Source organism: Cervus elaphus, chromosome 2, assembly GCF_910594005.1.
Source record: "Cervus elaphus chromosome 2, mCerEla1.1, whole genome shotgun sequence".
NCBI classification, from domain to species: domain Eukaryota; kingdom Metazoa; phylum Chordata; class Mammalia; order Artiodactyla; family Cervidae; genus Cervus; species Cervus elaphus.
In genome coordinates this window covers 22,227,713-22,368,376 of record NC_057816.1, presented here as the reverse complement: position 1 = coordinate 22,368,376, position 140,664 = coordinate 22,227,713, and the positions used below count along the sequence as shown (strand labels likewise).

The window sequence follows — 140,664 nt, the reverse complement described above, 5'->3', positions numbered from 1 at the left end:
CCTACAGGATTGAGACTCTCAGACTTACTCCTGCATAAGCCTCACCTGGAGATAGTATGATACACAGATCACTGGGCCCCATCCCAGAGTTTATGATTTGGTAAATCTGGGGTGAAACCTGACAATTTGTATCTCTAATATATTCAGGTGATGCCAATGATGCTGATCCACGGACTAGACATTAAGACCTATTGCTCTAAGATATTTGAAAAACAAGAAAGAGGTAAATGTTCTATATCTTGCCCACCTTTTCCTCACATCTCCATGATCCTCAGTATACACAGGGTCTGATATTTCTCCCAAAATAAACAACAGGATGAGGAATCGTTCATCATGAAGGATCCCAGAGTCATTCAGCTGGCTTCAGAAGTTCAAACTAGCTTCACCAAGCAGTGCAAGATGTAGCCTTTCATGCAGTTCTTCTCTCTCATCCCCACAGTTTCCCCAACCCGATGAGAATGGCTACAGAAAATCACTCTACAGTGACAGCGTTCATTCTTGAAGGTTTAACAAGTCAACCAGAGCTCCAGCTCCCCCTCTTCTTCCTATTCCTTGGGATCTACTTGGTCACTGTGATAGGGATCCTGGGCATGATAACACTGATTTGTCTGAATGCTCAGCTTCACACCCCCATGTACCATTTTCTCAGTACTCTGTCCTTCATGGATCTCTGCTACTCCTCTGTCATTACCCCTAAGAAGCTGGTGAACTTTGTGTCCGAGAAGAACACCATCTCCTATGCAGGGTGCATGCCCCAGCTCTACTTCTTCCTGGTGTTTGTCATTGCTGAGTGTTACATGCTCACAGTGATGGCCTATGACTGCTATGTTGCCATCTGAAGACCTTTGCTTTACAATGTCATCATGTCTCGTTGAGCCTGCTTCCTGCTATTGGCTGGGGTCTTTGTCATGTCACTCACTGGCTCAACCACAGAGACTAGCATCATGTTGAAACTGTCCTATTGTGAGATACTCATCAGTCATTATTACCGTGACATACTTGCCCTTATGAAGCTCTCCTGCTTTAGCACCTATCCTATTGACATGATAGTATTCTTTTTGGCTGGATTTGACATCACAGTCACCACCTTAACAATCCTTGTTTCCTATACCTTCATCCTGTCCAGTATCCTCCACATCAGCATCACAGAGGAAAGGTCTAAAGCCTTCAGACCTGCAGTTCTCACTTTGCAGCCTTGGGGATGTTCTCTGGAACGACCACCTTCATGTACTTAAAACCCTCAACAGCCAGTTCCCTGGCCCAAGAGAATGTGAACTCCATGTTTTACACTGCAGTGATCCCCATGCTGAACCCGTTGATCTACAGTTTGAGAAATAAGGACATAAAGGCTGCCAGGCAGAAACCTCTGAGAGTAAAAATGTTTTAAGGCAAATGTTACTATTCTTTCTTAGTTTTAAAAGTAAGCTGTTATGAATCCCAGAAAGGAGCCCTATGAATGCTCACCCACCTGGGGTGGGAAATATTCCCTTCTCTGCATGGCTGGGAGACTGCTCCTTGCTCCTTCCCACCTTATTTCTGCCCACCCTCTCCTCTGATTTCTTCATATTTTCTCTCATTTGGGAAGCATTTTCTATACCTGACTCCCATAGGTAAACTCCACTATCTTAATTGGAATTTAACATTAATTTTAAACATTCACAGACTCACACATAGAGAAACTAGTGTTTACCAGTAAGGAGAGGAAAGCAGAGACAGGAAGAGACTATCATGAGCAACTATATGACAATAAAATGGATAACCTGGAAGAAATGGACAGATTCTTAGAAAAGCTCAATCTTCCAAGACTAAACCAGGAAGAAATAGAAATTATGAACAACCCAATTACAAGCACTGAAATTGAAGCTGTGTGAAAAATCTCCCAAAAAACAAAAGGCCAGGACCAGATGGCTTCACAGGAGAATCCTATCAAACATTTAGAAAAGAGCTAATGCCTATCCTTCTAAAACTCTTTCAAAAAATTGCAGAGGAATGAACACTTCCAAACTCATTCTATGAGGCCACCATCACTTCACCCTGATACCAAAACAAGACAGACAACACACACAAAAAATGAAAACTACAGGCCAATATCACTGATGAACATAGATGCAAAAATCCTCAACAAAATTTTAGCAAACAGAATTCAGCAACACATCAAAAAGCTCATACACCATGATCAAGTTCAGTTTACCCCAGGGATGCAAGGATTCTTTATAATATGCAAATCAATCAGTATTAACATATTAATATTAACAAACCATATTAACAAATTGAAAGATAAAAACCATATGATGATCTCAATAGATGCAGAAAAAGCCTTTGACAAAACTCAGCACCAATTTATGACTAAAACTCTTCAAAAATGGGCATAGAAGGAATCTACCTCAACATAGGAAAGGCCATATATGCTAAGCCTACAGAAAACATTAGTCTCAATGGTGAAAAACTTAAAGTTTTCCCTCTAAGATCAGGAACAAGACAGGGTGTCCATTTTTGCCACTATTATTCAACATAGTTCTGGAAGTCTTAGCTACAGCAATCAGAAAAGAAAAAAAAAAAGGAATCCAGATGAGAAAAGAAAAAGTAAAGCTCTCACTGTTTGCAGATGACATGATAATGTATATAGAAAACCCTAAAGATAGTATCAGAAAATTACTAGAGCTCATCAGTGAATTTAGCCAAGTTGCAGGATACAAAATCAATACACAGAAATCACTTGCATTTCTATATACTAACAATGAAAAATCAGAAAAAGAAATTAAGGAATCAATCCCATTCACCATTGCAACAAAAAGAATTAAGTATCTAGGAACAAACTTACCCAAGGAGACACAAGAACTGTACAGAGAAAATTATAAGACACTAATGAAAGAAATCAAAGATGACATAAACAGATGGAGAGCTATTCCATGTTCCTGGGTAGGAAGAATCAATATTGTGAAAATGACTATATGACCAAACACAATCTAGAGATTCAATGTATCCCTATCAAATTACAAATGGCATTTTTCACAGAACTAGAACAAGAAATTTCTCAATCCATATGGAAACACAAAAGGCCCCAAATAGGCAAAGCAGTCTTGAGAAAGAAAATTGGAGCTAGAGGAATAAACCTTCCTGACTTCAGATTATACTACAAAGCTACAGTCATCAAGACAGCATGGTACTAGCACAAAAACAGAAATATAAACCAATGGAACAAGACAGAAAGCCCAGAAATAAACCCATGCATGCACCTATGGCTACCTTATTTTTGACAAAGGAGGCAAGAATATATAATGGGGCAGATACAGCCTCTTCAATAAGTGGTGCTGGGAAAACTGGATAGCTACATGTAAAAGAATGAAATTAGAACATTTCCTAATGCAATACACAAAGATAAACTCAAAATGGATTAAAGACCTAAATGTAAGACCAGAAAGTATAAAACTCTTAGAGGAAAACATAGGCAGAAACTCGATGACATAAATCAAAGCAAGATCCTCTATGACCCATCTCCTAGAGTAAAAAAATAAAAACAAAAGTAAACAAGTGGGACCTGATTAAACTTAAAAGCTTTTGCACAGCAAAGGAAACTATAAGCAAGCTGAAAAGACAGACCTCAGAATGGGAGAAAATAATAGCAAATGAAACAACTAACAGAGGATTAATTTCCAAAATATGCAAGCAGCTCACACAACTCAATAACAGAAAGACAAAAAACCCAATCAAAATGTGCAGGACCTAAACAGACATTTCTCCAAAGAAGACATACAGATGGCTACCAAGCACATGAAAAGATTCTCAACATCGCTCATTATTCAGTTCAGTTCAGTCACTCAGTCATGTCCGACTCTTTGCGATCCCATGAACCACAGCATGCCAGGCCTCCCTGTCCATCACCAACTCCCAAAGTCCAGCCAAACCCGTGTCCATTGAGTCAGTGATGCCATCCAACCATTTGATCCTCTGTCATCCCCTTCTCTTCCCACCTTCAATCTTTCCCAGCATCAGGGTCTTTACAGATCAATCAGCTCTTTGCATCAGGTGGCCAAAGTATTGGAGTTTCAGCTTCAACATTAGTCCTTCCAATGAACACCCAGGGCTGATCTTTAGGATGGACTGGTTGGATCTCCTTGCAGTCCAAGGGACTCTCAAGAGTCTTCTCCAACACCACAGTTCAAAAGCATCAATTCTTCAGGACTCACCTTTCTTTATAATCCAACTCTCATATCCATACATGACCACTTGAAAAACCATAGCCTTGACTAGATGGACCTTTGTTGACAAAGTAATGTCTCTGCTTTTTAATATGCTGTCTAGGTTGGTCATAATTTTCCTTCCAAGGAGTAAGCGTCTTTTAATTTCATGGCTACAATCACCATTTGCAGTGATTTTGGAGCCCAGAAAAATAAAGTTAGCCACTGTTTCCACTGTTTCCCCATCTGTTTGCCATGAAGTGATGGGACCAGATGCCATGATCTTAATTTTCTGAATGTTGAGCTTTAAGCTAACGTTTTCACTCTCCTCTTTCACTTTCATCAAGAGGCTCTTTAGTTCTTCTTCACTTTCTGCCATTAGGGTGGTGTCATCTGCATGTATGAGGTGATTGATGTTTCTCCTGGCAATCTTGATTCCAGCTTGTGCTTCATCCAGCCCAGCATTTCTCATGATGTACTCTGCATATAAGTTAAATAAGTAGGGTGACAATATACAGCCTTGACGTACTCCTTTTCCTATTTGGAACCAGTCTGTTGTTCCATGTCCAGTTCTAACTGTTGCTTCCTGACCTGCATACAGGTTTCTCAAGAGTCAGGTAAGGTGGTCTGGTATTCCCATCTCTTTCAGAATTTTCCACAGTTTATTGTGATCCACACAGTCAAAGGCTTTGGCATAGTCAATAAAGCAGAAATAGATGTTTCCCTGGAACTCTCTTGCTTTTTTGTTGATCCAGCAGATATTGGCAATTTAGAGAAATGCATATTAAAACTGCAATGAGATATCACCTCACACCAGTCAGAATGGCCATCATCAAAAAGTACGAACAATAAATGCCGGAGAGGGTGGGGAGAAAAGGCAACACTCTTGAACTGTTGGAGGGAATGTAAATCGATACAGCCACTGTGGAAGACGGTATAGAGATTCCTTAAAAAACTAAAAACAAAACCACTATATGACCCAGCAATCCCACTCCTAGGCATATACTCTGAGGAAACCAAACTTGAAGCAGATACATGTACCCCATTGTTCATTGCAGCACAATTTAAAATAGCTAGAACATGGAAGCAACCTAGATGTCCATTGACAGATGAATGGATAAAGAAGTTGTTGTAACCCAAAACCTATGGGACACTGTAAAAGCAGTGCTAAGGGGAAGGTTCATAGCATTACAGGCTTACATCAAGAAACAAGAAAAAAGCCAAATAAATAACCTAACTCTACACCTAAAGCAATTAGAGAAGGAAGAAATGAAGAATCCCAGGGTTAGCAGAAGGAAAGAAATCTTAAAAATTAAGGCAGAAATAAATGCAATAGAAACTAAAGAGACCATAGCAAAAATCAACAAAGCTAAAAGCTGGTTTTTTGAAAAAATAAACAAAATTGACAAACCATTAGCAAGACTCATTAAGAAACAAAGAGAGAAGAACCAAATTAACAAAATTAGAAATGAAAATGGAGAGATCACAACAGACAACACTGAAATACAAAGGATCATAAGAGACTACTACCAGCAGCTCTATGCCAATAAAATGGACAACTTGGATGAAATGGACAAATTCTTAGAAAAGTATAACTTTCCAAAACTGAACCAGGAAGAAATAGAAGATCTTAACAGACCCATCACAGGCAAGGAAATCGAAACTGTAATAAAAAATCTTCCAGCAAACAAAAGCCCAGGACCAGATGGCTTCACAGCTGAATTCTACCAAAAATTTAGAGAAGAGCTAACACCTACCTTACTCAAACTCTTCCAGAAAATTGCAGAAGAAGGTAAACTTCCAAACTCATTCTATGAGGCCACCATCACCCTAATTCCAAAACCTGACAAAGATGCCACAAAAAAAGAAAACTACAGGCCAATATCACTGATGAACATAGATGCAAAAATCCTTAACAAAATTCTAGCAAACAGAATCCAACAACATATTAAAAAAATCATACACCACGACCAAGTGGGCTTTATCCCAGGAATGCAAGGATTCTTCAATATCCGCAAATCAATCAATGTAATACACCACATTAACAAATTGAAAGATAAAAACCATATGATTATCTCAATAGATGCAGAGAAAGCCTTTGACAAAATTCAACACTCATTTATGATTAAAACTCTCCAAAAACCAGGAATAGAAGGAACATACCTCAACATAATAAAAGCTATATATGACAAACCCACAGCAAGCATCACCCTCAATGGTGAAAAATTGAAAGCATTTCCCCTGAAATCAGGAACAAGACAAGGGTGCCCACTCTCACCACTACTGTTCAACATAGTGTTGGAAGTTTTGGCCACAGCAATCAGAGCAGAAAAAGAAGTAAAAGGAATCCAGATAGGAAAAGAAGAAGTGAAACTCTCACTGTTTGCAGATGACATGATCCTCTATATAGAAAACCCTAAAGACTCTACCAGAAAATTACTAGAACTGATCAACGAATATAGTAAAGTTGCAGGATATAAAATTAACACACAGAAATCCCTTGCATTCCTATATACTAACAATGAAAAAACAGAAAGAGAAATTAAGGAAACAATACCATTCACCATTGCAACAAAAAGAATAAAATACTTAGGAGTATATCTACCTAAAGAAACAAAAGACCTATACATAGAAAACTATAAAACACTGATGAAAGAAATCAAAGAGGACACAAACAGATGGAGAAACATACCGTGTTCATGGATTGGAAGAATCAATATTGTCAAAATGGCTATTCTACCCAAAGCAATCTATAGATTCAATGCAATCCCTATCAAGCTACCAACGGTATTTTTCACAGAACTAGACCAAAGAATTTCACAATTTGTATGGAAATACAAAAAACCTCGAATAGCCAAAGTAATCTTGAAAAAGAAGAATGGAACTGGAGGAATCAACCTGCCTGACTTCAGACTCTACTACAAAGCCACAGTCATCAAGACAGTGTGGTACTGGCACAAAGACAGAAATATAGACCAATGGAACAGAATAGAAAGCCCAGAGATAAATCCACGAACCTATGGACACCTTATCTTTGACAAAGGAGGCAAGGATATACAATGGAAAAAAGACAACCTCTTTAACAAGTGGTGCTGGGAAAACTGGTCAACCGCTTGCAAAAGAATGAAACTAGAACACTTTCTAACACCATACACAAAAATAAACTCAAAATGGATTAAAGATCTAAATGTAAGACCAGAAACTATAAAACTCCTAGAGGAGAACATAGGCAAAACACTCTCCGACATAAATCACAGCAAGATCCTCTATGACCCACCTCCCAGAATATTGGAAATAAAAGCAAAACTAAACAAATGGGATCTAATGAAACTTAAAAGCTTTTGCACTACAAAAGAAACTATAAGTAAGGTGAAAAGACAGCCGTCAGATTGGGAGAAAATAATAGCAAATGAAGAAACAGACAAAGGATTAATCTCAAAAATATACAAGCAACTCCTGCAGCTCAATTCCAGAAAAATAAATGACCCAATCAAAAAATGGGCCAGAGAACTAAACAGACATTTCTCCAAAGAAGACATACAGATGGCTAACAAACACATGAAAAGGTGCTCAACATCACTCATTATTAGAGAAATGCAAATCAAAACCACAATGAGGTACCATTACACACCAGTCAGGATGGCTGCTATCCAAAAGTCTACAAGCAATAAATGCTGGAGAGGCTGTGGAGAAAAGGGAACCCTCTTACACTGTTGGTGGGAATGCAAACTAGTACAGCCACTATGGAAAACAGTGTGGAGATTCCTTAAAAAACTGGAAATAGAACTGCCATATGACCCAGCAATACCACTTCTGGGCATACACACTGAGGAAACCAGATCTGAAAGAGACACATGCACCCCAATGTTCATCGCAGCACTGTTTATAATAGCCAGGACATGGAAGCAACCTAGATGCCCATCAGCAGATGAATGGATAAGGAAGCTGTGGTACATATACACCATGGAATTTTACTCAGCCGTCAAAAAGAATTCATTTGAACCAGTCCTAATGAGATGGATGAAACTGGAGCCCCTTATACAGAGTGAAGTAAGCCAGAAAGATAAAGAACATTACAGCATACTAACACATATATATGGAATTTAGAAAGATGGTAACGATAACCCTATATGCAAAACAGAAAAAGAGACACAGAAATACAGAACAGACTTTTGAACTCTGTGGGAGAAGGTGAGGGTGGGATGTTTCAAAAGAACACCATGTATACTATCTATGGTGAAACAGATCACCAGCCCAGGTGGGATGCATGAGACAAGTGCTTAGGCCTGGTGCACTGGGAAGACCCAGAGGAATCGGGTGGAGAGGGAGATGGGAGGGGGGATCGGGATGGGGAATAAGTGTAAATCTATGGCTGATTCATATCAATGTATGACAAAACCCACTGAAATGTTGTGAAGTAATTAGCCTCCAACTAATAAAAAAATTTAAAAAAAAAAAAAAGAAGTTGTTGTACATATACACAGTGGAATAATATTCAGCCATAAAAAGGAATGCATTTGAGTCAGTTTTGATGCGGTGGATGAACCTAGAAGCTATTATACAGAGTGAAGTGAGTCAGGAAGAGAAAGATAAATATCGTGTTCTAATACGGAATCTGGAAGAATGGCACCAAGAACTAGGGCAGCAGGGAGAAACAGACGTAGAGAATAGACATATGGACATGGGGAGAGGGGAGGAGAGCATGAGATGCATGAAAAGAGTAACATGGAAAGTTACATTACCATATGTAAAATAGATAGCCAACGGGAATTTGCTGTATGTCTCAGGAAACTCAAACAGGGGCTCTGTATAAACCTAAAGGGGTGGATGGGGAGGGAGATGGGAGGGAGGTTCAAAAGGGAGGGGTTATATGTATACCTGTGGATGATTCATGTTGAGGTTTGACAGAAAACAACAAAATTCTGTAAAGCAATTATGCATCAATAAATAAATAAAAAAGAATACTAGAGTGGTTGCGATTTCCTCCTCCAGAGGATCTTCCTGATGCAGGGATCAAATACACATCTCTTATGTCTCCTTAACTGTAAGTTCAGTTCAGTCACTCAGTCATGTTCGACTCTCTGAGACCCCATGGATGGCAGCATGCCAGGCTTACCTGTCCATCACCAACTCCTGGAACTTGCTCAAATACAAGTCCGTTGAGTTGGTGATGCCATCCAACCATCTTATCCTCTGTCGTTCCCTTCTCCTCCTGTCTTCAATCTTTCCCAGCATCAGGGTCTTTTTTAATGAGTCACTTAATTTACTGTGAGTGGAGTTACAGTGCACTAACTGTAAGTGGAGTATACTACAAAAAATATTGAATAAGTATATTCTTTATCCAAAACTAATAATAATTGTATATCAATTCTCTTCAGTTCATTTCAATTCAATCGCTCAGTTGTGTCTGACTCTGCTATATCAGTTACACCTCAGTAAAACATTAAACTTTCAACAGTGAGTTTGAAATTCACCTTTTTATTAATTTCTATGTAGAAAATATTACTTAATTTACAATCTACTTTTTGCACTTGGGGGTACACAAGGCAGAGAGAGGTGGAATGAAAGTTTCCAGCAAGTGATGTCCAGAAACTTCCTCATCTAGATATTTTTCTCTTCTCTCTTTACTCCTCGCTAATGATCTCTATATAAGGACTCCTACTTGATCCCTTCATGTAACTGAGTAACAATAATAATGATGTCAGCCGCTAACATATTTTTCAATGTTTACCTGAGCCCTAATGTTTACCTATCTAAAAATTGGCCATAGACAAGTTTAAAAGAAACCACCATACAATCTTGCAAAGAGGTTGTTTAATTTTATTTTCCATTAGCACTGTATAAGATGTGCACTTGCTCTCCATTCTCAACAAAATGATATTGTCACATTTTCAAGTGTTAACATCTCTAGTGGGTACATAGTGAAAGGGTTAGTCCCCTAGTTGGGTCTGGCTCTTTGCAACCCATGTAGTGTAGCCAGGCTTCTCTACCCATGGGATTCTCCAGGCAAGAAAATGTTAAGCTATATAAGGACAATGAGTGCAATGGACTGAAACACATAAAATATGTGTTAAATTGGGAATAATATAAAGATACTAAAGAAAAATAGCTAGCTTTCTTTGGTAGATAATAAGAAACTAAATTATTATTTTAAAAACTAGAAAATAAAGGTGAGGTAAACATTTCTATATGAACTGTGGTGATGGATATACAATCTGTGTATGTGATAGAACTGCTTTGAGGTTAATTTACATACACACAAATGAGTATAAATAAAAATGGGAAAATCTGAAGATCAATTGGCATGTGGGGCTTCCCCGGTGGCTCAGAGGGAAAATAATTTTCTTGCAAAGTGGAAGATGAGGGCTAGATGCCTGGGTCAGGAAGATCCCCAGGAGAAGGGAATGGCTACCCACATCAGGATTTTTGCTTGGAAAATTCCAAGGACATCCTGGGTGTGATATTGTATTATAACTTTTCCAATTGTTCCCATTGGGGGAAACTGCTCAAGGGTACACAGGATCTCTCTCTATTATTTTTTGTACCCCTATGTGAATCTACAATTAACTAAAAAAAAAATTTAATTTAAAAATCTTCATTAGCAGCATTTTCACAGATAATATATTACTGAATATAGTATTGAAAAGGGCACATTGAAAAGGGCACATTCTTATCAGCATATTTTCCTTATGAATGAGAATATACAAGTGAAGAATTCTTATAAATCTACCTTCTTATGCCCTCAACCTCCTGCCATTCTACACAGTCAATCTAGAGGTCCAACATCAAGGTGACAAATTTAGCACTCCTTATGAATTAACCTTCCTTTAGTGAAATTGCAGTTTTATTAAAATAGTCAATGTTATTTTTTAAATGCTTTCAAATAAGCTGTTTAATCATAGTTGATTATGCTTGATCGTGAATAACTAATGATGAGTAACAACCATAATGACAGTGACTGACAATGGTGTTGATAATAATAACCTCAGGGATTGTGGGGCTGGTGGTGCTGCTTGAAATGATGATAATGAGGATGGTGATGGATTCACTGATGGCAAATTACTTGAAAAAAGGCATTAGACTGTAGTTTCTCAAACAGCAAGTTGACTTCCCCAATAAAAAGAAAATTAACACACTTGGGACCCAAGAAAATAATGCACAGCCCAAGTGTAAATCCAAATACTAATTGTCCTTTGCTAAGGGCTCCAGTCTCTGAAGTGACTGCCTCCCAGGAGAAGTTCTGCTCATATACATATAAAAACACCCCCACATCTCCAAACCTCATGGACCCTTTTTTCATGATGGTGCTGGTCCCTTTGAGTAAATTTAGGACTAGATGTAAATCTATATGGTCCTCTCGTCTCCTGATATTAATTTCCTAGCTGTCAAAATCGAGGCATTTCCAAGAACTTCCAGGAGACTGTGTACAGCTGTACATGGGCAGAGATATTTAATTAAAATTTAAACAATTCTATGAGAAAAATATTTCTTTCATCACCTCTTGTGTCTAATGCAGGCTATTCTCAATTTGTTTGCCTTCCTCTCCAGGTGGTTTTTCTTTGTGTACTGTGTTCTTGGGGCAGCAATCCTGAGCCTCTGATGGTCTGGTAGAACTGGAGGTAGGAATTGTAGTGACTGATAGCAAATATGTGGTCGTGTTTTCCTATTTTATATTATTAGATGATTGTGGGAATCAATAATTAAGTCAATGCTGTCTAGGATTTTCCCATCTGCACCTCACTAAGTAAATACTGTTCACCCTGTACTGCCCTGTAATTTCTGGCAATGTTATATTCTAGGTGTATTTTCTATGTTTCTTAAGTTTTACGAGGTGGAATTTGAGTAGAAGGGAATTTGTAAGATATTTTTAATCTATTGTTGCTCCCTGCCAGAATTTTTTTCTTTTTTACAATGAATGGAAATAATACTAAAAAAATCTTAGTTACCTCTGATAGCAATTATTATAAAGTTAGCAATTTAACCATCAGTAATTTAACATGTAGAGTTTATAGTGCAATTCAGATTTTCTTGTCTTCATACTATTAATAAATCAAGGATTTTTACATCTAGAAAAAGAAATATAGTTAGTGCCAAAGTTACTATTGTTATAGGAATGAGACAAGACATTATAAAGTGATACATTAAAAAAGCAAGTTATAAAAATTATTTAAAGTACATGTATGCTTATACACATATATATACATATGTGAAAGAGAAAGGACATGCTCAGTCATGTTGGACTCTTTGGGACCCTGTGGATTGTAGCCCACCAGGCTCTTCTGTCCATGGGATTCTCCAGGCCAGAATGTTGGAGTCAGTTGCCATGCCCATCTCCAGGGGATCTTCCCGACCCAGGGATGGAACCGTGGGTCTCCTGCATTGCAAGCACATACTTTACCAGAGACACCTAGATAACATATTTTTGTTGATATTCAATCACCAAGTCTTGTCCAACTCTTTGCAAACCCATGGACTTCACCACGCCAGGCCTCCCTGTCCCTCATCATCTCCCAGAGTTTGTCCAAGTTCATGTCCATTGAATCAGTGATACATATATGCATGAAACATTGAAAAACACCTAAAACAATAGTGATGACTATTGCTTGTCTCCAAGGAGCCAGAAGGTTATTTTATTTTTGCTTATTTGTACTCCTGATTTTCTGCAATGCATAATACTTTGTATTATGGCTTTGTAATATTACTTTTTTATTTCTTAAATAAATTAATTAGTTGTTTTTTTTTTTTTTTCTGCCCTGGGTCTTTGGAGTTGCACAAGGCTTCCTCTAGTTGCGGCAAGTGAGGGCTACTCTCTAGTTGCTGTGCGGGGGCTTCTCATTACAGTGGCTTATCTTGTTGCAAAGCACAGTATCTAGGGCACAAGCTTCAGTAGTTGCAGAACTCAGGCTTAAGTAGTTGTGGTGCATAGGCTTAGTTGCTCTGTGGCATGTGGGATCTTCCCAGACCAGGGATCAAACTCATGTCACCTGAGCTGGCAGACAGATTCTTAACCACAGGACCATCAGGGAAGTCCTGCTGTTTTCTTTAATGCATCTGAAATTGGTCATAACATCTATCACCTTTGTCCAAAAATTCAATAAATTAACTTCTCTAAATAATAATAAACTGCTACAAAGACAATAATCTAGAACAAGGTAACATACCTAAGGTTTAGTTTGACCCAGCTCCACGTCTTCCTCGTTTTACGCCTTTTGGTAACTTATTTAAATTTTAGAGCTTCTGTTTCCTAGAGAATAGGAAAATAATACAGCATTCCCCTTTTTATATGCTATGCACAATGTAAGACATCAAAGATAAACACATTCAATCACAACATCGCTTAGACCTCTAGGTGCATCGATTTGTAAGGCTACACATTTCGGCCAAGGGAAGAGCTCATGATCAGAAGAAAGCAGTTTCGGTTCCAAATTCTTCATAATTAGAAAGTCTCTGGAAAGTCACTTAGTGTCTGGCACTTCAGTTTTCTCCATATAAACATGGGAATGAAAACTCTAAACACATTTCTGCTCATATGCAGTATTTTTCAGAGGAGTTAATGAGAATGACTTTTGAAAAGCAGTGTACAAAAGTTAGTAAATGTGTAAGTAACCAATTTAAAAAGTGCAAATTTAAGACTTTAACTTAAAGAATACCTATCAGAGAAGGGATATCTATAGGTATCATAGCCAGCAATGATGATCCATGCTTCTTAGGACATGTCTGTAACTTAAGTACTTTGTCATTAGGGAGATGATGGTTTGATATCATGATCAAAACATGAAAATAAGAAAAATAATTAAAGTAGCTGAAGAGCATTTACTCTGGAATATCCTATATATCAGGGCCCAGGCCTCACCAGAGATGAATTAATTAGAATCTCTCTGGGTGGAACATAAATATCAACACTTTCTAAATGTTGCAGTGATTATAATATATAGCCAGTGTTAAGAACCATTGCCTTAGGGCCTGAGGTCAGTGAAAAACTAGGAAAACCTTCCAGACATCTACTGACAACTCACATCTGTATAGGAAATGACATCTTGAGAAAAAATTCTAACTGCATTATCCCATATTATTTCTACAGCCACCTTAGAAACTGTTATCACTCATCTCTTCATCTTTCAGACACAAAAATTGACTTGAAACTCAATAATACTGTTGTAACTACCATAACCCCCTGCTGCTGCTCCTGCTGCTGCTGCTGCTGAGTCAATTCAGTCGTGTCCGACTCTGTGCGACCTCATAGAAGGCAGCCCACCAGGATTCTCTGTCCCTGGGATTCTCCAGGCAAGAATACTGGAGTGGGTTGCCATTTCCTTCTCCGATGCATGAAAGTGAAAGTGAAAGTGAAGCCGCTCAGTCGTGTCAGACTCTAGCAACCCCATGAACTGTAGCCTACCAGGCTCCTCGGTCCACGGGATTTTCCAGGCAAGAGTGCTGGAGTGGGTTGCCATTTCCTTCTCCGCATATCCCCCTGACACTTCATTAATCTGAGATAGGTTACTGTACGTCCACATTCAGTCAATACTTAGGACTTGCACAAATAATAGAAGAATTTCATTTCTGAAAAAATATAAATCTCTGCTATTAACTCTACTGCTTATTACCTACAGGATTGAGATTCTCAAACTTGATCCTTCTTCAGCCTCATCTGGAGACGGTGTGATACACAGATCACTGGGCCCCATCCAAGAGTTCCTGATTTGGTAGGTCTGGGGTGAGGCCTGAGAATCTGCATCTCTAATGTCTTCATGTAATGCCAATGATGTTGGTCCAGGAACTGCACTTTAAGACCCACTGTGCTAGGCTATTTCAGAACCATGAAAGTGACAACAGCTCCAGATCTTGCCCCCTTTTTGGCTCATCTTTGAAATACTCAGGGTCTTGTCTTCCTCCCAAAACAGCAGGATGAGGGAATATTCATCAGGAAAGACAGGATCACACAGCTGGCCCAGATTCTCAAAACTAGCTTCACCAAGGAGTGCAAGAAGCAGCCATTCATGAAGTTCTTCTCTCACATCACACAGGTCTCCCAAGGAGAATGGTTGCAGAAAATCACTCCACAGTGACAGAGTTCATTCTTGGAGGTTTAACAAATCGACCAGAGCTCCAGCTCCCCCTCTTCTTCCTCTTCCTTGGGATCTACTCTGTCACCATGGTAGGGAACCTGGGCATGATAACCCTGATTTGTCTGAACGCTCAGCTTCACACCCCCATGTACTATTTCCTCAGCAACCTGTCCTTCGTGGATCTCTGCTACTCCTCTGTCACTACCCCTAAGATGCTGGTGAACTTTCTATCAGAAAAGAACACTATCTCCTATTCAGGGTGCATGTCCCAGCTCTACTTCTTCCTGGTGTTTGTCATTGCTGAGTGCTACATGCTGACCGTGATGGCCTATGACCGCTATGTTGCCATCTGCAGACCTTTGCTTTACAACATCATCATGTCTCATGGAGTCTGCTCCCTGCTGGTGGCTGGGGTCTATACCATGGGGCTCATTGGCTCAACAATAGAGACTGGCCTCATGTTGAATCTGCCCTATTGTGAACACCTCATCAGTCATTATTTCTGTGACATCGTCCCCTTCATGAAACTTTCCTGCTCTAGCACCTATGACACTGAGATGACAGTCTTCTTTTTGGCTGGATTCAACATCATAGTTACTAGCTTAACAGTCCTAATTTCCTATGCCTTCATCCTGTCCAGTATTCTCCACATTAGCACCACAGAGGGAAGGTCCAAAGCCTTCAGCACATGCAGCTCCCACTTTGCAGCTGTGGGAATGTTCTATGGAACAACCGCCTTCATGTACTTGAAACCCTCCACAGTCAGTTCCCTGGCCCAGGAGAATGTGGCCTCCTTGTTCTACACCACAGTGATCCCCATGCTGAACCCCCTGATCTACAGCTTGAGGAATAAGGAGGTAAAGGCTGCCATGCAGAAAACTCTGTGGGGAAAATCGTTTTGATACAAATGTTATTATTCTTCATCAATTTTAAAAATAGCTTGACTTATCTGGCATGTGTCTCCGAGGGCAGAGGGGTTTTCGCAGGAGCATTTTTTGGCCACGAGGCATGTGGAAGCTTAGCTCCCAACCAGGGGCTGAATGCACACTCGCTGCCTTGGAAGGTGACTTCTTAACCACAGGACTGCCAGTCACATCTTTATTTCGAGACTTCAGGCTCTTTGGTCTGTGGCTTGAGACTGTTTGACCAGTATCATGTGTGACAAGCAAGACGTTACACAAGTGTCCAAGGGCTTAGAACAGAGCCCAACAGGAGAGGCAGAGTCTGATCTTGAGGAAATGGCTTCCTATGGAGCCAGGCTCAGCCTGCAGCCCTGCTCTAGGAGTGACGGTGAGCATTCCCTCGTGTTCCTCATCCTTGTGAGTCCATGTATGTCAGTGGTGTCAACATAACAAATCTCAAATTTCCCCTCAGCAGCCTGTCCCAACCCCAGCGTCTGCTCTTCCGTTCCCTGCTCACTCCCACATCCACCTTGTCTGCCCTTCCTTCTTATGGACCCTCAATCTCCTCCTTGATTGGTTCTCTAATTCATTCTGGTGGAGCTGGTGAGGGGTGGCCTGACGTCAGCCGTGGGACCCCTGCTCTTGCCTGTTTCCAGGCCCAGCCTGTCCATCCGACCTGCTGTGCTGGTTGTCATCATGGAGATGACCTATCACAGGATAGCACAGGAACCCCACCTCCAGGGACTGATCCTTAGGTCAGAGGGCCGACCGGATGCACTGCACTCTGTACAATTTGGGGCAGGAGAGATAGGGTAATTGGATGGATTCTCTTCTTTGTTCATGAACTTGACAGTTTGGCCAAGGGCCAAACTCAGTCTACCCTGAGTGCACAGCACCTCTAGGGGTCACTGTGATGTAATGCCACACTGCTGGGACCCTGCCCCGACACGGACCCTCAGTCAGCCAGCTGGATGGGACAGGAGGGGTCCTCTGGTCCAGTGTGCCTCGTGTTTGGTTCACATCAGGGTAGCCTAGGAGGCTGAACTTTTCCTCCCAATCTTATTTTGAATAATTTCAAGTCTTCAGAAAAGTTGAAAGAGCATCGAAATCCCTCTCCCTCGATAATGCATCTCGTTTGTGTTCTTCTTTTCTTGAACTGTGTAAAATTAACTCATGGTCTAAAAAAAACTAAGTTGTAGACACAGCACTTCACTTTTGCTGTTGTTTTTTATTTTTTAATTGAATTATAGTTGGTTTTCAATGTTGTGTTAATTTCTGCTGTATGGCAAAGTGATTCAGTTATACATATATGTACATACTTTTTTAATATTCTTTTCCATTATGGTTTATCATGGGATATTGCATATAGCTCTCTGTGTTATATAGTAAGACCTTGTTGGTTATCCACTCTCTATATAAAAGCTTACATCTGCTCAGTCTAACCTCCCATTCCATCCTCCCCCAAAATCCTCTACCTGGGCAACCACAAGTCTGAACTCAGTGCATGAGTCTGTTTCTGCTTCATAGGTTCATTTGTGTCAGGCAATCTACAGACTCAATGTGATTCCTATCAAATTACCAATGGCATTTTTCACAGAACTAGAACAAAGAAATTCACAATTCATATGAAAACACAAAAGGCCCCAAATAGGCAAAGCAGTCTTGAGAAAGAAGAATGGAGCCGGAGGAATCACCCTTCCTAACTTCAGATTATACTACAAAGCTACAGTCATCAAGACAGTATGGTACTGGCACAAAAACAGAAATACAAATCAATGGAACAAGACAGAAAGCCCAGAAATAAACCCATGCACCTATGGGTACCTTATTTTTGACAAAGGAGGCAAAAATATACAATGGGGCAGATACAGCCCCTTCAATAAATGGTGCAGGGAAAACTGGACAGCTACATGTAAAAGAATGAAATTAGAACACTTCCTAACACCATACACAGAGATAAACTCAAAATGGATTAAAGACCTAAATGTAAGACCAGAAAGTATAAAACTCTTAGAGGAAAACATAGGCAGAACAATTGATGACATAAATCAAAGCAAGATCCTCTATAACCCACCTCTTAGAGTAACAGAAATAAAAACAAAAGTAAACAAGTGGGACCTGATTAAGCGTAAAAGCTTTTGCACAGCAAAAAAAACTATAAGCAAGTTGAAAAGACAACCCTCAGAATGGGAGAAAGTAATAGCAAATGAAACAACTGACAAAGGATTAATTTCCAAAATATGCAAGTAGTTCATACAACTCAATACCATAAAAACAAACAACCCAATCAAAATGTGGGGGGAAAACCTAAACAGACATTTCTCCACAGAAGACATACAGATAGCTAACAAATACATGAAAAGATGTTCAACATTGCCCATTATTAGAGAAATGCAAATCAAAACTACAATGAGATATCACCTCACACCAGTCAGAATGGCCATCATCAAAAAGTCTACACCAATAAATGCTGGAGAGGATGTGGAGGAAAGGGAATTCTTCTGCACTGTTGGTGGGAAGGTAAATTGATAAGCCACTATGAAAGACATTATGGAACTTCCTTAAAAAACTAGGAACAATATCATCATATGACCCAGCAATCCCACACCAAGGCATATACCCTGAGGAAACCAAAATTGAAAAAGACATATGAATCCCCTTGTTCATTGCAGGACTATTTACAATAGTTAGAATATGGAAGCAATCTAGATGTCCATCGACAGATGAATGGATAAAGAAGTTGTTGTACATATACACAATGGAATATTACTCAGCCATAAAAAGGAATGCATTTGAGTCTGTTTTGATGAGATGGATGAACCTAGAACCTATTATACAGAGTGAAGTAAGTCAGAAAGAGAAAGATAAATATCGTATTCTAAAGCATATATATGGAATCTAGAAAAATGGTACTGAAGAATTTATTTACAGGGCAACAATGGAGAAACAGACATAGAGGATAGACATATGGACATGGGGAGAGGGGAGGAGAAGGTGAAATGTATGGAAAGAGTAACATGGAAAGTTACATTACCATACATAAAATAGATAGCCAACAGGAATTTGCTATATGTCTCAGGATACTCAAACAGGGTCTCTGTAAAAACCTAGAGGGGTGGGGTGGGGAGGGAGATGGGAGGGAGGTTCAAAAGGGAGGGGTTATATGTATACCTATGGATGATTCATGTTGAGGTTTGACAGAAAACAACAAAATTCCATGAAGCAATTATCATTCAATAAAAAATAAATATATCCAAAAAATAGCTTGTTATGAATCCCAGAGGGAAGCGCTCAGAATTCTTGCCACCTGGCATGGGATACAGTCCCTTCTCTGCATGGCTGGGTGACTTCTCCTGCCTCCTTCCTTCCTCCTTCCTGCCCTCTCTCTTCTCTCATCTCTATTTAAAACCAGCTGATTTTATCTTCCTTTTACTTGTTTCAGAAGACTTTTCTCTATCCTGAGCCCTTTAGTAAACTCTACTAACTAAATTGTAATTTAATATAATATGTTTTAAGTTTCACAGACTCACAGATAGAGACAAAAGAGTGATTATTTGGGGTGGTAGGGGAGAAGAGAGCCAGGGGATTAAGCACACAACTACTATGTATAAAATAAATAAGCATGGCCATTACTAGATAGTTACTTTAAATGGAGTCACCTATAAAAATGCTGTCCATCGGTAACAAATATAATTTTGTAAATCAACTACACTTCAGTAAATAAGTTAAACCTATCAGTGAGTTTGAGAGTCATTCACTGTTTAATTTTCTTCTATGTAGAAAATATTTCTCAACCCACTTCCTAGTTTTTTGCACTTGGGAGTACACAAGACAGAGAGAGGTGGATCTGACAGTCATCAAGAAGTGATTCCCAGAGTCTTCCTCCTCTCCTCTTTTCCACTCCTCCCTACTTATTCCTGCCCAAGAACTTCTACCTGATTCTTTTATGTGGATTTCTTAGTCACAGTAATAATAATGCCAGCCACTACCATGTTTGGGGACACTCACTTTGAGCCACACAACACTTATAAATTCTTCATATGCATTCTTTATTTACACTTCGCAACAGTTAGGTACCATGTCTTATGTCTCCTTCACTGTCAGGCAGGTCCTATACCACTAATGCCACCTGGGAAGCCCTCACTGGTGTATACTTATCTTCAGACTAATAATATTGTACACATTTTGTATGTTGGTTATACTACAATAAAATGGTTCTATTAAAAAAAAAAAAAAGAGTACATCTTAACACTGAAAATCAATCAATAATCACAGAATGTAAGATCATCTATATACTTTTTGCAAATAAAAGAAATGGGACTAAGTCACAAGTCCAAAGTGGCAATCTCCCCTTGATCCCTAAACTCATGCAACCACTGACTCACTTTCTGTAACAATTGATTAGTTTTCTCTGATCACAGTACACAACAGTGTCTGATATGTTTTGCCCAGCACAATGCTTTCGAGGTCTTTCATATTGTTGTGTGTATTAATAATATATTTCTTTATTAGCAGTAATCCATTGCTTATATAGATCCACAAATTTTTTTTCCACCTGTTGACAGACAGTTGGTAGTTTCCAGTTCAAGTTACTGTGAATAAACGATATATAAGCATTCATGTACAGAACTCTTTGTGAACCTATGTTTTCATTTACCTTAGATAAATATCTAAGAATTGTTTGGCCATAGGCAAGTTTAAAAGAAACTACCAAACAATCCTACAAAGAGGTTGTTTAATTTTATTTTCCATTAGCACTGTATAAGAAGTTCGCTTGCTCTCCATTCTCAACAAAATGATGTTGTCACGTTTTCAAGTGTTAACATCTCTAGTGGGTACATAGTGAAACTGTTAGTCACCCAGTTGGATCTGACTCTTTGCAACCCATGTTGTGTAGCCAGGCTTCTCTACCCATGGGATTCTCCAGGCAAGATAATGTTAAGCAATATAAGGACAATGATTGCAATGGACTGAAACACATAAAATATGGTTAAATTAGGAAGAATATAAAGATACTAAAGAAAACAACTAGTTTTCTTTGATAGATAATAAGAAACTAAACTATTATTTTGAAAATTAGAAAATGAAGGGGAGGTAAATGTTTCTATATGAACTGTGGTGATGGATTCACAATCTGTGCATGTGATAAAATTGTTTTGAGGTTAATTTACATACACACAAATGAGTATAAGTTAAAATGGGGAAATCTGAAGAAGATCTTCAACATGTGGGGCTTCCCCGGTGGCTCAGAGAGACAAGAATCTTCTTGCAATGTGAGAGATGAGGGCTCAATCCCTGGGTCAGGAAGATCCCCAGGAGAAGGGAATGGCTACCCACATCAGGATTTTTGCTTGGAAAATTCCAAGGACATCTTGGGTGTGATATTGTATTATAACTTTTCCAATTGTTCCCATTGGGGGAAACTACTCAAGGGTACACAGGATCTCTCTCTATTATTTCTTGTACCCCTATGTGAATCTACAATTAACTCAAAAAAAAAAAAAGGTTTAATTTAAAAATCTTCACTAGTAGCATTTTGACAGATAATATATTACTGAATGTAGTCTTGAAAAGGGCACATTCTTATCAACGTATTTTCCTTATGAATGAGAACATACGAGTGAAGAATTCTTATAAATCTACCTTCTTATGCCCTCAACCTCCTGCCATTCTACACAATCAATCTAGAGGTCCAACATCAAGGTGACAAATTTAGCACTCCTTATGAATTAACCTTCCTTTAGTGAAATTACACACTTTTATTAAAACAGTCAACTCTATTTTTTAAATGTTTTCAAATAAGCCTTTTAATCATAGTTGATTATGCTTGATCATGAATAACTAATGATGAGTAACAACTATACTGACAGTGACTGACAATGGTGTTGATAATAACCTCGGGGGTTGTGTGGGGCTTGCGGTGCTGCTTGTAATGATGATAATGTGGATGGTAATGGACTCATTGATGGCAAATTACTTGAAAAGAGGCATTAGACTGTAGTTTCTCAAACAGCAAGCTGACTTCCCCAATAAAAAGAAAATCAACACACTTGGGACCCAAGAAAATAATTCACAGCCCAAGTGTAAATCCAAACTCTAATTGTCCTTTGCTAAGGGCCCCAGTCTCTGAAGTGACTGCCTCCCAGGAGAAGTTCAGCTCATATATATATATAAACACACCCACACATCTCCCTAACTCACGCACCCTTTTTCATGACAGCGCTGGCCCCTTTGAGTAAATTTAGGACTAGATGTAAATCTATTTGGTCCTCTCATCTCCTGATATTGATTTCCCAACTGTCAAAATCGAGACATTTCCAAATGCTTCCAGGAGACTGTGTACAGCTATACATGGGCAGAGATATTTAATTACAATTTAAACAATTCTGTGAGAAAAATATTTCTTTCATCACCTCTTGCGTCTAATGCAGGCTATTTTCAATCCTATGTTTACCTTCCTCTCCAGGTGGTTTTTCTTTGTGTACTGTGTTCTTGGGGCAGCAATCCTGAGCCTCTGGTAGAACTGGAGGTAGGAATCGTAGTGACTGATAGCAAATATGTGGTCGTGTTTTCCTATTTTATATTATTGGATGATTGTGGGAATCAATAATTAAGTCAATGCTGTCTAGGATTTTCCCATCTGCACCTCACTAAGTAAATACTGTTCACCCTGTACTGCCCTGTAATTTCTGGCAATGGTATATTCTGGGGTGGATTTTCTATGTTTCTTAAGTTTTACGAGGTGGAATTTGAGTAGAAGGGAATTTGTAAGATAATTTTAATTTATTGTTGCTCCCTGCAAGAATGTTTTTTCTTTTTTACAATGAATGGAAATAATACTAAAAAAAAATCTTAAGTTCCCTCTGATAGCAATTATTATAAAGTTAGCAATTTAACCATCAGTAATTTAACATGCAGAGTTTATAGTGCAATTCAGATTTTCTTGTCTTCATACTATTAATATAATCAAGGATTTTTACACCTAGAAAAAGAAATATAGTTAGTGCTAAAGTTACTATTATTATAGGAATGAGGCAAGGCATTATAAAATTATAAAGTGATACATTAAAAAAGAAGGTTACAAAAATTATTTAAAATGCAGGTATGATTATACACATATAGAAACATACACGAAAATGAAAGGACATGCTCAGTCATGTTGGACTCTTAGGGACCCTGTAGACTGTAGCCCACAAGTCTCCTCTGTCCATGGGTTTCTCCAGGCAAGAATGTTGGAGTCAGTTGCCATACCCATCTCCAGGGGATCTTCCCGACCCAGGGACGGAACCCTGGGTCTCCTGCATTGCAAGCACATACTTTACCAGCTGAGCCACCAGGGAGCCTAGATACATATTTTTTTGATGTTCAGTCTCCAAGTTGTGTCTAACTCTTTGTGACCCCATGGACTTCAGCATGCTAGGCCTCCCTGGCCCTCATCATCTCCCAGAGTTTGCCCAAGTCCATGTCCATTGAATCAGTGATGTATATATGCACTGAAGCATTGAAAAAAAACTAAAAAATCGTGATGACTATTGCTTGTCTCCAAGGAGCCGGAAGGTTATTTTATTTTTGCTTATTTGCACTCCTGATTTTCTGCAATGCACATATACTGGCTTGGTAATTTTTCTTCTTTATTTCTTAAATTAATTAATTAGTTTTGTTTTGTTTCCTGCACTGGGTCTTTGGAGTTGATCAAAGGCTTCCTCTAGTTGCGGCAAGTAAGGGCTACTCTCTAGTTGCTGTGTGGGGGCTTCTCTTGACAGTGGCTTATATTGTTGCAAAGCACAGTATCTAGGGCACAAGCTTCAGTAGTTGCAGAATTCAAGCTTAAGTAGTTGTGGCACATGGGCTTAGTTGCTCTGTAGCATGTGGGATCTTCCCAGACCAGGGATCAAACTCATGTCACCTGAGCTGGCAGACAGATTCTTAACCACAGGACCATCAGGGAAGTCCTGCTGTTTTCTTTAATGCATCTGAAATTGGTCATAACATCTATCACCTTTGTCCAAAAATTCAATAAATTAACTTACTAAATAATAATAAACTGCTACAAAAAAGATAACCTAGAATAAGGTGACATAGTCTAGTGGACAAATAACAAACTGGCAGACAGAAGTCCTAAGGTTTAGTTAGACCCAGTTCTGTGTCTTCCTCGTTTTACGCCTTTTGGTAACTTATTTAAATTTTAGAGCTTCTGTTTCCTAGAGAATAGGAAAATAATACAGCATTCCCCTTTTTATATGCTATGCACAATGTAAGACATCAAGGATAAAACACATTCAATCACAACATTGCTTAGACCTCTAGGTGCATTGATTTGTAAGGCTACACATTTCGGCCAAGGGAAGAGCTCATGATCAGAAGGAAGCAGTTTCAGTTCCAAATTCTTCATAATTAGAAAGTCTCTGGAATGTCACCTAGTGTCTGGCACTTCAGTTTTCTCCATATAAACATGGAAATGAAAATTCTATTCTAAACACATTTCTCCTCATATGCAAAGTTTTCAAAGGAGTTAATGAGAATGACTTTTGAAGAGGAGTATACAAAAGTCAGTAACTGTATAAGTAACCAATTTAAAAAGTGCAAATTTAAGACTTTAACTTAAAGAATACCTGTCAGAGAAGGGATATCTATAGGTATCATAGCCAGCAATGATGATCCATGCTTCTTAGGACATACCTGTAACTTAAGTACTCTGTCATTAGGGAGATGATTGTTTGATATCATGATCAAAAATGAAAATAAGAACAATAATAAAAGTAGCTGGTGAGCATTTACTCTGGAATATCCTATATATCAGGGCCTAGGCTTCACCAGAGATGAATAAATTAGAACCTCTCTGGGTGAAACATAGATATCAACACTTTTTAAATGTTTCAGGTGATTATAATGTACAGCCAATGTTGAGAACCATTGCCTTAGGGCCTGAGGCCAGTGAAAAACTAGGAAAACATTCCAGACATCTACTGACAGCTCACATTTGTATAGGAAATGACATCTTGAAAAAAAAATTCTAATTGCATTATCCCATATTATTTTTACAACCACCTTGGAAATTGGTATCATTCATCTCTGCATCTTTCAGACACAGAAATTTACTTGAAACTCAATAATACTGTTGTAACTACCATATCCCCCTGACACTTCATCAATCTGAGATAGGTTACTGTATGTTCACATTCAGTCAATATTTAGGACTTGCATAAATGATAGAAGAATTTCATTTCTGAAACAATATATCTCTGATATTAACTCTGTTGCTTTTTACCTACAGGATTGAGATTCTCAAACTTGAACCTGCTTCAGCCTCATCTGGAGACAGTGTGATACACAGATCACTGGGCCCCATCCCAGAGTTCCTGATTTGGTAGGCCTGGGGTGAGGCCTGAGAATCTGCATCTCTAATGTCTTCAAGTGATGCCAGTGATGTTGGTCCAGGAATGCACTGTTTGATTTGTTTTGAATTCCAGACGTGGAGTTCATAGAACGGAGAGAATAGTGTGATCTGGAGTGCTTAGAAAGAATCCAAGGAGGACCTACAGACTTTTGAAAACGAAATGGATTTGATTGGTCTTATAGGAATCATAGAGTAATTTTTCTTAAACTGGGAGGATTATTAAGATGATCTGGTTCAATCATTCTGTTTATAGATAGGGAAACCGAGGCCAGAGAGGCAAAGGATGTGTCCAAATGTACACAGCTAGTGTATGCCAAAAATGTCTGGAATTCAGATATTTTTATTGTTAGGTCAATTCTTTTTCCTCTATACAGTGATTTTGGCTTGTGTGGAATAGAAATTAGGATGGAAATTAGGTCTAATTGAATCAACAGATTTGTATGAGAGATCCATGAGAGATATGAGCTGAATAAGGTGAAGACCAGATCCTGGAGGATCTTGAATGTTTTCTTGAAGACTTTAAATTCAGAACAACAGGGAGGCATACGAAATACTTCAAGTCATTCTGTCTTTTCTCTCCAATGAAAGTGATGTAGGTATGTAGGTATGGAGAATAGATTGGAGTTGAGGAAGGAAGTGGAACCTTGAGGAGTCTGAAGGACCTTGTAACAGTCCAGGTGTTAGTGCAGTTAGGGGCCTAGCTGCATTTCTGTTTGTGTTTAGAAATTTGTAGGGGGTTTTGAAGATGACATGCAATTCTTTGGTAAGATGTGTCTACCCAGAATTCTTAGAGAGGGCTTGAGAGTAAAAAACCTGGAGAGCTAGCCTTCTACCTTAACTCTGTATATGGTTGTAAATGACATTTTAGTATCTAAGTGATGATTCTTCTTAAGGAAGGCAAGCCTGGAAAGGAGGAGTAGAAGATAACACAATACTAGTGTGAAAATAGTGATGGAGGGAGGGGAAAGGGCAGAAGGAGCAGATGGACAGTGAATGGGATCAGCTTCCAAGGGAGGGCCTGGACATCTCGGTCGGAGGAGCTATGTTGTAGCTAGAGAGTCAGGCCTCCAGGGACTGCAGCCTCACACGGTCGTTTTAGAACTCAAGAGGCCAACAGAAGTAAGATTTGCCTGCACATGCTTTGTAAGATCTACCCACAAATGCTTTGGGTGGATGGGTTGTGCTAAAGCCCATGCCCATACATGTATCCACATAGATTTTCAACCAGGGCTGATGAGAATAGATTGATACAGTCCTTACCAGGCTGGTGAATTGGCACAGGGTACGATACTTAAAGTTTTTTCCATCCTCAGGAATCGTTTTCCATCTCTAAGGAAAAACTTTAAAAGTCAGCAAGAAAGCAAGAACACAGACCTTCAAATAATATCTCATACTGGATCTGAAAGTTTGGGTTGCAGAAAAAAATGTGGTCCTAGAGTATTCAATAAATACTGAGCAGGACCTGTTAAACACCAGATGCTATGCTAAGTGTTGGACTTTAATCTTTTGATCATATTGCACCAAATGTTGTTGACACAGAATATTAACATTTGGTTCTAGTTTACATTAAGCCCCATGGGGATTCTCCAGGCAAGAATACTGGAGTGGGTTGCCAGACACACTGTCCTAGGCTATTTGAGAACCATGAAAGTGACAACAGCTCCAGATCTTGCCCCGTTTTTGGCTCATCTTTGAAATACTCAGGGTCTTGTAATCCTCCTGAAACAAACAGCAGGATGAGGGAATATTCATCAGGAAAGACACCAGGATCTCTCAGCTGGCCCAGATTCTCAACACTAGCTTCACCAAGGAGTGCAAGAAGCAGCCTTTCATGAAGTTCTTCTCTCACATCACACAGGTCTCCCAAGGAGAATGGCTGCACAAAATCACTCCACAGTGACAGAGTTCATTCTTGGAGGTTTAACAAGTCGACCAGAGCTCCAGCTCCCCCTCTTCTTCCTCTTCCTTGGGATCTATTCCGTCACCATGGTAGGGAACCTGGGCATGATAACCCTGATTTGTCTGAACGCTCAGCTTCACACCCCCATGTACTATTTCCTCAGCAACCTGTCCTTCGTGGATCTCTGCTACTCCTCTGTCATCACCCCTAAGATGCTGGTGAACTTTGTGTCTGAGAAGAACACCATCTCCTATGCAGGGTGCATGTCCCAGCTCTACTTCTTCATTGTGTTTGTTGTTGCTGAGTGTTACATGCTGACAGTGATGGCCTATGACCGCTATGTTGCCATCTGCAGACCTTTGCTTTACAACATCATCATGTCTCAAGGAGTCTGCTCCCTGCTGGTGGCTGGGGTCTATACCATGGGGCTCATTGGTTCAACCATAGAGACTGGCCTCATGTTGAATCTGCCCTATTGTGAACACCTCATCAGTCACTACTTCTGTGATATCGTCCCCCTGATGAAACTTTCCTGCTCTAGCACCTATGACATTGAGATGACAGTCTTCTTTTTGGCTGGATTCAACATCATAGTTACTAGCTTAACAGTCCTAATTTCCTATGCTTTCATCCTGTCCAGTATCCTCCGCATCGGTACCACAGAGGGAAGGTCCAAAGCCTTCAGCACATGCAGCTCCCACTTTGCAGCTGTGGGGATTTTCTATGCAACGACCACATTCATGTACTTGAAACCCTCCACGGCCAGTTCCCTGGCCCAGGAGAATGTGGCCTCCTTGTTCTACACCACAGTGATCCCCATGCTGAACCCCCTGATCTACAGCTTGAGGAATAAGGAGGTAAAGGCTGCCATGCAGAAAACTCTGAGGGGAAAATTGCTTTGATGCAAATGTCATCATTCTTGCTCAAATTTAAAAATAAGTTGTTATAGACTTTTGGACTCTGTGGGAGAAGGCGAGGGTGGGATGATTTGAGAGAATAGCATTGAAACATGTATATTACCATATGTGAAATAGATTGTCAGTCCAGGTTCAATGCATGAGACAGGGTGTTCAGGGCCGGTGCACTGGGATGACCCTGAGAGATGGGATGGGGAGGGAGGTGGGAGGGGGCTTCAGGATGGGAAACACATGTACACCCATGGCTGATTCATGTCAATGTATGGCAAAAACCACTACAATATTGTAAAGTAATTAGCCTCCAATTAAAACAAATAAATTAATTTAAAATTTAAAAAAAGAAAAAAACAAGTTGTTATGAATCCCAGAGGGAACCCGTCTGAATGCTCACCACCTGGGATGGGATACAGTCCCTTCTCTGAATGTCTGGGTGACTTCTCCTGCCTCCTTCCCTCTTCCTTCCTTCCCTCTCTCTACTCTCAAATCTACTTAAAACCAGATGATTTTAATGTCATTTCTCTCATTTAGGAAACATTTTGTCTATCCTGAGTCTTATGGTGGAACTCTGCTCCCTTAATTGCAATTTAGCATCAATTTTAAACTTTGGCAGATTCACAGATAAAGAGACTAAACAGTGGCTACTGGGAGGAGGGACACTGAGGCAATGGGATTGCCCTACTATGTACAAAGTAAATAAGCAGCAAGGATGTATTTTATGGCACAGAGAAAGAAAAACATCAGCTTATAGTAACTTTAAATGCCGGTTTAGTTGCTAAGTCATGTATGACTCTTTGTGACCCCACGGACTGCAGCCTGCCAGGCTCCTCTGTCCAAGTGATTTCCCAGACAAGAATACTGGAGTGGGTCACCATTGGAGTCACCTATAAGGAAGAAACTTGACTACTTGTACCTACTAACAAGGAAAATCAAATCTCAGTACAGTTAACCCTTGAACAATATGGGTTTGAACTGTGTGGATCCACTTGGGTTATTTTCAATAAATACCTACTACAGTACTATAAAAAAAAATGTTGTACATCTTGAAAAAATATAATATTGTAAATTAAATATAATTAACAAAATATAAATGTATGATGTACATGTATAATGTATACACACAAATGTATAATCTAAATATAAATGTATAAATGTAAAAAAAATATAATATTGTAAAAATGAAGCTTTCAGCAGTGAGTTTGAGAGTCATTCACTGTTTAATTTTCTTCTCTGTAGAAGGTATTTCTCAACTGAGTTGCTACTTTTTTGCACTTGGGGGTACACAAGGCAGAGAGGTGGATCTGAGAGTGACCAAGAAGTGATGCTCAGGCTTTCTCATCCAGCCTTCCTCCTCTCCTCTCTTTGACTCCTCCCTACTTATTCCTCCCCAAGAACTTCTACCTGATCCCTTTGTGTGATTTTTTTAGTCACAATAATAATAATGCCAGCCACTAACATGTTTTTGGACACTTATTCTTATCCACATAAGTCTCCTAAATGCTTTATATGCCATATTTCAATTACACTTCACAGTAGTTCTGTACCACTGTTTCCCCATTTACTGTGGAATTTAGTGTGGTAACTAGCCCAAGGTCACATCTCTGGTAAACAAAGACACTGGGATTCAAACCTGAGTCTAAGTGACTCTGGAGCCCACACTCCTGGCTCTCAATCATCCCCTGTGCTTTAGGCTGGTGCTCCCTCTGAACAGTGTACTAATCCTGCCCTAATTGTGCTCTTCTAATTTCAAATGCCTCCTGAAACCCATTCCTCAGATCCTGACCTTTCCTCCGCTTCCCTAACCTCCACATTTATAGAAACTTATTCAGAATAACTAAGGAAAGGTGACACTAGAGTGACCAGCTCACCAGCTTTGCCTGGCACTTCACCTCTTTTAGCACTGGAAGCCCCCACCCTGGGGGTCTCAATTTTGGTGGAAAGTGTCTTGCAATAATTTTACATCCCCAAAATTATTTCCAAATCTACATGAAGCTAATGACATCATTATTGTTTAAATATTTAACATGTGACATAGTTAGCATTTATTTTTTAAATACTCACTGTTATAACAGAGGCAAGCACAGACACACACACACACATACACACACACACTCTTTGCTCTCTGTTAAGGTGCCCTATGTCATCAACACAAAGAGCAGCCCACCACCCATTTTATAAAATTTATTTTATGATTTTGTTTTCAAATTATTAAATGCTTAAGGTGTATCATTACTTTCATGACAGATAATTGGCCATACCATTCATATGGCAGAAAGTGAAGAGGAACTAAAGAGCCTCTTGATGAAAGTGAAAGAGGAGAGTGAAAAAGTTGGCTTAAAGCTCAACATTCAGAAAACTAAAATCATGGCATTTGGTCCCACCACTTCATGGGAAATAGATGGGGAGACAGTGGAAACAGTGGCTGACTTTATTTTGGGGGGCTCCAAAATCACTGCAGATGGTGATTGCAGCCATAAAATTAAGACGCTTACTCCTTGGAAGAAAAGTTATGACCAACCTAGATAGCATATTAAAAAGCAGAGACATTACTTTGCCAACAAAAGTAATGTCAAGTCAATGTCCGTCTAGTCAAGGTTATGGTTTTTCCAGTGGTCATGTATGGATGTGAAAGTTGGACTGTGAAGAAAGCTGAGTGCCAAAGAATTGATGCTTTTGAACTGTGGTGTTGGAGAGGACTCTTGAGAGTCCCTTGGACTGCAAGGAGATCCAACCAGTCCATCCTAAAGGAGATCAGTCCTGGGTGTTCATTGGAAGGACTGATGCTGAAACTGAAACTCCAATACTTTGGCCACCTCATGCAAAGAGTTGACTCATTGGAAAAGTCCCTGATGCTGGGAGGGATTGGGGGCAGGAGGAGAAGGGGACAACAGAGGATGAGATGGCTGGATGGCATCACCAACTCGATGGACATGAGTTTGAGTAAACTCCGGGAGTTGGTGATGGACAGGGAGGCCTGGCATGCTGCGATTCATGGGTTCACAAAGAGTCGGACACTACTGAGCAACTGAACTGAACTGAACTTACTTTAATCTCAGTCTTCACTGAGACATGTCCTGTCAGGTTTATGAAGTGCTGATAACTCATTGCTCTGAGTCCTGAATGATATGTAGGTGATCACAGAGGATGGGGGAGGGACCCAAGCAGAGAAAACAGCATGAAAAAAGACATCGAGGTGCAGAAAAGCCCAAGTATATTTAGGGAAAGGTAGATGAGATTATAGAGCTTCCTGGTGTCTCAGCAGTAAAGAATCTACCTGCCAATACAGGAGACCTGGGTTTGATCCCTGGGTTGGGAAGATCCCCTGAAGAAGGAAAAGGCAACCCACCCCAGTGTTCTTGCCTGGAAAATCCCATGGACAGAGGAGCCTGGTGGGCTGAAGTCCATGGAGTCACAGAGTCCAACACAACAGGTGAGATTACGGCTAAATCACTGAGTCTACTGAAGAGTGTAATAGGAGAGCTTTAGGGAGAGGGGTGTGATTATTCATCTTATGTGTCAACTTGGTGATATTGTGTTAGATGGAAATTGGAGTTGTTATTATCTTTATTTTTATGTGGACATCAGTATGATTAAGGGAGATGTGTATGGGTACCTAGCTGACAAACAGCAGACCATGATGGTTAGTTTTATGTGTCAGCTTGGCTAGGCTATGGGTCCAGCTGTCTGATCAAACACTAGTCTAGATCCTGCTGTGAAAGTATTTTGTAGGTGTGATTAACATCATGACCAGTTGACTTCAAGTAAAGTAGATTATCCTCCCTAAGGTGAGTAGGTGTCATTCAAACAGTTGAAGGCCTTAAAAGCAAAGAAGTTTCTCGGAGAAGAAAGAATTTTGCCCCAAGCCTGTAACATAGAATCCTGCCTGAGTTTTCGACTTGCCTGCCTGATGGGATTGAAATTCAAAACCAATATCAACTGTCAGGGCTTCCCTGGAGGCTCAGTGGTAAAGAATCTGCCAGCCAAAGCAACGGACACGGGTTCGATCCCTGATCCAGGAAGATCCCACTCGCCATGGAGCAGCTAAGCCCGTGTGCCACAACTATTGGCCCTGTGCTCTAGAGCCCGGGGCCACTCCTGAGCCCACAGGCCACAACTACTGAAGCTGGCACAGCCTAGAGTCCATGCTCCACAACAAGAGAAGCCGCCGCAACGAGAAACCTGCACACCGCAGCTAGAGAGTAGCCCCCTACGAGAGAAAAAAGCCCACTCCGCCGAGAAGACCCAGCACAGCCAAAAATAAATAAAATAAAATTTTTTAAAATATCAACTCTTACCTGAATTTTCAAGATGCCAGGATGCCTGACCAATTTGGGACCAATTGCTTGAAACAAATCTCTCTCCAGGTACATATATGGGGGAGGTGGGGGGAGCAGTGTCCCTGCCAGTCTTAATCCTAGCTCTCCTGGGTCCTGTCCTTCCCTGCCCTGTGCTGCTGGGGCTGGAAGGTACACCTGCCCTAGACAGATGAGGGTTTAGTTTGCAGGCTCTGTGGAGAAGAGCAAGCCTGTGTGTTTGGTGAGGCAGGGAGGGTAAGGCGTCCTAGTCAGAGCTGAAAGAGACACAGGAACTAACGAAGTAAAGGCAGGAGGGAACACGTTCTCCTGCTTCCTGGGTGAAAGGTCAGGGCATGCCCCGGGGGAAAGTGCCGCAAGGCAAATTCCGGAGGCTGGCTAAACTTCCGGGGACCGACCCCCTGCAGCCTGGTCCAATCAGGTACCGACCCGGAGCCCTCGGACACTGACCGCCGCTGTAGCCCGCGCTTTCTTCCTTATATGAAAAGACCTGGCTTGGACCCCGGCCCTGGCTATAAAACCCCTCCCCACCCGCTCATACCTCGCAGACTCCCTTTGTCTCCTCACTCACCCGCCCCCGGGAGTTCTGCCAGAGAGCGACCGCTCAATAAAGGCCTTTACCACCGGTCCTTAGAGGCGGCTTTTTTCCTCCCGCGGCGTTTTTCTAACACTGGGGTTCCTTCCCTACACCACAGGGCCACAGTCAGATTCAGTTCCCAGGGAGGAGGCTAGTAAGAGGCAAGGTTGGAGTCCGGGTCAAGAAAATGGAGGGCTTGCCCAGAAAACTAAGAAAATCTCCTTCAAAGCCCCATAAAAACAGCAGCACTCAAACTGCATGGTTTAACCTATAGTTCCAAGACAGCTCTGAATGCTGAGGAAGGGGAGGGGGTAAAGAGAGAAGAAGAGAAAGAGAACGTGATCAGGACTGAGTTAAGTCTGCAGGTACTGGAACTTTGGACAAGTCCTCATCAAAGATGATGCCTTGGTGGGACTTCTCTGGTGGTCTGGTGGATGAGACGCCACACTCCCAGTGCAGGGTTCGTTTCCTGGTCAGGGAGCTAGATCCCACATGCTCCAGTTAAGAGTTCATAGCCAAATAAATAAAATTAAAAAAAAAAAAATGATGCCTCGAGATTTCCCTGGCCATCCAGTGGTTAAGACTCTGTCTGTCCAACACAAGGGGCTCAGTTTCAATTTCTGGTCAGGGAACTAAGATCCCACATGCAGCACTGTGTGGCCTAGTAAATAAATAAAAAATAAATATCGGTGCTTAATAAACAATTAAGAAGAAAAAAAGATGATGCCTAAGGTGATAAAGTGAGTGGAAACGTGAGATAACGGTGCCGAGATTGGGAACTGTGAAGCTCACGCCAGTAACATGAAACCCCACTGCTGTGTTCAGGTGCTAATCTAGGAGAGACAGCACACTGGTGTGGGCCGTTGCTCTTGTGATCACAAAACTGATTCAACGCACATCTCCCATTCAAGCCATGGCTCTAGAAAACACAGCAACCTAGGAAGCAAGCATGAGCAGGAAGGAATCCTTGGAGAACAGAATCTCAATAGTGACCACAGGCCACTAGTATCCAACTCCAAGGATCACCACCAACCGCAAAATGAATAAAAGACCTAAGCCCTGTTATCATTTTGGGTGAATTGAAATATGAAGAGAGCTATGAAGGAGAAAGTAAAATAAGAGAAAAGAAGAAGAATGTGGAAAGGTGAGAGTCTCAGCAGTTAGAGTGGTGAAGCCCCTGGCTCCCCTAAGATCAGGAGGAAGCGAACGGCTGCAGTTCTGCTGTGTGAAGTCAGCCTGGACTAGCGATCACGGCGGAGCCACGTCTCATGGGTAGTGAGCTCTAGGTTTAGAAAAGAAGAACTGCATTAGAGGTAGACAGGCTTCCCTGGTGACTCAGACAGTAAAGAATTTACTTGCAATGCAGGAGACCCAGGTTTGATCCCTGGGTCGGGAAGATCCCCTGGAGAAGGGAATGGCAACCCACTCCAGTTCTTGCCTGGAGAATCCCCAGGGACAGAGGAGCCTGGCAGGCTACAGTCCACGGGCCCGCAGAGTCAGACACGACTGAGCAACTAACACACAACACCACACACAACATTAGAGGTAGAACCAGTTCCTTACCTCCAGAATGAGAATTTCTTTCCCTGTATCAAGAGAATGGCTAATCTTCATGCAGATGTCAACTAAAAAGTTAGTCACAGCCTGAAAGTAGAATTATTTTATTTGGTGGGAATATTTAGGACTCCGAGCACGGGAGACAGCATCTCAGTAACCCTGAGAAAACTGTTCCAAAGAGGCAGGAGAGGGAGTCAGGCTATACACAAGTTTGCAACAGAGGGGAACAGGTAAGTCTGAACATCAAAGATTATTGTTATGTAAGGAAACCTAGATATCAAGTAAGGAATTTAGTGCTCTTCTTTGTATGGGAAGATGCAAGCCTCTGGGCTAGCTGAATTCATTCCTTTCATATGCACTTCAGCTATCTAGGGCCAAATCCTGTTTTTTTGATTTCTCAAATCCCACTGCCCCCCACCCCCTACCCCCTTCAGCAATCACCACTGGGGCTAGGCAGTGTCTGCTGGATCGCAGGCCTTGTGTTCCTTTTGGGGAATCCTCTTTCAGATTTGGAAGCTTGAAATCACTGATGACTGTAACATCCTTGTTTATTGATATGGCCGGAGATATTCCATTCCACACAGAGGAAGAGGAGTAAGGTTGCAGTGGCTATCTCTTCTTGCCCCTTCCACGCTTAAGTGTACCCTTCCCCTGTAAATTCACCTGGATAGGTGTGTAGCATTTATAGGTCCTCATGCCCCAGTCCCCACCTCCACCTCCGCCCCTACCCACGGCTTGTCACTGAAGGAGGAAACAGACAGAACACGCTCCATCTGGAAAGCAGGACTCCATCTTGGGCCGGACTGTGGACTTTGAGCTATACGCCCAGTATCTATGGAAACAACATACCAACTGGGAAACCAGGGCCCCTGGATGGAAGAGCCCCAGGGCTCCTACCTAGACTCTCTGTCACCTAAAAGAATACCCTAATTATCTGTGTAACCAAATAGAATCATAAATTCTATTATGCTTATTGGGGTATGACCACAGGCCTATTGATAATTGTCCACTGTTAACTACCTAGGCTTAAGGCATACAAATCATGGGTTAACTTTGATTGTATCTTTCTTTTCCTTTGTTCAGACTAGTTTCAGAAAATCTGGGGAGGTGGGTTTGAACACGTACACTTAGGGTATATAAGGTTTTCACAAGAACTGGTCGGGGTCCTTGGCTAAGAGGAGACTCTCTCTGCCTTGGGCCCACCGGTGTAATAAACTGCACTCCACTATCTGCATTGTCCTTCTGAGTGAGTTTGTTACCCGGAACACGTGGCTACAACATCACCAGTCCAGGATGGGCTGCTCCAGACTGTATACCAGAATCCAATCCACACAGCATCTCAGAGAAAGTCACTTGTCGCCCAGGCTACTCAGAAGTACACCTTTAATCAGATCCGAAGACTGAGCCCTGAAAAAGACCTAGAGACATTATGGTCTCTCCTGCTCTCACGCAGATCAAACAAGCAGAGGGGACAAAGCCAGACCAAAATCCTAATCCAAAATATTCCAGTGCACAGCTCTCGGTTAGAAAGGATTTGAAGGGACATGAGATACAGCCGTTCCCCCGCTGGTGTCATCAGAGAGGGTCCTATAGTCCCTTCTCTCCTGCTCCTGTAAGGGAAAACACCCAGATTAGGGAGAGAGGAACAGTCCTGAACCTAGATCCTTCCATTCTCTGTTACGATAGGAAAAGAAAAGCCTGGGCCCTTTCTTTCTATGGGCTTTCCTGGTGGCTCAGACAGTAAAGAATCTGCCTGCAACGCGAGAGACCCGGCTTCAATTCCTGGGTTGGGAGGATCCCCTGGAGAAGGAAATGGCAACCCACTCCGGTACTCTTACCTGGAAAATCCCAAGGACGGAGGAACCTGTCAGGCTACAGTCCATGGCATCTCAAAAAGTGGGACACAACTGAGCAACTTCACTTTCACTTTGCTTCTACATTATCCTGGCAGGAATTCTGAGCTAAAGACTATGATTAAGGCTATGCCTGAGGCTCCTCGCCAAATGACAGAGAGAAACATCATGTGTTCATGTCATTGTGGCCATAAGATGCTATTTTTTAAAGAGTATTACTTTACATGTAATTATATCAGAGGTCTAAGTAATAATCAAGAGGTGGTTCCCTCAAACACTCTCTCAGACTTACTATAGAAAACCAGAAATCATGGCCTTCAAGTTCTCACGTGAACTTTCATATTTCAGCCACTGCCACTCACAACTTCACTTCCACCCTGGCACTGCTTACCCCAGAACAGTGGAGGGAGGAGCCTACTCTGTCCCCCTCCCCCATTTGGCCCTGGGGCCCAGGGATGATGCAGGCGGGAATCTCTGCACTCTATCCCTACAGAGATGACCAAAATTCATGCACACATTTTGTGAACCTGGAAATCGGACAGAGCTTTAACAGTATCTACATGACAAACTCTAGTTCTTGCTTTTATTTTACTTTTGAAAATAAATATAAATATATATAAATATTTGGATACTATATATATATGTATGTAGTCGCTCAATCCTGTCCCACTCTTTGCGATGCCATGGACTGCAGCCCGCCTGGCTCCTCTGTCCATGGGATTTTCAAGGCAAGAATACTGGTGTGGGTACCCATTCCCTTCTCCAAGGGATCTTCCTGGCCCAGGGATTGAAACTGCATCACAGGCAGATTCTTTACCGTCTGAGCCACCAGGAAAGCCCTGAATGTATATATTTATATACTCCCCCAATTAAATAAATCATATGTGTACATATAATATATATATATACTTACATAAATACATTAAATATAATGTATTTCCATTTTTAAAAGTAGAAAGCAGCGTCTAAAAATCAGCAAAGGGGACTTCCCTGGCAATCCAGTGACAAAGACTTCACGCTTCCACTGCAGGGGCACAAGTTTGATCCTTGCTCAGGGAACTAATGTCCCACATGCTGCTCAGCATAGGAAAAAACAAAAAAGATTATCACCTACTTTGAAAAAAAAAAAGGAAAAAAATTGCTTTTTAAATCAGCAAAGGCCTAAACATCTTCAGTGTCAGTTCAGAAGATGACGCCTACTGCCACCTAGTGGCGACATGCCTAAAATTCAAGGACAGGAATCAAAGGTGCTCAGGACTCACTTTCTAGCCCAGGGAACACCTGGTCTTTACACAGCAAGTTCCAAAACACAGAGAAAACCCAGATTTTGATTTACAAGTACATCTGCACAGGAGTTGCAGTGGGTATGAGGAGAGATGGTATAACATTTAGAAATGAACACCAGCCTTTAAAGGTACACAGGAAGTCTTAAGTATGTCTCACTATTCTTAAATTTTTTACAATTAAAGGAAAAGAGAGAGAAAGGGCATGGGGGGCACATTTTTAGGGTAATGAAGGCACCCTTATGTTTGTACACTGAAGAAAAAAATTAGTAGAGAAAACTATATTGAAGGTACAAGGAAGAAAATGGAACTTAGAGGATGTGAAATACCTGAGGGGATGAGAAGGAGTGGGATCAAGAGCTTTTGACCATATTCAGTATCACTCATTATTGTAAATACTAAAGGAAGTAGGAATTGATAGACAATTCTTTTATTTTTCATTTTTATTGGAGTATAGTTGCTTTACAATGTTGTGTTCGTTTCCACTGTACAGCAAAGTGAATCAGTTATGTGTAAACAAATAGCACCTCTTTTCTGGACTTCCTTCTCATTTAGGTCACTGCAGGGCACTGGGCGGAGTTCCCTGCATTGTACAAGAGGTTCTCACTAGCTAACTATTTTATACATAGTATCAATGGTGTGTCCATGTCAACCCCCAACTCCCAATTCATCCCACCCCACCCACTTCCCCCCTTGGTGTCCATATATTTGTTCTCTACATTGATAGACACTTCTATAGATGAATCGGGGCCATTCTTAATTTTAAAATGTCCATTGTTGTAATGAGCTGAATTGTGTCCCCTCAAAATTTATATGTTGAAGCCCTAACCCTCAGTATCTCACAATGTGAGAGTATTTGGAGATAAGACCCTTGAAGAGGTAATTAAATAGTATCTCAGAATGCGATAGTGTTTGGAGATAAGGCCGTTAAAGAGGTATTTACGTTACAATGAGGCCACTAGTGAAATAAAGTGAACTGTTAGTAGCTCAGTCCTGTGGGACTCTTGGCCACCCCATAGACTGTAGCCTGCTAGGTTCTCTCTCCATAAAATTTTCCAAGCAAGAGTACTGGAGTGAGTTGCCATTCCCTTCTCCAGGGAATCTTCCAGACTCAGGAATTGAACCTGTGTCTCCTGCTTTGCAGGCAGATTCTTCACTGTCTGAACCACCTGGGAGGCCACTAGGGTGGGCCCTAATCCAACCGGACTATGTCCTTAGAAAAGGAAGACATTCAGACACAATGAGAGACACCAGGGGTGCATGCACAAGGAGAGAAAGCCGTGTGATGACACAGGGAGAAGGCGGCCATCTGCAAACCAGGCAGGATGTGTGTCCTCAGGAGAAACCAAGCATACTGGTACCTGGATCTTGAACTTGTGGCCTCCAACACTGTGGTAAAATAAATCTCTGTTGTTTAAGCCACCCATTCTATAGTATTTAGTTGTGGCAGCCCTAGCAAAGTAATACAGATGCATTTCTATTTTGAGTTTTTTTTAAATACATATTATTTGTTTATTTATGTGGATGTGCTAGGTGTCTTAGTTCTGGCCTACAGGATCCTTAATTGCAGCATGTGGGGTCTAGTTCCCTGATCAGGGATCAAACCCAGGCTCATTGCATTGGGAGCACAAAGTCTTAGCCACTGGACCACTAGGGAAGTCCTAATGTATTCCTGTTAAAACCTGACCCAAGAACTAGATGCCCACCACCTCTTCTATTACTTAATGTTGTGTAGAAGGGAAAAGAGAATGCCATTAACCAAGAGAAAGGATTTAGAGGCAGAAGAATCAGAATGGAAGTGGTAAAACTACCGCTATATGCAGATGATATTATTATACATCCAGAAATGTCAAAGGAATCAATGAAAATATACTAAAAATAATACCAGTAAAACTGCAGGAATAAAATTAGAAATCAGTATACTTCATATACAAACAATAACCTGTTAGAACATATAAAATAAATCTCATTTCAATAGAAAAGTAAAATAAATTCCCAAGCAAAAATCTAACAAGAATTTTAACAAAACCTATATGACTAAAGATATAAACACACATAACAAACACAAAGAAATATAGAAAGACATTTCAAGCGCTTGGATTGGAATACTCAACCAAATATATCAGTTGTGACTTTGTTTATAATAGGATTTCAATAAAAATAGCATCAGGCTTTTTTCAAGAGAAATCCACACTGATTATAAAGTTTATGTGAAAGAATAAACAAGCAAGAATAACATGAAAACTGAACATGCACGTTGTTTAGAAGCTAACCTTAATAGGTATGGAAACATTACAAAGTTTCTATAATTAAAACAGGTTGGTGTTAACACATGAATAGAATGGTAGAATGTTGAAATAGAATATAAAACTCACATATAGACTGGAGAACAATAGAAATGGAATATATGATGAAAGTAGCATCTCAAATCAGCAGAGAAAAAAATGGGTTCCCATTTTCTTAAATAGTAATGTTACAACTGGATACAACCACATGAAAAGTAATAAAATTAGATTCCTTTTTCACACCATAGGCAGTATAAATTTCAAATGTATCCAAATATATATTTATATCACAGATAAAAAGCTAATGTCTTAAAAATAAAGAGCTGCTACAAATTGAGAATCCAGAGACCTACAACCCAAGAGAAATTGGGCAAAAGATATGAAGAGATTTCCAAGAAAATAGAAATATTAATGGCTTTTAAATGTATGAAAAGATGCTCAACTTTTCTCATATAAGAATTGCAGATTAAAATTACAGAAAAGATACTTCAAGAAAAACTGGGTTTGAGACTTTTCTTTTCCAACGTCGATGGAGCAACAGTGTTCAGATTTTCCTTATGCTTTAAACAACTGGAAAAATAGAATATATGAAACAGTTGTTTTCAGACATTGACAAAAGGCAGCAGAAGAATCTAATTCCGGCAAAAAAAGAAAAAAAAAAAGAAAGAAAACCAAATGTGATCATTCTGACTTTCTCCCTAGAGACGATTTCTATAAAAGGGTGCCAGAAAAGAGAAGCAAACCAAGCTTGGTGGTTTCTCTAACTGAGGAGACAGATGCTAGGCTTCAGGGAGCCCAAAGCAGCTAGAGTCTGTGGAGCCGAATATGTGTGCAAACAAGAATTCCACAAACCTGCATAGAGGTCTAATCGAGACTTGGACTTGATATCATACCTGAGTACAGTAAGTCCCCTGCATACGAATGAGTTCCATTCTGAGAGCATGTTCCTAAGACCAATTTGTCCATAAGTCCCCCCAAAGTTAGCCTAAATACCCAGCTGACGCAATCAGCCACATAGTACTGTACTATAATAAGTTTATAATACTTTTCACACAAATAATACATTTAAAAAAAAAGAAAACATTTTTAATCTTACAGTACAATTCCTTGACAAGTTTAATAGTATATACCAGCTACATCACCCCTGCTTTTATGCTTGCCTTGGACATCTTGGGCTTGAAATAAAGATACTGCACTATTTAACTCTACATAACACTGTACAGAGTAAGCCCACAAAAGCGTAACCACTCGTGGAGGATGCTAGCACGTGACAACGTAAGTCAGACACGTGAACTAACTTAGGTGATTGGACATGTGTGCGCACATTCACATCTTTGCAAGTTCACAGCTTGAAAGTTCATGGGTAGGGGATTTAATGTACAGTTAAATTCCATGAGGCCAGTTTAAAAAAGAAGAACAAAAAGAGCATCTTGGACAAAATCAATTACCAAAGAGCAATAAGTAGAACAACTCCCAGAGCTCACACAGCCTGGCATCATCCAAATTCTTACTAACAAGAGAGAAGAGATTTTAATAAATCCAGGGGACATACCCTGAGCTGCTCTAGATGTACCCTAGGAAAGCTCAAAAACAAATTTCAAAGGGTCAAATTGATTCTAAAGATAAGTAAAATCTGCCAGAAGAAAGCCCAGCACACTTTAAAGGAATAGAGTAAAATCTAACATTCAACAACTTAAGATCTATAATGACCACATCCAATCAAAAAGTACCTGATATGGAAGAAGTAGAGAAATGTGGCCTGTAAACAGCAGGAAAGTAAGTCAACAGAAACAGCTAAGAAATAACAGAGATGATGGAATTGGCAGATAGAAACTTTAAATTAGCTATTTATAAATATACTCAATATGCTCAATAATTTAAATATACATTTTTAGTGTGCTTTTTTAAGCACACTAAAAGAAAGACATTTTAAGTGAAACATCTAATACTGAAAAATATATAGTATCTGAAAAGAAAAAAATCACTTCCTTGTATTAACATCAGATTCAACACTGCAGAAGAAAATGTCAATGCCTTTAAAGACATAGCTATAGAATCTAAACTGAAACACAGGGAAAAGACTGATATGAAAATGAGTAGAGTCTCAGTAACCTATGCAACAATATCAAGCAGTTTAACATAGATGAAATTTGAGTCCTAGCAAGAGAAAGGGGGAAAAAGAAAAATACCTAAATTTATAATGGCCAATAAAAGTAAAGAGGGAAAGTAAAAAAGAAAAACACTAAATTAAAAATATTTTAAGCCTATATATATATACAGGCTTATATATATATATATAATGGCCAGAATTTTTCCAAGTTAGATGAAAAGTATATACCCACACTTCCAAGGAGCCCAATGAATCTACAAGCAGAATAAACGAAAATAAAACTACACAAAGCTGCATCATAGTCAAATTGATGAATATCAGACATAAAGAGAATGTTTTAAAAGTAACCAGAGGAAAAACAGCACATTACATACAGAGGAACAAAATAAGAATGACTAGACTACTCATCAGAAATGCAGAAGACATAAGCAAAAAAGATAATGGAATGGCATCTTTAAAGTACAGAAAGAAATGTCAATCTTGAATTCTATATTCAGTGGTAACATCTTCCAGAATTGGAGGTGAAATAAATAACATTATATAAACAAAAACAGAGAATCTTCTGCCAGCTGATTGTACTACAAGAAACATGAAGGGAAGTTCTCCAGGCAGAAGGAAAAAAGATGGAAGACTGGGGAACCCCTAAAATTGTAAAAATTAGCCTTGGAGATATAATGTAAATATAAACTTGGAGAGCACCTAAAATTGTAAAAGTGTGTAGATAAATATGAAAGATATTTTTCTCAATTTTTAATATGATCATAAATAAAAGAAGGAAAGATGATAGAAAATGAGGAGCATGGGCTGCAAATGTAGGTGGAGTGGTGAGGTTAGGCCTCACTGTGAAGGTAATACTTGTGCAAAGACATGGTTGAAGTTCCCCTCGGTCATATCAGCTACTCTAGCGTCCATTTGGGTGAACATGCCTCAGTAAAACATCCCCCCTCGGCAATGTATTTCTATCACACACTTCAGTAACCATACCTAAGCCCAAAGCAAAGGAAAATTTAGATACAATGAGAGTTTAGAGGAACAGATTTCTTATGACTTAAGAAATCGTAAGTCATTTCATGAAGGTACCTGTGTATACCTAATTCTGTATGCCAAACACCCAGCCCTGGCACCTCTAAATTCCATACACTATACAACTGACTTCAGGAAGGGATACGATAAAGCCATTTCTTCAAGGACTAATATAACTGATATGTGATCACCTGTACTCCACATTCCTCATTTCAGGTCACTGTTATCTGAATGAGGACAGGCTTCTCAGCCAGAGCAATAAATCTCAATATGGTAAAAATTCAAACCTCAGAGAGTGGGTAGGTTAGATATATTCTTGGTCAGAGTTAAGTGCTAGAGTTCCCTTGGAGAAGTTATTAAATCATAATACAGAGGTCAAAACCCATCTTCCTCAAGGCCTGTTTATGTTTATGAGAGTAAGAATGCACTTATCAATGATTGCTTACATTTCTCTGTGGCCAATATTCAACCAAGACTCAGAAGTAATGGTGACTTATTTATCGATTTTTCACTTAGAATTTTGCTGCATGCTTCAGGATTATTAATAAATCCCAATCCTTGTCCTCAATCCCACTGCACAAAGTTTACATCAGAGAAAAGTGGCCCTTGCTTCAGCAGCACATATGCTACAAACAGAGGAAAAACAATTCATTATCACAAACTTCAAATAAGCCCCAGAAGGCAGACTCTCCCTGGGACTCAAGAGCAAATAAGACCTCAGGGGTTCATTAAAAGTTGACTTTTCTCCAAAATCCTCTGAGGGCCCTTGTCTGAATGATGCAACATCAGGAAAAGTTCCTCTGAGTTGAAGTTACTTCAGAAATTGTTGCCATGGAAGCATCGTTTCAAATGCATTTCAAAGCTATTAGAGCAGCCCCTTTTCGTGTGTTTGTACTTTTGCTTTTTCTGCTTTATTTTTACTTTTTTTGAGATAGAATTTGAAGTAAAATCTCAGCCTTTTGCAACCCCATGGACCGTAGCCCACCAGGCTCCACTGTCCATGGAATTCTCCAGCAAGAATACTGGAGTGGGTTGCCATTTCCTTCTCCAGGGGACCTTCCCAACCCAGGAATTGAACCCATGTCTCCTGAAATATGGGTGGATTCTTTACCATCTGAACCACCAGGGAAGCCTCTTATTTTTACTGTTTTTGAGGTAAAATTCACAAAACGTAAAATGTACCATTTTAAGGTGTATATACGGTGGTTTTTAGTACATTCACATTAATGTGCAACCATCAGCACTAATTCCAGAATATTCCATTGGCTCAAAAAGAAACCCCATCACTTCCCATTCCCTCTGCCTCCTGGTCCCTGGCAACCAGTAATCTGCTTTCCAGCTCTACTGATTTATGTCTTCCGGTCACTTCATATGAATAGAATCATACAACATGCACCCTTTCGTGTTGGCTTCTCTCACTCAGCTTAATGTTGTCAAGGTCTGTCCATGTTGTATAACATATATAACCACAGCATTTTGGGGGGCTGAATAATATTCCATTGTATAAATATATCACATTTTAATTATTTATCCATACAACAGTTGGTGGACATTTGGGTAGCTTCCATTCGGGGGGCTATTGTAAATAATGCTGTCTGAAGGTCGGCCAGAGGTGAGAGCTACGGTTCTTCTCAGGTCTTTTCTGAGCATGTGCCCAGCCTCAATGATGTGTGTGATCTTCTAAATTGCCAGGAACACATGGGCTCTTTTCAAAGCCCTTATTTTCAAAAACACATCACTGTCTAGCCATTCTGCCCAATATCCTTGGTTAATCTTGTGTTTGCCCCTACTGTTATTCCTTGCCCCAGGTGATAGTTACTAATACGTGTGTGCATATGTGCTCAGTCGCTCAGTCGTGTCTGACTCTTTGCAACCCGGTGGACTGTAGCCCACCAGGCTCCTCTGTCCATGGAATTTTTCAGGCAAGAATGCTGAGTGGGTTGCCGTTTCCTCCTCCAGGGGATCTTCCCCACCCAGGGATCGAACACAAGTCTCTTGCGTCTCTTGCGTTGGCAGATGGATTCTTTACCACTGTGCCACCTGGATACATTTGCCTTTAAACATTTTCCACACACAGCCTCTTCTCCCTGTAATCCAATCAGCCAGTGGGGAGAAGGAGGTGACCAGGTCAGGCAAAATAGAGGCAAGCCCTTTTATTATCTTTCAGAGAGGCACCAGGCAGGTCAAAACGAATAACCTCAGTTCTTGGAGAATAAGGTCTGTCATGCTCCTTCTAGTACTGGTACTTAACATACCAAGAACACAGCCTGCTGTCTCCAAGGCCCACACTGGGTTGAGAGCAGGAGATGCAGTCAGGATAAGTTACAATGCCACAAAGCTCTCTTACGGAGAGTCAGGTTTTTTTTTTTTTTTTTTTTTTTGAGCATGTGTTCCCCTGGTTGCTACAAGCTTTTGGTTAGTACCCAGAGTTCCAAGAAAGTCTATTTTGAACATTTTTGTCACTTTTGTTTGTTGCTTTTTGTCAATGAAAGGACTTTGAAAGTTCCCTATTCTGCCATTTTGGCTGTTACGATGCTCTAGACTCCACCCCTCTCAAAGCTGATGCATCCTACTTGAATTACAAATCATATGGCCCTGCTAAGTATTCAGAAAATAAACTTTGGAATTAGTGTGATCTCAGTACATACCCTGGCTCTGCCACTTCCTAGCTGGATGACAGCGGGAAATTTGCTTAACCTCTCACTGAACTTCAAAGCCCCTATCTTGAAATGTGGATAATAAATAGACACAACTCAGAACTGTAGTTATGCATAAGTAAAGCCATTCTGGTACTACAGTTGAAGGTATAAAGCTTACCAGGCAATGTGGATTTCCCTGTCTTTACCACTGTAATCTGAAGCCTGAAGGAGCATGGTTGGGGCAGGTATTATTAGTGGAGTGTGTGTGTGTGTGTGTGTGTGTGTGTGTGTGTGTTCAGTGGGAAGGGAATCATATAAAACCACGTATCTTAAAAGGCAACCCAATAAAGCAAGCTGTAAACAGTATATGTAATATGATCTCATTTCAGAAAAAAGAAAGGCATATGTGTCCATACAAAAATATCAGGAAGGACAGACATTAAGTAATTAAGAATGCAGAGGAAATATGGTGTTTTTAATTCTCATTTTTTCTCATCCACTTATATTTTCTCATTTGCTTCATGCACATATCTTGCTTTTGAAACCTTAAAAAATGCTTATGAAATATAGCAATAATATCCCACTTGTCCCCAGAAATTCAATGAACCTATTTAACTTGAAAAAATAAAGTCGTATATAAAAGTAAGTTATAGCAAAGCAGCATGTTACAGAGAGGACAGGATGGGCTGGTGTCAGAAGTCCTGGGTTCTAGGTCATGCCCAGGTCTGCCCTTTACTAGCTGTGTGACCTCAAGTAATTTGAGTAACCTTTTTTTGAACTTTATTTGTGCATTTATTTATGTTTTTGACTGCACTGGGTCTTTGTTGCTGCTCACAGATATTTGCTAGTTGCAGCAAATGGGGGTTACTCTCTAGTTGCAGTGCATGGGCTTCTCATTGCAATGGCTTCTCTTGTTGCAGAGCACAGGCTCCAGAGTGCAGTCTCAGTAGTTGTGGAGCATGGGCTTAGGTACCCCAGGGCATATAGGATCTTCCCAGACCAGGGATCGAATCCCTGTCCCCTGCATTGGCAGGTGAATTCTTAACCACTGGACCACCAGGGAAGTCCTTGAGTAACTTCTTGAGATTCTGTTTCCTAGAAGATGAAAACAATAATACACCTTTCCTCTTTTTTCACTATGTGATGCTGATAATAAGACATCCAGAGTAAAGCAAGTGCCTGAGAGATACAAGTGTGAGGAGCTAAAAGGCTACAAACTAGAGTGCGCTTGCATGCTAAGTTGCTTCAGTCGTCTCGGACTCTTTGTGATGCTATGGATTGTAGCCCACAAGGCCCCTTTGTTCATGAGATTCCAGGCAAGAATACCGGCGTGGGTTGCTGTGCCCTCCTTCAGGGAATCTTCCCGACCCAGTACATCTCCAGCATTGGCAGGCACGTTCTTTCCCACTAGCTCCACCTGGGAAGCCCACAAACTAGAGCAGTGGTTCTCAAATGTTAACGTGCATCAGAATCCTCTAGAAAAACTATTAAGACTCAGACAGCCAGGCCCCCTCTCCAGAGCTTCCAATAGGTCTGGAGTGGGGCCCAAGGATTTATACATTCCCAGTCAATGCTGCCGATGCTGGTCTGGGGACCACCCGTTGAGAACCACTGAACTGCAGGCAAGAGAAAAGAACAGAATTTTCAGGGTCAAGTTTAAGCCACCTCTTAGTTCTGTGACTTTGAACAACTCTCTTCATCTATCTGCACATGAGTTTCCTCACCAATTAAAAAAAAGCATATTATAATTCCTGCTAATAAATACCATCTGCCCCCAAGATTTTTATGAGGATTAAAAATTTAAACTTGTGAAAAGAATGCATAAACTCTACTGAATTATGCAAATAGCATTAATTATATAAGTTAGGCAACTAAAGTAGCGAGAATTTAAATTATTTTTATTTTAGGAAATACATCTCAGACACAGAGATGTCTGTCAGTTTAGATTCCCAACAGTAAAGATCCATGCTTCTGGAAAGCTTGTGTGAAAATCTGAGTCTTTTGCCACTGCTGATGGAGATGAGTGCCTTGCTTAAGAGCCATGATAGAAACATGTAAACAATAATAATAATAACACAAAAGTTTAAATTCATTGAAACAGTATTTTTCAAGTGTGTCTGGGTGTGTGTGTGTGTGTGTGTGTGTGTGTGTGTGTGTGTCCGCACATGCTCAGTCACGTCTGACTCTTTGCAGTCCCTTGGACAAAAGAACCTGACAGGCTCCAGTCCATGGGATTCTCCAGGCAAGAAGACTAGAGTGGGTTGTCATTCCCTACTTCAGGGGATGTTCCTGACCCAGACATATAACTGGCATCTCTTGCCTCTCCTGCATTGACAGGCAGATTCTTTACCACTAGCACTACTTAAGAAGCCTGAATAATTCCCAATTTGTAACTAAAAATGTTTGGACTTCAAATGGCCAAATAATTTGCCCAGGGTCCCACAGCAAAGATTAAAATCAGGGTTTTCTAACTAATATGCTTACAATGCTATTTATTGATTCAGCTAATTGAGACATAATTCAGGGCCTAGAATAGTAGCTACAGTTTTTTCATCATTATTTGCTTGGGGAATTACTGCCAATTCAATTTGATTGGGATTTAGTTCTCTTATAATCCCCACCCTCAGTACACTTCTCCTCTCCTCTCAATATGGGTACATCACAATTTTCATTTCTCAGCACATAACTATGTACTGTGATTATGTTTTCCTACTTGCTCCATTTTATTTTTTCCCAGAGTAGATATTGTCCCCATGGTTTTTTATGTGCCTCTCCTTAATATTTCCACATACTCCAATTCCAGGGGGAGAATGTGGCATGAGAAGAAGAATTCAAGGACAGACTTCCCGGGACCCCAATGCCAAGGGCACAGAGCCGAGAGGGTTTTGGTTCCCCACGTGAATCATTTCTCTTTTGATCTGTGAGTGTCATATTCCATTTCTGGTTCCACCTACTTCTAACCTCATCTAACCTGAATTTTCCTGAGCTCCTCTGAGCACATCTTTTTTTCTTAGTTCCCTTATTTTATTCAGAATAAACTACATTCCAAGCCTAATTTGCTCAATTTTTTAAGCTACAAAACTTTTCTGAATCCCCGATTTTTCAAGCTAAAAATCTCTCAGTTGATATAATGTAATCTTTCTTTAGTAGAACAGTGTCTTTGGTCTAGAGTCAGAGATGCTGGCTTTTGAACAATCATAGGACTTAAGCCCAATCACCAATTTGTTGGATTCGACTTCATATGCAAAGTAAATCCAGTTATTGGCATAAATACGCAAAGTACTATAGCCTACTTCATCTTTTATTTTCAGTACTTATACCCACAAGCATATATACAATATTTTCACAAATACTCAGCTGTGATAAGATGCATGTTTTTGTGGGTGTCTATAATCCCTTGTTCTTTATCCTTTTCCTTCTTCTTTGGCTACCTCTGGCCACACTACAGACATGCCACATGCAGGCACCTAACACACAGTTTCCTTATGGTCTTCTCTGACATCTGTGCACATTAAAATTCAATTAGTCAAGCTCATTAACACTGATAACACATGGCCTGGCAGCTTGCAGACTGTCCCCCTTTTGGGGATGGTTTCTCAGGAAACACCACGTGATGCTCTCACCCCAGCTGCTGTCCTCCAATTTAGCTGGGAACTAACCCAGAGAGCTCAGATGGTGAAGAATCTGCCCGTAATGCTGGGGACCCAGGTTTGAGCCCTGGGTCGGAAAGATCCCCTGGAGAAGGGAATGGCCACCCCCTGCAGTATTCTTACCTGGGAAATCCCATGGACAGAGGAGGCCGGCAAGCTGTATCCGATGGGGTTGCAAAGAGTCGGACATGACTGAGGGGGCTAACATTTTCACTTTCACTTTCAACCTCCCCAAAGTAGGAAGATACCTGCTGAGTTAAATCATAGAGCTTCAAGTCCTGGGAAAAACTAAGGTCAATTTCCAGATGCCTAATGACAATTCACATTTCTATAGCAACTGAGCATTTGAAAAAAAATATTTCCATATGCATTATCCCATTTTGTGCTTATAACACACCATAGCAGTTGATATTTTTATTTCTCATTTTATAGATAAGGACATGACTTGTCATTCAGTAAGTAATATAAAAACACCACACTGTATTCCATGGATTTGGGATAATGTCAGCTTTACATTATCATGTTCTAGTGAATATTTTGGAATTGGCTATAGGAAAGAGGAGATTACATTTCTGAAGTGAAATGCATGTCCAAGAAATAAAACAGAAACTTTTATCTCTAAATATATGAGGAAGTTGTAGGCAGGAAAAACTCCAGGCCTTGCCCATTTCCTCTAACCATGCTGGTCTCTGAAACACTGCCCACCTGGTCTGACTCCTAACAAACATTAGCAGTAGTAAGATGAATAAAACACGTGAAACAGTTATGGGGGAGATGCTCATTCCTGGCCTTGGCACAGGCCTCCCACCTAGAAGGGAATGGCTGCAGAAAATGGCTCTACAGAAACAGATTTCATTCTCAGGGAATCAACAAGACAACCAGGGGCCCAGCTCTCTCTCTTCCAAGGAACACCACAGTGGGCGCCCAGTCTTGACTGCTCCAACTTTTCTTAATCCTCAACTTCACACTCGCATTTACTACTTTCCTCGGAAATTCGTCTTTTGTGGCTCTCTGCAGCTACTCTGTTATTCAGTTCAGTTCAGTCGCTCAGTCGTGTCCGACTCTTTGAGACCCCATGGACTGCAGCATGCTAGGCTTCCCTGTCCTACACCATCTCCAGAGTTTGCTCAAACTCATGTCTATTGAGTCAGTGATGCCATCCAGCAATCTCATCCTCTATTGTCCCCTTCTCCTCCTGCCTTCAATCTTTCCCAGCATCAGGGTTTTTTCCATTGAGTCAGTTCTTTGCATCAGGTGGCCAAAGTATTGGAGTTTCAGCTTCAGCATCAATCCTTCCAATGAATATTCAGGACTGATTTCCTTTAGGATGGACTGGTTGGATCTCCTTGCAGTCCAAGGGACTCTCAAGAGTCTTCTCCAAAACCACAGGTCAAAAGCATCAATTCTTCAGCACTCATTTTTCTTTATAGTCCCACTCTCACATCCATACATGACTACTGGAAAAACCATAGCTTTGATTAGATGGACCTTGGCAGCAAAGTAATGTCTCTGCTTTTTAATATGCTGTCTAGGCTGGTCAAAGCTTTTCTTCCAAGGAGCAAGCATCTTTCAATTTCATGGCTGCAGTCACCATCTGCAGTGATTTGGGGGCCCAAGAAAGTAAAGTCTATCACTGTTTCCACTGTTTCCCCATCTATTTGCCATGAAGTGATGGGACCAGATGTCATGATCTTAGTTTTTTGAATGTTGAGTTTTAAGCTGGTTTTTCACTCTCCTCTTTCACTTTCATCAAGAGGCTCTTTATTTCCTCTTCTCTTTCTGCCATAAGGGTGGTGTCATCTGTGCTAATAAGTAAAGACTGATGAGTAACTCACAAAGGACAATGTTAATACAAGGCACAATGTCTATGGTTGAAACCAACCAACTGCATTACAAATATTGCAACTATCAGCAGGACCTGATAAGAATATGATGATGCACTGGTCATGGGTCAGCATGTAACCCTTAGCCATGACCAATACAAGCAAGAAGTAGAGCTATGACAAGCCATCCTCAAAGGAGAGGATCTTCTTCTCTGACACAAAGTTCATCAGTACTTTAAGGGTCTTACCCTTAAAATAGCCCCAATACTTTGGCCACCTGATGCTGACCCATGACCAGTGTATCATCGTATTCTCATCAGTTCCTGCTTTACACCAGTTTTATACTAACAGCTCTCAAACATTTAATCTCAAGATCCCCCTGCCGTCTTAAATAGCATCAAGGAACAAAGAGCTTTTATATATGAGAGAGACATCAACTTATATTTACCAAATTAGAAATTAAAGCTGAAAATCTTTATTTATTTTGAAGCAAGAATAACAAATCTGTTACATGTTAACATAAATATTTTTGTGAAAAGTAACTATATATTCCAAAATAAAACAAAAATTTAGTAATAAGAGTGACACTCCTGTGCAGTTTTGCCTGTCTCTCTAATTTCTAGCTTAATATTAATTTAAAAATAGATGGAATGTCATATTTGCCTCTGCATTCAACCTATTGAAATATCACATATCTTGTAGCCTCCAGAAAAGTTTACATTCATGCAAGAATGAGAGTTAAAGATCAGATAATGCCAATATTGGTATGAAAAGAGTTTTGACCTTGCAGACTCCCTAAAAGGGCTTCAAGGACTCTCAGCGGTTCCTAGATCACACTTTAAGAACCCTTGCTTAACATCCAACAGACTGACAAAAATATCAAATTAGATGGTGCTAACAAAGCTATGGTTTTCCCAGTAGTCATGTACAGATGTGAAAAAGCTGAGCGCCGAAGAATTGATGTTTTTGAACTGTGATGTTGGACAAGACTCCTGAGAGTCCCTTGGACTGCAAGGAGACCAAACCAGTCAATCCTGAAGGAAATCAGTCCTGAATATTCATTGGAAGAACTGATGCTGAAGCTGAAGCTCCAATACTTTGGACACCTGATGCAAAGAACTGACTCATTGGAAAAGACCCTGATGCTGGGAAAGATTGAAGGTAGGAGGAGATGGGGACGACAGAGGATGAGTTGGTTGGATTGACATGAGTTTGAGCAAGCTCTGGGAGATGGTAAAGGACAGGGAAGCCTGGCGTGTGCAGTCCATGGGGTCCCAAAGAGTCAGACATGAGAGCAACTGAACAACAGCAACAACTCTTGGTGAAAATGCGGGAATATGAGAAACTTTGCACACCACAGCCATTCTAGGAGCAATATGATACCACCTAAATGGAGCTAGGGCTTCCCTGATGCTCAGTTGGTAAAGAATCTGCCTGCAATGCAGGAGACCCCGGTTCAATTCCTGGGTTGGGAAGATTCCCTGGAGAAGAATACTCCAGTATTCTTGGGCTTCCCTTGTGGCTCAGCTGGTAAAGAATCTGCCCGCAATGTGGGAGACCTGGGTTTGATCCCTGGGTTGGAAGATCCCCTGGAGAAGGGAAAGGCTACCCACTCCAGTATTCTGGCCTAGAGAATTCCATGGACTATATAGTCCATGGGCCAGCAAAGAGTCAGACACAACTGAGCTATTTTCACTTTCTGCTAGAATAGGAACAAATCAAGCTAAGTATATGCTGCCCTACAAGCTAGAAATTCTAGTCCTTGATGTATATCCCAATTGAATTCTTTCATGGAACTATAAGGGAAAATGTGCATGATGTGTGGTACAAGGAATACAGGCAAGATAAATGCTCATCAACAGGCAAGCAAGTAGATAAAATGAAATATTTTGCAGCAGTAGAAACAATTCATTATATCTGTGTATGTAGCAATGTGGATGGACTTAAGAGGTACATAGCTGAGTTTTAAAAAGTAAAAAACAGTAAAATATAAAACACAAAATCACTTTAGTGTATTAAAATTATCATGGACAGACTTTGCAGTGCAATATGTCACAGCAGGCAAAGGCTTCTGCAGCAACAAATACAAAAGGCTGTGTTGATTACAAAAAGTATGTTTTGTGGAAATCAGGAAGCTGTGGAAGGAATGAAGACAAGATGAAGTTAAATTCCACAGGGGGTAGAACCATTTGGGGTAAGAAAACAATGTCCTGCAAGTTTTCCCTTGGAGGAATTTTCTGCTTCTGGGTGCCAACTCACCCGTTGGTCTTGGTCCAAGCAGAGGCCCTCTGTCAGGGAAAAAATGAACCATCAAAGCTTTTAGTGGTTGTCACAAGGGTGGAGTGAACAACTGGAAATTTGAGAAACTTCAAATGCATGCCCAGTCTTCCCTGCAGGACATTTCCTGAGTGCTGGGGAGGTGTGGACTTGACTAAAAGCCTCTAAAATACAAAATGAAATCTCCTCCACTCTGTGCTAATTAGGAAACAAATACACTGCAAAGAGAAGAGTCCCACGTTAAAGTCACTGTTCAGACTCACCAAGGCAGTCTCTTGTTCAAAGCGCTAGCCATATTGGAGGCTAAATGCAGCAGGAGGCTAAAGAGCTAAACTGAAATCCTCTGAAGAGGAAAATAGACCCTTTCACAGTCTTTCAAAGCTTAAGGAGAAAAAGATTCAACTGTGCTGTGTGTGCTGGGCTTAGTCGCTGAGTCGTGTCTGACTCTGTGCGATCCCATGGACTGCAACCCACCAGGCTCCTCTGTCCATGGGGATTCTCCAGGCAAGAATACTGGAGTGGGTTGCCATGCCCTCCTCCAGGGGATCTTCCCAACCCAGGGATCAAACCCAGGTCTTCTGCACTGCAGGCAGATTCCTTACCGTCTGAGCCATAGGCTCAGTCAAAATCCTAGAACGATCAGACTCCCGGAACAGGGAAAACTAAACGTATACTGAGTCTCACTCAACTCCAGCACAGACCTAATTCCGCTCAGACGCTGACGGGGCTCGGGGTCAGCTCCTCGCCCTGTATACCTGATGGGAGAAAGGGGGACCGTCTTTGCTGAAAGCATCACCCAGAGCATCTCTGGTCCTTATGGTCCTTTAGCCCCAGTGTTCATCACACAGTGCAAATTCCAAACAGTAATCTTTGCAAAAAGTAGATAATAGGAGCAGATCTGTGGATTACTCCAATCCTGGAGTTAGCAATAAGGATTTTAAAATAACTCTGATCAATATGATTAAGAAAATAGAAGATGGAAATTCCCTGGCAGTCCAGTCGTTAGGACTCTGTGCTTCACTGCCCAGGACCCAGGTTCAATCCCTGGTCAGGGAACTAGGATCCCACAAGCCAAGTGGCATGGCAATTAATTAATTAATTAATTAGAAAGAAAATAGAAGATTAATGAGTTAGATGAAAGTGTGGAGATTTTCATCAGAAAACCAGGGCCTCTAAAAAAAGAAAAAGAGGGAATTTTCTGGAGTGATGATGTCCTAGTCCCGAGGAGGTGTGAATTACACAGGTGTTTGCATCTGTCAGAATCTATGTATGCATACTGAAGTTTTGTGCGTTTTATTGCACATAAGTTTTACCTTAAGAGAAATAAACTATAAGCCAATATTGAAGTACAGTTAGTGATGTGCATGCTGAAGTATTTAGGGAGAAGTATATCAATATTTGCAATTTACTTTGAAGTGAATCCAAAAAATGTTAAATGGTTTATGGATGGATAGAGGGGTGGAAGGGCTTCCCTGGTGGCTAAATGATACAGAATCTGCCTGCAGTGTAGGAGAGCCGGGTTCGATCCCTGGGTCGGGAAGATTCCCCCAGAGGGGGAAATGGCAACCCACTCCAGTATTCTTGCCTGGAGAATCCCATGGCGAGGAGCCTAGCAGACTATAGTTCATGGGGTCACAAAGAGTCAGGCATGACTGAGTGACTAACACTTCAGAGGAGTGGATAGTTAAACAGATAACTAACAAAGCAAGCCAAGTAAAATGCTATTGATAGAATTAACTATTACAGATGTTCACAGTAAAATTCTTTCAACTTTGCTGTATTTTTAAGATTTTTTTCCAAAATAAGATAGTAGTACAATATGATAAGAGAATATTGTGAATAATCGTATGCAAGTAAATTTGACAATTTGGATGAAAAAATTTGACAATTTGGATGAAAAAAAATTTTCCTCAGGAATCATGGCCTAAAATATTCCACAAATCTTTTGACACTCCCTTCAAAATATGGAGCCCAATTCCCATCACCTTTAACATGCTGGATTTCATGACTACCTTTTATTGAATAGAAAAAATAATAGAAGTATAAATCCAGCTTCAGAGGTTAGGTCATTAAAGGCATGGTGGCTCCCTCTTTTCTCTCTCTGAGAGAGGTTGGGAGGCAGGGAGAGGTCTACCTATTGAGGAACTAAGGCCTCCTGCCAACACCCAACAAGGAACTGAGACTCCCAGAAGGTAAAAATATAACAAATATCTGATGATGGTCTCACATATGGAATGTAAAGAGAAATTCAGCCCAAGAAAAAATCAGGCAAAAGGCTTAAACATATACTTCAGAAAAGAAAATTTCCAAATGGTCAAAGTGACCAACTTCATTCAACATCAGAGAGATTCAAGATAAACCCCAATTCAATGTTATTACACACCTTCCAAAATGGCCAAACATTTTTAATTGCAAAAACATAAGGATATGTAGCAAATAGGGCTTTCACAAATAGGACTTCCATCAAACTATTGATGAAAATGTAAATAAAAGCAATCACTTGAAAGCAAATATATGCAAAGCATTATGACCCAGCAATTCCAATATACCAGTTCTCATCGGTATATAACCAACAGAAATGCATACATATATTCCCCACAAGACACCAAGAATTAGAATGTTTACAGTAGCATTATTTTATAAGAACCAGAAATGAGAAACTCAAATGTCCATTGACTGGTGAATGAACAAACAAGTTGTTGTATTTCTGTGCAATAAAGAGGAATGGGAATCTGACACAAACAATAATGTGGATGAACCTCAGAAATATGTTGAGCAGAGAATCCAGACACACACAAAAAATACACACATATGATTCCACTTACACAGAACATAAAATCAGGCAATAAAATAGATTCTCCTAGATATCATGTAAAGCAATAGAGGCCAAACATAGAAGCATACACACCCATGATTCCATTTCTATAAAGCATAAGGAAGGCAAAATTAATCTATGCTATTAGAAATTGGGATAATGGTTTCCTCTTGGGAAATGATGATTAGTGGAAAAGAGCACAAAGGTGACTTTTGGGGTGTTAACTGAGGTTCTATGTCTTGATCAAATGAAAATATACAGGATATGTGTATATTAATATATATTATATATGCCATTGAAATGTAAACTATTTTTTAATTTATTTATTGTTAATTGAAGGATAATTGCATTACAGCATTGCATTGATTTCTACCAAACATCAACATGAATCAGCCATAGGTTTACCCATGTCCCCTCCCACTTGAACACCCCTCCCACCTCCTTCCCCATCCCACCCCTCTAGATTGTTACTGAGCTCTGGTTTGCGTTTCCTGAGTCATAGAGCAAATTCCCATTGGCTATCTATTTTTGAAATGTAAAGTATTTTTAAAAGGCAAAAGAAAATGCATTCATACAAATCAATAATGTTTGGCAAAAATACATTTGGCAAAAACACATAGTGCGGAGAGGCTGATGAGGAACAGAAATAAAGGACCCTTTCTCCAGCTCCTAGGTCGGGATCCATAGTTAGTACACACAGGGCAGCTCTGAATCAGAGTTGGTCTCTAGCCTGGGGATGGAGAGAGGTAATGCCAGCCCACATGCCATGTATCTAAAAGATCAGAAGTTATTTTTTTTTTTTAGAGGGTTGGCAGAGCCAACTGAAGCTTTATTCTAAAAAAAGATACTCGAATTGGATTTATTCTGAAAAAGACGCTTACGTTGGCTTTTAGTTGGGGTCATGGGCAAAAGGGGCAACCCCAGGCAGTCGACTCCCCCCAGGTGTGGGCAGAGGACAGGGGCGAAACCTCAGATCTCCCATGCACATGCTCCCCCGCACAACTCTATCTGCAGGAGCCAGTGAGCGGGGGAAGGCTGGGAGGGACCACAGGAGCCTTTCACTTGGACAGGACATCAGAGGACTCAGACACCAGCTGCCCATCGCGGGTCTCAATCTTCTTCACAACCACAGCCTTGGAACTGGTGCGGCTGAAGGAGCTGGGGCCAGATCAGAAGTTATAAATCAAGTTAGCAAACTTAAATAAAATATGCTCTATCTGCCTACCTTGACACACACACACACTCACACACACACAGCCCTTCATAATGATCAGGAATGTCAGATTCAAATTGAGAATCCTCAAACTGCCCAGGTACCTGGGAATTCCCTGGCGGTCCAGTGCTTAGGACTCTGTGCTTCCACTGCCGGGGGCCTGGGTTTGATCCCTGGCTGGGGAACTAGAATCCCGCAAGCCTCACAGCACAGCCAAAGGAAAAAAAAATAATTACATAAGCAATCTGCTCAGGTCCCATCTCCCCCACCCAACTAAGTCCCACCTTGCAAGAAGCCTCACAGTTGCACGTGTGGACACACCCAGGACTTCTAAATTCCATCCACGCCCCTTCAGTGAGGGGGTGCACGCCAGCAGCGTAATCTGCTGATGGGATGGTGTACCTGAGGAAAAGGCCTGCAGGGGCCCCAGAGGCAGACGGGGGCCATCAGAGCAGGTAATGACAGCAAATCAGGTGTGAGAAGAATGGTCTAGAGCAGAGGCATGGGCTCTGAACAGGCACATCCCCATGGCCCCATACACTCCTTGCCTGTGGGAAGGCCACAACCAAAGGGGACCAGCCTGAAAGCCAAGGTCAAGGCCTCTCTTGCCAAGTCTAAGGGCGGTACTAGAGCGATTACTGTTGAGTCCTGCCCCAAAGGCCACAGGTGCGAAGCTTTACACCAAGGCCACGGAAGCGGAGCCCAGAACGAAGGTCACCTCTGACGCTGACTGAGTCCCTCTGTAGCCTTGTCAAAAGCCCGCTGACCATCACTAACAAGCTTCCTGGCTCCCAATTAGGCAAAGATGCCCACTCCAGTAAACACCCTATAGCGCCCCAACCAATCACCTCACACCAACCTTCCAGCAGGAATTTTCTTTGTCTTGAAGCTATAAAAATCGGCTATTAACCCATGAAAACTGTCGGCTTTCCCTGGTCTGTCAGAATGTCAGCCCACTGTGCTCACAGTGCCCACTTTATCTCTGCTCTTTGTTCTTAATAAACTCACTCCCTTCTGAAATGCTCTGTGTCTGGAAATTCTCTTCCAACCTGCATTCAGACTGCCTCAACAATTACCATAGGTGCCAGTGTTTGCTTTTCCAACTACCCATCCAACCCCACCAAATTAAAGTAAGAGTTGGACTTCCCTGGTGGTCTAGTAGTTAAGAATCTGCCTGCCCATGCAGGGGACCTGGGTTCAATCCCTGGTCCAGGAAGATCCCAGGTGCCAAGGGGCAACTACTAAAGCCCATGCCCCTAGAGCCTGTGCTCCACAACAAGAGAAGCCGCCACAAGGAGAAGCCCAAGCACCACAACTAGAGTGGCCCCTCTTTGCCACAACTAGAGAAAAACCCACGTGCAACAACGAAGACCCAGTGCAGCTAAATAACAAATTTTACATAAATAAATAAAACGTAGACACTTGCACTACATTTTACAGTTTACAATGCATCTTCCCATACAATACTCTTCATCAATCTTCATAATTTTTCACAACCAATATAGTACCATTTGATAGATGAGAATACTGAGCCAAAAGTGATTCCCTGCAGGCACTCAATAAAAATAAAATAAAAAGAACAGTGCTGCTGGGTGTCCAGTGAAGACTTTCCCTCCAGATTTCACAAGTCATGTTCCCTCTGCACGTCAACACTGCCACCCATCCCTCAGCTTTCTAGAGAACTAACGGGATCTTTAAAAAAATGTAAACATGAGGAAATTGTAAATACGTGGTTGAAACATTTTAGAAAAAGACCACAGGCAGGGCAGGGGACGTGATGCCAAAAACAGATCAGTTTCTGGGAAAAAGCCTGGGCCCGAAGCAAAAATCATCACTGGGACAGAGAATACTATGTAGGAGCAGCAACCCTAGCAGAATCCTGGGGGCTCCATTCCCACCCCAAACCACAAAATGAGGGCCTTCCACACATTTAAGCAATCTACACCCAGATTCCACACCAATTACACGGAGGGCCTGCTCGACAGCCCTCCTCCTCTCCCCCACCCCACCAAAAATACTTGATTAATGAGAGGGCAGCTTAAAGCCACGGGACTGTGTCTGTCTTTGACGGTCCAGAGGGCGGCCTGGCACCAGCCCCAGCCGACACCCGACCCTCCTCCAGTAACGACCACTGGGCGATGCCTCCCTCTAATTACCAGGCTCAGGGCTTGGCCAGTTATTTAGAGAACCAGTGCCCGCTCCTCACACAGATACTCGTGAGGCCCAGGCTGCAGGCGCCGTCTGCTGAAAGCCGGCTCCCTGAAGCTGCCACCAACCAGGACTTCACTCTTCGGGACCCCACTCTCCAGGAACCCCTTCTGCTGACCCTGGGCCCAAGCTCGACAGCAGCATGTCACTTGCACACACAGCTGCAGAGTACATGCTCTCGGATGCCCTGCTGCCCGACCGCAAGGGCCCCCGCCTCAAAGGACTGCGCCTGGAGCTTCCCCTGGACCGAATGGTCAAGTTCGTAGCCGTGGGCTTCCCCCTGCTGCTGGTGTCACTGGCCTTTGCCCAGGAGTTCTCCTCCGGTAAGTGGCTTCCAAGCCCCAGTGGGCCCTGAAGCAAGACAGCCCCCACACTGTCTAGATCACATGACTCAGGCCGGGCATCACCCAAAAGGCAGATTACGCATCTGTTTAGGATGCCAGCAAAGCTGAGCTGCCAAAAAACTGTGAAAGTCAGTTCCAAAATTTTGTAATAAAAAATAGCCTTAATTCCAGTATGCTTTAAGTCATCGCAATAATTAGTTTTATTTTTATTTTCATGTGGACGAAAGACATTAGAATCATATTGTCTTTTCAGGGCCTCTAAAGGTTTTAATTAGGCTTTAGATAAATCTCTTATCTTCTTGGGGCCTTTTCTTATTCCCCACCTCCTGGATTATTGACTTGAGAACACGTTAAGTGCCTGACAGAGCCTGACAGCATGACAGGTGCTCAATAAATCCACTCTTTCATCTTCAAGAACCCCAGCCCTGTGCACAAACATTAACAAATACATATACCCAGTGGTCTAGGTGCTAGATTAACTCAGCCAATCTGCCACCTCTATTAAAGACAAGGTGAGCTTTCTCAGAATCGGGATTTGTTTTTCTTAATATTTCTTTAGTTATTTGGCTGTGCCAGGTCTCAGTTGCAGCATGTGAGGTCTAATTCCCTGACCAGGGATTGAACCTGGGCCCCTGTATTGGGAGCACAGAGTCTTAGCCACTGGGCCAGCAGGGGAGTCCCTCAGATCTGGGATTTCTGGCTCTCTTTTCTGGTTGCGTAGTGAGCTCCCGACCTTCCCCAGGGAGGTGTGTCAGCCTCGCCTTATTTCTTCATTCACCCAGAAAGCTAGGGCCTGGGAAGAAGACAGTGCCTGACAGATACAGAGATGGTCAGAGTTCTGGAAGTGACCCCTGGAAAGCTCTCATCTGATTGTCCCCCAGCTCCCTGTTCCTCCACCCCTACCCAGGGCTGCCTCAAGTTTTGTTCCTGTTTCAGGGTCTCCCATCAGCTGCTTTTGTCCCAGTAACTTCAGCATCCGGCAGGCTGCCTACGTGGACAGTTCCTGCTGGGACTCCCTGGTTCACCACGAACAGGATGAGTCTGGCCACTCCAAGACAAAATCCCTCTGGCCTCACAAGGTAAAGTGGCTGGGGCTCTACCAGCTGGATGGAGGGGGAGGAACTGAGTCATTAAGTTCTCTCCTTGCCTGCCCCTGCCATTTTATTTTGGTCATTCACTTTCATGTTTCAGACATTCTTCAAGTATCTGGTCATATTTGCTCACCCGCTTCTATCTGACTGCCTCGGGTTGGAGCAGTCAGTTTAAAGGGATCCCTTTGGGCCATTTCATTAGGAAAACCTCAAATATCAGCTGATAATAGCTGCAGTCTGATATTCTGGACTGGTCCGTTTTCCCAAGAAGAATCAGTCAGTCCCTAACTTGTGCAGAGGGGGCAGCAGACAGTTGGCATCAAGCTTGTCTGCCAACCCTCTTAGAACTCAATTGTGGGTGTCAGTATCCAGTACTTACACAGTTCACTGCCCCCTGCCCCCATTCTCAGTATGGCCCCCTGCCCTTAATGGACCCAAGTGCAGAATCTGTCTGATTTAACATTTCCAAAGAATAAGCCATAAGGGTGGTTGGCTGAGGGCATCATGTTTCAGAAAGGACCTGCGGATCTGTTTTCTCAGTATTCCTGTTTCCAGCTGCACTTGCATCCCCACTTTCAGACATATCTGGTTATCTCCCATTCCTGAGCCTTTCTGCTTCTGTGTGTGGTGAAAAGCAGTTTGTGGCCCCCACCTCAACACCGCATCCTCTCTGCAGGCTGGTACCCTCTATTACACAACTGCTTCCCAGATTTCAACACTCTGCCACTCTTATCTCCTCTCCTATTTTCCTTGTCCTTATAGGATTATGGGGGCATCCCTTTATTGTCATTCTAGTGAGGTTTCATGAGGGAGCAGAAGTAATATGTATGTAAAACTCACAGTTTTAAACAGAGGTCACTCATAGCATTTTCTAGTTATGACAATTTACAGCTTATGACAGTTATAACACTTTACACCTCAAAATGCCACAGTTCTAGGACCCAGACAAAACCAGAGATTTTACCAGGGGGGAACGATAGGGGAAGGGATAGTTTAAGAGCGACGTGTACACACTGCCATATTTAAAACGGATAACCGACCAGGACCTACTGTATAGCACAGGGAACTCTGCTCATTATGCGGCAGTCTGGATAGGAGAGGAGTTTAGGAGAGAATGGATACATGTATGTGTATGGCTGAGTCCCTTTGCTGTCCACCTAAAACTATAATGACATTGTTAATTGGCTATACTCCAATATAAAATAAAAAGTTTAATAAAAAAAAAAAAAACCAGAGACTTCATAGAAAGAGTTCACGAGGTGTCTGCCTCTGGAAGTATTCAAGCAGGATCTAGACAGTAGCAAGTTCAAAGTACTGCAGTGGGGATCTACATTTCAGAAAAGAATCAAATTGTCAATCACGAAATGTCCTGAGAGCTCTTTAAGCCCATATTCTCTGGCTCCACTTTAAACCTATTGAAACAGAAGCTCTAGGGTGAAGAGTTCATTTTCAAGAAATATGATTTCTTAGACAGGAGTGAAATGTTCCCATTTTTTCTCGTGGCCTAATATGACTTTTCTAACCTGTCTCTCATTTAGTTCAAAGACACACACACAACAAAATATGCACCCTCCCTCTTTTTCTTCAAACTATAGTTTGGAGAAGCTATAGTCAAGTATTTATTAAAGGTGTGTGTTATTTTCTCAGTCATGTCCAACTGTTTATAACCTCATGGACTGTAGCCCGCCAAGCTCTTCCATCCATGGGATTTCCCAGGCAAGAATACTGGAGTGGGTAGCAGTTCCCTTCTCCAGGGGATCTTCCTGACCAGAGATTGAACCCACATCTACTCTGCAGGCAGATTCTTTACCATCTGAGCCACCTGGGAAGCCCATTTATTAAGGGATTAAACTCCAAAATCAAACTGCCTGGATCCAAATCCTGTTCACTCACCTACTAGACACATAACCCTGTGGGGGTTTCTCAACATTTTCAGGCTTCAATTTCTTGGTCTATAAAATAGAAATACTGATAGTACCTGACCGTGAATGAAAAATGCATATTCAGTACCCAGCACACAAGTCCTTAACTAAGTCTCTATAAGTAGAGTTTTTACTGTGTGCAAAATAGTGGGCCTAACCTGTTAGGTGTGGTGAGGGTGAAAAGGAACCATAAGGAAAAAGCCTTCATCTCAGGGAGCAAACATTATAAAGAAGAACACCAAATTTATACACACCTCGACACCAGCTTCCACACTCAGAGGCCAGACACAGCACCCAGGGAATCCAAGACAGTGCCTGATATGTAGTTTGGTCTTACCAAGAATCCAGAGAAGAAAAAAAGCCACTGCATATGGGGGTGGGGCGAGCAGGGGTGGGGGAAGGATGGTGGGCAGACTACATGGAGGAAATGGGCTCTGACTTCCTCTCTGGAGAGTCTAAATAAAAGTCATGTCAGGGCACCCGGCAGCATTTTGAAAGCTAGTGAACTCTGGGTGTCTGATGTTACGAATCTGGAGTGGTCAGAGCAAGAAAGGTGGAAGACTGAGAATGAGGTGCTCTCCCCTAGACTGCCATAATGACCATGGCCATGACCTCTAGGTGGCTACCCAGGATAACGTGCATGGGGAGTGGGAACAGGCAGCTAGCGCTCTTTCTCTTCCCTTCCTCCCTTCCTTCCAGTCTCTGTCTGTCTGTCTCTCTGTCTCTCTCTACCTTCCCCTTCCGAGGCAGGAATCAGCGAATGAGATCCCTCCCTCAGCACGCTCTCTGCAAGGCTGCAAGGTCTGGGCAACCCTGGGCTGCCCTCCTCAGCTTTCTCTCACCCTGCAGGCCCTCCCCTACTCACTGCTGGCCCTGGCCGTGGCCATGTACCTGCCGGTTCTGCTGTGGCAGTATGCAGCCGTGCCGGCCCTCAGCTCAGACCTGCTGTTCATCATTAGCGAGCTGGACAAGTCCTACAACCGCGCCATCCGCCTGGTGCAGCACATGCTGAAGATCCGACAGGAGAGCTCGGACCCTGATGTGTTCTGGGAAGAGCTGGAGAAGTGAGTTGTCTCCTCCACTCCTTTCCGAAAGACTCCGTCAAGCACTAAAATGGTACCTTGCAGGGTAATCTTAAAACTCTCCTCTGTGCCACCCTTCTCTAGAATTCAAAGTACTTAACACATCACCTCATTAACATACTATCCTCTCTATACTAGCAGAGGGAAAAGGGGTGTGCCTCCAGTTTACAGGTGAACCCAAAGTGGCACAAAGGGGTTAACCTCTAAAAGACCACTTTTTAAAAAATCTCTCCTGAGGATTTTTTAATTATTCATTTATTTTCATTTTTGGCTGCACAGCGAGCGGGCTTCTCATTGCAGTGGTCCTCGTTGCGGAGCACAGGCTCTACAGTGGGCAAGCGAGCTCAGTAATTGAGGCACAAGGGCTTATTTGCCCCATGGCACGTGGAATCTTCCTGGACCAGGGATCAAACCCATGTCCCCTGCATTGGCAGATAAGATTCTTAACCACTGGACTACTAGAGAAGTCCTAAAAGACCACTTTTTCAGAACCTTGAATGGCTCCTCCCAGGCCTGCAGGAAAAAAGATCCGAGTTCTCCCAAATATTTTTCCTAGGCCCTCCACACACTGTCATCAACTACTTTGTCAAGCTTCTCTCAAACTTCCAAGTAACAGAAACCTTCCACGCCCCCTGGGCAGTCTTCCTTTCTCCCGAACAAGCCATTCATTCATTTAAGCACTCATCTGACATTTATGGAGCACCAGACACAGCTCTGGGTGCTGTGGAGAGGTGTGTGTACATGTGCATTGAATGAGGAACGGGTAATATTGTATTGAGGGTAACCAGACAACGAATGAGCATAACACACAATTAAATTATATGGTAAAAGATAAGTGCTATAAAGAGAACTGAGCCAGGGTAAGGGATTCAGGAAAACTGGGAGGCGGAGGGAGGCACAGTTTCAATTTGGGTGGCCAGGGCAGGCACAGTTGCGCTAAGATTTGAAACCCTAGTTTGTGCACATTTCTCTCCTCTGAAAAAAGCTCCTCCCCTGTCTAGTTTTCTGAACCCTATCTACCTTTGGAAGATCAATCTAAAACAATACTCTCCATAGATGTTTCTGAATACTCCAGCTCACACCATGGTCTGTCTCCTTTTACAACTGCTGTGGTTTGTATCCATCCTTTTAGCAACAAATCAAGCATTATTTTCATTTCATATTTGCATGTCTCATCCACCCTTTCCCTGAAAGCCAGACTGTAAGCTTCTTCAGAGCAGAGACTGGATTACATATACCTAAATACAACTCTCAACAAACACTTGTAAGCACACTTATTTTTATAAAATGAATGAACTGGCCTAAAAATCACACACAAACAGACTAAAAACTAGAACATGGTAATTTAGAATCCCAGACCTATGCTAATTTAATAAATCAGTGCTTCCTAAGACTCCTGTTTCAGCTTAGAGATTTAGTCTGCCCTGCTGGGAAGAAATTCAGAGTGATTGGTCATTTATTACTCACTGATCATTCACTGGGTTTACTGCGTTGCATTCATAACTTGGAGAATTAAGATACACTCATGGTTATGCTCAAAAAAGACAGATGTTCCTGTGAGCCAAGAATACCATGCTGGATACACAGACTCTGTTACTTCCCCCATGCAGATCTCAGGATATAGTTTCTTTGTTTTTAATTTTGTTTTAAATTTTATTTATTTGACTGTGCTGTGTCTTGGTTGCGGCACGTGGGATCTAGTTCCCCAGCCGGGGATTGAACCCAGGACCCCTGCATCAGAAGCATGGAGTATTAACCACTGGGCAACCAGAGAAGTACATCAGGATATAGGTGATTTTTTTTTTTTTTTTTGTGCCAGGTCTTCGTTGCTTCATGGGCTTTTCTCTAGTTGTGACAAGCAGCAGCAACTCTCTAGTTGTGATGCACAGGCTTCTCACTTCATTGGATTCTCTTGTTGTGGAGAACAGGCTCTAGGGAACATGGGCTTCAGTAGCTGCAACACGTGGGTTCAGTAGTCGCAGCTCCAAGGCTCTAGAACACAGGCTCAGTAGTTGTGGCATAGGGGCTTAGTTGTTCCTCGGCATGTGGGAGCTTCCTAAACCAGGGATTGAACCCATGTCTCTTGCATTGGCAGGTGGATTCTTTACCACTGAGCCACCAGGGAAGCCCCCTAAGGATATAGTTTTAAATGCTTCTTCCTAACCTTGGCCACTTTCTTCCCCTGCCCAGGGCTCGGAAAGAACGGTACTTTGAATTCCCCTTGCTGGAGCGGTACCTGGCCTGTAAGCAGCGCTCACACTCACTAGTGGCCACCTACCTCCTAAGGAATGCCCTCTTGCTCCTCTTCACCTCCGCCACCTACCTGTACCTGGGCCACTTTCACCTGGACGTCTTCTTCCAAGAGGAATTCAGCTGTTCCATCAAGACAGGGCTGCTACATGATGAGACCCACATCCCTGACCTCATCACATGCAGGCTGACCTCTTTGTCTGTCTTCCAGATTGTCAGTCTCGCCAGCGTAGCCATCTACACCCTGTTGGTTCCAGTGATACTATACAACCTCACACGGCTCTGCCGGTGGGACAAGCGGCTCCTCTCCATCTACGAGATGCTCCCAGCTTTTGATCTCCTCAGCAGAAAAATGCTGGGCTGTCCCATCAATGACCTCAATGTGATCCTTCTTTTCCTCCGAGCCAACATCTCTGAGCTCATCTCTTTTAGCTGGTTGAGTGTCCTTTGTGAGCTGAAGGACACAGCCACCCAGAAGCACAACATTGACACCGTGGTTGATTTCATGACTTTATTGGCTGGCTTAGAACCCTCAAAACCTAAACATCTCACCCATGGGATGTGTGATGAAAATCCTTAGTTAAGAAACTGTGAAGCAAGAAGTCCTATGGAGAGTAAAAATCTCTCCCCTTTTTCACAAGCCTCATGCAGTAATATACAAAAACACCCATATTAGGATTGCTAAGCTTGGATTTAGCTGAGTCGAACATCCTATATTATGTTATCCCAAAGATGAGAAGATAAAATCATCATATGGAAACATCTGAAAGTTGGAGCTGAAGAATAAAATATATATATATAAGGTCTAGAGCATAATATGAAGACAAGAAGAACACTGAAACTAGAAGTTTAGACATTGTAAAAAAAGGAGAAAGTTCTATAGGCTATTCATGGAGGCAGGTTTTCCCCACTGTATTTACTCCATGGCCTTTTAGGATAAACAGTTTACCATGCTCTCCTTCAAAGTCTGCCCAGGGTCTCCTCCTTCAAGAAGCCATCCCCATCTCCACGCTCCTCCCCCAACTGAGTGTTGCCATATCATCTGATACCTACCTCTGAGATAAAACTTTTTACACTGTATTAATATAGCCCATGTATTTGTGTTTTCCACTTAAATAAGTTACCTAAAGTTTGTGTCATCATAGGCACTAATAAATAAATATTCTTCTGAATACATAGGGAACAAGAAGCTTTGGGAGGTGTTTTTGCTGTAGTCGGCCTGAAGTTGGGAAAAAATTGAACGAGAGGACTCTGGTGCTTTGGAAAGCATAAAAGCTGCTAGAGAGTTCTATTCTTCTCCATCAGGAGAAATAATTGAAATGAATGAAGCTCTAGCAGAAAATCCAGGGTGTATCAACAAATCTTGTTATGAAGATGGTTGACTGATCAAGATGACACTTGGTAACCCTTCAGAACTAGATGAACTAAAAGGCAAAGAAGCATGTGAGAAATACATAGAATCTATTGGACTACACAGTCCACAGGGTCACAAGGAGTCGGGCACGACTGAGCGATTTTAACTTTCACTTTCACTTCAAAATGAGGAGTGAAACTGAAACCCTTAAACTAATTTGAAACGAAAAAAAGTCAAATATGGAAATAAATAATTATGTAAAATTATTACACCACAACTGGAATATTAAGCAGCCATCTAAAGTTACATTTATACAGAAGTTGCAATAACACTACAAAATGACTATAACAGTGGTAAGTGAACAAAAGAGGAAATATTATATTCAGTATCTTCTAACCTATGTAAATATGCATTAAAATATGAAACATACAAATTACTACATATGAAACAGATAAGAACAAGGATGTATTGTATAACACAGGAAATCACAGCCATTATCTTGTAATAACTTTAAATGAAGTATAATCTGCAAAAATACTGAATCACTATGCTGTAAACCTGAAACTAATATATTGTAAATCAACTATACTTCAATTTAAAAAATTAAACGTGTTAAAAGTGATTCATCTTGTGTGGCAGATGTATGAATTTTAAAAAATCTTTATATTTTCTGATTTTTGCATGAACTGTTTGATAAATCATAAGGAAGTGTTTCTAATGAAAAATAAAATGTTAGTGTAAATGCCACAGAAATCCATTGGCCAGAGCAGCTTGCAAACTAAGATAAATGACAGTACTTTCCTTCCCACTAGGTAGGATATATGTAATAAACGTGGAGGAATAATGAAAACAAAGTCAGATCACGAAGCCTGCAAGAACAAAATACAGCTGAACATCAAATAAATCAGGCAGTTAGCAAATAAGGATTAAAAGAAGAAGAAAAAGAAGAAAACTCTTCCTGTCAATTAGAACTACCTATTTCAGGTTCCAAGGTAAAGTGCCAATCTATAGTATGGATAGTTGGTCGGCTGAAAGTATTACTGGCAATTTCCGGACATGAACCTATAAGGCTGCCTTGAGTATGTTTGTAAAAGCACACTAGAAACATGAGGTCCAATGGGGCAGCTTACACTATGGATGGACATAAAGGACTCATAACCTTTCTCTCTGTGGGAAAGCCATTTTATCAGGACTCTTGCCACTATTCTTAACAATTTCCAGAAATGAAGTACCTGGATTTTTTATTCTAAACCTCTTTTTTTGAACTGATCATAAGTTTCTTATTTAAGCTTCAGGTTTTTCTCCAGTAACTTACTGTTTTGACAGTGTACATATTTTTCTTAATTTCCATATACAATTCTAGAAGTCTAAATTATGAGTATCGGTTCAGGTCAGTTCAGTCGCTCAGTCGTGTCCGACTCTTTGCGACCCCATGAATCGCAGCACGCCAGGCCTCCTTGTCCATCACCAACTCCCAGAGTTTACTCAAACTCAAGTTCATCTCATCCTCTGTCGTCCCCTTCTCCTCCTGCCCCCAATCCCTCCCAGCATCAGGGTCTTCTCCAATAAGTCAACTCTTCACATGAGGTGGCCAAGGTATTGGAGTTTCAGTTTCAGCATCAGTCCTTCCAATGAACACCAAGGACTGTTCTCCTTTAGGATGGACTGGTTGGATCTCCTTGCAGTCCAAAGGACTCTCAAGAGTCTTCTCCAACACCACAGTTCAAAAGCATCAATTCTTTGGTGCTCAGCTTTCTTCATAGTCCAACTCTCACATCCATGCACGACCACTGGAAAAACCATAGCCTTGACTAGACAGACCTTTGTTGGCAAAGTAATGTCTCTGCTTTTTTAATATGCTATCTAGGTTGGTCATAACTCTCCTTCCAAGGAGTAAGCGTCTTTTAATTTCATGGCTGCAATCACCATCTGCAGTGATTTTGGAGCCCAAAAAAATAGTCTGACACTGTTTCCACTGTTTCCCCATCTATTTCCCATGAAGTGATGGGACCAGATGCCATGATCTTAGCTGTCTGAATGTTGAACTTTAAGCCAACTTTTCCACTCTCCTCTTTCACTTTCATCAAGAGGCTTTTTAGTTCCTCTTCACTTTCTGCCGTAAGGGCGGTGTCATCTGCATATCTTAGGTTATTGATATGTCTCCAGGCAATCTTGATTCCAGCTTGTGTTTCTTCCAGCCCAGTGTTTCTCATGATGTACTCTGCATATAAGTTAAATAAGCAGGGTGACAATTTACAGCCTTGACGGACTCCTTTTCCTATTGGGAACCAGTCTGTTGTTCCATGTCCAGTTCTAACTGTTGCTTCCTGACCTGCATATATGTGTCTCAAAAGGCAGGTCAGGTGGCCTGGTATTCCCATCTCTTTCAGAATTTTCCACAGTTTATTGTGATCCACACAGGCAAAGGCTTTGGCATAGTCAATAAACCAGAAATAGGTGTTTTTCTGGAACTCTCTTGCTTTTTCAGTGATCCAACAGATGTTGGCAATTTGATCTCTGGTTCCTCTGCCTTTTCTAAAACCAACTTGAACATCTGGAAGTTCACGGTTCACATATTGCTGCAGCCTGGCTTGGAGAATTTTGAGCATTACTCTACTAGCATGTGAGATGAGTGTAATTGTGCGGTAGTTTGAGCATTCTTTGGGATTGCCTTTCTTTGGGATTGGAATGAAAACTGACCTCTTCCAAATTTTGAGTATACACAACAGTAATTAGGTATCAGTACAGAATCTTTCAGTTTATAACTCTCTTTCACCTCATCATTCTAAACAGCCTACTCAGTTTTGAGAAGCCTGGGACCCAGAGGCTCACTCTAGTTAGTGGCATGGCGGTGGGGGGGGGGGGGGGGGGGCGGTGGTGAAGAATACTGCAAGCCTTCTACCTTCCAACCCAGTACAGTTACCAATACCGCATTCTAAAGAACTGTCTATTCTACTTATTTGATGATATCAGGCAGACCTTGGTTACAGAGTTAGAGCTATGTAAGTTTAAGCACAGAAACACATTTTTGGTTTCCTTACGCAAATATTTACAGAGTGCCTACTTAGTGCAAGCCTCTTATTAAAAGTGCCCGTTAAACTTTCCATCTTCCCTACTAATCTGAAAGCAGGGGACTTCTTTTTTCTATTTACCACTGTAATCCCAGTAAAACGATAGCGTACTAGGCCCTCAGGAAACATCTATGCGAGCTGTATGAAGAAAAGAAGCAAAGACAACAGTAGTCCCCTTATGGCGCTCCAGCGCGTCGTAAAAACGGGGAAGGCCAGTCTAAGGAACGTGGGAAAGAGGTGCTGAAACACTTTGGGCTTACGAACCGTGTGATTTTTGTGTGTTGGTCTTTAGCTCAAGAGTAACAAGCCTGCTAAACACACGCATGTACACAATGTCTCAAACGGTCGTTTCCCGCCGCTCTCCCTCTTCACCAGGCCCCGCCCTCCTCTCCGGCTCCGGAGCCGCGGATCCACCCTGCCGAGACCGCCCGGCTCCCGGCACCGGAAATTACGTGAGGTTGACGCCGTGACGTAACCTCCGGTCGCGACAGGCTTCCGAGGTAGACGCGGAAGTGCAGGAGGCGGCTGGAGTCGTTTCGGTTATAGGATTTCTGGCCTAGCCAGGCGCCTGGTGAACCTTCCAGAGAGGTCGGTTTTTAGAGTCCTGCTCCCTCCCGCCCAGACTAGACCAAGCCGCCGTTGAGGGCCGCTCCTCAGTGAAAGGGCTGATGAAGGCCGCGCCCTGGAGCCCCCATAGCGGGGCCGGACCATGAGCCTGCTGGGCAGCCTGGCCTCCTCGCCGCGAGACCCGCTGCAGTCCAGCAAGGCCAGGATGAAAAAGCTCCCGAAGAAGAGCCAGAACGAGAAGTACCGGCTCAAGTACCTGCGGCTACGCAGAGCGGCCAAAGCCACGGTGTTTGTAAGTATGCCGCCGCTCGGGCCTTCTCCACTTGTAGCCTCTCATAACTCGTGAAATCTTTCCCCGAACTGTTCCCCTTCCCAGAGTGGCAGTGTTAATAGAATGTTAGCTCTTCCAGGGTACATTACTTGCTGTTAGCCTTGTGCGAATTAGGTAATTCCTGTAATTCTGTTTCCTCGTCTGCAAATGACCGCTAACTACCTTGCTGAGTTAATGAAGATTAAATGAGAAAAGTTAAGGGGCCAGTACCTAGAAGACGTGTCAGTAAGCTTTAGTCATTATCGTTATTGCCACAGAATTCTTGGAAATGCCTTTGGTTCTCCAGAGAAACTTGAGAACTGTGGTAGAGCCCTGACTCCAACAAGTCAAACACCTGATTCTAGTTTATTACTTCCATTACCGCAGCCTGTTTCCCCCCATGCACTTCGCACACCCACAGCCGACCCCTTCCCTGAACAGGCACATGAAGCTTTCAATAGTCCCCGCTTTTATTGTAGATGCACCGGCTTTATTGAATGAATGAACTCTTTCTGGTTTGCCAGCCACAACCCTTAGACGATATTGTGGCTTGCTCAAGCGCAGCTCAGTGCTTGGAGATAGCAAGTATCTCAAATGTCCTCCCACATGTAAATCAACACCTTACCTCTTCGCATACCAAAATTTGAACATCCCTTAGCTTTTTTGGACGCACAGGGAAAGGTTTGGAAATAGAACACTTATTCTGAGGACATTTATTTGGCACCTGCTGTGTGCACTGGAGAAAAGTAAGAAAAGCAGAATTAAAAGGATTTGGTATCTAATTGATGTTGCCTTTCTTTTATCCCTATATATCAGCGGTACCTAAAGCTTGGCACCTGTATTATTAGGCTGTTGGTTCCATCAGACCCATGAAGAAGGTTTTGTGAAGGAGAAAGGTATTGTTTTGATCGTTCAGCATTTGAGGTCCCAACTGTGGACCATCCAGATTGAAACAGTCTCCTCAGGACTCATGTTTGGGAGATCAATGGAGCCATCAGTAAAGAAAGATGATGCTTGAATACATGTAAATAGGTTATGAAGTTTAAAATTTTATAGACTAGACTTGATTTTGTTCCATCCAGATTTTTTCTCTTTAAGGTTCATTACTGCATGGTTTGCTTTGGGTTAGGTTGGATTTATAAGCTCCCTAAGAGTCAAGGCACTTGGGAATGAGGACGCTCCCCATGGTTATAAGGGTTGAGCTAAAGTATCTATAGATTTGAGCAGTATGGCTTTCTTACTGCTGAAGTCGACCTTAATTAAGGTGACCGTATGTGTTGATTTTCCCCTGACAACCCTACTTTGCTGTATTGTTCTGGCAAAATTATTACTAACTCCCCCTTTTCACTCAGAGGTGGTGCAGTTTCCAAATTACTACTGTGCCCGTAAGAGAAATTGGCCATACCTTTACTTACAGGTTTGTTTACAGTTTGTCTGCAATGTAGACTGGCTCTTCTTCTCCCTACCAACACATACCTCTTTGGTTTAGAATATAGTTCCTCTTCTCAGTGTACTTTGATCTTTTATTCCTTTTGTGTGATTATATTCCAAATTTGTCTTCAAGGAAAATGCTGCTATTTGTGATGAAATTGCTCGTCTTGAAGAAAAATTTCTTAAAGCAAAAGAAGAGAGACGGTGAGCTGGCGTCACTTTGTGTTCAGAATCATATTTTTGGTGATTGATATGGTGTTGGTGCTCTTGGGGGTTTTTTCCTCCATCAGGATTTTTGTACTTTGCACTGGCCACCAGTGTGATCCATCTTTCTGACAAACCCTCTGACCACATCTAATAAGTAATCTTATTATAACTCTGCTATTATAAAAGCCAGGGAAGAAAAAAAAGCTGCATTTTTTCTATAAATATTTATTCAGTATGTAGTACTCTGTGAGTGAGCAGCTCTTGATATGTGCCCTTTGGAAGCCTAACATATTCCAGCATCCAGTTAGAAGAGCTCTCCATATGCAGAAGGGCTGCACTGTAGTCCTTTATCCTTAGCTTTTTGAGGCGTTATCCTCTAGAGCTTCGTTTTTCCCAGGGGTCAATAAGAACTTTACTTTTGTGACTGTGATCATCTCTGCATGTACTTCTGACTTCCTAGTGCTTGAATAAAATATGGACAGAATAAAATATGAGGCAAAACAGAAGCTTATACCCCTGCTTCCTTTCCTCCCCAACCTCAGGTACTTGCTGAAGAAGCTCCTCCAGCTGCAGGCCCTAACTGAAGGGGACGTACAGGCTGCAGCTCCTTCCCACACCTCCAGTTTGCCCCTGACTTACAGTGTGGCCAGCTCTGTGGGAACCCTCCAGGGAGCTGGGCCGGTTTCTGGGCCAACCACTGGGGCTGAGGAACCATTTGGGAAGAAATCCAAGAAGGAGAAAAAAGAAAAAGGCAAAGAGAACAACAAACTGGAAGGTACCTTGGGGAGAGGATATCAGTTGTCCTGGTGGCTCAGCAACTAATGACAAGAACCTGGTCCTGACTGGTAGACACTCGGCCACAGAGATGATGTAAAGTCTCACTGGTCCTTAAGCACCCCTGGTAAAAGCCCGTGAAAACCAAGTGTCTTCAAGCCACTCCAGGTAGAGGACTCACAGTGAGACCTGATTAAACATAATGGGAGCAGTTCAGGGTCTCCCCCACTTCTCCTACACTCCCAACTGTCTGGGAGCCTCCAGTTCAGTCTTTCCTAGAGGCAGGGAAATGGGCTCGGTGGCCTTTGAGCACACAGATGGCTTGGGAAATTGCTGACCTTATAAGTGAAGCCAGAGGCCTTACAAAATATAAGGCTTCTAGATCCTAAGCACTGAGGCTGAAATTGGTTACAGCCAGGTGGGTGGGTTAGAAAGATGAACAGGGCTTTGAGGAAGAGCCCCATGTGCGCTTTCAGTGTGTGCGTAAAACCAGGATTGGCTCATTGCTCTTAGCATCCTGTAAATTTTTTCCCTTCCCCTCAGCATTGGGAGGGGCCTAAAGTGGGTGACCCCAGATTTGCGTTTCAGTTCTGAAGAAAACATCCAAGAAAAAGAAAATGGAGGCAGGTGCTCGCAAGCCGGTTCAGCCCATTGCCCTGGACCCCTCAGGACGGCCTGTGTTCCCCATCGGACTGGGGGGCCTAACAGTGTATAGCCTGGGGGAGGTGAGTGAGCCCAGCGACCAAGAGAAAGGAGAAGCAGAGATTCGGGAGTGGGGTTGAGTCTTCCCTCCCTTTTCCCATTAGCAGCAGTCCCTTGCTGATCCAGAGCAACCCCTGAAAACCTCCAGTCCCTAGGAAAGCAGATTGTTTTCATCGGCTACACATCCTGAGCTCTGTCTGTCTGATCTGAGTCACTCTTTGCAGCCCCAAGATGGTTTTAGAGGCTTCCACAGTACCCTGGGTTTTTAGGTTCTCTGGCGACCTCAGTGGCAAGTTGGGGGGATCTTTTCTTTTCTAGATCATCACCGACCGACCTGGCTTCCATGACGAGACTGCAATCTACCCCGTGGGCTACTGCAGCACTCGGGTCTATGCCAGCATGCGGAGTCCAGACCAGGAGTGCCTGTATACCTGTCAGATCAAAGATGGTGGCACGCAGCCTCAGGTACCCGCCCTAAGGATAACTGCTGGGTTTTGTTTGTTTTTTTCCCCCCTCTTTTTCTGAGAACCTTCTCTGTGACAGGCACTCTGCCAGTAACTGATGGAGCCGGGATATGAATCTGCATCCGTGTGATTCCCCGACTGACACCCCTTCCCCCGAACTGTTCTGCTCCTCACGTTAGTGGTGACCATGTGAGGCCTGACCAGACTGCTCCTGTGTGAAATGTATGCTTACACTCATGGAAGATTAGTGTGACACTCTGCCAGTTCAGGTGGAACTAAAATGGAGGCAGCAGAGAAACTACATATTCACTTTTGACTGCACATGCTCTCTTTCTTTTTTAATTTATTCATTTATGTTCAGCTGCACTGGGTCTTCATTGCTGCGCACGGGCTTCTCATTGTGGTGGCTTCTCTTCTTGAGGAGCATGGGCTCTAGGCATGCAGGCTCAATAGTTGTGGCGCATGGGCTTAGCTGCTGCACATCATGTGAGATCTTCTGGGACCAGGGACTGAGCCCATGTCCCCTGCATTGGCAGGCAGACTCTTAACCACTGGACTACCAGGGAAGTCCCTGACTGCACGTCCTCTCAGTACATGGTTCAAGATGGTTCATTTTCCTACACCATGTCCTCTGATCCTTGGGGAAGATAGACTGTTGTCAGAGTTGCAGGCTTCGCTGTCTGATGATGATACAGATGGCTGGAAAATGGGGTGGAAGCTTTGAGCAGAAGCTGAGAGCCTGTCTGCCACTTGTGGATAATACTGCATCCCTCCTATCCTTGTTAGAAGGCTCTTAAATGCAGCTGAGAGTTCTGATGACCTTGGCCATGCAGCATTTCTCTTTAGACAGAACAGACAGACTTGATGTCGTAGCAGTGTTTATAACAAGTCTATGTATTTAAGGAAAGTCTAATCAGAATCCTAATAGAATGTAAATGGCAACCAACAAGCCGGTCCTTAATTCCCTCTGAAAGTGTTAGTTGCTCAGTCGTGTCCAACTCTTTACCATCCCATGAATAGTAGCCCACTAGGATCCTCTGTCCATGGGATTCTCCAGGCAAGAATACTGGAGTGGGTTGCCATTTCCTTTTCCAGAGGATCTTCCCAACCCAGGGATTGAACCTGGGTCTCTTGCATTGCAGGCAGATTCTTAACCATCTGAGCCACCAAGGGAGCCCTGAAAGACAAATGCTGAAATATTTTTAAAAACACAGATTCTGTAGGGTTTTTCGTTTCTTTTATTAAGCCATTAGTCCATCCAGACAGAATTTTCAGGTACTTTGTGAGCTTTCATTTTTTTCCCTAACTGATATCAAGTGACATCTTTGAAGTGAAGTGAAGTGGGCTTTGCTTGTGGTTCAGCTGGTAAAGAATCTGCGTCTAGTGCGGGAGACGTGGTTTTGATCCCTGGGTTGGGAAGATCCCCTGGAGAAGGGAAAGGCTACCCACTCCAGTATTCTGGCCTAGAAAATTCCACAGACTGAGCTTTCATTATTTTCCCTAAGTGACATCAAGTGACACCTTTAATGTATAAATACGTGTAATACTTTGTTGTGTTTCCAGACAGTTCTATTTCATCTATTTGACTATAAATGCCAATATGACTTTTATTTGCTTTAGCTTCATAGAATGTTCTATACTATAATATGTTAAAACATAGAACAATACTTTTATAGTCCTAGGGTGAGGTGAAAGGTTTTCTTTAGCAAGATGTGAAAAGTAGAAGCTATAATGGAAAATAGTAACAGATTTGACTATTAAAATTTTAAACACTTCTGAATGACAAAAACCACCATAATCAAAGTTAAAACTCAAGCAACAAACAGGAAGAAAACATATCACAGTGGATTAAAATCCAGATAGTGTTCTTGTAGTCTAAGATATAAAAGCAATCAGATGAGGAAAAAAAAAAAAAAAACAGGTATTTCACAGAAACAGTGCAGATGGTCGATGAGAGCAGACATCACTTGTAGTTAGGGAGATGAAAATAAAACAAAAAGATCTTATTTTTCTCATACTCAAATATCAGATAGATAATAGCAAATGTTGGCCAGTGTGTAGGAAAACAAGTACAAATGGCATTAGTAGGAGTGAAAATTGAAAGTTTCTTTTTTTGGAAGGCTGCTGGGGTAGTATCAACAATTTTAATGTGTGAATCTTTGATCCAGGATACTTCTAGATATTATAGAATGTCTTAGAGAAATGCGCAAATGTGAACAGAAGAGTTAGATATAACAGTATAATTGCGACATTATTTGCAATAGCAAGAATTTAAAAGTAGCCTAAATATCCATCAGTAGGAGAATGGTTAAAAATTAAGATATATCCACCTTGTGTAATATTATACAACACTTAAAAGAATGAAGTAGAGAAAGATCCCAAGACCAAAATAATACATTTTAGGCTTTTAACTGTGCTTTGCTCAGATAGGATATATAAGTGTACACACAATATGAAAGATTGGAATTGGCGTGATCAATATCAGAAGAGCAGCCCTGAAATATTTGAAGATAATTTTTCACAGTTTTTTCATGAATTAGCTGAGAAATCAATATAAACCATCAGAATGTTAAATTTGCAACGTATGTCATTGAAATAACAAAACCATTCTGACTGAAACTACTCACAAGATAATTTATTATTGACAAAATAGAAAGAGCTCTGAAATTTGACATAGGAAGATTGAATCAAATGAAATTATAACCACAGAAGAAAACTAACAGTAGTAGAAGCTACTCGGTAAGGTTTGTTTTGGATTCTAAAAAAAAAAAAAAAATTATAAATGCACATAATTGTAAACATATATATACTATATATAAATACATATAGTGTGTATGTGTGTGGGTATATATAGAGAGAGATATACAGAAAATAGATTAATCCTGTGTGGAATAATTTGATTAAACTTTGAAAGACTGGAAACTGCTTAATTGAACTTTATAGAAAACCAGTTGGTCACGGAATTTAACTGACTAAATATAGAACCTGTTACAGAAAAGAATTTAATTTTCTTTTTTTTTTTTTTTTTTTTTGCCAGAAGTCTTTAAACAGTATAGAAAACTCATCAGGGAATTGTTGGCTAGATCGCACTTGTTACAAAATACTTTGCTGGCAAAAATTCTTCAGTATTAGTAGAATCTTGATCTAACAGTTTCTTTTTATAAACAATCAAGATATTTTACAGATAAAGTGAAATGGGGATTTTTAGTCAAAATGGCCTAGATCTCTTCCTAGTGTAAAATCAACATAAGATTATGTGGAGAACAATCTCATTTGTTTTAAAATATCATCTGTATTTATAGCTTATAAATATGTTAGTGGATAAGAAAGCATCTGGAAAGATATGGAAAAATTAAGCACTGCCCTCAGGACAGTAGTTAAACAAACGGTGTAGAATCAAACAGCTGAAAACCTTCCTTTGTTTTGTGGCTTGGAGTGTCTAACAGCCAAGACACTGTTAAACAAGAGGTACACCTTGCTTCAGGTTCCAGAGTGAAGAATAGCAGTAGCAGCAGTGTGACTCTGCCACCTTCTCCCTGAAGACTGGGCTCATTGCTCCTTTATCTTTCTCAGTTTGAAATTGTTCCTGAAGACGACCCCCAGAATGCTATCATCAGCTCCTCCGCTGACGCCTGTCACGCAGAGCTGCTCAAGACCATCAGTGAGGCTATGTAAGTTGACCAATAACTGGAAAGCAGGCTAGAAAGGTCAGTTGGGGTACAGTGAGACCTTCTCTCTCGTTTTTAATGAGTAGAGATCCCTTATTATATAGAAAGCTAGCCTGTGTCCTTGGCCTATCTTGGCAGCTACAGTCTCCAAACTCGCCAAGTCAGGAAAGACTGCTCTGTGTGTTCATACTCATCTCTCAAGCAAAAATTCTCTCTCTTCCATTTAGGGGAAAACTAATATCCGACCTGCATCCGTCCGGAGCTGACTTTTTTGGGTTTTCTCATCCAACCATCCACAACCTGATCCAGAGTTGTCCAGGAGCTCGGAAATGTGTCAAGTAAGTGGGATCGAATCCATTTCCTTGAAAGAAGCTCCATGATCTGTGGGCCAGGGACTAAACTGGTGGTCACTGCTCTGCTTGTTCCTCTATTTATTGAGCTGCTTCTGTACCTAAGGCACAGTATTGTCTTCTGTGGACGGTACCCCGCTGTCCTGGAGGTCTTATCATTTGTGTGCATCACGACAGCAAACGGATGGGGAAGTCCTGCAGAATAAGTGTCACTAGAGATGCCTGTCTGTCTGCTTTTCAATTTTAGTTAGTTGATATGTTTTTCAGATATATATGGGAGAGACCTAAGGAAAAAAATACCTGATCCCTTTGGAGGGACGAATGGATTGTTAACAGCCAAAAGATGACTCAATAATGTTCCCTTTGGCCCTGCAGTTACCAGTGGGTGAAGTTTGACGTGTGCAAACCTGGAGACAGCCCGCCACCACAAGAACAGCTAGAGAATGACATAGCTACAAGCTTTGAAGCCTTTCAGAGACATAGCTTTGATGAAGATCATAGTGATCCCATTCTACAAGGTATCTTTTTTTATTTTTCCCTTCTGGTTTGCAAGTTGACCATTTTTAAGCTACCCTCTTCCTTCATCGCTGAGTATCCCACTGACCTGGGCAGTGAGTGACAAAGGCTTTCCCTGCTCCAGCCACAGGTAGCCCTAGCAGAAGTCTCAAGGCATGGCTGAGATCCTGGGGTGGCTCACGAGGAGCTTAGGGCAGCTCATTTTCTAAGCTAGATAAGTCCTCAGCAGAACTCTCAGGGGAAGTTTACTGTGGGAAACATCACATGTAGTGAGGAGATCCGTGGCCTTGGTCCTGCCTGTGCTCCATGGACTCCCCCCACAAATGAGTGGAGTGATCAGGGGATCCAGCATGGGAGTAGTCATATAGGGAGAGCTCTGGACTGGAAATGAGAGAAGAATTAACTTCTCTGTCTTTGCCTACTGTGCTCTGTAACCTTAGGCAAGTTACTTAATCTATTTCAGCCACAGTTTTTTTTTTCTTTCTTTTTTTAACATTTTATTTTAGTTGATTTACACTGTTAATTTCTGCTGTACTGATTCAGTTATACATATATACTTTATATTCTTTTATGTTTTGTTGCTTGATATTGACTATAATTCCCTGTGCTATATACACTAGTACCTTGTTTTTTATCCATCATGGATGGTTTTTTATCCATCCATCCACAAGATACCCATACGTCTTATTCATGTATATACTAGTCTGCATGTCTGGTCTACTCATCCCAAACTCCCAGTCCTTTCCTCTCCCTTGGCAGCCACAAGTCTGTTCTCTGTGAGTCTGTTTTTGTTTTGTGGGTATATTCATTTGTGTTGTATTTTATATTCCGCATTTAAGCAATATCATATGGTATTTGTCTTTCTCTTTCTGACTTTTGTATAACCTCTGTCCATCCATGTTGCTGCAAATGGCGTTATTTCATTTTTTTTTAATTGCTGACATATCCCATTGTATGTATGTATGTGTATATATGTTTACATACCACATCTTCATTCATTCATCTGTCAGTGACTTGGCTATTATGTTGCTATGAACATAGGGGTGCACATATCTTTTTGGATTAGAGTTTTGTCTGGGTATATGCTCAGGCGTGGTATTGCTGGATCATATTTATAACTCTAGTTTTTTGAGGAACCTCCATACTGTTTTCCACAGTGGTTGCACCAACTTACATTCTATCAACAGTGTAGAAGGGTTCCTTTTTCCCCAGTCTCCAACATTTATTATTTTGTAGACTTTTTAATGATGACCATTCTGACTAATGTGAGGTGGTACCTCATTGTAGTTTTGATTTGCATTTCTGTAATAATTAGGGATGATGAGCATCTTTCCATGTGCCTATTGGACATTTGTATTTCTTCTTTGGAGAAATGTCTATTTAGACATTCTGCTCATTTTCAGTTGGGTTTTTTTTTTTAATTGTATGAGCTATTAGTATGTTTTCAAAACAAAACTATGGTCAGTCACATCATTTGTAAATATTTTTTCCTAGTCCATAGGTTGTCTTTTTGTTTCACGGTTTCCTTTGCTGTGCAAAAACTTTTAAGTTTGATTGGATCCCATTTGTTTATTTTTGCTTTTATTTCTTATGTCTTGGGAGACTGACCTAAGAAAACATACAATTTATGTCATATGTTTTGTCTGTGTTCTCTTCTAGGACTTTTATGGTGTCATGTCTTATATAAAATCTTTAAGCCATTTTGAGTTTATTTTTGTGTAGGGTGTGGGGTTGTGATTGATTTACATGTGACTCTCCAGCTTTCCCAGCACCAATTGCTGTATTTCAGCCAGTTTGCATCATTGTAAAAGTAAACATCTGTCCTGTCTCATCAGACAAGGTCAGAATTGGGCTGACAGATGTGAAGGAGTTGAAAGAATTAAAAGGATATGTATGTGTCTGATCAAGCCAGTCTCCTAAGATTCCCAGGCAGCAGTGGAACTCAAGGAATTTTTTTCTCCAGGATCCTTGGACCTCCCGGAGCTTCAGCCCACAGCCTTTGTGTCTTCTTACCAACCCATGTTTCTGACCCATGAACCGTTGGTAGATGCTCACCTACAGCACCTGAAGTCTCCGTCGCCATGTAGCCCATCTCAGTCTTCGGACTGAAGTAAAAGGGATCGATACCACATCATTCTCATCAGGATGGGTATTTTAGCTTAAACTAAGTAACACTTAGATTATATAGAAGAAGGCAGCAACTCAGGAGTGAAGAAGATAGTAAATTAACACATTTTGTCACAGAGGTTCCCATGGTGACAGCTTTCCTGGGAAAAACTTCAACTGTTTTATTTTTAGTAATAAATTTCTGTTGACAGTTCTGCTTATTTTCATCTTGTTGTCATCACGATATCATCAGAATCTTACACCTTCTGACAACCCTCCGCCCTTATTCTGAGCCTGGGTCGTTGACTGTAAGTCTCAGCCCCTGCAGCTGCTTTATCTTCATGTTGGTGTGATCAGAATCAGATACTACTCATCCCCAAGCTGGAAGGTCCAGTCCAAAGCCCACTGTTCTTTTTCACATTTCACAAGAGGATCCAAAAAGTCATCTCTAGCCTTGTCTACATCCCCTTTGTGGCTCCACTGAATACATTGAAGCCACACATTAACACAAATAACATGATTGGTTCCCATCCTCCATAACAGACTCACCCCATCAGTTCATTAGTCGTGTAATAACACTGCATTCTATGTAACAGAATTTTCTGGACTCCACTTAAAGCATTAAGGTAGAGGCTTACCCTGTCACTGAAACCCAGCCAGTTCACCTCCATAGTACCTTGTGTGATGATTCACTATCATCCAGTCAGGAACCAGGGCTGGCTGGAATGGAGGGAACCAAAGGAGGCCAGAGGTAGAAGGATGGGGAAGGAGTGGTGAGAGCTGAGTTGTCACTGTGCTACAATCCACCGCCACTAACAGGGAGAAAACAAACGGGGCCTGGCACTTTATGGGACTGTATCTGGACAGCCGAGGGACGGATCAAATGCAGCCTTTAGTGCACATCACACTGGCCACCATAACGTATCAGAAGCTGAAGTGACTAATGTTAATTTTATGACTCTTAGTTATGGTCTTACAAGTTTGTATAACTTTTACAGTGCAAAAATGTAATAAAATCTGGATAATAGCAAATCAGGGATAGAAAGGAGATCACTCAAAACTGTTGCATGTTTTTCATTTTATTTCTCTGCATCAGATGCCAGAACCCATTTGCACTTAACACAGAAATGGTATCTGCTGCATAATCTATATTTTTCCATTCTGTTACAGCCCGAGTTAATCACAAGTTCACAGTGAGCTTCATTTTAAGAAAGACATTAAAAAGAGTTTTTATAAGTTAGTGCATGAAGTGAAAGTCACTCAGTCGTGTCCGACTCTTTGTGACCCCATGGACTATACAGTCCATGGAATTCTCTAGGCCAGAATACTGGAGTGGGTAGCCTTTCCCTTCTCCAGGGGATCGTCCCAACCCAGGGATCGATCCCAGGTCTTCTGTATTGAAGGTGGATTCCTTACCAGCTGAGCCACAAGGGAAGCCCATAAGTTAGTGCATGGGCTAACTTACTTTAATAAGTATCCATTTGTAGCTTCCCTAGAAGCTCAACCTTGTTAGTTGTTTCAACTTTGGCAGTCAGTCAAGACCCACGTCTTTTTAAAACTAAGTTAGAAGACAACATACTGGAATGCATTGCATGTTGAAAGGTTGAATTCAACTATACTGTGTATATAGGTGTTTATCTCCCATTCACATGATGCACATGGGGATATATGATACAAAGTGTTTTTACTATGGATCATTGTTTTAAATAACTTGAAAAACACTGTTGTAGCTATACACCTAAAATTTTTTTCATCTATTGGATTGTTAAAGATTTCTTAAGTTTGACAACATTCAATGTTGGTGAGAATAGGGCAGAAATACCGGACTCTGCCTTGGTGGGAATGTCAACTGTTGAATCCTTTGGAAGGGTTAAGCTGTAGGTATTAAAATGTTAAATGTATTTATCCTTAAACCTGTTAGTCCACATTAAGGACCCTAAGAGATTAAGTGCAGAATGACATTGACATTAACAGTTATCACAGTATTAGTTTAAAACCCTCTATGTCCACTAATAGCAAATTGGTTAAAGTATGGGGCACCCACAAACTGAAGCAAATGAAATCTCTTTTCACTTTACCTAAGTAAGTTATTTTGTTAGAATAAGTCAAAAACACCAATTACAAAATAATATACCCGTGTAGTGGTATGTAAAATGTGACCCAAACAAATCAAGTGATGTTCACCAAAACACTGTGTCCAGATGATGAATTTGGGAGTGATTTTTACTTGCTTATACTCTTCTTTAGCATCCAAGTCTTCTACAGTGATCATAAATTTCACTTTCAAACAGTATTATTTTCAGTTGGAAAATAAACTGAATTTCTACAGAATGTTTTAAGTTATTCAACCATTAAAAATAAATTAATTTTCACATGACTTTGCATTAAGATATCCACTACCTAAACCTAACTGGTTATATGGTGTGCCCTAGGTTACTAGGAGTGAAGGGAACATGGGCCTAGAGCTCTTGGCCGTCTCTTGCTCCTTCCAGGTTAGAACAGCTACTGAGCGCCTCTTATGTTGGGGGTAGACAGTAGATTCATTTTTTTCCTCAGGAGTTGGTGCAGGGTTTGTGGTTTCTGTGAGGTCAAATGAGTCAGAGACCAAGGTGCAAGTATGAGAAGTTAATTGTACGCTAGAAGTCCTCAAAGGAGCCAAAGTTCCTTGCATGCTGCATAGCTGTTTTGGTTTTTGCTAACTAAAATCTTGGTACTGGGGCTTCCCTGGTAGTCCAGTGGTTAAGACTGCACTGCAGGGGGCACGGGTTCAATCCTTGGTCGGGGAATTAAGATTCTGCTTGCTGTGTGGCACAGCCAAAAAATTTAAAAATAAATAAAATTTTAAATAAAATCCTGGCACTAACAAAGCACTCCTGCTGTTCAGTTACACTAGGACGCCTTGGGGCAGGTGTGGGGAGTGCTGCCTGTGCTTCTGCGCTTGTTTTTCACATTAAGACAATGGAAACTACTCGCAGATAAATCTCGCTCCTTTCTCAGCTTCAAAGGACAGTTTGCAAGCCTGTTCCAAATGCAGTTTTGTCTAGAGATTAGTGTGTACCCATGACTCAGGATGATACTTTTATTTCCAGCTTCTTAATAGGTGACAATTATCAAATGCCATCAGCTGTTTTTAATCAGCCAGGAAACACCATTATGATTCTCACAGTATACACCAAAGCCCTCTTTCACATTTGTCCCATCTGGATTATTTTTCTAAATGCTTATCATGTAGCTTTATTTTAAGACTCTCTTTGTTCTCCCAGCTGGATTATTTTCATTGTTAAACCTCTTACCTGTCAAGAGCCCGATATCACTATCTACCGCTCTGTGACCTCTGCAGTCACGTGGTTCCCGCACGCGCTGCTCCACCTCGCCCTCTCTCTTGCCACCTCTTGGCTGTCCCTTCACACCTCCCAAAATCCCAGCGCGTGGTTGTGGTTTCTTTGTTTTAAACGTTCACATTATCATTTAGACTGAAGGAACAGAATTGGTTTTGGCTTAGCACAAAACAGGGCCATCTTCAATTCTCTGAAAGACTGTTGTGTACCAAAAGAAACATTTCAGTTCCACATGAGGAAAAACTGTTGGGAAGTGTAAATGGAAACTCTACAGAAATTTGATAACCACTTGTCAGATTTTATTAAAAAACAAACATGTAAATGCTAGTCAGCCTCCATGGCCTTGAAATCTCTTCCAATCCTGAGTTTCCACAGTCTAGAGGTAACACAAAAGTGTTAAAGACTGTTCACTCCAGATAATGAAGGAAGTGAATGACAGGTTCAACTTGTTTGTAGTTGGTAATTAGTCTAATATGGATACCTGGCCTGGCTGAGGACATAAGGCAAGCGTTCCATCTGCCTACCACCCTGGCATCTTAGAATATGGAAACAGCCATGTGCTAGCCGGGTGCTGTCAATGAGGCAGTTTGATTAATTTCCATTAAAAATCAGTAGTTGTCATTTAAACTCCTAAATACCCAAATCTAAAGGATCCACACTTGTGTCTAAGACATGATTACACTGCTATGAAATCATTTAGCAGTCCTGCTGCGATAGCCAGGGCTCGGGTTTGTAATGAGAGCAATGAAGGGAGGAGCTGGCAGGGTACTGGTGGGGTGGTACAGGGGACACTGCTTATATTCACAAGGCCATGGGGTCCAGGCATACCGAAGAGCAGCTGGGGTGTCATGACAAGACGTGATGTTCAGGGCCAGGGTCTGGGTGGAGAAGGTGTCCATGGGAGCCGGAAGCCACTTGCACTGGTGGTCACTGCAACAGGAGACCTAAACAGGAGAGTCACGAACAGGAATGGTTAGGATAGCTGGGAGGATGTGCCAAGAGATGGGACTGCTCTGCAGACAAGACTGAAGGGAGAGATGGGGCTGCTCTTGGCCAAGGACGAGTTTTCTACAATAACCAGGACAAACTGGGTCTGGTTATCACAGCCACAGATCGATAATAAAAGTTCACAAGATAAACAGCTGTGATGAAGAAATAAAACAGCAAGTTACTGAGACAGACAAGACAGCATGGAGACATGAAGCACTTAGGAAACGCTCCCCTGAGCAGTCTTCTGTGGTCCTCCCACCAGTCAGACCGGAGTCTGGGGGAGCAGGCCAGCCTCTGGGCTGCTCTCGGACTCCCAGGGGAGCTGGGGGAAGATGAAGGGGCACATGGAACTGTGGACGGTCAGCTGTCCTCAAGTCAGAAAGCGATTCTGGTGAAGGGAGTGTTAACATACCCACTTCCCAAAGGTTCAAATCTGTCCTGGCCCCAACTCAAGCCTCCAGGGCCAGGCAGTGGGCAGACTGCCAGCAGCTGACTACAGAGGGGAACTCGGAATGCACAGATTCCAGGGAGCTGGGACTCACCTAAAACCCAGCCTCCAGGGAAGCTAAGTGGAGTTAGGTGGTAAGTAAGCACCTAGGCAGGGGGATTCCAGAGCAGGAACAGCCCCAGGAACTCTTGTGTAATTACAGTTTGTCTTCTGCATTCTTTCATTGTCCCTCCAATGCCCTCTTTTCACTCACCGCCCCCCAGGACTCCCAAAGACACTCATTTAAATATTCCACCTGGGGATGCCTCCAGCCACCACCCTGGCCTTGTTGTTGAGTTGCTCAGTTGTGTTCGACTCTCTGTGACCCCATGGACTGTAGCCCACCAGGCTCCTCTGTCCGTGGGATTTCCCAGGCAAGAACACTGGAAGTGGGTTGCCATTTCCTTCTCTTGGGGATCAGAATCCCCCACCTAGGCATTCAACCCAAGTCTCCTGCATCGGCAGGGAGATTCTTTACCACCGAGCCACCAGGGAAGCTTCAACCTTAGGAGACTCCTAAATAAGCTGTTTCATCAACAACCCCAGTTCCGCAGTGAAATGATCCTCACCAGGTGTTAGAAGCAAGTTCCATTACAGTCAAAGTGAAAGTCGCCCCGCCATGTCTGACTCTTTGCAGCCCCACAGACTACAGTCCATGGAATTCTCCAGGCCAGAATACTGGAATGGGTAGCATTTCCCTTCTCCAAGGGATCTTCCCAACCCAGGGATGGATCCCAGGTCTCCCACATTGCAGGCAGATTCTTTACCAGCTGAGCTACCAGGGAAGCCCATTACAGTAATTCAAACTAAGCTGCAAATCACCACACTTAAATCTTTTAAAGGAGAGATTAAACTCAAAATCAGAATTTAGGATAGTGTGACAAAAAAAAGATGTCCAAGGATGAGGGAAATGTTCTGCAGCCAGGATCCTTTCCTTTCAAATAGGTACCCACAAATAATGCTACCTGTCCTGAGCAAAAATGGTTGCTCTGGGAGGGAAAATACAAAAGGCATATCTTTTTAATACGAACTCTTAAATTAATTTGTTAATTAATTTTAATAATTTTTTATTTTAAGTTACTTATTTGTTCGATTTATTTTATAAATTTTAAATATAAAATTATATATTTTTATAAAATAAAAATAGATTTATAACATGTCTATATATTTTTATTTAATATTGATTTAATTTTTAAATTAGCTTTTGTCCCATCAAAATTGCCTCTAAGTGAATGAAACAAGAGCTGCTTACTTGTCACTCTGAGATAAACTTAGCCCCTGACCAACCAAGACCTGCCTCGTATATAATTAGAGATGAGCCTCGGTGTGGAGGAAATCCTGATCCCCACACAGGATGAACCCCTATTGTTTTCTGCAACTCTCACCTCAAATATCTTGTCGTCACACCTCTGCACCTTGATTGGCTGGGAATATGTGAGGTTGATCAGCCCCGTGTCGGCCAGGAGTTCTATCTTCTGAGGCAGTGGTCCTTGAAAGATCAACTTCTCCCCATAAGCCAAGGCACGGGCCCCCAAGTGCAGCCTGTAGGCCACCGTCTGCTTATCTCGAGGGTGTATGCTACAGGACGAAGAACAGGGAGAGAACTTCAGGTTTGGGCTCAACAATAGTCATATTTGGAAAAAAAAAGGAACTCTTATACAAAGAACCCTTTAAGAAGGTGAGACTGAATCTAATAGCCAGTGATCTGTGGCTAGTCAGCCTAAGAGAAATGGTGAATTGTAACCACAGACCAGTCTTCTATGCGTCAACAACCCTGAAAAAACTGATGGCTTGGAAGGGAGGAATAAGGGAAGAGGAGGAGGGAGGGGAGACTTTGGAACTAACCAAGGAGAGCTCTCCTAAGACTGTTGCAAGCACTCAAAGTTCTCAGAGTGTTTCATCTGAATCAGTTTTTCATTACTTGGCCCCCTCCAGGTTTTATGTGTTCACTTAACAAACATTCATTCTTTCAAAAAACAAATATTCATTCAAGCTCCTGCTATAATCGGGACGCTCTGCATTGGGCTCCATGTCACACTGACAGTCCCTGGTATCCTACAGCTAGTAGGCCGTAGTCATCGGGGCTGTTCACCACTGTCCCGGTAGTCCTCCTCTGAGTCTGTGGTAGAATTCCACTTCCTGCTCTTACTGAAAATAGACATGGCCATGGGACTTGCCGTGGCCAGTGCAATGTGAGCAAAAGAGACTTGTGTCGCTTCAGGTGGAAGCATCCAGCTGCGAATATGAGACCGTCAGGCAGCTATGGAAGCACAGATGCCCCGGAGCCTCTGGCACTCTGGATCTGTGAATGATGATGACAGCAAAGCCCCTCGGTGGACCTTCTTTGGACATGGAGTGTCAACACGAAATAAGGTTCGGTGGCATCAAGGCCCAGGAGAGGGGAGGGGTTTTAGTTACTGTAGCACATCCAGGGTATGAATGATAGATAAATCATGCTTCGAGGGTCCCTTCCTTAGGTCCCCTCACAAATGAACATCAAGAGAAGGCCACAGAGAACACATATTACTGTTCAAGCAAAGCCCGAGAAGCACCCACCTGCCAAAAGGTGAGTTCCTGTCACAGAGATCCACGGAGGCAGCCATGAAGGTGTTGGGCATCCTTTGGTTGGGGACGTAGCCAAAGTCGGCTGTCTGATGCCAACGGATCTGGGGAAGTCCATCATCCAGGGCTTCATCAAACAAATAGGAAGATAACTAGAAAGCAGACACTGTGCATCAGAACTTCACTGCATCAGAAACCTACACTTCAGAAAAGCTAGAAAAACATTAAGAAAAAAATTTTGAAAAGAAACCTACACTGGAGTCTTTCACAAGCAGACCCTGCTTCTGCTTCACTCACTCGCCCACGGGCTGATCCAACACGTTCTTACCGAGTCTCTCACCCTCGTGGCTGAACCGCTCATCCCACAAGCCGGGGTGGAACTCCGCCCCTCCAGTCCCCTCCTCGCAGCAAGACCTGGAGTCTATTTCTCCTCGCACTGAACCTGGGCTAAGCCTGTGATCTGCTCTGACAAACAGCATGCAGCTGAGGTGACGGTGAGCAGCTACTGAGTCTCTGCCTCAGGAGTGCTTGCCTTCTGGTTTTGTCTTCTCAGAACCCTGAGGTGGCCACAGAACAGAAGTGCCGCTACCCTGCTGAAGAAGTGTGGAGACAGCGGCCTTGGGAACTGGAAGGTCATGAGGAGAGAGGCGTTCATGCCCCAGCCTTGCCAGCTGAGGGGCCAGTCACGTGAATTCTGGATCCTTCAGTTCCAACTGCAGATACACGAGCAAGCCTGGCTAATGTCCCAGAGCAGAGATGAGCCGCTCTGGGGGACCACCTCTCCCTGCCTGGCCAACCCATGGAATGAGGAGCCAACGCAGGGGCTGCTGTTGTAAGCCCCAAAATTCTGAGGTCGTCTGTTGGAAAGCAGTAGGTCACTGACCTATTGTACATCTGTGTACAACACAGGGCAAAGCTCTGTAGGAAAGTGGAGAGGACTCTGCCCTTGTTGCTAAGTCGTGTCCGACTCTTGGCAACCCCATGGACTGCAGCATACCAGGCTCCTCTGTCCTTCACTATCTTCCAGAGTTTGGTCAAATTGATGTCCACTGAGTCAGTGATGCTTTCTAACCATCTCATCCTCTATCACCCCCTTCTCCTTTTGCCTTCAATCTTTTCCACCATCAGGGTCTTTTCCAAAGAGCCGGCTCTTCACATCAGGTGGCCAAAGTATTGGAGCTTCAGCTTCAGCATCTACCCTTGAGCACACAGCAGACTTCATCAAAGACCCCAGTCCTTCGCACGTTCCAGCAGCCATGCCCTGTTGCCAGCTGGTCGTGTGGTTTCTCCCACTGAAAGAAAGAGTACATTTTCCCCACCACTGATTCTTATTAAACTCTCCTATGCAAATTGGCCTTAACACACGAAGTGATAAAAGGTGGTGGAGCTTCGCAGTGAAATGTCATGAAAACTAGAGAGTGGCAATAAAAAGATCCACAGTAACCCCGCTGCTTCCCACACAACACCCGAGAGAGAAGGCTGAAAGTGGGGCCATGTGCGCCAATGGGCGCCATGATGCGGATCCCTGCAAAAACCCCCTGGAAGAGTCTAGGGGCAGTTCCAGCCTGAAGGACTGAGGGAGAAATGCTACCAAGAGCCACTCAAGCCAAGGAAGTTGTTTCAAAATGGCAGTTGGCTGAGAATTCCTGCAGTCGTTCCCCACTACTTCGTCAGCTGTACTACCACAGACTGACCACATGGGGGCGCCCGCAGACTCTACACCCACAGGAAATTCCTGGGTTTTTTCCCTGAGATAAAGCAGGGAACTTGCAGGGATTAGGAGAAACACTGCTGCTAAAGAAGGCATGTCACGGCCAAAGAATATAAAAAGTGGCTGCATTTGCAGGATTTTACAATAGCATCTGTGGCTTGTAGTCTGGTTCACTGTTCCTCCAAAATCCTTCGGAAAAAGCATATACTTAAGTGTAAATCTATGGCTGATTCATATCAATGTATGACAAAACCCACTGAAATGTTGTGAAGTAATTAGCCTCCAACTAATAAAAAAATTTAAAAAAATAAATAAATAAATAAAAGGAAAGAGATTCATAAGATAAATTGGTAACAAAAAAAAAAAAAAAAAAAGCATATACTCCCTCGAGACTCTGGTAAGTCGTGTCATGAGAGCTGGACCATAAAGAAGGCTGGCTGCCAAAGAACTGATGCTTTTGAACTGTGGTGCCGGGGGAGACTCTCGAGAGCCCCTTAGACTGCAAGAAGATCAAACCAGTCAACCCTGAAGGAAATCAACCCTGAATAGTCTCTGGAAGGACTGATGCTAAAGCTAAAGCTCCAATACTCTGGCCACCTGATGTGAAGAGCTGACTCTTTAGAAAAGATCCTGATGCTGGGAAAGATTGAAGGTAGGAGGAGAAGAAAGCACAGAGGATGAGATGGCTGGATGGCATAACCGACTCAATGGACCTGAATTTGAGCAAACTCCGGGAGACAGTGGAGGACAGAGGAGCCTGGCGTGCTGCAGTCCATGCGGTCACAAAGAGTTGGACACAAGTTAGCAACTGAACAACAACAATAATAGGGTCTCCGGTCCTGAACTCCGGCTCCTCTCTCTCCCCATGCCTCAGATCACACGTCAGTGTTAAACTCGCAGACACGTGGTGTAGCCCTGCCCTCCCCACAGAGCTCGCGTCCCCCCTCTAACTGTATGCTCCAGTTACGGCCACCATGGTTTCACATGCGGCCCTTTCGTCAAGCCAATTCATCCTGCTTTACAGACCAACTGTCCCTCCAGATTTTCCGACTTCTCTCATTAATAATAATAAACACGGGCATTTTCTCACTTGTGCCAAGCTTTACATGGACTAGCTCATTTAACACTTAAAATAACAAAGAGGTTTGATGTCTTACTCCAAATCACACAGTCAAAGGAAGTGCCAGAGCTGAGATTCAAATCCCCAGACTACGCTCAGAACCATTAAACTGTTGTATTTGACAGTTCCCTTTGAAGTTAAACATTTACAGTCCCAGTTTTTCACAAGCACCCAACATACTGTTGATGATGATAAAGCTGGCACCCGAGGCTAAGGCACTTCTGCTAAACCAGGGCTTCGGGACAAGGAGCAGGTCTCTCTGCTTCCGGCTGTATATTTCTAGTAGCTCACACAGTCTGTGGCATATAATAAACACTTAAACGTATTTTTGGCCTGAGTTGATTGAAGTCACATTCCAACCACCATGTACACAGGCTGAGAGGCAAAAAAAGTACCTCCAAGCACCAAATGTAGTTTCTACCAACAGTAATACAGAAGTGGTGACAGGCGTTGCTATTTTGAAAATAATGAGCAGAATATTCTCGTTCAAAGTCAAAACAAATGTAAGAAAGGAGAAAGGAAATGATTGTAAAGTAATTATAAGTGGAAAGCAGGTCTATAAAAATCTTATACCCAAAAAAAGGCCTGTGAACTCGGGCAGGGTAGAGGAACGGGGTGGGGGGAGGCCAGGGGGGATGGTGAGAGGGAAGTATCTGTGGGCTACCAGAGGCAGACGCCTACAGACAGGGGTGTCCAACTCAAACCATGCCTATGCTGTGAGGTGGGCCTCGTTTTTGTCACACCTTACTTGCTGAATTCCTATGTTCCAGAAAAGTCAGAACTACTGCCCCGCTAGGGCGTCTAGGTCCTGGAGGGGTCATGTGAACAGGCGAGGTGAGGCACTCAAGAACTTGGTTTTGTGCGTGCTAAGCTGCTTCTGTCGTGTCTGACTCTTTGTGACCCCATGAACTGTAGCCCACCAGGCTCCTCTCTCCATGGGATTTCCCAGGTAAGAATACTAGAGTGGCTAGCCATTTCCTTCTCCAGGGGATATTCCTGACCCAACCAACATCTCCTGCATTGCAGGCAGATTCTTTACCACTGAGCTACCTGGGAAGCCCAAATACTGGTTAGTTATTAATTATTTTAAGATTTAATTGTCGTGTCAGTGAGCTGAGATGGATTAAGCTACGTTCAGTTTTTGACCAGCAGGCAGGCGATGAGGGAAAAAAAAAAGGAACATGGATTCCAGGGAAGAGGTCTTAGCAGCACCTCCCCCACCAAAGCCCACAAGCCCTCTTCCTCTCGGCACCTACCTGGACAAATCCAAATGGGAAGAGGCGCTCCGTCTGCCCCTGGGAGCCATCGTGGAAGGTCTGGCGCCAGTCATCAATGAGCAGAGGGAATGTACAATTGTACAAGTCCCTGTTAAAGTTTACATTGGACTCCCCTGAAAACAGTCCAAACTGTGAGAGGAAGTTGGGGTAGATGCAAGATGCCCCCACATTGTTCCCAAGCCTCTATCCTGAGGTCCCCCTGGACTGGCCTTGGGCTTGCTCTGGCCAATGGGCCATCAGCAAACATGATTGCAAAAGCAAATGGGCTCTGGAGTTTGTTCTCTCTTCATACACTTGGAAGCCTGACACTGCCATGTAAATGATAAATAAGGCTGAACTAGCTTGCTGAAGATCTTCCATGGTGGCTCAGTCAGTAAAGAATCCACCTGCAATGCAGGAGACCAGGGTTCAATCCCTGGGTCGGGAAGATGCCCTGGAGGAGGAAATGGCAACCCACTCCAGTATTCTTGCCTGGAGAATCCCATGGATGGAGGAGCCTGGTGAGCAACATGGAGTCACAAGGAGCCAGATACAACTGAGCAATAAACCATCACTATCACAGCTTGTTGAAGGACGAGAGGCCACATGAGAACCAGGAGCCCCAGCCAACAGACATGAGGTAGAGGCCATCCTAGGCCATCCAGCCACCAGACAACCTGCCAGGCTGCCAAAGACACACAGGAGATCCCAGCAGAAACGAGCCAGAGCAGCCCCGACAGAAACACTGCCCTGCTAACTCAAAGACCAGGGAGCCAAATAAAATTACAAGGGTTTGCAGTCACTAAGTTCCAGGGTGGTTTGTTATGTGGCAACAGCTAACGATACAATGGAAAACCAGGAAACTGAACACTCACCCTGGTACCATATCACCCCCTTCAGTGTCATGTTACGGAGTGGATGGATCATGGCATTCCAGAGAACAGAGTGTGCACTCGGACCAAACTGAAGGTCAGATGGCATGGACCTAAAATGAGGAAGACACACAAGTGTCAGGAGAGAACCAGTGACTGATCCCATAATCATCCCTGAGCTAGGTATCTATCCAGCTTCACTTGGGGCAAACCCCTAATGAAAGCAGCTCAGAGTTCAAGTCAACCACTCTGTTTCCATGAAAACATGTGTCAGTCGGCTCTCTGGGAGTTCAGTGGCACCATCCCCGTTTCCATCTAGGGATTGAGACCAGGGTCGGGGGCAGGGGGCAGAGTGAGCAGGTGTTAATGAGTCTATCACACAGGCAAAAAGTTTGCTTAACCAGCACTCACTGAATGGACACTGAGGTTAAGTTCTTTGCTTTTATAAGCAATGCCATGATTATCTTCCTGAGAGCTGAATCATTACATACAGTCTTCATTATTTCCTTAAGCTAAATTCCCAGAAATGAGATGGCCAGGTCAGAAGGCACGTTTTCTGATGACTTGGAACATGGCCCTAAGTTGCCTCTGTGGAATTCTTGTGTGAATTTCTCTTGGAGTGGCGGTGTGTGAGCACCCGCATGGCCCCTTGGTATTGTCCCTGCCGTGCCCCCTGAGGTCTGGGAAGCCTGGCTTTAGATTCTTCCACCTCTACTGAGAGTAAGTCTTTCTGTTTCAAAGCAGGATGACTTTACTCCCCAGCAGGCAGGCCTTTACCCAAGACACACCAGGAGCTCAAATGCATGCTCTTGCCAAAACTGATGAGACAAGTTCTGTGGAAGCAGCTCACGTACTGTCCATCTCTATGGCAACATTAGCGTCAAGAAGTTATCAACGAGCCTCTTCTCTCCCTGTGCCCCGACCCACTCTTCTTCCTGATCCAGCTTTTCCTGAGTGTGCTTTCACCATCAGTCTTCCGATACCCTTTTCTGATGACATGGATACCGTGTTCTTCCAAACTGTTAGACTGTGTTTATTCTCACAGCGGTTAAGAGCACTGACACCAGACTCCATCACTTACTAGTCGTGTTCCCAAGCAAGTCACCAAACCTCTCTCCGAATTAGTCCCTTTATCCTCATGTGTTAATAGGACCTACACTTCAAGAGAGTGTTGCATTAAATGAGTTAATACTATATAAAGTGCTTATGACAGTATCTGGCATTTAGAAAGCTTCTATTAAGTATTAACTTATCCCTATTGATAGTTAGGGAGTTTGGGATGTATACACACTGCTGTATTTAAAATGGATAATCAGCACAGCATAGCACAAGGAACTCGGCTCAATGTTAAGAAGCAGCCTGGACAGGAGGGGAGTTTGGGGGAGAACAGATACATGTATACTGAGTCCCTTTCCTGTCTACCTGAAGCCATCACAATAGTATCTGTTAACTAGCTATATCCCAATACAAAAATTAAAAATATCTGATTAAAAAAATAAATTTAAAAAAAAAACTTAAAAAAAAATTATCTATCCCTATTATTAAGGAAAAGGGTCATAATTACTTCTTGACATACTGTCAAATGACTGTGGTGGTGATGACAGTGAAAATAACACCTGAATAAGTCACATACATTTAACACATATCTGTACATTCAGCTCATATTCGACTTCCCCAAGGAGACCATGATCCTTCTCTCTCACAGAATTTCCTGGCAGGCTTTCTCCTGGACCGGAGGACGCTTTCTTACCCTGACCTCGGGACCCCACAGGCTTCAAGGGACCTTCTAGACGACCAGGCTTCAATGGGTGTCCCATTCCACGAGGAGGAGAGCAGCCCCACAGGATACCGCAGGGTGTCATATAGGAAACGCCCGAAGAGCCAGCACACTGCTGACATGTACGTGAAGTTGCCGTGGCCTAAGTTTTCTGTTCAGAGAAACAGACAGAGACGGTAAGGGGGAAAGTAGGTGGACATTGCCTGGAGCTCCTGCGTAGACCTAGGTGAGAAGCTTGGGTGTGGGTCAGGCCTTGCATTCCTTTCTAAGACTTTCCAAGAGCAGGAGAAGACGGAGAGGCTGCTGGCTGGCTAGCAGAAAGCCAAAGGCTCTCTGGCCAGGCAAGGAGGCTTCCCCGCCACGTGCAGGGCCCTGAGAACCTAGGAATATTGATACCCCTCTGCAACATGTGAGGGGCAGAAAGGCTGCCGGCCCCATTCCACCCCCACCTACACTCTTACCCAGTATCCATCCCCACTTAGCTCTGTGGAAGGGGACAAACAAGCACAGAGAATGTCCAGAAGAAAGGTATATTTTTTCTGGGTGGTTTATATCCAAGCTTATAGCCATGGTAATGAAGACAAGAACAAACAAGTGATGGGGAGTTTGGCCGAAAAGGAAAGCAACAGAAACCAAAACCAGCATTTCCGAGTTCAGCACCATCGAGCTCATTCATTCATACAGCCCAGGAACCAACATAGACCAGAATGGGTGATTTCCACATCAGAAGAAGGCTGCTGAACAAGGGAACAGGCACACACACAACTGGTGGGATCAACCCAACCCAACAGCTGTGAAAGAACCACGAGGTGTAAGTCACTGCCTTGGCACGTGAAAGATCCAAACAACTCATTCCTGGCTCTCGAAACATGGAAAGTGTGATAGAAGGAGTTAAAAATCAGTTTCAAATCAATTAAAATGGACTGAGTACCTACCAGGTGCCAGGGACTTCTAGATGATTGTGATATATAAATGAAAAGGAAAAGGAAAGACATGGAACCTCTCTTCAGAGGTCTTCTATCCTACAGAATAAGACAAATATTCAGCAGAGTCAAATATATGGCAAAATATGGTTTAGTGCTTTAAGAAGTACAAAAGTGGGTTAAGGAGTTCTAACAGCAAAGTAAAGAATAGCAAATGAAAGGCAGATCGGAACACGCCCAGGAAAGGCGGACTCATTCCCTGTGCTCTGGTCCTGCTCTGTGCCTGGGCTTTCCCTCACCTCGCTAAACCATTAGGATTTCTGTATGCTCGGCACCTGGGACCCAGTGCGGACTCAGTGAATGTTTGTGGGCTGGTGTTGGGTGGCAGTGGTGGCTGGAATAAGGGTGGATTCGCTGATGGGGAGGCAGAGGGAGAAGGTAATTAAGAGGGAGGGGAGGAAGGTGGGGAGACCTTGGGAGACAGGAGTGCAGTAAGCAGAGCTAGCATTCTGGGCAGAAGAAACAATACATACAGAGACATGCAGAACTGGAAAGCTTCTCAAGTATTTGAGTAGAGTATCAGTTACAGAAGGAGAATAGTGTAAGAGATAACTGGAGGGGAGGTTGGAGTAAAGAAAGTGGAAAACCACTTGGAAAGGCGTGGGAATGATCATGTGTGGTGGGGAGCAAAGGTGTCTCCAGTCTAAGGCCTGGACCCTGTGAGTGAACCGTATGTGGCTAAAGGGACATCACAGATGTTTCGAGAGTAAGGACCTGAAGAGGGGGCGACTGTCCTGAATTATCCAGAGAGGTCCAAGCTCAACATAAGAGTCTTTAAAAATCAGAGACCCTGGGGACTTCCCTGGTGGTCCAGTGGTTGAGAATCTACCTTGCAACACAGGGGACGTGGGTTCGATCCCTGGGTTGGGGAACTGAGATCCCACGTGCCACAGAGCAACTAAGCCCATGAGCCAAAGTAGAGAAGCCTGTGTGCTGCAGTGAATACCCAGCACAGCCAAAAAAAAAAAAAATCAGAGACCTTTCCCAACCGCAGTCAGAGACATGAGGACAGTAGGTCAACTACCAGGCTCTTCCCCAGACACCTGGGTGGCCTCACCTCTGTCAAGTTATTACGGAAATGCTGCCTTTCTCAGGTGGGACCTCCACGGCCACTCTTTCAGAGAGAAACCACCAGCCCACCCCAGCCCCAGCAGTACTGCCCCTGCCCTAGATAAGTATTTTATGTAACTTATTTCTCAGCATGTACCACCATCTAACCTATCCCTTGATGTTCAAACATTCGAGTCTCTGAGTTCAGAGACTGAAAGGGAACCGATAGCAAGGTATAATACCTTATCCGAATCTAATTGATTCCTGAGTTTTGGAGGACATGCAGGAAGAGTTCCTAGACCAAAGGATTCATTAAAAAATTTTTACCCAAATCTATTCAGTTCCTGAGTTCTTAAAGGGAAAGTTCAGACAGTGTGGTACTGAATAGTACAATACTTCGTTTATAACTTACTAATTTTCTTATTCATTTTCTGTACTCTCCCACTAGACTGTAAGCTCCATCCAAGAGACCAGGCGTGCCTGCCTGCTTTATTCTCTGCTATCACCCCCAGCACTTAGGATAGCGCCGAGCATGCAAAAGGCACCCAGATATTTGCTGAATGAATGAATACTTGAAAATGTAGGAGTAACTGAGGTTACCAAGGTAAAGCACGTACAGGTGAAAAAAGGGACTATAAACAGCACAAGGGACCTCCCTTCAGGAGGAAGGGATTGGAGAAAGCAAAGAAACAGGCACGGTGCAGACAGAGAGGGAGCATGAGGGAGAGGAAGCACCTCACAAGCTCAGAGGGAGGGGCAGCTTCTAGGAGCAGCAGTCAGCAGAGCCGACGCCACGGGCTGTCCAGAGCACATCACAGAAGAACAGTGGAAACCTTGGGGGAACCAGTTGTTGACCTGGACACAGCAGCCAGATCATAAATGGTTAAAGAGTAGGAACAACAGAGGATGAGATGGCTGGACGGCATCACGAACTCAATGAACATAAGTCTGAGCAAACTCTGGGAGATGGTGAAGGGCAGGGAAGCCAGGCGTGCTGCAGTCCATAGGGACGCAGAGTCAGACGCGACTTAGAGAATGAACAACAACAAAGAGTGCACATGCAGGAAGGCAGTGAAAAGAATGGAAAGATGTTCTAAGAAGGTTTAACAAAGCAAAGGAGACAGGAGCGGTTCCAGGAGAAAGGGGTGTGTTTTGCTCAGCTTCGCCTGGTTTCCTTAAAGATAAGTGATGCCCTGAGGGTGGGGGACTGGGTCCTGATCACAGCAGCACCCTCGGGACCTAGAACAGAGACCTGAGCAGAGCAGCCTGGAGTAAAGGTTCCCTGCAGGCTGGACGGTGGGGTAAACAGTGAAGAGCAGGCCCTGGAGAAGGTAAGAGCCTGAGTCAGAGGCAGCCTTGAGGGAAACAGTCAGCTGTGTTCAGACACAGAAAAGGAGGAAGAAAGAGGAGAGGAGAACGTCGGGCGCTGAGGAGATGCTGGTGGAGTTTGTGCTGAGTGGCTTCCTTGAGGCCGATGAAGCTGGAGGAAGCGCCATCTGCTCAGAGCAAGGGGGCAAGATTCACTGTGGAGTCCTGGGAAGGAACGCATGAAACGAGTACCATCAGGAAGTGGGTGGTGGTGGTTCGGTTGCTCAGTCATGTCTGACTCTTGCGACCCCATGGACTGTAGCCCATCAGGCTCCTCTGTCCATGGGATTTCCCACCTAAGAATACTGGAGTGGGTTGTCATTTTCTACTCCAGGGGATCTTCCTGTCCCAGGGATCGAACCTGCATCTCCTACATTGCAAGCAGATTCTTTACCACTGAGCCACCAAGAACCAGCGGGGTGGGGAGGTCAATAAGAAATGAGTAAAAGGATGAGCAAATTCTGACAGACACAACAGAACCCAATTCAGGCTCACAGATGCCACACAGGGCACCGACCACTCACAGAGGAGCTGGCATGTGCTCCAGCCATCACTTACTCGAGGTGGGCTTGGACCATCGCAGGTCAACCTTGGCGAGGTCCTCCAGTTCCTGCTGAGCCTGGGTGGAAGACACGGAGAGGATGCGGACAGACTGATAGGCAGCCGTGTTCGATAGCTCGCCTGTGGCATTAAATACCTGGAAAAGAAGCAGGGACGTCATTTCTTCCGCCAACCAAGTGGATGGTTGATGCTGCTGCTGCCCCCTCATAAATGCTACTGCACCCACCCACCCCCACCCCCGCCTGCAGCTCCTTCTGCACCTTCAGGATACAGAAACCGAATGCATAATCGAAACCGATGATGGGCTGGTCCAGATCGCCTGGATCCACTTTGACCCACAGACACTATGATAAGTCATATCCTCAAAGAAGGTGGGAACACCATGACATCTGCAATCTCAAGGACAAGTCTGTATTGGATGAGAGGAGCTGTGAGTGGGTTTGGGCTAAAAAAGATCAACACCTTGAAAGTAAAATACTTCTATTCAGAAAAAGTATCCATTAAAGCCATGGCATTATCTTCTTTGAAAAAAAAATGAAGCCAAAAAGGCCATGGAGAGGTAGGTTTATGTAATCCATACCCCATAAGGGATGTGTATTAAAAAGAAACACAATTGAGAAACGATTTTTGAAAGCCTGAAACATCCTGAAATCAGCCTCAACACACTTATCTTCTCATCTCAGTCCTGGAAAATTGCCCAAGAAAAGCACAGCAGGCCCAGAAGTTTGGAAGGTGGGGTTCAGGGTGATTATTGAGATCAGTCCCAAGAAACCAGAAAAAGAGAAGGGTCTATCCAAAGGCACATCATTTTTTCCCAAACCACTGGATGAAACCTCACCAGCTGCCAAGAATGTGACAGGACTGGCTTAGGGTTCCTCTGGACATGAATCTGTGTGCTACACCTAAGGGTTTCTTTGTTTACCTATCAAGCATCTTTCCTCTCAGGGCTCACACTTAAGTACTATTTCCTTCAATCCTGATCGTTGAGTAGGCATGTTTTTATTTTTTTAAAAAATGGGGTGGAGGAGGATGAATTGAGAGAGTAGCATTTACACCACCATGTGTAAAACAGGTACCTGGTGGGAAGCTGCTGTCCGGCACGGGGCGCTTAGCTCGGTGCTCTGTGATGACCTAGATGGGTGGGATGGAAGGGGCAGCCTCAAAAGGGAGGGGATGTAAGTATACTTACAGGCAATTCTCCTTGTGCAACAGCAGACACAACATTTAAAGCAATTATCCTCCAATTAAAAATTTTTAAAAAAATAAAAAAGAATGTGTCATAAAAATATTGTTTGGCTTTTTAATGAGTGTTTGTTTTTACTAGTCTCCTCTCCACCCCTCTGGACAGTCTGGTCGTCCCAAAACAAAGGCCTAATAGGAGCCTCAAGAAGGCCAGTTATCATTGGCCTCAGGGAACCAGAGCTCCAGCTGAGGCAAGACTGTGGAGGCCGCGGGAGGCCGGGCCGCTCTCCACTGGCCGCTGGCCACGGGGTGTGCAGCTGGCTCGCCTTCCCTCCCGCCCACCGCAGAGAATACAGCTGGCCCTGCGGCCCAGCGGGCAGGAGCAGCCGCAGTGCCCCCACAGAGCATGGCATTGAGATGCGCGGCCCCTGGAATCGCCTTTTGACTTGCCACTGAGCCTGCTGTGGCCAATAAGCCGGCCAGATGCAAAGGCAACGGCCCTTTGGTCCCAGTCGGAGCCGCAGCTTGCAGCGCTCCCCGGGTGACGTGGCTCCGGGCTGCCAGGGTCACTGGGCTTCTGCACACGGTCTCAGGAAAATTCCACAGAAGTCCAGGCTTGCTCCTTCTGGATCTTGCCTGGCAAGTTTCATGCAGAATAAACACTGAAGACGAAGAACAGGCTAATGCACTCAGTATATTTTGGCAGGGAAGTTATTTTTCAGCGGCAAGTACCTGTAAAAAGTCACCTCCCTTGAAATTCAGTTCAGCACTGAGCTCTGAGGATCGTATGCTGCTTCCATGGAAACGGAGGATGAAACTGCTTTCGCTCCCTCCACCCACACCAGCTTCCGCACCGACTGGGAACTTCAGGGCCAGCTCGGGAGGTGGCGCGGTGACCCGTTGCTAACACTCCAGAGATCGGCAAGGCCAGCTGAGCTGGGGGAGGGGGTGGCATCGTCCCCTATTGTTACCAGCACACACGGAACTGAATCCAAAGCTCTGGCTGGAAAACTTCCATTTTCAAACTCACATGTGTGCGGTATTTCAAGCCAAAACTCAAAAGCCACAGAAAGTGTTAGCAAAAAATGGGGGTGGGGAGAATTGTTGCTGGACCTGATGACAATTACTTCTGAAATGGGTATCCTTTCCCAGAATCACCAGCCTTTAAAAAAAAAACAAAAGAAAAAAACTTTGTATTTTGTATTGGGGTATAGCTGATTCAGGAACAATGTTGTGGTACCTTCAGGCGAACAGAGCCACTGGACTCAGCCATGCATATACATGTATCCATTCTCCCCCAAACTCCTCTCCCATCTAGGCAGCCTCCTAACACTGAGCAGAGAGTTCCCTGTGCTTACAGTAGGTCTCACCAAGCCATCTTTTGATGGAAGCATTTCCTCGGGGATATTGGCAGCAAACTTAGGAATAAAGAGATTTCAGGAAGATTTTCATTTAAATGACACTTGGTTTCCCTGCTGATGAAAGGGGAAGCCTTCCTCCATCTGCTGAGATCAAATTTCATCTCATCAAACACCTCGGTATAATTATTTTCCTACCAAGTATTGAAATGAGGATGTAAATGAAGACCAAGGTATTTGAAGTCATTAAGGCTGCAGTGATGGGGAGAGCCCTCCACCTCTCTGGGGACCCACGGTTCACCATCAAAGCAGCTGCTCGCCAGTGTTCATTTTGTAACCTTTACACCACATTCTTGAATTAATGAAGAAACGTCAAGAATCTATTTCCTCAGAGAGTCATGGCATGGGGTCTGCACAGGGGAGCAAGGCACATGTGTGTGTGCGTGGGTGTGTGGTGTGTGCTCAGTCACTCGGTTGTGTCCGAAGGGCAGTGATGGGCTGTGTAATTATCATGTATAATAATAGTTTACAAAATAATACCAGCTTTTGAAGTGAGGGTGTCAGTCACTCAGTCATGTCTAACTCTTTGCGGCCCCGTGGACTGGTAGCCCACACCAGGTTCCCCTGTCCCTGGTGTTTCCTAGGTAGGAACACTGGAGTGGGTTGCTCCCTTCCCCAGGAGATCCTTCCGACCTAGGGACTGAATCCGTGTCTCCTACCTTGGCAGGCGGGTTCTTTACCATGCAACCACCAGAGAGGCGCCACCTTACCTTCTACCACATTACAACACAGCAGATTAAAAGATGAGAGAATAACTATAAATAAGCCAGTCATCATACCTCCTGGGAATCTTTCATTGTACTGTGGCACCAGCCCTTCTCTTCTGGATTTTAATTTCCCAATTTGTAGAGCAGGAATGTGGGGACTGCCGAGATACGGAAAACCGGGTTTCCCATCGAACACTGGCCATCTTCTTCTGAGCCTAACTAGAAATAGCCAAGTCTTAAGATGTACCCTGACTTAGAAGGTGACAGATGAGCATTTAGACTTTCCTCCATTTATAAACATCTCACTCGGTGTTATAAATAACACTCGATTTTAAAATTCCACTTTACCCTAACAACAAGATGGGCACACAATCTGCCATTTCCTTCATTTGACTGTGAAGAGTGGTTGGTTATACTGGAAATTTTGTCTCCCCAGAAATGTCACACGGAGGGAGAGAAGGGGAAAGAGAGAGGCACTGTGTGTGTGTGTGTGTGTGTGTGTGTCTGTGTGTGTGTGTCTGTGTGTCTGTGTCTGTGTGTGTGTGTGTGTGTGTGTGTGTGTGTGTGTGTTGGGAGTCTTCAGGGGAAGGGAGGAAAATGAATAAGGGAGGAGTCATGTCAAGCATCTTTATGATCCAAAAACAAAGTTCTACAGAGTGTTAAGAAACTAGAAAATCTGGCTTTTGGTACTGTCAGCACCTAAAATGCTGTCTTGCAGACTAAGCGCGTGATTTTAAAACAAACAAAATTAACACTTGGCTTTTTCAGATGGAATCTTTTTTCTATTTTCCTGTATCTCAGAGCTTATAGCCTTAGTTTGATATAGAAGATGCTTAAGAGTAAATTCCAGGCAGAAAAAATGTGTTCAGTCTTAACAATCAAACTGTGACTTAGCTTGACAGAAAATGGGATGAGATCCCCTGGCACAGAGTGCAGTTGAGAACCTGACTGTGCAGATACAAACAGATCTGGTCCATGCCTCTCTGTGCAAACAGGGAACTGCAATTAAAGCATTAAGGAAAATACTGTTTTCCTTAATGAGTTAACAGCAATCCCACTTCTATATAAAACCATGCTTTCTATCAAGAGATGAAACTTTAATTTTGCTTCTATTCACTGATGTTAAAATGGAGCCCAGTTAAGTCCAATTTAATAAACATTTAAATTAAAAGGGTTTCCATATATTTAAACAGGATATAAAGCAAGACTAAGTAAAATATTGGTTAGGAAGACATAAATGCAAGAATTTAGATTTTTAAATTAGAAAACTAATAATGAAAGGAAATAGATATGTCCAAAGTAGAATATTTTTAAAAGCATTAATTATTAACTGGTTTTTTTAAAAAATGAAGCCAGAAGGGGCAGAAGCTACAGAAGGAAAACAAGAGATCTTAAATATGTGTAAGGGCTCAATTTTGCACATTTTTTTAAAAGATTAATTGAGATCATGGTCTAGTTGTAGAGTTTTTTTAAAACTCAAACTTAAATATCCCTCAAAAATGAAGAAGTAGATGGTAAAAAAAAAAGGCAAGAAAATAAAAATCAACTTGAGGAACTGAGTTTTAGAGAAAGAGCTACTAGGGAAGATAATAATCTTTTCAAGATCTTAACCTATTAATGGAAACAAATATAAGTGCATGTCAAAGTATAAACATATTAGTTCTGATCCCTAATGCAAATTAAACTGTTTATTCCTAAGATTATTATTTATATAATGTGCCTCTTTATTATAAATTGAACCTTTTATATTTAAGGTATCAGTTAAGTGAATATCAGTTTCTTGTTTTTATAACTTTGTCTTAAAAATTACAATTATTTCATACTCTTATAGAAAAATCAGATAATAAAGACAAGCAAAGAAAATCAACCCTAATTTCAAATGTGTCAAAGGACTTAATTCACATGAATTTCTCTGGAGGTCTGAAAGGGAGTAAAAAAAATATGTTCTAATCTCTCAGCAGTGTTTTAAGCTGGTAAACTTTAAATGTAACTATGAACTTGCTACTGTCCAGCCCTGATCCTAATATAAATGAAACAGCAATGGTTTCCCTTACTTTTATTTTTAAATCAGATAGCTTGCACTAAACAAAAGAAGGACAATTCTGAGGCCCAAAAGCAAAAACACCATCCCACTCTATCCAGAAATCCACTCCCTTTATTCTAGACTGTTTTTGTGTTAAATCAGAAAGCAGAGTTGTTTCCAGAAAGAAATCTCAGAGCCCCAACGCTTCTGTTCTATCACTCTTGTCTTGCTAGAGTACCAGTAAACAATAAAGAAGCTTGCTTCCTTCATGACTTTTTCAATGTCCTTTTCTTTAAAAAAATTTTTTTTAATTTATGTTTGGCTGCACTGGGTCTTCATTGCTGTGCACGGGCTTTCTCTAGTTGTGGAGAGCAGGGACTACTCTCTAGTAGCGTGTATGTGGTGTGTGGGCTTATCACTGTGGTGGCTTCTCTTGAGAATGGGCTTTAGGGCAAGTGGCTAAAGTCAGCTGAGGCTCTTGGGACCTCGAGTACAAGCTCCCCTGTTGTGGCTCACGGGCTTAGCTGATCCACAGCATGTGGGATCCCAGACCAGGGATCCAACTCGTGGCCCCTGCAGTGGCAGCAGATCCTCAACCACTGGACCACCAGGGAAGCCCTTTTGATGTCCTCTTTATCCTGCTTCACTTAAGAGACTCACTCATTACGTGTCAGACTCACTCACTGCTCTAATAGCAATGGAGGTAGGAACACTTCAAGTTGAGTTTCCTCACTGACAACATTTCGAGAGGCTGGCATTCCCCCTGTTTGCACTTGATTTTCTGTTTACTGAGTATGCCCATCCCTACCTGGGAGCCCCTACAGTGCTCTTCCTCCTGATCTTCTATCAGGCTTAAACAGAGCCTAGTGAAACCTCTCTATAGCTACAATAAGGGAGAAAAAAATGCTAGTTTTCAAAATTTAAGAAAAAATTAATCTACAAGGCCAAGACTAAAACAGAGAAAAATTGACACTAACAAAAGAAATTCTTGGAGGAGACTTACATGTCCCAACTTTGAAACTTACTACAAAGCTACAGTAATTCAACCAGTATGGTACTGCCATAAGGAGAGATATAGAGACCAATGGAATAGACTAAAAAGCCAAGAAATAAATCCTCATATATATAGCCAAATGAATTTCTGAAAAAAAGTGCCAAAACCATTCAGTAGGGGAAGAACCGTCTTTTCAACAGTTGGTGCTGGGAGAACTGGATATCCACTAGCAAAAGAATGAAGTTAGACCCTCACCTTACACTATATATAAAAAAGTGATCAAAAAGACTCAAAGACCTAAACTTAACAGTTAAAACTAAAGTATTCTCAGAAGAAACACTGGAAAAATCTTCATGTCACTTGACTTGGCAACAGTATCAAGAAGATGATACCAACAAAAGACAACACAGATCAACTGAACAACAACAACAAAAGAAAACACAGATCAACTGAACTTCATAAAAATTGAGAACTTTTATGTATCAAAGGACACCCTCAAAAACTGAAATGACAAACCAGAGAATGAGACAAAATATTTACAAATCATGCATCTGACAAGCAAGTAATACCTAGAAGATATAAATAATTGCTACAATTTAACAAAAAGCAACCCAATTTAAAAATGGGCAAAAGGGCTAAATAAACATTTTTCCAAATAAGACATACAAATGGCTAATAAGTACATGAAGTAATACTCAACATCACTAGTAGTTAGAGAAATGCAAATCAAAACCATATTAGGATACCACTTCTTGCCTACTAATGTGGCTATAATCAGAATGGAACCCAATACCTGTCAGTGAGGATGCAAGGCAATTAGAACCTTTGTGCATTGCTAGTAGGAATGTAAAATGGAACAGCCACTGTGGAAAATGGTTCAACGGGTCCTCAAAAGTTAAATATAGAACTAACCCAGCAATTCCATTCATAGGCATATATCCAAAAGAACTGAAAGCAGGAACTGAAACCGATTATCTGTAAATCAATGTTCATAGCATTGATTTAATATTGCTATGAACACCGCTCACAATAACCAAAAGGTGGAAACTACCCAGGTGTTCATCCACAGGTGAATAGATAAACAAAATGTGGTCTATACAATGGAATACAAGTCAGCCATAAAAAGGGACAAAAGTTTGATATATACTACATGCATGGACCTTGAAAGCATGATCCTTAGAAAGATAAGTCAGATACAGAAGAACAACTATTGTATGATTCCACTTCTAGGAGGTACCAAGAGGCAAATTCAGAGGGAGAAAGCAAGATAGAGGTTACCAGTGGCAGGAGGAAGGAGAAAGGGGGATTTATTGTTTAACGGGTACGAAGTAAACGTTAGAGATGGATGATAAAGTTCTGGGGACAGATAGTGGTGACTGCATACACAAAGCATTGGGAATATATTTAATGCTGCTGAACTGTACACTTACCAACAGTTAAAATGATAAACATTATGTTATATTCATTTTAACCACAGTTTTTAAAAACATGTTTTAAAAGCAAAGTTTCATAAACACCAAGTGATTTGCTCCAAGCCATACAACTAGTAAGAGGCAAAGCCAACATTCAGTCTCAATTTTTAAATCTCCATGGCAACAAAAGACAGAGTGTGTTAGCCGCTCAACATCAAAACAAAATCTAATTGTTTTGATCTCGTAGGCTGTTTCCAGAAGCTCATCTTCTAAGACCATTCAAAAAGAAGAGTAAGCTACATGGCCCTCGATTTGCTATTAAATCTCGGTTACCATCAGATACTGTCTAGCTTCTGCCTTTAGCCCAGGAAGGTGAGAAAGGAGCGCCCCTCCCACTGACAGCATACTGGCCATGACTAACAAAGCCAGATCTGGGGTCACATTCACATCCTGGCTCCACAGTTATGCTGTGACCTTAGGCAGGAGCCTAACCTCAGCTGGGCCAGTGTCCTCATCTGTGAGATATGCATGTCTTATAAGTATTCACCCTATGAAGTTGTTAAACCGAATTAATTAGCATATGCAGAGAAAGCACTTAGAACAGATCTTGGCTTCTACCTCCTTCTCCTCCTCGCCCCTTTCCTCTTCCTTCTTTTTCTTCTTCATCATCAACATTATTATCACTGAGACTTTGCAAATTACCTGTGAAACTGTCATCTTCATGTTACTTTGCCCACTGCAAAGCCAGACGTCTCCAAACAAGACATCATGAACTCTCTGGGTGAAGTTTATCCTCCCAAGAGTCTGCTGTGCCATCACTTCGTAAGGTCCACCAGGCTTCATGGGATCCAGTACCACCGTCCAGGTGTTAGAGTCTGCTGAAATAATAACACGGCTCCAAGGAATTAATGAACCAAGCCACCAAAATGAAACTGAAGCCCAGAGTCATGCATCAGACTTATTTGTGGCAATTCCCCTCTTCTGTGATGAACTGGATCCAAAGCTATGAAAACCAGCCAAATTTTAGACATGTCAACAGAAATAACAAAAGCAGCAGCATGGCTCTCTTTAATCTGTACCAATCCCTCCTTACTTTTAACTGAAATATTTATAAGAAAAATAAATCGCCCAGTTATAATTCTAAGTGAGGACAGACAAAAATACAGATATTAAATGCAAGGGAGTTTAATACAAAAACGCAAGATGGGAATTCTTACTATACCACCAAACTGTCAAAATCAACATAATCATAATCTAATAGATTTACAGTGCCCCAAACTAACTTGTAACTATCCAATCAAATGTGAGCACAGGTTAGAGAAAACCACTCATCATCTGAAACTTACTTGATGGTACCATCCTTGTCATCAACACCCCCACCTCCTCCCCGTGTTGGTCTTGGGGATTAAAAACACCAGTGGTTCTGAGCTCTTCTATCTACAGTTAAACAGGTGAGTGGATAAACTGACACAAAGAAGTAGTAGGAGGCAAATAAATGCATCTCTCTTTGAAGAAGATATTTGTACTTGCCCAATTAATTATTTTCACAGAGTTATTTACCAGTCTTAATGTTTTCAGACTCAATTAAGGAGATGAAAAGCCACCCAAGGCCCTATTTCAGAAATTCATAGCATATTCCTTAGGAACCACCCCCCTACCACCTTCCCACCTCTCACCCACTCACACCACCACCACTGCCAACATCATACTCAGAAACTTAGGAAGAATATCTTCCAAGTGGCAAAATTATGCCTAGGAGAACCAAACCACACGAACAAAGTTGAAGAAGTGGAAGGAGAAAACAGATAAAATAGAGAGATGATCATTTTAAAAGAAATATTCTTGGCGTAATGTTGAAGAATATGGACTGATTGATAATTTGTGCCCATCAGATCAATGTCAATTCAAAGGAAAGGAATGGCAAGAACTGCAAATGAGGCATCCTAAGGTTATTGTTGTTGAGTCCACTAAGTCATGTCCGACTCTTTTGCGACCCCATGGACCCGCCAGGCTCCTATGTCCACGGAATCCTCCAGGCAAGAAAACTGGAGTGGGTCGTCATTCCTTCTCATGCCATTCCTTCTCAGGGGATCTTCCTGACCCAGGGATTGAACCCACGTCTCCTGCTTGGCAGGAGGATTCTTTACCACCTGAGCCACCTGGGAAGCCAAGGTTATTGTACCAACCAGAAAAAAATATCAATTATAAAAATACTAAAAAACAAAAATACTAGCCAAGTGCCTACTCTGTACCACATGCTAAGGTCCTCCTAGTCAGTAAGAGCTAAGGGGAGAAGTCCAGACACATGGCAGGAGATGGGTAAAGGATTACTCAGAGTCTGGGAGAAATATCCAAAACCCTTAGGCAACAGTGAAAGGGCTCACGGTCACCTCTCTTAGAAGCAGAGCCGACTGCGTCTGCCAATCCCACTCGTGAGAGGTCAACTGAGCCCAGGACTGAATGTCTGCTATTGTTTTTACACCGCCAATAGCCACAGACATCAACACATTAAATGTAGAATGCATCTAAAGCACAAAAACCTCTGTTTTGGAAACAGTGGGCAGCGAGCACAGATTGCACGCGGCACAGGTGTGAGGTGATCCGTATGGCGCTCTCGTCTGAGCAGGCAGACTCTCCAATCTGTCCCAACCACAGCCTTGCCAAGGTCTTCCCAGGCTTCTTATCGGAGCTCTGTCCTCCTGCCATCAACGTTACTCATTTGTGATAATGCGGTCAATCCCGGGAAAACCTAGGACAGGGCTATTTTTCTAGCCTTCTACTATGGTACATGCTATTCTCAGTCACTGCTATTAATTACGTGTTTGCTCTTAGTCTCCATCCAAGCAATATGGCTGGTGTGGAAAACCACCTTCACCAGAGCTTCTGGAAAGGTCTGCTGCCCAGCAATAAAAAGGCAAAGAAGGAAAGGGGGAGGAAGCTGGGCAAAGCACAGCACCACCCCGCTACCTCAGCCAGAGGAGGCACTCCCCCTAGAGCCCAGAGTGTCTGAAGAGAACCAGGGTTGAGATCTGCGCCTTGTCCTCTAAACCACTCCCCCTAGGAAACCTCTCAACTTCCTCAAAGACCTTGAGAACTTCCTTCTGTTCTAGTCCCCAAGTTCTTTTAGTTTCTAGCTCTTTCCTCTCCCGCTTCATAAAAGAAAAACTCCGACACAATGAGGGTCAAGTAAAGTTAACAGCCACACAAGGCAGGAAAAACCAGCTCCACTACAAAGAAGTTATTAATGGTCAACCTAACTCAGAAACAATCAGTTTAAAACAATGCAGATTTACTTCCATGGGCGGGAGAAGACTCTTGAGAGTCCCTTGGACTTCAAGGAGATCAAACCGGTCAATCCTAAAGGAAATTAAGCCTGAATACTCATTGGGAAGACTGATGCTGAAGCTCAAGCTCCAACACTTTGGCCACCTGATGCCAAGAAGTGACTCACTGGAAAAGACCCTGATGCTGGGAAATACTGAAGGCAGGAGGAGAAGGGGGAGACAGAAGATGAGACGGTTGGATGACATCACTGACTCAATCAATGGACATGAGTTTGAGCAAACTCTGGGAGATAGTGAAGGACAGGGAAGTCTGGGATGCTGCAGTCCATGGGGTCACAGAGTCAGACATGACTTAGCGCCTGAGCAACAAAGTGTATACAAAGGAGAGCAGCCCTTGTGAAGACTGTTTCTTATACTGAAAGCAAGGGTGGGACGGTCCACAAGGAGCTGATTCGGCCTTGGCCCACCCATTTAGGGCTGGCTGTTTAAAGTGGAGCTGACCGTAGGCCAGTGAAGTCCAGTTGTAGATTTCAGAAACCACTGACCCACCAAGTCCATTAAGTTGAGTCCAAGTGATAAAACTGCATGACCGACCACCAAGAGTTGAAGCCCACTATTCAGCCGGCGTTTGCTGACCCCAGTGGGCTTTCTGAGCAACAGCTGTTCTGGGTCCTTCCTCTAGGCCCCCATCACTTGCCGTCTTGTAGTATCTCTTACCAATCCAGGCCCGGGTTTCTATAAATGCTCATTTTTCCTGCAATCAAGCATCTGCTTCCTCCATTCTTTCTTCTTCCATCCAGGAGGATACATGTCCTTCCTTCATTGTGCCCACCATGTGCCGGGAGCATCACCAAGTAAGGGCAGAGAGCAAACCCCAGTGCCAGGTTATACTCACAAGAAAGCCACGCAAACTGACTGGGGTTCTGTGTTTTCCTGCCCAACCACTAGCATATCTGGTGGCCCATTTCTCACTGTCCCTCTTCTCTTCATTTTCCAGCCACGGGCATAAGAAAAGAACTCTCTCCATGTTTTCTCCATCCCCCAGACCAGCCCCCACCTCAAAATGGGGAGAATCAACAAATCAAAGGCAAAAAAAAGAAAATAATGGGTCTAGAGACATGATTAGTCATAAAGCACATCTTGCTTTTTTCCTCTTTGCCATTCACATCAGATGTTAATTATTTTTCAGGTTATTGTGCCAAATCTCAGCAGCCAAGAAGAGAAAAAGGAAAATTATCCAACAACTCTTCCCTTTCCAAGAGGAAAAACCTAGATCAGGAAGAAGCCCCCAGTCACTGTTCCCCCAAAGAACCCTGGCACCCCACCAACCGCAGACAGGCTCACTGGTTTGTGGAAGTGACCTGGGGGTAAAGGAGGCCTTACTGCCCAAACTACCCCTTCCAGACCTGCATTATTCTGTATAAAGTTCACCTCTACCACCACCACAAATGAAAAAAAAAAAAAAGCTTAAATATTTTCCTATCAATAAAACTGTTCCTGTAAGTTCCTTAATCTATAGCCTGCTATGGCAGACACAGCCAAAGATGACCCCCAATAAGTCACACTCTTGCAGAGTTCCTCAAGTGCTGGTAGAATTCATGATTAGCTTCTAGTCAACAGAAAATGGCAGAGGGGATTAGATGCCATCCTCATAATTAGGTTATGTTACCTGGAAAGGAGAAAGGGGGTTTGCAGGTATAATGAAAAATCCCTCATCAGTTGACTTGAAGTTAACTCAAAGGGAGATTGTCCTGGGTGGGCCTGACCTAAAGAAGGTGAGCCCTTTAAGTAGGGTCTAGAGGTCAGAGATGTGAAGCTTCAGAGATGGGGCCATGAATTCTACAGGCACAAGGACAGGACTCTGCCAGCAACCTGACGGAGCCTGGAAGTTAATCATTCCCTAGTCGAGCCTCCAGATGAGAACTCAGCTCAGCCAGCACCTCGATTTCAACCTTCTGAAACTCTGAGTAGAGAACCCAGCTAAACGATGGCCAAGTTTCAGATCTACAGAGATCGGAAAAGTATGTTGTTTCAAGCACCTAAGTTGGCAGTAACTTACTATGTGACATAGAAAACTAGTGCAGATTTCTGACTTTCTAAGAGGTTGAGGCTTTTTGTGTTTTTCTGTTTTACCTCAATCATGATGACAAATTCAAGCAGATAGACCTTCATTTTATCACCTGCAGGTACATCCCCTATGTGTGTCCAAGTGAGAGGATACGGACTCTTTGCCCCAAGTTTACTCTGGTGTCTGAAAGAAGCATTATGCGTCACCTGACGACATACCTTAAACAAGCCCAGAACCTTACCATATTCCCAGCCATCCCTCAGGTCTCAATTTTCCCAAAGCTCAAGTGTCAGTCTACTGGACAAAATACTTTATGTCATTAAATTCCGCTTTGCTGTGGGCACTTAGGAGATTATAGGTAATAAGTTAAACATTAACGAGATGGACAGAGTGGCCAAATGAGGTCATCTGGCTGAAAATCCCAGGGTTGTCATCAGAATCTAAATAGAAGTCAACCCTTCAAAATGCCCCACAGCATCTCCTTTGAGACACATTTTCTTCACTGCCCAGTGAAATTTCCTACATGTATAACTTTTTTATTCCAAATAACACTTTATCCATGTTGCTTCATGGGCAGGACAGAGCAAGCTGTCCATTGAAGTTATTTTATGGATCTGTATAAACTATCATACCTTTCTTTTCTACCATGCCAGTGTGGAGAGCCTAACAAATAGATCTACCCTCTTCCCGACCCCATCAATAACAACAATCTCTTTTTCTGTGAAATTCTCATCAATAGTCCATGAATCACTTGGTTCCCTTCAGTTGCTGCTATACATCCAAACTCCAAATGATGCATCACTTTCCAGGGATGCAACTGAAGCTGAACCTAAACTGCTAAATGGGAAAGGAAAGGACGGCATGAGCGAGTGAGTTCCTGGAGGGTGGACACTACTTACATTCTTCTTTGTATTCTCTAGGGTTTCCAGCTTATTATAAATAATAAGCCCTCAGTTGACATTTACAGAATTGAACTCAAGATAAGCGAACAGGTTCACTAAAGAAGGAGAGGGGCTCATCTCCTAATTATCAGCTTTTATTTCTTCTTGTCACCACCTACTCTCCTGCGTTGCCTCTGGTCACTCCAAATATTGGTCCTGCAGCAGCCATGAATGGGTAAAAAAACTAAAAATAATGCATAAGAACATTTTTAAGACCAAAACACTACATATCATATGCTTTCCCTGTTTCTACAGCAGTGTGCAATCTCTGGCTCCTAAGTATTAATTGGTAATGTTAATTATTAGCACCAAAGAAATCCCATTTCTTATTTTTAAACTACATCAATTCTTGGGACGTCCCTGGTGGTCCAGCAGTTAAGATTCTGTGCTTCCAATGCGGGGGCAGGTGGGTTAGGGGGTGTGCAGGTTCAGTCCCTGGTTGGGGAACTAAGATCCCACAATGCTGTGGGGCATGGTCAAAAAAATTTAAATAATTTTTTAAAAGAGTAAATAATTAATTAAAAATAATCCTGACCCAGGGATCAAACCTGCATCTCCTGCATCTCCTGTACTGGCAGGCGGATTCTTTACCACTGAAGCACCTGGGAAGCCAAAACTTAATTAAGCTACATCAATACTTTAGATCTTTAAGTCAAGGTCATTTTACTGAGAGTACCACTACCTGTCCTCCACATTGCTTATTTCTGAGATGACGCAACAGAAAAAGAAAGCACTACTAGTCTCCCAAATTCTTATTTTCAGTTGATCCTACAAGTTACCAATAGCATTTACATTTAACAGAGAGCACCTTCTCAATCAGCTTAAGTTTCCCTTTCAGCTCTCTGAATTTCACCCAATAAGCTTCTTCTGCTAAAAAGTCTGGTTAAAACCCAAGAACCAGAAGTACTTACCTTGCATCTATGCCTAGTACTTTGTACATACTTTTTTTATGTTTGCTGAAAGAAATGAATTATTTTTTTATTTTTGGCTGTCCTGTGTCTTCGTTGCCGTGAGGGCTTTCTCTAGTTGCGGCAAATGGGGGCTACTCTCCAGCTGCGGTGCGTGGGCTTCTCGTTGGGGGGCTTCTCTTGCTGCAGAGCGCGGGCTCTAGGGCACAGGCTCAATAGTTGTGGTGCGCAGGCTTAGCTGCTCCATCACATGTGGGATCTCATCTGCTCAGGGATTGAACCCGTGTCTCCTGCATTGACAGGCAATTCTTTATCAGAGCCACCAGGGAAGGCCCTGGAAATGAATTATTAAAGGTCTGCACCAGCGTCTGCATCACTCTGGATTGAATATTGCTCCCATACATTGACAAAGCTAATCAGGTGATCTTTGTTTTCAGGGGCCAATAAAATTTTCACAAGCTTCGCTGTCACATGTATATTCAAGTCCCTTCTCAAGCCACCAACGTCCACATTAACACCACCCGCCCCAGAGAAGCCTCCTCACCTGTCCGACTCTCGCCTCAACATCCCAGAGCTGTATAGAGACCTCCAGTTAAGGTGAAATAAACCAGGTCTCTGCTTGACCCAGCCCTGAGCCCGCCTTCCTGTATCCTGGAACTTTGAGCTCCTCCACACACTACGTAATGCATCCTTATCTCTTCGAGGCAGAGACTCCTCTGTATGACCTCTCTGCTCATGAAGTCTGCTAACTGCTAATTCTCACCTTGTTGAATATCCTCACAGCCACTATTTGGGGTCAGGCCTTCCCTGTCTATTGCCTGAATATCCTAACAGCCTACTAACCTACCTCTCATTTCATCCATCTCCAATTCTTCTTCCCCAGTGGAGCCACAGTAATCTTTCTAAAATACAGATCTGGTTGTGTTCTTTTGCTGCTTAAAAGCCATCTATCCAACGTAGCCTATATACTCCCTGGCAATGACAAACAAACCTCCCTACATTTCCAGCCTTAGCTCCTGCCATCCACCATCAGTCACACACCCTAGTGGTCCAGACAAACAAACCTGCCTGTCCCACCTCCAGTAACCCAGGCTCACTCACATCTCCATGCTTCTGCCCAGGTTGTGCCCTCTATTTGGTTTGCCCTGCTCATCTTTCAAAACAAGCCTGGGTGGTGGTGGTGGTGTAGTCACTAAGTCACGTGTAACTCTTGCGACCCCATGGACTGTAGCCTGCCAAGCTCCTCTATCCATGGGATTCTCCAATGAAGAATACTGGAGTGGATTGCTGTTTCCTTCTCTAGGCGATCTTCTTGACCCTGGATAGTTAAAGTTTACTATCCCTCCTAAGCACTCCCACAGTACTCTATACTTCCCCACTGTGGAATCACACCTCACTGTAATTATTATTTTTCTGTTTCTTCCCCTAACCTCCAAGCTTTTCTGTTTTGCTCATCACTGGATAACCAATACCTAACCCTGTATCTGACACCCAGTAGTGACTCAGTAAATACCCGAGTGAGTGACTAAATAACATATAATAATAATGACAGCAATAACAATGTTGTTGTTGTTTAGTCACTAGGTTATGTCTAACTCTTTGTGACCTCATGGACTGTAGCCCGCCAGGCTCCTCTGTCCAAGGGATAACCTAGGCAAGGATACAGGAGCGGGTTGCCATTTCCTTCTCCAGGGGATCTTCTTGACCCAAGGATCGAACCTGCATCTCCTGCACTGGCAGGCAGATTCTTTACCACTGAGCCAGTGGGAAGCCCAGAAATAACAACAGCTAACACTTATTCTGTACTTATGCACCAGGCACTGTTCGAAGTACTTGATATGTGTTAATTCATTTAAACTTCAAAATAATCCTAAATATTATTTTTTATCACTGTTTTAAAATAAAGAAATTGTGACGCAGAAATGTTAAATAAAATGTCCAAGGGCATATAGACATTAAGAAAACAGGATCTGAATGGGAACGGTGAATCCCAGGGCTTAGGTTCTTAACCGTCTCTGTATGACGACCTCTCCTTTACACATGATTCAGTTCAAATGTCAAGTGACTTGGATGGATGATGGATGGGTAACCTGAGCTGGACTATTAGCATTCATTTTCACATCATCCAGCAGGTGGCAGAAGAAGACAAAGCTGAACAGAGGCTGACCTATCTTACCTTTCACACCGGTCACTTTCTTCATGATGGGTTCCTGATCCCGGCACAGCGTCACCGTCACTGTGGCTCTGGGTGCGCCATAACCCCAGATCACTGCCCCTGCAGGCTCCTTCTGCAGCACCATGTAGTCGTCAATGTATGAAGCAAAGCGAAAACCAACATCTGAAAAATTCAGCAAACATTTAGAAGAGCATCATTGGAAAGATTCAGTGCCAGATTGAATGTGGTGAAACAGCGAGGAACACGCAGTCTTAATATGTGAGAATTCCAAGTTACCCTGTCCTTTCAATTTTCTAAAACCAGATCTTATTCCTCCTAATTAGGTAAGCAGCATTACAAGGACAGTTTCCAGCAGTATGCATCACAGAATAAGATGACCAGTAAGGAAAATTCAAAGAGCCTGCGGCAACCCATTTAACACGTGCCTCCTCCCCTTCAAAGCTCCTCATGATCCTTTGCTCTCAGGCCTGGCTCTAACGCTTGACTCTCTCCCCCCAAAATCACCAAACATGCTCTTTTTATGCATCTCACAGATGGTATTTATGAGAAAAATAAACCACTTCCTTTCCCTACTTTCCATTACCACTCCCACTCCTCATAGCTTGGAATAAAGAGGCTGCCTCTCTCCATCACAGCCCTTTCTAATCTCTTCTCTCTACTCTTTATCTCCCGTCTTCCATTCTCTCAGTGTCAATTTCCCTCAAATAACTCTCCTTATTGTTTTTTTGGCAACCCACTGAAAATTCTAAATAAACCTTTATGAGTACATGTGACAAGTCTGACTCTTTCTAAGGTAAATTCAAATCAATTAAGATGCAAAAAAACAAGGTCAGTGAGAGACAGAAGGTCAAAGTGTCTGAACCAAAGGTCTTTCTTTCCTTGCAATTCACCCATTTTGCAAGCTAAATTATATGAAAAGAGAAAAAGCCCTTGAAACTGTGGATTCTATTCTAGACAGTCACTAACAAGGCTGAATAAGAATTCACTTTAACGAGATCATTCCTATTTTTAACCTCCAGCCTATATCGAAGTATTTTATTAATAACAAGTATCTATCCAAATTATCTCAGTGAATTCCTCATCAAAACTTAATAAGAGAAGGAAAAAAAAAAAACTTTTTCACTTACATCCCACTTTATCTGAGGAAAACAGACCAAAACCCCCTAGAACAAAATAATTAACAAAATTAAGATTTTTTTTCCAAGTGTTTTAAACAAAAATGACAGACAGGAAAGAGAATCAGAACTAACAAAGTTGACATTTTTTTTCTCCCCGGAAGCTCCAAATGATGACAGCCCCTCGAGCTATACTTAACAGGGCAGTATCACTAATGGGTCTCCTACACAGACCTGGTGGCCTATTTGTCCTGCACTTCAAATAACAGCCCAGTCCCTAGACATCCTCAGCTCTCTCTTAGGAGTTTGCTCCACCAGAAAATCTACATGACAATCAAAGATCATCCAGAAGATCCACTGGGCTGGAGATGCACAGCTACCAGAAGCAAAATGCTCTAAGTGGAGACTACAACAGTCTAGAATTGCATAAGCACTTTTGGCAGCCTGCTGGAGGGAAGGGAAGAGGCGCATGCGTGGGAAGGCCCAGTCTTGGGTAAGTGCTTCAAATGGAACAAAACCTGAAAACCCAAGGCCTAAGAGCTAAGCAGAAAGAGGATGGGGTAGGGAAGGGATTGAAGAAAATCGGTTGCTGCAGGTGGTGTTGTTTAGTCAGTAAGTCGTGTCAGACTCTTTTGTGACCCCGAGGACTGTAGCCCAGCAGGCTCCTCTGTCCATAGAGTTTTCCAGACAAGAATACTGGAGGGGGCTGGCTGCAGGCATGAGACCATGCAAATGAGGGGTTCTGGGTGTGTGCAGCCACCTTCTCAAAGTTTGGGGAAAAATACCTTCCCCCACCCCCTCGGTTAGTCTGTTTTTGACCACACATATTCGTTGAACCTCTTTGTGCACAACTCTATTTTGAGTTACAGAATTTTAGAGATGCAAAGGATCTTTTACACCCTAGGGTAGAATCATGTTATTTACTGATCAATAGACTGAGACCCAAGTAGATTAGGTAATTTTTTAAAATAGTTTGTATATTATTTATTTCGGAGTTGCCCACTATGTTCACTTCATGGCAAATAGATGGGAGACAGTGGAAAACAGTTGCTGACTTTATTTTTCTGGGCTCCAAAATCACTGCAGATGGTGACTGCAGCCATGAAATTAAAAGACGCTTACTCCTTGGAGGGAAAGTTATGACCAACCTAGACAGCATATTAAAAAGCAGAGACATTACTTTGTCAACAAGGTCTGTCTAGTCAAGGCTAGATCCATACAGTGGTCATGTATGGATGTGAGAGTTGGACTATAAAGAAAGCTCAGCACCAAAGAATTGATGCTTTTGAACTGTGGTGTTGGAGAAGACTCTTGAGAGTCCCTTGGACTGCAAGGAGATCCAACCAGTCCATCCTAAAGGAGATCAGTCCTGGGTGTTCATTGGAAGGACTGATGTTGAGGCTGAAACTCCAATACTCTGGCCACCTGATGCGGAGAGCTGACTCATTTGAAAAGACCCTGATGCTGGGAGGGTCTCCTCCTGGGGGCAGGAGGAGAAGGGGACGACAGAGGATGAGATGGTTGGATGGCATCACCGACTCAATGGACATGGGTTTGGGTGGACTCCGGGAGTTGGTGACGGACAGGGAGGCCTGGCGTGCTGCGGTTCATGGGGTCACAAAGAGTTGGACACAACTGAGCGACTGAACTATGTGCCATGAAGAAGGAAATGGCAACCCACTCCAGTATTCTTTCCTGGAGAATCCCATGGACAGAGGAGCCTGGCGGGCTACATCGCAAAGAGTCGGACACGACTGAAGCGACTTAGCATGCACTACGTGCCAGGCACAATTTTAGGAAATGAGGATACAAGAAGGAAAGATTTGGGGCGGGGGATGGGGGAAATGGAGGCAGACAAAATTCCTTGCCAGCAGGAAGCTTACATTCTATGGGGGAGCTTAACTGTGGCAGGCAGAGAACTAGACACATGACAGATGTTAAACTTCTTTGGCCCCAAATCACACAGGTAGTTCAGGACAGGACAAGAACTCAAGCCACGCGATTCCAAGATTACTGCAAGCACTACTCTGCCACAGTTAGATATTGGTGGTAAAGTGGTGGGACTGGTCATTGCTTTTGTCAACTACAAGACACTTGACATTTCAATTTTTTGTTTTAGGTCTTCAATTTCTTCTTCATTTGGGTGTCAGAGTAGAAAAACAGGAATTAGTGTTCTGGGATGTTAAAAGTAGTTATTAAAAGTCTACTGACAACATGAGGGCAGTGGTTACTTCTGGTGAAGAACTAGTAGCTCCCTGGGGGAGGAATATCCTTGAAGTCTCAATAAAACTGCAACATTCTAGCTCTTAAATTGTGTGTAAAGCCCTTGGGTGTTCATTTTATTGCTTCACTGCTACATATATTCATGTACATTTCAAATATTACATGATAAACGAAGAGAGGGAATGATTTGAAGAAGTCAGGATATGCAACCAAATACCAAGGAAAGAAAACCTAGAGCATCAATGAATAAAAAAACAAAAGTCATTGTTAATGAAGGTTATGTAACAATATGACCCAAAGGCAAAGATAAATAAAATACTGATATTAAAGTTAACAGCCTTTAACATAGAAACTAATACTGGCCCTCTTTCCCTTCTCCCCACTTCATATATTGACTCAAAGGTCACTGTGTGGGGATGAATCAGAAAATGATATACAGAGCGCTAGTTTATGCCTCTGTTAAACCCCGAAAACCACTTATGAGCTGCAGTTTGTCTGCATCTGTACTTTGCGGATTCATACATAGAGCAACAGTCCTTTTTCTGCACGCCGTCTGTTCTCCCACTTAAACTTTCTCTCCTGTGACCCAGCGTCCAGCTCGGGGTCAAACGACACGATATGACTAGCACAACAGTCAAAATGAGTGAGTCATCCTCTTCCCCAAGAAAACGGCTATTATCCCACTATCAATGCCCGCGAGCAGGAATCAAAGCTGAGTCTTAAATACTCCGAGCTGGTGAGGGGGCTGTCTGTCTTAGCCATCATCACCACTTAAACTAGTAAAAGTTAATTCCCCCAAGGAATCCAGCCCGGGGCAAACCCTCCCCAACGGTACCACTGAGGGGGCAGCACTGAAACGTTTCGGATGACTCAGTCACCCGTTTCCAAATATTATCTAACTAGCTTCGCCCCCTCCCCTTCGAGTTCCCCCACAGTTCTTTAAAGACCCTGAGAGCCTCGGTCTGGGACACCTAGTTCTCCCTTCCTGAGATAAACCCAACTCTCTCGTCGCCCCACGCGAGGCGTCATAAGGGCGGTGGAAGGGACTGGAGGAAGCAGACACCTGCAACCTAGGCCAGGGCCGTAGAACCCGGTTCCTGCCAGGGGATCCTTTCCCGACCTAGAGAAGCAGGCGCCGGGGGCGGTCCTGCGGAGGACGCGGAATCTCGGTCCTCGCAGGCCGACGGATGGGCAGGGGTCGGGCCGAGCGCGGCCGCCTCACCTGCACTTACGTGGGCCTGCAGGAATAACCGCAGCACCAGACCCAAGACAAATTCCGACGCAATCATGTTGGCAAGAAGCCGTCGCAGCCGCGCAGGCCTCGGGGCACGGACGCCAGCGAGGGCGGGGCCGCGGGGCGGGGCGGAAAAGGCCTGACTCCGCCCTTCCCAGGCCAGTCAGTCCGCGAAGCCGTCCGCGGCCGCCGGGCGGGCCCGTGCCTCTCTTCGGCCACCGTAGTGGAAAGAGCGGGGGCGGGGAGGAAACGGTTTCCCGGCAACGAGAAAAAACAACCCGAACCATCGGCTCCAGCTTTGAGAGAACGGAGAGGTGAGGCGGTTTACCCCATTTCCTCTCCGAAATAGAGACCTCGCCTTTTCCCTTCGTCTCTGGTATTTTCTCAGGATCCCCTCCCGCAGTCTGGGAAGCCGAAGTCAGGCTGGGAACCCAGTAGCCCATTCTACGAGTCTGGAATCCCAGATCCTCGACGTCCCGCCCCCCCCAGGAGACCTGTGGTCCGTCTCCGACCGCCCTGCACTCCAGACATCGGTCCAGGGTTTCTTCCTCTTCACAACCAATGATTCAATGCTTCACCTCCTCTTCCGTCAGGAAAAAAAAAAAAAAGAAGAAGAAGAGAAAGAAGAAAGTCCACATATTCGGCCTCATTAAACCTTCTAGACCCCCACCGAGACCCCTACCACGACTTCCGGGCTTATTCGGCAGTGACTCTGTCACAAACAGACCAGGTCCCTGAGTCTTGTTTGCAGACTCAGTAGCCCAACCCGCTGCTTAGCAGCTATCCTCGTCTGGCCCTTGTATGCTAAGACAGAAAACCAAACAAACAAACAAAAAAGTAAGAATCCCAAAACCTTTTGAGGCTGGCTCTGTCGCCGCACTGCCTCTTCCACAAGTATAGAGATGCTTCAACGAGGCATCCTAGGTTATACTTCAGAAGTGGAAGCCAGGGGAACGACTTAAGTCTGAAACATATTCATTCGACCAGTTAGTTTCAATGACTGACTTTTTTTTTTTTTAAGACCTTAAAAGGGGTTTTTTTGGCAATTTAAGATGAAATTTTAGCAATCATTCTCTAAATTCCTGTGGGATAGGAAAAATTACCCTTTTAAAGGCGGAAAGGGAGAGAGGAGAAAGTACTTAGTATCATACTGAAAATCTGTGATTTTTGTAATTTTTTAAGATGATTTCACCTATTAAATATTTTTAATGTTCTAATAATGGAAAATTTCAAAACTCTTTGGAAGAAATGGACGGACTTGGGTTGTACTGGGGGGGAAAGGATTGAAGTCCAGAAATTTGGGGTCTCAGAAATAATTTGTGGTCTTAGTTATGATTATCTGAGAGAAATGAGACAAATTTAAAGACAGTACTCTTTCATGCATTTCTAGGTACAGTAGACAGTTCCTCCCAAGGAGATGTCGATTCCATTTTCCAACACCCACTACCGAATTCCACAAGGATTTGGAAATCTTCTTGAAGGGCTCACACGCGAGATTCTGAGGGAGCAACCGGACAATATACCAGCTTTTGCCGCAGCATATTTTGAGAATCTTCTAGAGAAAAGAGAAAGTAAGCTTTTTAAAAATAGGCATTTAAAAAAGAGAGAGATAGAGACTAAATGTTTGACTATGGTGAGACTTGCTTAAGACCAGTGTCATTCCACAGAAATCCTTTATGAGGCAGGGAGTTTTCAACTAACAGTTCTTGTTATTTGAAACAGCCTTTGAGGGGCTTCCCAGGTGGCACTAGTGGTAAAGTACCCAACTTTATACAGTAATACAGGAGAGTTAAAAGACACGGGTTCGATCCCTGAGTTGGGAAGATCCCCTGGAAGAGGGCATGGCAACCCACTCTAGTAGTATCCCATGGACAGAGGAACCTGGCAAGCCACAGTCCATGGGGTCGCAAAGAGTCTGACACGACTGAAGTGGCTTAGAACACACGCGGGTGCCTTGAATCACATTATTTCACATTATTGAAGATTACTAGTTTATCACCCAGACCTTCTTTGTATTTCTCATGGACACGTGGGGTGGAAGGGGAACTCATGAGAACACCCAGCCTAGCTCTTTTCCTGAATATTGTTCCTATGCCTCCCAGGCAGTTGACTGTCTTCTTCCCTGTCTCTCCTTACTTGAAAGTATTATTAAGTGCTGTAAAAAAAAAATTTATACTCCTTAGATTAAATAAGTTGGTATTCACAGGGGTGTATGAAACTGTTCCTCAATAAAAGTACAGAGAAAAAATGCTTTGAAAAGTGAACTTCCAGCTAGGGAAAGTAATGTATATTCTGGTTCTGTATTTCCAAGGTCCCATACTGTCCAAAGACTAAGATTCATAAATAAAACTCCATAAATAAAATTTCCAAATTCTCAGCTATAAGTTTCTATTAAAAACCCTGACTAGAACAACCATTTTGTTTAAGCTGTTATCATTACTTTTGATAACAGTATTCCAGCAGAGTAGTAAAGGTGCCCTGGTGTGGCTCAAAGGCAAAGAATCCTCCTGCTCATGCACAAGATGCTGGTTTCGATTCCTGCATCAGCAAGATCACCTGGAGAAAGAAATGGCACCCACTCCAGTATTATTGCCTGGGAAATCCTTTGGACAGAGGAGTCTGGCAAGCTACAGTTCATGCTGTCGCAAAAAGACACAACTTAGTGAGTAAACAACAAGAAACAAGAAATAGTCACAAGCACGTAAAAGTAAACATTCCATTTTAATCGTTTTACAGAGGGAGGAAACCTACCATGAGGCCTGAACTGAAACAACACCCATACACACTACATAGCTCCACCTCCTTCTCCTCTTTGCTCTACCTTAACCAAGCTCAGAATCTCTGCCAATTTTCTGAATTGCTGGTCTTTTCCATTTCCGGTCAGTGTGAATATTTGTTACCCAATCTGAAACTTAAATGCCTAAAAAAGCTATTAAGAGAAATCCTTTAGAGTAAGAGGTGAATTGCAATGAACTTTAATTTTCTTATTATAACATTAATTTTACAAACTCATGACAAAAAGTCTTTGTTTATTTGATTTTAGACCTCAGAAACATCCCATTACAAAACCATGTGAGTCATTTGTCACCAGATCATGATAATTAAAGTAACTGGTGATTGAGATTAATGGTCTCAGAATACAAACTTTCTAACTAGTAAAAAATGGGTAAAGCTATTTTGAAAAATGTAAGTACCACACCCATTTCCACTCTTGTAAACGAGATCATACAAGGATCAGAATTTAACCTTTCCAAAAAGACAGAAAAGAGTCCTCTAGCCTAGTCTCTCACAGAGTACAAGAATTCCCTTGCCAGCATTCCTCATAGGTAATTACTCATCTTAATCTTGAAGATTTTTTTGTGACAGGAAATGTTTTAGTATATGACATAAAGTGGTATCAAACCTCTAGGGAAAAGGTGGGCCTTTATTAAATGATCTTGAGATAAAGATGTTAAAAGATTAAATTGGATCTATTTCTTACATCACATACCAGGATAAAGTTCCAAATTGATCAGAGATTTAAATATTTTAAAAAATGAAACCATACAAATACTGGAAGAAAGCATGGATGAATTTCTCTGTAACATAAAAGAGGAAAAATTTTTGCTAGCTAAGTTACTATACTTTAAAAATCCAAAAGCAATTAAAGAAAATATTGATAAAATTGGCAACATAGAAATAGATTTTTACTTTTACAAAAATCACCACATGGAAAATAAAACTACAAATGACGGAAAAAATATTTGCAAATTCTGTTACAGTGGGTTAATAAATGTAGTGAATAAAAAGCTTGTCAAAGTCATGAAAAGAAAACAACAACCTTATATTAAAAATGGGCAAGTGATATGAGCAGACAATTTGCACAAAAATAAGTGCAAATGATTCACCCTTAACATATGAAAATGTACTCAAAATAACCCATGATAACAGAATAACAGAAGCCCAAACCAAAACCACAATGAAGTCCCACCACCCGCCAACAGAACTCTACTCATCAGGTTGACAAAAAGCCAAACGTGTGCCAATCTATTGTAGGCAACACTAGAGGAAATAAGCACTCATATACATTGCTGGAGGAGATGCAAAATGATAACCATCCCAAGGAGGGAACTTAGCAATATCTACCAAATTACATCTATTTTTACCTTTGACCCATATTTTATTCAGTTTTCATTGTATTGTTACTTGAGGAAGCAATCCAAATATTCATCATAGGGGTTTTTTAAAATAAACTTGAGTAAGTCTACACTACTGATAAATGTGCAGCTGTAAAAAACAAGCAAAAATGAAATGAGGAAGATTTCTATGATGCTATAGAGTGATCTTCAGGACATATTAAGTGAAAAAAGTAAGGTAGAAGAAAATATGTTTAGTATGTACCAATTATCTAACAGAGGTATTGATATGAACACATAACTGTTCACTTACATTTTTGTTCACTTACATTTTTAAATGGAGAATAAATCTTATTAAAAATTATTTTTTACCCTTACCAGGAGAAGGAAAAGTGGAGAGAATAGCATAGAAGCTAGACTCCTCTGACTATATCTTAAATCAAATCATGTATGTTTAACATAGTTATAAAAATAGAATTAAAATTGTTCAGCAATTTCTAAATTTAGAAGTAAAATGAAATAAATGAACCTAACATGGGTAACATGACCACAGAGAAAAGAATTATTTTATGTTACTTCATAACACAGTGCTTTGAGCATTCCTGATGGATATAGCCTAAAAACGAAATGATGTTAAAAAAATATGTTAAATTGTTTTCATTTATCACTGTTAATAATATTCCAGTATAGTTATTTTGAAGTTTTTATACATTGTTTATACATTGTAGGACATAGCAAATAATTAACTATCCTATTAGGAATAGGATTTTTAGTGTAAGAAAAAGTACATACAAATATAAAAATGAAAGAAGTTAATAAACTCCTATAATTCTAAATTTGAATTGAAAAGTGTCAGAGTGACTTCATGGTAGATTTTCTCTTTAAAAAGTGACAGTGTTATTTCCTAGCTCTATACACTTTTTTTTTAAGTCCTCAAAACAATGACCAGCCCAGTACCCGTGAGCCCTTGGTCCCCAGACTGTGGCCTATAACTGCCATTTTCCAAAAAGCAGGGCTTCCTGGAGAACGAACCAATCCCATGAACTGGGCAGAAAACATGAAAGATTAGCCTCATCACCTTGTTGTACCAGAAAGTAAGAAAACTATCAAAGATTATTAGAGTTGAATCCATAGGACTCAGGAACATTTGAACACCTGAATAAGCTCATACTGGACAATTTTGGACAATTAGAACATCAGTAAGATGAATAAATGCAGGGGATTGAAATTCATTCCATTTCTTAAATGTTCATTAGTTCATAATTATTTACTGAAAAGCGAAACAAACAACAGAAAACTCCTTGAGAGGATCCTAAGGAACTTACTTATTAATCTAAAAATTGGTAAATAGTCAAACCTCTAACCTGCCATTACTGTAAGAACTGTATTTCAGGGTAACCAAATAGGTAAAGTATTTTTGGCTGCATACTCCAAAAAGAGAGAAGTAATAATCAAATTAGAACATTGCCATTTTGCAGTCCCTAAAGAAATTATCTAAGCGAGTCATTATCAACAGGCCCATAAAAACTATGAAAAAGAGAAACAACCAGATATACATTTCCTAACAGAATTATACCATAAATTATACTATATACTATACTATATTGTACTATAAAGTATTCTTGGGGAAAAAAAAAATCAAACCTGAATCAGATCAAACCTGTAGATCTAACCAGAAATATACAGGAAATTCAAAGGCAGAGGAACTTGTTTAAAAATCATAATGGGAATGGAATCAGAAATATCCAAACTGTGGAAAACTCCAAAGGAAAAATGACTTAATTTCCTCAATAAATAAATGGCAAGGAAAAAATGTGGGGTGGGAGATAGGGAGGTTTCAATTAAAAGGGATTTAAGACATTACAAAAGGTTGTGTGTTTGGGTCCTGATTTGAACAAATCAACAGTAAAAATAAATAAATAAAAATACTAGATAATGGGGCTTCCTAGGTGGCTCAGTAGTAAGGAATATGACTACCCATGCAGGAGATGCGAGAGATATGGGTTTGATCCCTGGGTCGGGAAGATTCCCTAGAGTAGGAAGTGGCAACCCACTCCAGTAGTCTTGGCTGGAAAATTCCCTGGACAGAGGAGCCTGACAGGCTACAGTCAATGGGGTCGCAAAGAGTGGGACATGACTGAGCAACTGAGAACAAGCAATACCAGATAATGGGAGGAATTTGGATAGTTGATGATATTAAGAAATTATTGCTATTATTTTTAGGTGTGATAATGGCATTATGGCTTTATATCTCAGAGATGCATACTGATGCAAGTATTTATAGATGAAATAGTAAGATGCTTGGGGTTGGCTTGAAAATAATCAGAAAGGGCAGGAAAATGAATGAAGTTACAAATAAAATAAGATCAATCATGAGCTTGTAATTATTGAATCTGAGTAATGTGCACGTGGCAATTTGTTATATTATTCTCTCTACTTTCTAAGTCTGAAATACTTCATAATGAAAAGTTAAAGAAAAATTCTATTTAAATATAAATACTTCTACCTGACTACATAATATGCCCACTTTTTTTTTAAGAAAAAACTTCTCCCAGCTTTCATTTTTCCAAATTTCCTCACTATTCAGCATTTATTTTTATACATTTTTCTTATGTTTACTAACACATAATAAGTTTCTATAAGTATATAATAATACATTTCTATACTGATATTTAAGTATTGGCATTTGTTCTCTACCACTCCCATTTTATTATAACTTCTATAAAGTCATCAAGTAGGTTTTTTAACTGCCTTTCTAAATATCCTCAAGGGTTCATCTGATGTTTAATTCTTCGTCATCACTGGTTATATCCACAGCACTAGGCTCTCTACAATGTCAATAGAATTTTCAAGGGTCAATAAAGGACCTATGATTTGAAAAAGAAAGCATATTATGTTACTAGTCTGCATGTACTTTAATGAACTTCAAAGTAAGTCTGGAATTATATTTTTGTTATTTAGAAACCAGCTTTGATCCAGCAGAATGGGGGGCTAAGGTTGATGACCGCTTCTATAACAACCATGCATTCAAGGTATGGTCCCGATAAGCTTCTGGATTTGGTTAATACTTCTCCCTGTCTCCAATACAGAGATCCTTGGGATCACCCATAATCATGTGTATTGTGAAAGGCATTACAAATATTTTATGAAATCTTTTTAATTGTGCTATTCTTTCTGGAAAGAAATGCTTTTCTAAGGTATCTGAATCATGTACCATACTTAGCTTAAATTTACAGATGATCAACGGGAAAAATGTACTTGAAAGAGATAGAATAATTACTTTCACTTATTGTGCAAATGTTATTGAGTATCACAGTGCTTATCAATAGCAGATGTGCAATAAACAGTGGTTGAATTAATGTGTGCTATTTCATAAAATAAAACACATAAAACAATTATTCATTATTGGTGATATCTTACAAAAGACTGATTAGAATTAAAGATGGTATAGAGCCTTCTCTATTAAGCCAATCCATTCAGAGTCTGAACCCATCTTCTTCTCAGTAGCATTCTCAGAACCAGCCTTTCTCAACCAAGGCTCCTCAAAATAATTAAGCCCTAAGCCCAAGGCATCCATTGCATGTCAGGAATCAGTGTCTCTCCTTTGTATCCAGAATGATTATGTTTCTGTACCATCCTTGGGAAAATTGAGAAAATAATCACTTAAAGCATTCTATGTTCTGTAACTCCAGTGAGGAACACTGGTTGAGAAAGGCCATGTGTGATCCAGCATCTTTGGCACCAACTTGGAATTTGGTGGAAATTCAGTCTCAAGCTCTACACCAGGTCTACCAAATCAGAAGTTAAATTTTAACAGGATCCACAGAGTAACTTGTAGGTACGCCAGAATCTGGATGTAGTCTGAGAAGCACTACTTTAGACAACTATGATAATACATTAGCCATGAAGCATCAGCAGGTACTTGAATTAGTAAGCAAAGGTCCAATTTTGATGATGTTACAGAGTAGATTGGGGGATTTTCTGGGCAAATCCCACTGAGACTTATTCTGTGAGTTCAATAGTGAAGTTCCATCCATTTGTGCTTGCCAGACACAGGGGTGTTCTTTTTATTTCCATCTAACTAGAATCTCTGTGTTCCTGTTTTTTTGAAAGCAAAGGAATAATGTTGAAAATTTTTAAATCTTAAGTCACAGCAACCTTAGAGTGTTTTTTCTTCCCTTTTGAATTCTAAAGGCTTTATTTGATGAGCTTATAAGTCCTTAAATTTATGTTTTATGAATTAAAGAAGCTCTTCCCATAGGTTGTGAATTAACAGTGCTGCTCTTCGGGAGGAAGATTTCAGTAACAATGTCAAGATAGAACTGGTTTCCTTTTTTTTCTATTTAAATCCTTCCCCATAGCAAAACTTACTTCTTTGACTTAGTTTTTAATTTACAAACTTCATTAAAAAGTCAACTTGACCACACATTATGGAACAAAATAGGATTTATTTCATTCCTATTTGAGGAACTATTGGCATCTCTTTTTTATTCTTTGTTCAAGGTTCGTTACAGCATCATATCAAGTTTTAGTATAAGACAATGGTTTGTTTTTAATATAAAACAATATTACACACATTCCAAAGGCAGAAGGTCAAACTTTTTTTAACCAGTACCTTGGTCTTTAATATTTGTTTATGCTATTCCCTTGAGAGTTTTCTGTTTTTATCCAACCAGCTTTCCTTGTTTAAAAATAATATGTATTTAATCTCTAGTACTTATCAATAATTTAATCTTTAGTCATCTTTAAACAGTTTGATCCAAGACTTTTTTGTTTTGGACACATTACCTATCTGGACCTCTCCCCTCTATCCAGGAGCAAGAATCACCTGAAAAACATGAGCCTGGAAAAGAAAACTCACAGACATCTATGAAAGAGAAGACAGCCTTAGTAAGTTATATTTTCCATGTACTGTTGGGTTCCTACCCAAAAAAATGACTTCACTCAATTTAAAATTATACTCCAAATATGAATCCAGTCTCTTATCCATATTGCTAAAATAATGAGAAACCTGTATGCAGGTCAGGAAGCAACAGTTAGAACTGGACATGGAACAACAGACTGGTTCCCAATAGGAAAAGGAGTATGTCAAGGCTGTATATGGTCACCCTGCTTATTTAACTTATATGCAGAGTACATCATGAGAAACGCTGGGCTGGAAGAAGCACAAGCTGGAATCAAGATTGCCGGAAGAAATATCAATCACCTCAGATATGCAGATGACACCACCCTTGTGGCAGAAAGTGAAGAAGAACTAAAGAGCCTCTTGATGAAAGTGAAAGAGGAGAGTGAAAAAGTTGGCTTAAAGCTCAACATGCAGAAAACTAAGATCATGGCATCCTGTTCCATCACTTCATGGCAAATAGATGGAGAAACAGTGGAAACAGTGACTGACTTTATTTTTTGGGGGCTCCAAAATCACTGCAGATGGTGATTGCAGCCAGGAAATTAAAAGACGCTTGCTCCTTGGAAGGAAAGTTATGACCAACCTAGACAGCATATTAAAAAGCAGAGACATTACTTTGTCAATAAAGGTCCGTCTAGTCAAGGCTAGATCCATACAGTGGTCATGTATGGATGTGAGAGTTGGACTATAAAGAAAGCTCAGCACCAAAGAATTGATGCTTTTGAACTGTGGTGTTGGAGAAGACTCTTGAGAGTCCCTTGGACTGCAAGGAGATCCAACCAGTCCATCCTAAAGGAGATCAGTCCTGGGTGTTCATTGGAGGGACTGATGTTGAAGCTGAAACTCCAATACTTTAGCCACCTGATGCAGAGAGCTGACTCATTTGAAAAGAACCTGATGCTGGGAAAGATTGAGGGCAGGAGGAGAAGGGGACAACAGAGGATAAGATGGTTGGATGGCATCACCGACTCAATGGACATGGGTTTGGGTGGACTCCGGGAGTTGGTGATGGACAAGGAGGCCTGGCGTGCTGCGGTTCATGGGGTCACAAAGAGGTGGACACGACTGAGCAACTGAACTGAACTAAAATGAAATGAAAATAATGATTTTGCTTTCTAGATAACTAGCAACAATGATGTACTAACTGCTGGATCATTTTTAGCCCTGCCTCTTATAAAGAAAACTATTCTTCCCCTTATAAAGAAAATCTTATTTTCCAAGATTCTCAACAGATGGGGAAAATCTCCCCAAGGAGAAGAACAGACCGAAATCATAGTCTAAGCCTTGATCCTTCAGATTCCTCTTCCACTTGGGAAACTTTTCACTAATCGAGGCTGTCCCCACCACACAGTGGCAAAGGTTCAGACATAACAAAGGAACTTTGTTATGGGGAAATTATTCTCATGGGGAATTACTTATTACAGTCAAATTAAATGGCTTCACTCAGTGAGTGCTACTCATCTTCCATGCGTTTCACTCTACAAAATTCTGCCTGACGGCCTATCCAAGCGATGGTGGGTTAGGCTCTGTCCACCCTCAAAATGCTTATATTCAGCTTATATAACCACCCCAAATATCACTTTGATATTTGAAATCAGCTGCAGTGGGAGTATTAAGATCATCATAAAAACTATAGATCAGGACTATTTTTTTTCTGAAGAGCCACTTGTTAAACATTTACTATAAACATATCACTGTCTATATGCTTCATCATCCAGATCGAAGAGGACCAAGCCTAGTGAGAAGAACTCACTGTCTACAGTGTTGAAGCCAGACTTCCGAGTTTCTTTTCATATATTAATGTCCCAGTTAATTACCCAGTAATTGACACCCAAAATGGGCATCCCCCTCCCCAGGGGGGTATGAGTTTTGCTATAACCTTTATAATTCATTTCAGTGCAACTCCATCTGCTTAACATGAGCATAAGATACACTAGGAGGTCAGGAAATAAGGGAGGGAGTATCCTTTCCTTACATCTCTAACAGATGCCCTTACACAGGTTTTTTGACTTTGAATTTCGATCCCATTGATTTTTGACTTCAGCATAATTCATTTGCCCATGTTAGGATATCATTTCAGAGGATTTTATACCAATCTGTTTGCATTTTAATAAATTTCAAGAGCTAGATTTGCCTCTTTGTCATGGGGGGAGAAGGGGTTTAAATAGCCCACAGGTCCATTAGTAGGCAAATGAGTAAATTAATCAAAGTACGTCAATGCAATGGAATACAATGATGCCATTAGAAAGTGGGCAGAATTATGTAGTGAATAACATAGAAAAAGAGAGCCAAGATTCACTGTCACATGGAAAAAGTAGTTGCAGAACATTGTGATTAGCATGATCTCATTTCTTTAAATAAAAAGGCAAATATATACCCATGTGGTTACATTTGATATATAGAGAAATTTTATAAGGTTATATTTACTTTATCTGTAATAACGGTTTCCTCTTAGGTGTAGAACTTTATAAGACAAAGGAAACCTTCACGACCACTGTACTGAAGTTTTTAAATGTATATGTATCACTTTTAAAATTTAAAAATCATATTAAAAGCTGTATGTTGACCTGTACACTGAAGATGTGTGCATTTCACTATCTGTAAATTATACCTGTTTTTTTTAAAGAAGAAAACTATATACAAAAATTCAACTAATCATGTTAAAACTGATTTTGTCGAATTAAATGGATTCCTCTGTGGCATTTCATTTTAAATATATGGTTCTGATTAGCTCATCATTGAGAATATAAGAATACTTTAATCCATTTTGTGTAATCACCATTCTTTTGAACAGCACACTTACTATTCTTCTTGGCATTTTTACCCTGCTTCAAGGACTCTGAGTTATTTCCCCCTCAAAAAAAAAATGTTAAATAAGAAGCTGTTAAATAGGAGCTATTTCAGGGAGGAAAAAATTGACAGCAATCTTTTATTGCAGAGACACATCAAAGAGTGACAAAACAAAATGCCTACTATCTTGGCATTCACTCTTTGGTACATAGGGGCTTCCCTGGTGGTTCAGCAGTAAAGAATCTGCCCACCAATGCAGGAGACAAGGGTTCAGTCCCTAAGTTGGGCAGATCTCCTGGAGAAGGAAATGGCAACCCACTCCAGTATTCTTGCCGAGGAAACCCCATGGACAGAGGAGCGTGGAGGGCTACAGTCCACGGGGTCACGAAGAGTCAGACACAAGCTAGTGACTAAGCAACAATGACAGCATTTGGCACATATACAGTGTGATGACATGTAAAATTCCCTCAGGAAGCGACCCATCTTGACTGTTACATCCCTAAATTGATTAAATTTAGGCATTTATTTTTATGGCATCAAAATATGGGGGATGTTTAAAAGTCTCTTACTTGTTCTCCTTTCCGGGAAGGAATCTCCTGAAGAAGACAAGGACATGGAAGAGAATGCTGCTCTCAAAATCCAGGCAGCCTTCCGGGGACACTTAGCCAGAGAGGAGGTAAAGAAAATGAAATCGAGTGATCTTGAAGAGGAGAAAACAGAGGAAAACGAGTGAGGAGACTGGCTTTACCCCACAGAAAACAAGAAAAGAATCCAAATCCATCAACCTTGTTGTGATTGTCTTTTTTTCTTAGTAAGTGAGATTTGATGTAGTGAAGTAGCATTTGTTGCTGTTGTAAAAAATCTGTCGTGAGCATTTGTTTAATAAACATGCCATTGAACACATGCCTCTTGAAGATTTCTCTGGTATCATGAGTCTTATTTATACTTCTCCCAAGTGTATGTCTAGAGACCCTTGGATTTAGAGTTACAAAGATGGATTTAGAGTGTCTGACCTAACCGTTATCTAATGAATAACTATTCTCTATCACATCCCTGAAAAATAGTCCTTTGTCTCTTGTTTCACTCCCAGTAGTAGAGAATTTCACTGCCTTTCTGGAATTGTCCATTTAGTTTTTGAGTAACTCAAATTTATTTGAAAGATAAACTGAGTCAAAAACCCTGTCTCCCTGGAAGTTTCACTAATTGGTTTTCACTTGTCATGCATGCAGACAATCTTTTATTGAAAAAAATGTATTGAGCACAATTCATGGGCTGGGATTTAGCAGTAAACATCTGCTCTTAACACTCATGTAGCTGGCAGTTTTTTGTTTGTCTTGCTCTCCAGAACTACACAGAACTAGACTAATATATAATATTTACAAAAAAACAAAATCTATCATCATGTCATAGGTGCTCTGTTCTTTAGGTAAAATTCCCCAAGTTTCTTTAAATTGTAAATGATAGTACATGTTTCACAAACTCAGGAGCCTATGCCTTTTATTTTTCAGTGAACCACTCAGGCTCTCAGTGCCTTATTTTTGGAAAGTTTAGTTTTCCTTTTTTGAGGCTTCCCCACCCTTGAATATCAAAAATACTGCAGGGCTCATGTCTTAGGCCAAAAGTTGCAGCTCCCTTCCCAGAATAAAATGGAGAGAAAATGGAATCTTATCTTTTAATTAGTGCTGTTGCCATCTACCAGCAGACTAAGGTAATGTTCTGCCTGATTGAAGAGACAAAGATTTTTTTCCCTAGTGAATATATAACAGGGCAAAATAAGATGCCAGTTAACTTTTTCAATAATTCTATTATACATGGGAAGTGATTAAAACTATGTCTTCCATGTAGTCAGTGTACACGCAGACACACACGAATACACAGACACATCTAGGGATGGTAATATTTTTGGTGAAGGAGGAAAAGAAAGAAATGGTGGCGGTGTTAGGACAAGGCATATGAATTAACACTTTATTAGCATGTGTTTGATTTTCTTCTGATCTCTCTGGCTGCTCTTTTTCAATCTTCTTTGCTGCTAATTCTTCAATACCTCAACCACCAAATACAAAATGCCCCCAGCCTTAGTCCTTGGACCTCTTTTCAAGTGATCACACTTACTTGTAGATCCCGTCCTGTCTTGGCTTTTTTTTTTTTTTAGTATATTATTCACTTATTTATGGCTGCATCAAGTCTTAGTTGTGGCACAAGAGTCCTCCTTTACAATCTATCAGCAAAATCTGTAGACTCTATGGCTAAAATTACCCGGCACCTAACCACTTCTATTGTTGCCACCCTGGTCTAGTTCCCATCATCTCTCTCATGAAGCATCGCAGTTCCCTCTATCTTGGTCATTGACACACTAATGCTGTACAAGCCACTCCAAATTCAATGATTTCAAACCTTTTTTTCTCATGCTCAGTCGTGTCTAACTCTTCGTGACCCCATGGACTATAGCCCGCCAGGCTCCTCTGTCCATGGGGTTCTCCAAGTAAGAATACACTGGCGTGGGTTGCCATGCCCTCCTCCAGGGGATCTTCCCGACCCAGGGATGGAACCCATGTCTCTTACATCTCCTGCACTGGCAGGCAGATTCTTTACCTCTAGAGCCACCCAGGAAGCAAGCTGGGCTGGACTTTAGGCTCAAGAGCAGGTTCAGGTCTGCTCTAAGCTAAGGCTTTGTGGGTTGGCTGTGGAAGGTCTGCTTCAGGCTGTGAGCCCAAGAGTCATCTCCAGTCCTTTGTTCCACATCTCCTATTCAGAGCCTAGGCTGAAAACACTACCTGGGGCATGTTCTTCTCATGGTGTCACAGAAGCACAAGCAGGAAAATCCAACAGAGGAGAATATTCCAGGCTTTTGCTCACAACACTTCCCTGGAGTAAGGGGTCACCTGGCTGAAAGTCAAGGCAGTTTGAAGTCCCTTACAGGAAATAGTGTAATATTGTCAGAGGAAAAGAATAGTGGGTGCTGGACAGCAAACAACAAATACCCTTCACAATATTTGACTCCACAGGGCTTCTCACTACACTGCACTGCCTATCAAATCTTCTGTCACAACCAAAGGCTGGGGAAGTATCGAGAAAAAAAGGAAATAGTTAAAACAGTGAATGAGAGCTTAACAAACACAGACCTGCAGGGATTTAAATCGCCTGCCACAGAAATTGCAATCTGAATGGTTGTTCCTTGGAGCTGTGCGATGCAGACAGGGGAACCTCCCAAAAGAAAGAGCTTTGGATTCTAGGAGAAGATGAAGATCATGTGAGAGAGAAAAAACTGAAATTGTTTTTTTAAAACACACACAAATGTTGCTCTGTTGGAGGCTGCGTGTGAGAGTCTGTGAAACATGCATTTTTCATAAAACGTTTCATATGAACACTGTATCTAGAGAAAAAGAGTCTTCTGTCACGATCATCAGTCCGTCCTTTTCAGTAAATGTAAGTCCAATATCATCTGGAGGGACATGTTCTCTGTTGCGCTGTGTACAGAGCTCGATCCTGTTTCTGTGAGTGAGAAATGAGGCCCAGTTTAAGAATGATGTGTTGCTATGATTCTGCGTCTAAACAGGTATCATTCATTTTTTTTAAAGTCAGATTAGATTTTCTATAACAAAATATGTTTGCCTTTTCATACAGTTTTTCTAGTCCAAGATACTTTAATTTTCTTAATTTTTAAATTAAAAAAAAAAAAATTTGGCCCTGCCATGGCATGCAAGATCTTAGTTCCCAAACCAGGGATTGAGTTCGTGCCCCCTGCAGTGGAAGTCTGTAGTCTTAACCATTAGACCTCCAGGGAATTTCCCAGAACACTTTAGTTTAAAATAACCTTCATTTTAAAGTGCTGCATTTAAAAAAATATTTTAGAACATGCATCAATGCCAAAATTTGCTAGTTAAACCATCTCTTTCAATGTTTAATAATTTTCCACACTCAATAATATCATTCACTTTTGTCATTTTTCTAAAGCAAAATAAACACTTACTTCCCTAATTTCTCAATAAAATTCACCCAGTCATTCCTCTCTGTACCTCAAAACAACTTGAGTTTGAGTTTCTTAACATTGGAAAACATTTCAGCAGGGACCATATTTTCTTCAAACTGTGGGTTTTCTCCTGTGAAATTTTCCCAAGACCTTATTTTATGGGAAGGAGGAGAGGCGATACAGGAGCCAGCTACTAATTTCCCACATGCATCTCTCTTGACATGAGGATATTTCTAAAGAGCTATTTACAAACATAGGACAAGCACTTTCACTCTTCATTTTTAATCCTGTTTTCCCATCTGTGTCTAAGGAGTGTGTAATGATGACCCAATTTGTATCAGTTTATGATGTTGATAAACATTTCAAATCTGAAGTACTTTAGACAAATATAGCTACTGGGATTGACAGTTATTTATGCCCGTGAGGCTCTCAGAAGAGACTTAACATGCAAAATACAATATTTCACAATGTGAAATGATTTTCATGAATGAACTGCATGCACTTGGGAGTAACCAGTCTCTGTTGTTTGGAGCAGAAAAAGCAAATGCCTGCCAGATGGTGATGTCATAGTAATTAAAATCTGGACAGTCACCATACTCATTACCACACACCTTGGCAAACGATGGTCAACACTCCAAAACCAAGAGATAACCAGAGGAAGTATATCAACACTACCCGAAGGGGATCATATATAAGGAGAAGGTGTCAACATTGGCCATCATTCTCTCCTTGAAGGCTCCTGTCTCAGAGGATTCTGACCAAGAACTAAGGCATTTTACTCCATTGAAATGAAATTACTAAGAAGTAGGGCTCAGGGCTTCCCTGGTGGTTCAGTGGTAAAAGATCTGCCTGCAAATGCAGGAGACACAGGTTCGATTCCTGGTCCAGGAAAATCTCACACGCAGTGAAGCAACAAAGCCAAAGAGCCACAACTATTGAATCCGCGCTCTAGAGACTGGGAGCTGCAACTACTGAAGCCCGTGTGCCCTAGAGCCTGTGCGCTGCAATAAAAAAAAGCCACCGCAATGAGAAGCCCCCACAAGAAAGCCACTCACTGCAACTAGAAAAAAGCCGGCGGAGCAGCGAAAACCCAGCACAGCCAAATATATATAAGTAAAAATTATTTTTTAAAAAAGTAGTGCTCAGTTTGATAAATCAGGCATTAAACCAATTTTGGAAGCTATCAGAAAACTTGCTTTTGAGACAATAGCATGCTTGCCTGGAGACCTAACATGCAATTGTTAAAGAAACACAGTAACTACGGTACAATCTTGATGGTGAGTTTAGATTGCTTGGCTAACTTAAGCCTTCAGCAGTAAGGAGCTACTTCAGTCTAGGTTACACCCTCCCTCAAGGCAGCTTGCGTCTACTGACTAGTCACTGCAGTGGTACAAGGGCTTGGCCTTTTGCCTCAAAACGAGGCAACCCTGCAGGACCATTCCAGCTCTCAGTCGCAGCATTGACTGAGCTTGTGTTGCAATTTTATCACAGTCCTATCCAGTCCTGAGTCCCTACCATCCTAATAGATATCAGTCTTGTATGTACTCTCCTGTAAATCCCCTCCACGCCAACTCTCCAAACAGCTGGTCTCAAAAACCATTCCCAGGGCACGTAACCCGTAAGGTGAAAATCTCTGATATATCTGCACATTTCAAAAATCTTTTCTTCCTCTAATGTCATCTGTATCAAAATTCAGGGATGGGGGTGGGATGAAATGGGAGTTTGGGATTGACATATGTAAACTGTTGATGCTATGTATGAAATAGATAACTAGGGAGAACCTACTCTAGAGTACAAGGAACTCTGCTCAGCGCTCTGCGCTGACCTAATGGGAAAGAAATCCAAGAAAGAGTGGATATATGTGTACGTATGGCCGATTGACTTTACTGTACAGTAGAAAGTAACACAACATTGTAAGTCAACTATACGCCAATAAAGATTAATTTTAAAAATAAATAAAACTTCTTTAACTGTTAAAAAATTCTATGATGGGCACACACCTGATCAGAGGCTAGTCTGTAACAGAAGAATATACGTTTCTATCTATTCTCTAAATGAATTCTAAGTACCGAAATTCCAAACACTAACGCTATGTACTGAATTGTGTCCCCTCCAAAATTCATATGTCGAAGCCCTAACGGGCAATGTGATTTATTTGGGGCTTTTGGGAGATAATTATGTTTAGATGAGGTAATGAAGGGCTTACCTCATGATGGAATTAGTACTTTTATCAAAAGTAACTCCAGATATCTCTCTCTCCCTCCTTTCAACCCTCCCTGTCTTTCTTGAACCATAGATTTATACAGATATATAGCTATAAGCAGCTTTATTGATATCCAATCGATATATAAATACCTGTAAGTATTTAACACGTACTATTTGAGTAGTTTGGACACATGCAAACACCTGAGGCACCTTCATCACAACCACAGTAATAGACATAACCAACACCTTCCAGAGTTTTCTTACGTCTCTTTAAAAAAAAAAAATTATTTCTTGTTTATTTGTGTAATACCACTTAATGTGAGATTTACCCTTTTAAATTTTGACATACACAGTACTGTACTGCTAACTGCAGGCATTGGTGTGGAGCAGATCCCTCAAACTTGCGCATCTAGCTTAATGGAAATTTTATAACAATTAAACAACTTCCGGTTTATCCCCTTCTCCCAGCCCCTGGCAATGACTATTGCGTTCTCTGCTCTGTAAGTTTAGTTATTATTAACACCTCATACCAGTGGAATAATGTAGTATTTTCCTTCTGTGATTGCCTTATTTCACTTCGCATAATGTCCTCCAGATTTACCCATGCTGTTGCAAATTTCCTTCTGAAAATCCTGAAGCTGAATAATATTCCATTGTATGTATACACCAGTTTGTCTATCCATCCATCTTCCCTCTGTTTCTATTCCAATGGAAGAGCTAATGGTG

The 140,664-nt window shown here is 42.0% G+C and overlaps 6 protein-coding genes, 1 long non-coding RNA gene and 1 pseudogene across 10 annotated transcripts; 6 read left to right on the top strand and 2 right to left on the bottom strand.

Moving 5' to 3' along the window:
* Nucleotides 1-458: 458 nt before the first annotated feature.
* LOC122675510 lies at nucleotides 459-1,387 on the top strand (annotated as a pseudogene).
* Nucleotides 1,388-15,216: 13,829 nt separating this feature from the next.
* LOC122675498 (olfactory receptor 8A1-like) lies at nucleotides 15,217-16,146 on the top strand. Its single transcript, XM_043874370.1, has one exon. The coding sequence runs from the start codon at nucleotides 15,217-15,219 to the stop codon at nucleotides 16,144-16,146; it is 930 nt and encodes a 309-aa protein (XP_043730305.1).
* An 11,269-nt stretch (nucleotides 16,147-27,415) lies between these two features.
* Nucleotides 27,416-28,345, top strand: LOC122675504 (olfactory receptor 8A1). Its single transcript, XM_043874383.1, has one exon. It carries the CDS (start codon nucleotides 27,416-27,418, stop codon nucleotides 28,343-28,345), a length of 930 nt encoding a protein of 309 aa, XP_043730318.1.
* Nucleotides 28,346-36,170: 7,825 nt separating this feature from the next.
* LOC122675529 lies at nucleotides 36,171-36,953 on the bottom strand. Its single transcript, XR_006335289.1, has 2 exons — nucleotides 36,643-36,953; nucleotides 36,171-36,414 (listed from the first exon to the last, which is right to left on the bottom strand). It is a non-coding gene; the product is annotated as an uncharacterized LOC122675529 (long non-coding RNA).
* A 22,952-nt stretch (nucleotides 36,954-59,905) lies between these two features.
* Nucleotides 59,906-68,516, top strand: PANX3 (pannexin 3). The gene is made up of 4 exons (XM_043874342.1): nucleotides 59,906-60,306; nucleotides 61,264-61,406; nucleotides 64,190-64,404; nucleotides 66,613-68,516. Exons 1-4 carry the CDS (start codon nucleotides 60,126-60,128, stop codon nucleotides 67,250-67,252), a joined length of 1,179 nt encoding a protein of 392 aa, XP_043730277.1. The 5' UTR covers nucleotides 59,906-60,125; the 3' UTR covers nucleotides 67,253-68,516.
* A 3,037-nt stretch (nucleotides 68,517-71,553) lies between these two features.
* Nucleotides 71,554-82,406, top strand: TBRG1 (transforming growth factor beta regulator 1). The gene is made up of 9 exons (XM_043874316.1): nucleotides 71,554-71,956; nucleotides 73,539-73,609; nucleotides 74,155-74,387; nucleotides 74,975-75,111; nucleotides 75,407-75,553; nucleotides 79,126-79,223; nucleotides 79,448-79,558; nucleotides 79,946-80,088; nucleotides 82,050-82,406. Exons 1-9 carry the CDS (start codon nucleotides 71,807-71,809, stop codon nucleotides 82,193-82,195), a joined length of 1,236 nt encoding a protein of 411 aa, XP_043730251.1. The 5' UTR covers nucleotides 71,554-71,806; the 3' UTR covers nucleotides 82,196-82,406.
* Nucleotides 82,407-85,807: 3,401 nt separating this feature from the next.
* On the bottom strand, nucleotides 85,808-122,092 carry SIAE (sialic acid acetylesterase). Of its 4 annotated transcripts, none has more exons than XM_043874294.1 (10): nucleotides 121,941-122,092; nucleotides 117,381-117,542; nucleotides 108,706-108,881; nucleotides 100,265-100,403; nucleotides 96,279-96,456; nucleotides 94,532-94,641; nucleotides 93,657-93,790; nucleotides 89,564-89,721; nucleotides 88,393-88,585; nucleotides 85,808-86,474 (listed from the first exon to the last, which is right to left on the bottom strand). In XM_043874294.1, the coding sequence occupies exons 1-10, from the start codon at nucleotides 122,005-122,007 to the stop codon at nucleotides 86,223-86,225; spliced, it is 1,569 nt and encodes a 522-aa protein (XP_043730229.1). In that variant the 5' UTR covers nucleotides 122,008-122,092; the 3' UTR covers nucleotides 85,808-86,222. The 4 variants fall into 4 exon arrangements, with proteins under 4 accessions (XP_043730229.1, XP_043730239.1, XP_043730210.1 ...); XM_043874304.1 differs by having other exon boundaries at nucleotides 108,706-108,878; XM_043874275.1 differs by having other exon boundaries at nucleotides 121,951-122,086.
* A 25-nt stretch (nucleotides 122,093-122,117) lies between these two features.
* SPA17 (sperm autoantigenic protein 17) lies at nucleotides 122,118-134,666 on the top strand. The gene is made up of 5 exons (XM_043874327.1): nucleotides 122,118-122,266; nucleotides 123,343-123,523; nucleotides 129,029-129,099; nucleotides 130,883-130,957; nucleotides 134,353-134,666. Exons 2-5 carry the CDS (start codon nucleotides 123,370-123,372, stop codon nucleotides 134,494-134,496), a joined length of 444 nt encoding a protein of 147 aa, XP_043730262.1. The 5' UTR covers nucleotides 122,118-122,266; nucleotides 123,343-123,369; the 3' UTR covers nucleotides 134,497-134,666.
* The last annotated feature ends 5,998 nt before the right edge of the window (nucleotides 134,667-140,664 follow it).

Bases quoted from the DNA above. Each gene is read 5' to 3' on its own strand.
- LOC122675498 (XM_043874370.1), top strand. From the start codon at position 15,217: ATGGTTGCAGAAAATCACTCCACAGTGACAGAGTTCATTCTTGGAGGT.
- LOC122675504 (XM_043874383.1), top strand. From the start codon at position 27,416: ATGGCTGCACAAAATCACTCCACAGTGACAGAGTTCATTCTTGGAGGT.
- PANX3 (XM_043874342.1), top strand. From the start codon at position 60,126: ATGTCACTTGCACACACAGCTGCAGAGTACATGCTCTCGGATGCCCTG. The intron at 60,307-61,263 runs GTAAGTGGCTTC...TTCCTGTTTCAG, and splicing joins TGCCCAGGAGTTCTCCTCCG to GGTCTCCCATCAGCTGCTTT. The intron at 61,407-64,189 runs GTAAAGTGGCTG...CTCACCCTGCAG, and splicing joins AATCCCTCTGGCCTCACAAG to GCCCTCCCCTACTCACTGCT.
- TBRG1 (XM_043874316.1), top strand. From the start codon at position 71,807: ATGAGCCTGCTGGGCAGCCTGGCCTCCTCGCCGCGAGACCCGCTGCAG. The intron at 73,610-74,154 runs GTGAGCTGGCGT...CCCCAACCTCAG, and splicing joins AAAGCAAAAGAAGAGAGACG to GTACTTGCTGAAGAAGCTCC. The intron at 79,224-79,447 runs GTAAGTTGACCA...TCTTCCATTTAG, and splicing joins AAGACCATCAGTGAGGCTAT to GGGAAAACTAATATCCGACC.
- SIAE (XM_043874294.1), bottom strand. From the start codon at position 122,007: ATGATTGCGTCGGAATTTGTCTTGGGTCTGGTGCTGCGGTTATTCCTG. The intron at 117,543-121,940 runs GTGAGGCGGCCG...TGAATTTTTCAG, and splicing joins GCAGGCCCACGTAAGTGCAG to ATGTTGGTTTTCGCTTTGCT. The intron at 100,404-108,705 runs GTAATTTGCAAA...CTTCTTTTCCAG, and splicing joins TGAAGATGACAGTTTCACAG to GTATTTAATGCCACAGGCGA.
- SPA17 (XM_043874327.1), top strand. From the start codon at position 123,370: ATGTCGATTCCATTTTCCAACACCCACTACCGAATTCCACAAGGATTT. The intron at 123,524-129,028 runs GTAAGCTTTTTA...TTTGTTATTTAG, and splicing joins TCTTCTAGAGAAAAGAGAAA to AAACCAGCTTTGATCCAGCA. The intron at 130,958-134,352 runs GTAAGTTATATT...CTTTCCGGGAAG, and splicing joins TGAAAGAGAAGACAGCCTTA to GAATCTCCTGAAGAAGACAA.